The sequence below is a fragment of the Brachyistius frenatus genome, unplaced genomic scaffold, assembly GCF_029030835.1.
Source record: "Brachyistius frenatus isolate BFR_SWC_R1_liver_20210118 unplaced genomic scaffold, ASM2903083v1 Contig_62, whole genome shotgun sequence".
NCBI lineage: Eukaryota > Metazoa > Chordata > Actinopteri > Embiotocidae > Brachyistius > Brachyistius frenatus.
In genome coordinates, this window is record NW_027210661.1 from 80600 (window position 1) to 194618 (window position 114019).

Below are 114019 nucleotides of genomic sequence, written 5' to 3' on the forward strand. Positions count from 1 at the left end.
GCCAAAATTGTGACGCACCCCATTATTGGTGACATCAAGGACAGCCAATCAGGGAAATCTGCTCCGAAAGTGCATGTAGAGTTCAGGACAAGGTCAAAGGGGAGAAGCAAGCAAACATTCACTACAAGTACAGCGCCTATTGAACACAAGTTTAAAGAACCAAGGAGAGATGAAGAACAAAGCAGGGACAGGAACCCCTTGGATGTTGCAATAAGAAACCCATGCATGTTTTATAACGGAGAACACAGCATAAACTTCTGTAAAAAGCTTCAAGGGAAGCTACACAAAGACAAACTTGACTTTTGACGTGGAAAAGGCCTCTGCTTCAGCTGTTTGAAGCACGGACATACGAGCAGCAGCTGCAAAGAGAGGCTGCGTTGTCAAGTATGTTCTTTAACGCATCCCACATTCAAGCTGATGTCAACCTGGTCAGCAACAGTGGCCTTGAAGTCACCAGTGCAATGGTGTATGCCGAAAATAAAATATGTGGAGTCACTGGTATGCTGCCTATAGTTCCTGTCCAAGTCAAAACAATAAAGGGAAATCAAATTGTGAAAACTTACACTTTGATCCAGGGAGTACAGACTGCTTCTGTACGGAGACATTAATGAATCAACTTAAAGCAAGTGGAACTAAAACAAGAATCTTCCTCAGAACCATGGGCAACGAGAGTCCAGTTGATGCATTTGAAATATCTGGCGTGGAGGTAAGCAATCTGTGGGAGGACAATTTCTTTGAGCTTCCAAATACCTTCACGAGGAAGACGATTTCCATTAACAAGGAAAATATTCCACAACAATAGGATTTAAAATGGGAAAGGAAAGCACTCCTAACCAACAAAATAGACGAACACGAGAGGTTTCAACAAACGGCATTGCAGTGGCACGACTGGAGGACTTGTGGCAGCAACAATTTAAAGTGTACTTTCCAGAGAGAGAAAGGGATGAAAAGGCCGAGATGTCCAAATAGGATCAGCGCCTTATGGGTATGGTAACAGAATCGGCGAAAGTTGTGGATGGGCATTATAGTCTATGTCTATGCCTAAAAAAAAACGTGGCGATTAAAATGCCAAACGACCGTAAAGTTGTTGAACAGTGAGCACTTATCCTTCGGAGAAAGCTAAACAGGGACAGAAACTTTCATCTAGAGTATAGTGCATTCATGACGGACCTAATTAACAAAGGTTATGCTGAGCAAGTTCCAAAAAATGAACTTCACTGCAGTGACGGCTAAGTATGGTATATACCTCATCATGGGGTATACCATCCTGTGAAGCAGAAGCTAAGGATGGTCTTCGACTGTGGTGCATCATACCGAGGCACCTCACTGAATGATCAGCTTCTGCAGGTGCCTGATTTAAGCAGCAGCCTTGTGGGCATCATAGTACGGTTCAGACAAGAACCAGTGACACTAATGGCAGATGTGGAAGCAATGTTCCACCAGGTCAAGGTGGCACAAGAGGATACAGACCTTCTCAGATTCCTCTGGTGGCCTGGTGGAGACTGCTCGCAAGATTTGGTGGAGTATAAAATGTTGGTGCATATATTCGGAGCTACAGCTTCACCTACCTGCGCCAGTTTCACCCTGAGGAAAAACGCTAAGGATCATAGGAAGGAGTTTGACCCTGATGAAGCCGACGCAGTGCTTAAGAACTTCTATATAGATGACTGCCTCAAGTCTGTGGCGACAGAGAAGGCAATTGCACTGTGTCAGGATCTCAGAGCAATCTGTGTAAAAGGAGGTTTCCGTCTCACAAAATGGTTTCAGCAACAACCACAAAGTCCTCAGTTCAATTCCAGACAGAAAACTAGCAAATGAAGTTAAAAACCTGGATCTGGAGCAAGACCAACTCCCAATGCAGAGAGCTCTAGGTGCTCACTGGTGTATAGAATCAGACACCTTTCTATTTAAAATCACTCTCAAAGACCATCCTTTCACCTGAAGAGGTCTGCTTTAAGTTGTCAGTTCAATCTATGACCCCCTAGGAGTTCTTGCACCAGTGGTGTTGTCAGCAAAGAAAAATCCTACAGGATTTAAGTTGTTTAAAAATGGGCTGGGACAATGACCTACCAGAAGAGATCAAACAGAAGTGGATGGACTGGCTGACAAAACTTCCTACGTTAAAGGATTTCAAAGTCGATCGACGCATCTAACCACTGGGATTCGGAAAGCCTACACATGCACAGCTACATCACTTTGCGGATGCAAGTGAGGATGTTTGCGGCACGGTAAGCTATCTGCGGCTGCAGAACGAGAAAAACCAAGTTCACTGCACTTTGACGATGGGGAAGGCCAGAGTGGCACCTTTAAAGCACCCTACCATTCCACGAATGGAGCCGACGGCCGCTACAGTTGCCGTACAAATGGATAAGCTGCTGAGAAAAGAGCTACAGCCGGAGCGTGCTGACTCAGTATTTTGGACTGATAACACTGCTGTGCTTGGATAGCTCCAAAATGAAACCACCAGATTCCGCACCTTTGTGGCTAATCGGATTTCTGCTGTCCTGAAAGACAGCACTGTGGAACAATGGCGATATGTGAACACTGCTGCAAACACAGCAGACTAGCAAATAGACAACAACAAAGGAAACATACTATAACTCGCGCAGTTCTACTTCTGGGTTACACCCTCCCCTCTTAAATAGAATGCACATCCCGCTGCATGTTCATTACTCTACAATTGGTTGTTATCATTTCAAAAGCTTGACTTTGTGATCGGTAATCCCTATTATCAGCATTCAGTGAATCAATAAATGCTGTACTTAAGCCCTGGAATAGTGACTTAACTACTGTTACTAAGGGATTTCCTAGTTCAGGGTAATGGAGTCATCGTGATGGTTGACGATTCCTCTCCGACCTCCCGGTAGGTTGAGTTGCTCCCGAGTCATCGCTTTTCGCTGTCTCTGATTGTTCTGTAACTTGATGTCATCTCCAAACCAGCATTCTTTTGACTGGTCTGCATGGAGTTCTTTTCAGGTAGGTCTGTCATCTCTGCTGGGGGGTTTATCTGGTATGGATGGAGGTGAGTTTGGGTAACTGTCCTTTCTGGAAAAGGACTCAGATTCCCCATTTGTTGTGTTTTCCACATCTGGTAAGTATGATTCTGTTTCATTTTCTTTCTCAGGTAGAGTCAAGGGTTGGCTGGACTCCTTATTATCAGGCCTCTCAGTAGAAGGGGTTCCAGGTGAGTGAAGAGCTCCAGTAACGGTCTCTGTTGTGTTGTGTCCAGAAGGCAGGCCTTCCAGTTGTTCCCATGGATCTCATGCTTGGTTCACTTCCAGGTTTCTGAAGTTCCTCTCTGTGTTTGTCTGGTTTTGGTATTGGTGAATCACAGATTTTGATAATGCGTGTCTCTGTCATCTCATGTGATGGCGCAAACTGAAAACAGATTTCACCATCCTCTTCAGTGGAATTGTAACCTTCCGGTTGGATTGCACTCTGTCTCGTCTGTGGTTTCTGAGGCTTACTGGTACGCTGAGACTGCTACCTGGAGGGGTGGGACTTAACCTCCTTCCTCCAATCAGAAACCTGCATTGCCTGATATAGCCAATGAGAACTACGTCTGAAGTACACTGCAGCTGTTTCAAGTAACTCACTATCACTATCTTCATTCAAGTTTTAAGACCCTATGAATTATATTCAACTCAAACAAACAAAAAGCCAGAAAATCCAGCAGTTGAACGTTCAGAAATCCGTTGCCATGGAGATATTACACCATCTCGTCTCGTTGCTTTTTGTTTCAGACTGGCGAGAAGTTGCAAGTTTCAGAACCCCTAATCATAAATCTTTGGTTGAACTGGCCTTTATGGAATAGAAAAAAAGAGCCCTTCACTATCTGTTGGAAACAAACGTCAGTCTCCCGTGTTGAAGTTTAACAATTTGTCGACCCATCCATCGACCCCAACCTCCGTCCTACGTACACTTTGTGGCTCTATTGACTAAAGTAGCGTAGTTTAGAGCGCGCACCTCGGACTGATCCTTTCTACCACCAACCCTTTAACTACGTCACCTCACTTCCTCCTTAACTCTCTTCATTATTGCTATGGCAACCAGAGGGCTTTGTCACAATTAAGCGTAGCCGAGTCACGATAAGCTGCACACACTTGATGTACGTCGTCATTTGTACCTCTATTTTGGGCACAGTCCTTCGACTTCTCACCATGTGCTCTCATTACTGCTGCATTGTCGATTATGTAAACTACACCTGACACTTAAATGCTGAAGCAAGTCTATTTTAGTGTCACTCCCATCATTTTGTCAATGTGTCATTTCTTGTGATTATGAGTCCCCTCCGAGGAATTTTCTTCTGTGTGAATATATTTTGAGCATGCGAAGCGGAACTGACAGCAGTTTTCACAGCAGCTGCCTGTCAAGTGCATCTGAAAGATGTTCATTCGCTTTAAGTGCAACGGCTGTGATCATATTTTCCATTGTTGTGTTGCTGTGTTCTTCACATAAAATCTATCGGCCACTCTCCGTTGGCCATTTGTGCTCTGTTCTCTGTCAGTAAAACCAGCCTGTTATGGACTCCTGGAGAGTATTGGATTTTAATTGCTCTGTGCCCAGTGACACAAGTATTAAACTGTCTTTTGTTGCAAAAATAGGCGCACGTGTGCAAACACAGACACACGTAAGCTTTATATTATTTCTTAGGTCTTGTAGTACTTTTCAGGTAAATGAGTCAGTGCTTAACAGTATTAACCAGACATGCACCCTTCAATAACCACCAAGCATGTTGTGTTTACAACAACAACAACAAAAAAAAGCCATGTCACTACGACTTGACGTGGATTTAATTGCCCATTTGTGGAATATATTTCTTAAAGATAAAATAATTTCCAGTTTTACGTTGGGTATGAATCAGGAGTTCTGAGTGACAGCATTGTGGTTTTTAGATTTCATGTTGTGTTCCGAGAACTGGAAAGAAAAAACACTTCTGCCTTTGGTCAACATGTGCTCCTGAATCACAGGAAAACAAGCTTGTCACAAATTCAAAGAAGTTTCTTTTTTTAATCTGACAATAAATTCTTCTCATGCCTACGTGTTTGGATACATGTCTTTAGAGGAGCTGAGATATGAGGAATCTTTGATTTGGATCAAGGTCACTCAGATAGGTAGTTCCATCAGCACCTCCTTTCAGGAACTGTCTCGAGAGTAGCACTCCTCTCAGCAACAGAAGTTCTGTCCAGTTCAACTCAAAGTCTGCTGTCAGCACACATACGCACGCAATCTAGCGCCGAAGCACAGAAACACAACCACAAGGCCTCAAATATACTACACACACATTAATAAGATCACTGCTGTCAGTCAGAGCGAGGGGCTTTCACATTGAGGTTTGTGGCGGTCATGAAACGGCAAGAAGAGGAACGGAGGAGACAGAAAGACAGATAAGAAGGAGAAAATGGTTAAAAGTGTCAACTTGCCCAAGATTTCCATGCTGGCTCAGACTGCCCTGCTCTGATTCTTTATTACTGCTCTTTGTAATCACTTTAGGGATTTAATAGGACTCAAAGTGAAATATAATGTGTGATAAAACATCAGTGAAATGTACTCACTGGAGGCAGTCGCAAAATCAAAGTAATGCACAGTGAACAAATGTTTCCCTTACAAACATACACACACAACATGTTTTTGTCAGTTAACCATTTATTCCCTGGAGAATTATTCACCAAGTCATATTCTTTTGGTTAACAATAATAGCGAGTCCCTATTAAGTGCCCACTGTATTGCAAGTTTTTTTCTCTCCAACATTATGAATAAAACGTCACACTCACACATGTTAATATAAACAAAAAAAATGTATTATTATAAATATGATTTTGTGATGTTTCCCATTTTAATTTGAATTGCATAAGTGGGACAAAAATCTTCCAAATATCCTTGTTTTCTTCGTCTTCCCTTATGTTCACCTGTTTATCACCTGCGGCCTACAGTGGTATTTACCATTCCTGATTACCAGAAGTTGTAATGAAGTTTACTTTCATCGCTGATTACCGTCTTTACTTGTCCACACTTGTTTTACTGCCGTGAGTTGGTATCTGTGTGAATCTGCCAACATGGAAAAGTATGTCATGTTTCAAAAACCTCCCATGTTGATCAGATAAACTCGTATTTGTAATTCTGCTTTGAGAAAAATTCTTCACAAACATTTTGATACTAAACGGATAAATAGATTGTAGTGGTATGACTTCATTATGTTCGCTGTACTGTCACACACCCTCTTGAGAGTACTCTTCGTTTCTCCTAACAGCCTCCTTCTCTTCCTTTCCGTTTATCTTAAAGATGCTGTAAAGCAAATTCCAAGATTTGCTTCTCAGTACATTATATACACGTGTGAAATGAGTCGCTGAAAGCATGTGCAAAGTTTGAAAACTGTCGCACTGAAATGTGGAGTTAGACTGTTAAACAGTTTCTCACCCGTCTTCAGCTCAGGTTTTTTTAGGGCGGAGCTAAAACCTAACCTATCTACCTCACAACAACCTATCTACGTCAGATCACAGACGGTTTATACAACCTTCTGCATGGCTCCTCCTCTCACACGGTGAAACGCTATAAAAGCCTGGAGCTCATTTGCATAAACGGTCATCCCACTCGACTTCAGTTCTACTCCTGCCGTAGTCAGATTGTTATCGTACATCAGCTAGCTGCTACAGGATGTCTCCCTCCACCCGCAAGTGCATCTTTCCTGAATGCAAGAACCTCCAAACTAGCGCTGCATCGCGATTTAAATTTCCTACTGAGGAAGAAAGGGAAAAGAGGTGGATTGATTTTGTCAAGAGCCACGCTGATGGGAGAGCTTCGCATCAACAACAACAGCCACGTCTGCAGGGACCATTTCACGGCGGATTGTTTCACCAACTTCCACCGGAGACGGACGGAGTTCACGGACAACACCGCTCCTCCTGCAGCGCGGAGCCGAACCGAGCTTCACCCTCACGGCCGTTCATTTCTCAGTCGACCCTGCTGGCGGCGGCACCGTCCGCTGCCGCCGCCAGCAGGGTCCGCCACCGCCAGTAGCGGTGGACGCCGCCGCCGGCGACTGTGTCCACCGCCGCCGGCAGAGGGCGGCACGGTGGTGCGGCGGTTAGCACTGTCACCTCACAGCAAAAAGGTTCCGGGTTCAAATCCGGTCCTGGGCCTTTCTGTGCGGAGTTTGCATGTTCTCCCTGTGCTTGCGTGGGTTCTCTCCGGGTTCTCCGGCTTCCTCCCATCATCCAAAAACATGCACCTCAGGTCAGGTTACCTGGCGCCGCGCTAGTGGCAGCCTGCTGCAGCAGCTCCCCCCTGAGAGCCCCCCTGCTGTAGTGAAGAAATTTCCCCTTGGGGATTAATAAAGTGTATAAAATAAAAAAAATAAAAAAAATAAAAATCAGAGTCCGCCGCCGTCTGCAGAGTCCCCTGCTGCCCCCAGCAGTTCACCACTCAGCGTAAGTTCTGTGTCCTTGTAATAATTATACTAGATAACTTTTCCACAGTAACTCTGCTACATTTAGTCCGCGGTGCAAACCTCTAACGTGATTTTACTCGGTGTAGATTAACTTTATTTTCACGAAATGGGAGCTAACGTGCTAATTAGCTTCTATTGAGCTCGTAGCCGAGCAGAGATCAGAGGAGAATGCTCCGATAACCGCTGATTGTTTTATGCGTGTCCATCTAGCTACGATAAGGAACTATAATATATGTAACTCTGTATTTTACATGTCGGGGTGATGGTAAACATGGACCAGAGGACATCTAGTCCTCCTGATTAATGAGGGTTGTTGTTTTTGTACTCCGCTGTAACGTTACAATCAGCGACCCTCTCGGTTACATGTACCGGTACCAGTCCGGATAAACGAGCCCGACTACATGTGCAAGAGGCTGCAGAGAGCTGGAGGAGGAGGAGGAGGAGGAGGAAGAGGAGGAGGGACATCAGTGGAAGAGAAAGACTTTCAGCTTGACCTGAGCAGGTTCAAAGTTTGAATTGACATGTGATGTAATGCAGCGTTGTGCATGTTGCAGTCGTTACAGAACTAAATCAACTCCTCCTCTCTTGTTATCTCCACTATTGTAATGCAGGTGTGTTAGAAGTAGTTGGATACTCACTGTCTGCTGTCTCTGGTGTCCAGTTTTACAGCTCAGGGGGACAAGCTGGATTTTATCGCGTCTGTATGTTTCACTCATTGGACAAATAAATTCTGATTCTATTCTGTTTTCCCAAAGCAGGCTGCTCCAAACACCAGAGAGACAGAGTGCCAGTGGGACATCATGCATAAAGTCACTATTTCAAAGCCTAATTTAACAAACTTGTCTGTGTTTTTTTTGCATTCAAATTTGGATGAGTAGTTAACAACCTATACTTCTGTGGTGTGATGAACTTAAAACTCATTTTCATTTCTACTTTACAGCATCTGTAAGTTTCCCAGTCCATGTTGAAATTATTCACATCCCAAGGACAATACACATTTATGTGCTCTGCTTAAAGTTCTCGTCTTCGGTTTCCACTTAGCAAGTGCAGCGAAGGAGATTTATGTTTTTGCTGCTTTTAGTTTTTGTTGTCTGTCTATCAGCAGGATTATGAAAAGTCTACTGACCTGTTACTCATGAAACTTGGTGGAAGGGTGTTGCATGTGTCATGGAAATTCAATTTTGGATCTGATCTGAATCACGGGGCAGATCCACAAATGATTCTCTTTCTTTTTTTAACTTTGCGAGATAGTGCCTAGCCTGTTCTCCCTTTGCCTGCCTGAGTTTTTAGGTGTTGCAGCTTCAGTCCAAATTCGTGCGTGCTGACTTAATTGCTGTAAATGTGAGCATGAGTGGTCATCTGGCCTTCTGTGTTGGCTTTGTGATGGACTGGAAACCTCTCCCTACCTTTGCCAAATGTCAGCGGGGATAGGCTCCGGGGCCAGGCCCCGTTTAGGATAAAGCATGTTCAGATATTGTGTGGATGGTATTCATGGTGCCCAGTGGATGAATCGTAGTGACTTTTTTTCTCGTGCCATCATGAGGTTGACATTTTTGCGTTTACCATTTTGAAGCCTGCTAGATGAATTGCCATGACAAGGGAGGACATTTGTAGACCGTTGTACTTTTGGACACCTGGAAGCCCAGGTATAAATATTGCATAGATGAAAAAAAAAAACGTTAAATGTAAATTATTGGGTCTACGACCGCGAATGGAGTGGAACTCCATGACTCACTTTTGTGCGTATATATAGGAGATTCATCACTGACATGAACAAATTGAAATCTTACCGTTACAATTTGAATAAAGAAACAAGTCCACTGTCAAGCAATTAGAAGATCCTCTGAAGACCCACTACACAATCCACATTTCTCAGGTACCATTAATCCTATATGTGATGTACATGTACTTGCTCAAACTTAACACAGATAACTGTTTTGGAAATATATCCAGACATACAGTGGTTGCAGTTGCATGTTTTCATATAGAAGAGTGGACGATGGGACTTAGCAGAAGTCTGTACTCTCCGAGTGCCCCTTTTGACCCTCTAATGATGTCGGCTTTCAGATCACCATCGGATCAGATCACTGTGGTGTTGAGAAAAGGGTTGATCATAATAGTGAAAGCAGATATTGTTTTTCTTCTTCTTTCAGTTCACTGTTTCGGCTCCACATCCATTAGTCTTTTGCTTCCCTGTCAGCACTTTCATTCTTGTGATTTCCAGCCTCAGCAGGGGGCGATTTTCAGCACAAAAAAAAAAAAAAAAAAACTTTGATAAACCTATTGTATGCTACCTACTCAGCACTAAACAGCAGACTGGAAAAGGTGAATACAATGAAGTGTTCAGGAGCTAAAAAAAACTACGTGGTTTTTTAGAAGACAATGAGAGCTAAAAGAGTGGATGTCAGCCTGGTATTCATCAAGTGGCCAGAAACATGAGAAATGAAATGTTAATGTGGCTTTGCCTGCTGGATATAGGTAAATAGGCAACTGTTATGAAGGTAGTTTTGTGTCTCTTTTATGCGAGTATAAAACACAGTTTTGAGAGCAAATTTCTCGCACTGAAATAAAGAAATCTAGTTTGTAATTGAAAATATATTAACCAAAAATTACATTATTTGGATTGCAAACAAATTCTCCAATACAGTTTTGTTGGTTTTGGTCACAGACTTGAGATTTTTGCTCATGAAACCAGTGTCACAAGAAGTTTTAATTCAGACTTCTTTGTTTGCGAGTGAAAAGCTTTTGTTTGCCAGTTGAGTTGGTTGTAACAGGTGGGACCTACGCTGATGGATAACCAAGAGTCGGTCTTTTCGTGGGTTTGACTTGGATCCACAGCATAGCTGTACACACACCTCGCTCTCTGTAAATGCCCGATGGGAGAGGTTCCGTGTGGAGGTCATAGCGTTCTTTTCTATTGAAACGCTTTTAAATGTTGCAGCAGAACTTTTACTTTGGTTGCATATCATGTTACCAATGTCATCGGCATGCTGATCCCTTCAGCGAGATATGGTGGTATGCTGCTCATATTACCAGCAGGGCCTTTCGTTTCCGACAACTTATGCCGCCGGACGAAGACAGCATGTCGGTATCGTATGCCGCTGTTAGGAAATCTTTGTGCCGGTTAAAAACAAGTGGCACATGCTGCTGAAAGGTTATGCAACGCTTGTGGCACCACAGTACGCTCATCCACTTCAACTACCGCAGTCGCCATAATATAATCAAAATAATAGAAACCATTACAAAGTGAAGGTTTGGCTGCTATAAAAGCATTTCAATAAAATATAGAGCAACATAACATCAGCTGAACTCCATCTAGCTCTCCTTTCGAGTGTTTATAGTGGGAGGAAAAAATAGTGTCCACAGCCAGGCTGCGGATCAAAGTCAAACCTAATAGAAACTTCTGCCTCCTCCATCAGCGTAGTTCCCACCCATCACATCCATCTCAACTCGCAACCAAAAGTTTTTAAATCACAACCAAACAGGTCTGATTCACAATAAAACTTTTTGTGACTCAATAAAGAGGCTGGTTTCAAGAGCAAAATTCTCAAGTCTGCAAACAAAACCAACTTCGCTGTAAGGGAGAATTTGTTCGCAATCCAAATCATTTCATTCCCAGTTCACATATTTCTACTTTTGAACTTGATTTTTGACTGCAGTGTGAGAAATTTGTACTCATAACTGCCCTTTATGCTGAAATAAAAAAAAGAGACAAAACTACCTTCATATTTAAGATTCAGACCAAAGCAGCCCTGCATTGAAACATAGCAGGGGGTTGCATTGAAAGGGCTGTTTTGTAAGATAGTGGTGAGAGAATAAAATATGAAACAGGAGGTCCAGTAATGATAACAGATTAATATGTCTAAATACTTGTTAGATGCCTAAACATCTTGCAATACCAACACACCTTTTTCCAACCCTGAAAACAATGTCATCGTTAACAACAACGATGGCTGGATTGTGTGTTTGCATGCAAATCGTTAACCGATAAGTATTTTTGCCAGAAAAAGGTTTTGCAGTACAACCGTTTGTACAACAGATTGTGGGGCCAATGAACTGGCTCCATTATGAAATGTCACGCTGTCTGTATCCTAATGACTTTATGAGGTGATAACATCTCTGTGTGGTTCTGCCGCCCATTGGTGGCCATTTGGTGTAGAATTTCCTTCTTCCTCCCACTCTGGCAAGCAGCCCTACCCCGCAGGTTCCGACCTGAGGTGGTTTTGTTTTTCAAACTAGAGGAATCTCATGGACAGACTTAATCCTTCACGTTTAATAGGCACTGTACTCTCCAAAGGGGGAGCTGTTCCGTCAGATCAGTTCCAAACATGTCAACCTGCAGCCCTGAACTGATGCTGCTCCGTTTTCTTTCTTGCCAATAGGCAGTGCAAGTTGAACTGGCGTTTTAGGTCCAAACACACACACACACACACACACACACACACACACACACACACACACACACACACACACACACACACACACACACACACACACACACACACACACACACACACACACACACACATATAAATTCACCCCTGTGCCTCCAAAGACTCTCACATGCTGACAGCTGGAGGGTCAAGCAGGTCAAGTTGGTTGCTGCTACAACAGCTTTGATCTCAGACTTAGTGTGATAATTTCTCAGACTGAGTCTTACTGGTCCGGTACAGTGTGTGTTACTCAATGGGTACACTGTACCAGGGACAAGGCTCCTCTGCTTTGAAGAACATGCCAGTCAAAGTTGATTTTATGTGTAATTGGTCCCAAATCTGGCCCTGCTATTCTTGAGATCTTTTGAAAAGCAGACGCGCTCTTAACTGTTTTCCATAGAACACATTAAACAATGTGAATTAAATTAAATTAAGCTACCCCAGGTAGCTTAGACTGCGACCTGGGGATGAGGGGGGGGGGGGGGATTTAACCTCCTCCTCCAATCAGAAACCAGCATTGCCTGATATAGCCAATGAGAACGACGTGGCTATGATTGACACTGTGTTTAGAAAATAGACAACAACAAAGGAAACATAATATAACCCGCACAGTTTTACTCCTGGGTTACATTTGTTTATTCATAATAGTGTGTGTGTTTGTGTGGTTGTGTTCACGTGTGCTGTTCTGAATTGATTTGAACCCGAACCCAGAAGACTTCTCTGATAGCTTTCATCAGTCAAGGCCACTTAGCATGCCTTCTCCGGAGTGTGTTCTCTGACACCTCTGTGCCAGCCTCTCAAAAGCTGATAAACCACCTTACTGGGTTCCACTACTGTACAATTTGCCTTAGTATGCAACCAACATTATGAAAATGCAGCACAGGCAGTGAAATACTACTAGACGCTCAAGTCGCAGTTCTGATTAAATTAGATTCAACTTAATTAAAAGGAAAATTACTTGCAGTGAGAACCGCTCAAGAAAAAGAACATAAGAAGCGGCAACAGTTTTGAAAAGTTATTATTATAAAGAGTTTGTTTATTGTAACATGGTTTTAAATGAATGGCAATAAATCACTTACTAACTAATGCTTGATAGATGAGTAGCAATTTTTAAAAGCCATTTAAAAGAGCAACTTTTGTGTCAGCAAATTGTGAAAAATCTCTTGGACTGATTTGATTGCATAACCACTGACCTTCCAGAAAAAGCATCAGTGAATGACTTGTTAAACAGGATAATAAATTAGTTACAAATTGTAAACTGTATTTTATTACCAGTGTCTTTCCAATTCAGTGATGCTGTCTAAAGTGATTACTGATTGTCCTTTACAATATTCAACCTACTCTTAAAATGGGTCAAAAGCATGCAGATACGCTTCTGATTTAGACACAACAGGACAGTCACTATACACAACACAATATTACATGTTTTCACAAGTATCACCTGATGTTATAATAAACTCCAAGCAGGAATATCTCTCCGGTTACTGCAGTGAGATCACATTTGTAATCTGAGACGTCACTACATGCGCTTGATGTTATATTTATGATAACAATGAATTGATTTCAGCAGAGATTATGTTGTTTTGTTACTTTTGGATTTGTTCTGTGATCACGCCACATGTTTCGGCAGGAATCTGGGCATGGCATAATGTGTGCACATTATCAATGCAGTGGGATTTCTCCGGAACCCGAAACTGAAAAGAGATTTAACTGAATGCAGCACCTGATCAAATTGTATACAGACATGTCGAGACTGATACCACAACAGTCTTTTCATTCATGGAGAATCACCAGGTTTCCTTGAGTTAATGCTGTGGGATTTGGCTTGAGGCTGTGTGACTAAGTTCAGTACTTACAAACATCTTTCTGAACAATAGCACCAGCTTATGGTCCCCTTTGTGTGCTGGTCTGTTTTTGGCGAGCAGACTTTTAACTGTTTCAAGCGATATTTGTATTAACACGTCAACATGACCTGTTGAGCGCCGCTGACATTCCTGCACTTGTATTTGGGTTCACACCCTCTGTTTCCTCCCTCTCTCCTGTCTTCCCCTCTGTCCTAAATTCTCTGACAGGGAAATATTTTACTCCTCTTGACTTTGAAGAGTCAGCACAGACATGGACAAGTTGTCCACCTCTCCTTTTTACTCGTCACTGGACTACGACTATTTATATTTCCCAACTTTCTCAGCAGTATGTGAGCATATGATGGGTAGTGAAAATTATGCAACAACTGAGGTCAAGATAGCATGAAGGTGAAACCCAGCAGGGTGCGCAGAGACTTGTTAACATTAACTACAGAGTTCTGTCGATCTTTCCGATGTACTTTAAAAGGCTCTGGTTGATCTTTGAATCCGCTTTGGCGCTTTATGTAAAGCCACTGCCCTCTAATGTTGTGTGATGAAAGCACAGCAACATCTATTGCTGGCTGTAGCCCCCTGAGGTGAAACATACTTGTTATTTTTAGTGACGTTCAAAAGAAATTTTTTTTTTTTTTTTTTTTTTTTTTCACCCCAGCCAAATTTCTCCAACTGCTCATCTCTGTCTGCGATGTGCACTGGATTGGAAAGACCAAGATTGAAAACACACTTCCCAAGATAAAATCTGCTGCCAGTTAACTTGTTGGGGAGTCGCTACCCTTCTGTAGTGTTTTGAAGAGCGCTCTGGTTTGATAGCATGGCTGCTTGAAAGGTTTTTAAAAGTTTGCCCAGCCATCCTTGTCAGCAGCGTGTGGATGATGGCCAAGCCAGTGCAAAGATGTCAGTCAAGAAAACGTTTCAACAAGGACTCAGTCCCATATGATCGGTGGGTTTTGTATAATTGAGACTTTTGGCTCTTACGCTAAAATGTCTAACGCAGGTATGTTTATTTAATTAACAATCACATTTCATAATTTACTTCTCACCACTCTTCCTTCCTGCTTCATTTCAAGCTGACCCGATTCAAAAGACTGGTCGCGCGTTGTACTACCATTTACTGAATTCCTGTGACAGTGGACAGTGAAGCATGTCTGTTGCAGCTCTCTGTCTGCCTCTCAGTGGTTATTGCATCAGAAGAATGAATGAGAGTGCATCAGTGAGATAGGACCCAGAGGGAAAAGGAGCCACTAATGGGACCTTAATAAAAAATCTCCAGTCTGCTCATTAATGTGGAAATATACACACATGGTGTGCGTGGACACGGAAGGGAAGGGGAGAAAGACTCAGCGCTGGCACACACGTGCAAACATGCATAGCAAAGAAAAACAGATGGGTTTGTCACATCATTTCCCATTCACGCACTCCTTTTATCTCCTCTCTCTCTCTCTCCCATCCCTTATTGCTGTTTTTCAGCAGGATAAAAAAGAAAACCAAAAATAGTCTATCATCAGTTTTTCTGCATAAATTCCCTGACAAGTTACAAAGGTTTCCTCGTGCTCTGTCTGTAACCTTCCGGGTAGATTTCCCTGAGCTAGTTGTTTTCTTGAAAGATTTTTTTTTTTTTTTTTTTTCGTTTCGTTTTCTACAAGTAATTGATTCCATTAAAGCGGTCGTGCTGCAGGGATTCATTATGCTGATTAGTGCGGTGCAGGTTGATGGATTGAGTTTTGAGATCATGGAGAGAGATGGTCAAAGAATCACAATGCTAATTTGTAACATTTCTTCACAGTCAGATGCCTTGATGATTTCTGTCCCTGTGGGACTGTAGCAGCGACCCACCTGAAACTGCACTGGATCCTCTGTAGTCAGGACGTGCAGAGCTGCACAGAGTCCCCACATGACACTAACAGGGTTACAGATTAGCAGGAAAGCAGATTTGAATTTAGAAGACAAATATGTGGTTATATTCAGCTTATGCTGGCTTTAGGCAATATTTTAGATCCCAGCTTCCTCCTCAGTGATCCATTATAGATTATGTTTGGCTCAGGCAGCAGCTGGTCCATCAGCTTTTCCGCAGTGTAATAGGGCCATCTGGTGGACAAACCAGAAACGTTGTCTGACCCGCTTTCTCCTGTGCGTGTTGGCCATTGAGAGACGGCCTCTGAATGTGCTCACAATCGAAGGTCTGTGCAGTACAAGATTTCAGCAGTAGGACGTAGACAAATGAAGCGAGTTTCTTCTCGACTTACAGTGTCTTTTGTTGAAAATATAGTCTTTTTGTTACAATCTTTCCCCAGCAACTGTCCAGGGAATACAAAGAGGGAATTGTAAACCCACTTAATCAGATTTACTCAGACTAATAAAGCCTCACGTTAACGTCCTTCCTTTGGAAGCATGTCAGGAAGAGATCTTTGAGAGGACATTTGAAATAGAAAAACGTTTAAGGTTGACAACATCCCTGGTGATAGGCAGACAAAGGGTAAGGAGAAAATATAAGACATATCTATTAATTAATGACCAGTGACTAGTAGCCCTTACAGAAAAAATAAATGATGTTTATAAATGTTTTTCATGTGACCACATGTTGTAACACGTTATAATATGTGTGGGGAAAACATGTGCAACAGTTTTCACATGAGCATCTACATGGGTTTCACAAGTTACATCATGAAAATGTTCCAAATCAACATGTTTCACATGCACATTTAACTGTCACGTGGTCACACATGGTTTTTCGGTAAAGGAGTCTTTAAACAATGATTAAGTGATTCCCTTTAAATCAGATGCAGATAAAGTGGAGCATATTGAATAGTTTCTAAGAATGTATAATGACTTGATTTTTAATTTGACATTACTGACCACATTCTGCGGTTCTGCTGGAGTGTCACCCTGTAGTCCCCATCTGACAAACGGCTCAGAGGTTTTACTGTGAATGTACCTTCAGCTCATGCATGACACAAGATGGAGAAAGCTGAATGGTAATATAAGATAAGTATTTTAGTAATAATATTTCCCAGCACATGTATTCTCGTAAGAATCATTTCAATTGACTTTAAATAGCCAACACTCCCACACTTGACTCAAGTTTACTTTAAATAGAATGTTTGTAATATACAGAATTTTAATACATAAAATTATACCAACATTTTTTTTACATATAAAATAATGCTAAACACAAACAGTAATCTAATGTTTGATTCATTGGAAGGTTTGTGGGTAAGATGTTCTATATATTGAACAGAAAAATATGTACAAATGAGGATTTGAGAAAAGGCATCTTGCGATAGAAACACCAAAAGACAGGTGACAAATTAAAGGCAACGACACCTTCAAGTCTTATTGTGAGGTGTTACCATAATAGTCCCAGGGCATCTTGTCACAGACTCTAAAGATCTCTAAAAGTCTCCCGGAGGAATGAAGATCATTGGACCAAAAGACATCCTGTTGTTTTCACCGTCGTGTTCAGAGGTCCTCAACAGAAAATGATCCCAGATTGTTTATCTGGATTGAAATCCACATTTTCATATTCAACATACCCCTGCTGTTCGGCGAATCTGACTTTGTCACATTTTTACACTCATTTAACCATTATATTCCTTGTCACATCTGGTTAAATCATATCGTGGTTAGCAGGGGATCCAATGGCGTCTGAATGAAATGTTGACTTCTTTGTTTTCACCAGCTTTATTTCTACCCGGTGTGTTAACGTTATTCCGGCTGAACAATGACTTGAAGGTTTTTGCAAATGCAAATCAGCCTAACTCAGCACTCAACTGAATCTCTTGAGAAAAAAAATGTAATAACTCAAAGGAATTGTTTTGCTTGCTTGTGAGGTGTTGCCATTCTTTAACTCCACCTTGGTTAAATTTGAATTTCAAGCATTTGTGGTGGGTAGGCAGTGAATAGTTGTTTCTGCTTGGGTGCTGCTGTCACGTGTCTTTTTACTTATTCCTCCTCAAAAATCATTGTTACTGAGAGGGATCCATGATGCAGTTTGGTTCTCTGATGAGACTGTTACCTTCTCTTAACCTTCTCTGAGTACAACTTTAGTCACTTTCACAACTCTTCTGGAGTAGTTTAAAATAAATATTAAAAGTCTGCCAACTAAGTGTTGCTGCAAACTGAACACAAGCATATGTGTGTGTGTGTGTGTGTGTGTGTGTGTGTGTGTGTGTGTGTGTGTGTGTGTGTGTGTGTGTGTGTGTGTGTGTGTGTGTGTGTGTGTGTGTGTGTGTGTGTGTGTGTGTGTGTGTGTGTGTGTGCGTGCGCATGCGTGCGTGGGTGTGTGGGTGGGTGTTAGACAGAAAACAGGAGTGAGAGAGAGAGAGATGGAGCACAGAGCCATATTTTTTTGTATATGACTCCAGTCATTATTTCCGTCGAAATAGAAAATAGAAATAAGATTTCTGATGGTCAGCTTGGCTTTGCATGAAATGACACACACACACACACACACACACACACACACACACACACACACACACACGCACACAGAAATCCCTACATTCAGAATTATTTTGTTAACTTTATTTATTTGGATATAATAAATACATCAAAAAGAAAATGCTCAGTTATGTCCTTCCAACACACTGCCTCATGTACTGTTAATAGCAGCACTTGATGTACACACAGACGTGCGCTCACATACACACCTTCACTCATATCATAACTTTACAATTGCATACACACATTTGAGGTTACACATTGCACAGGTCTTCAGGACCAAATAAATGGCGTAAAAAGTGCATAATAATTTGAAATGTATGGTCACAGTTTATATACTTTTCTGAATTTTTAGTTATGAAATTGAATGTTTAAATTTCTGTCCGAATTTTAGACACATAGGTATCTTAGGTGGAATTAGCTGAGCTGAGTTAAGGTCAAGGTTGTTTTATTTCATTAGACACCTTTATTGTGGCTGAAAGATGCTTTATTAATTGTTCCAGGAATATATTTTTTTAATGTAGGCTTGATATAGCTGTTGCACACGTGTTCAGGTGTACTGGACTAATTTGTTCGCTCCATGATATTTGTATTTATTGTCTAAAGAGTACTTTAGTTCTCAAAGTCACTCCAACCCCCTGAACAGCACTTTAACAACCCTGACATGCCTTGTCTATATTTTACATGCTGCCTCCCAAAGAGCACCTCGGCAGAGAGGTAAGGTTTGAGGTCTTATTAATTCATGGAACGAAATACTCGTTCTACTTCCCTCATTCAGTTTTACCTGTTTTATGCAAATATAATCTTCCATCCTGTTTCTCTGTGTCAAGTGCTGCTTCATTAATATTTGATGTGACAGAGGATAATGATGCACTTAGGTGCTGTGTGTGTGTGTGTGTGTGTGTGTGTGTGTGTGTGTGTGTGTGTGTGTGTGTGTGTGTGTGTGTGTGTGTGTGTGTGTGTGTGTGTGTGTGTGTGTGTGGGTGGGTGTTTGCGCGCGCACAGCTGTGGGTGGATTTGTGTTTGGTGGAAGGGAGGTGGGGGTGAGCAGGTTCGGGTGCACTCAAGCATTTCTACAATTTAAATTTATAAACTGTGTTGAATTCATGATGCGCCACCAGAGGCCAGTAAGCAACAGAGTAACGGCAGTGTGATTTTTGCAAACGCTATGCAGATATAGGAGTTTACCTGCAATACAGTACATTATAAATGAGTTTGAGGGCTAGTGGTAAGACATATTACAGTCATCCATCGTTGATTAGCTGCTTCCATTTCATGGTCCAGATGAATTTCAGCAGTAACACCATGAAGTTTTACTTCCTCACATTCCAATGGTGTCATTTTCATTTCAGAGCCAATATTACAGATTTATTAGATGTTGTAAAATCAAACTCTTGTTTCATTACTTTTAATGTAATTCCGTTTGACTTCAGGAGACTCCATTAATTGCTCATTGAATCAGACACAGCAATGAAAGCACACATTCTGTGTTAACACAAGAACAATACTAGTCATAGCTGGCCTCATTTCACAGATTTAAACCCTTTACAATAAACTCCACATTGCCTGAAGAATGGAATCCGCTGTTAGTGTTTACCAAACCGGTTTGTACACGGTAAAAAAATCTGTTTATCCTTCGAGTAATCGTCATAGGAGCAGACAGGAACATCTGGATGTGTTTCAGTCTGCAGATGGGGAAGTGTATTTCTTTTATTGATATGGATTAAAACACTAACAAGTTTTTTTTGGATTGTGCTGTTGACTGCCGATGAATGTTTTTACCATTTAAAAGAGGCACAAAGTGAATTTTGCCTAAGCCAAACTAAAATGTTCCATAACTAGAAGAAACATGTGATCTTTTCTTTTTTAAATAATCTGTGCATTTACATAATAAATATTACAAATCTAAATCCTCCTCCTTTTTTAAACTAGAACTTACAATATGTTTATATTTTATGTAGATCATTTATTGATTAAAGCTGGGCATAAAATTGACAAAACAAGTTCAATTCAAGTTACTTTCTTGGTCCATATAACATTCTCAGGAAACAAAATGTTTTTTATGTTTATTTTCAATACAGTTTTAGAAAAGCTCTGTATTCATAATGCCCATATGCATCTCTATGATATTAATTTTTAAACCTTCAACAGGATGCCCTGTTTTGTTCTCTTCTACACATCCACACTGAAACTTTCTGCATCTATTAAGATTTTCATTTTTCAAAATGTTGATGCGTGTGTCTCTTCTGCCTCCATCTCCAAACTACCTTGATATGAAATGTATTTGCGTCTTTGTTCCATTTATAGATGATGGGATGTGCTTTGACACAGTTTTAGCTTTTCATATTTTCTAACAGACCCTGTTTCATTACATTTCCTATCTTCCTCTCTAACGCACACGTCTATGAAAATATTTACAGAGCTGCACATTCACCTTGTACACACATGAACAAACTACTGTATGCACAAACACACACAAAAACTAGGTCACCTTGATGTGTGACGCTGAGCTCAGCTGGTAGATCTGTGTGTGTGTCCATGTGTGCGTGTTTTCGTGTTTATACACCCTTGTGAATTGTGTTTTTGTCCTCTTATGTTCGCCTCTGTGTCCTCGTGGCTCCAGAGAGAGTCGAGTCATTATAGCCCAAACTCTAATTTAATTACAAGGCCTGGAGTCTAATGCACTTCCGCTCATGTTTGCATTCACGTCGATACACGGCACAGGGCTGAAAGAGCTGGGCATCCACAGACAATGATAACATGCACTAGATCAGCGTGAGCTGTCATAGTGCATCCATGTGTACATTTGCATAAAGGGCATGAGTCCAAAAACACAATCAGCAATGATAAACAAAACAAAACACTTGGGGTATTACGGTATTCCAGTACCCCCCCCCCCCCGCCCCTCTGAGGATAAATGAGTACCCATGAGCCATCTAAACAAACTGAGGAGTCCTTCAGCCTGAAAATCCTTGAACAATCCAAGGAAAGATAACACAAGGCCAGTTCCACACCAGAGCACACAACTTACAACATACAGACAAGCATACGCTTTCACAGTCAAAGTGTAACATACTGTTCAACTAGAGAGTTTTATCCAGTTGGTTAAATCTCCCTTTGTTGTATGTACAATATGTACATTTAATTTCAACCTAGCCATACCCGAATGATCATGTAAAACACATGACTTTGGTGACAAATAAAATGTATATGTTTTTCTGTCACAGTACAGTTTCCATTTCAAACAGCGACGCAAGAATAATTTTCTTCTTTAACTTCAAGGCCTTCAGTTTATCCCTTATCCGCTTGCTTTGTGAATGCTTTCCCTCAGACAATAGTGTTTTTCAGACAGCGTCAAGCCCCCATGATCACAAGACACCACTCAAAACTCACTGTATCTAATTTAAATTTCCCTTATACATTTAGCACTGGCGTTTCTTGACTCCATTAAGCCGAAACGATTTTGAAAATAGAACAATAAAGCCAACCTGCTGACAGTGCAAATCCTCGCACTTTCAAGGTTGTCATTTTGGTTTGCGAATGGAAATAACCAAGTGATGGGCCCCTTACACACAAACACGAGTCTCCAGAAGAAAAAAAATACATAAAAGCTTCTTTTTTTTTCTTTCTCATTTGTATTCAGCTAAGGTTAAATGTCCCTCACTTAAAAGGGGAGCGGTACGAGGAAGAAGTGCTAGTATTTGGCATCACCCGAAAAAACGGTCAAGCCAAGACACAAATGAAAACGCAGCCCGACGCATCGGACCAGTTCCACACAGACACGTTAGTAGTAGGCTGCGTTTGGCTCAACCCACCGAATGATTGCCATGAAAGGAAACCGTGATGACGACAGCGCGTAAATCGGCAGCTGGAGACAAGAGGTGCTCTGGTTGCGCGGTTTGAACGGTGAACACAAGTGCCTGCCAACACGGCAAGCTCCACATCCAAGGGACCGGAAAGCTTTGGTTACGCGTGCGTTCCCAGTTGGATCAGAGAAGGATGTTGCGCTGCCTCTCTCTCTCATCAACGCCACTGTCTATCTTTTTTAAAGATGCGGGACATGTTGTGCCAGTTGCAGCGCGGTAAACTTTCCAAGCGAACGAGACAGATTTGACCAATTAAAAGTGCCAAGAGACAGAGGAATTACTTCACCGAAAATGTCCACGACGCACCAGAGCTCCCCGGCGCCTAATCAGAGTTACCTTTTCACGACCACCTACGAAACGACAGACCCCTCCGGTATGGAGAGGCAAATTCGCCTCCTGCTTTTCGGTTTGTGCGTAACCATCGCCGCTATTACCCTAGTCGGAGGTGTGTATTCACTGCTCTCTCTCCTCCGGATGAGAAGAAAAACGTCCCTGTGTCTTATCGTGGCTTCCATGTCAGTGGACGACCTGCTGAGTGTGGTCCCCCTCTCCTTGTTCATGCTCCTGCAGTGGGAGACAGATGGAGGTGAAGGGTCGGGCACACTGTGCACTTTATCTGGACTTCTGTACGTGTTCCAGGGTGTTTCTAGCAATATGAAGGCTTGCCTAATAGCGGCCTACACTTTTTATGTCACCAAGAGATTCGGAGTGCTTCAGTCTGTCCGCCGGCCCCTGAGGGTGATGTGGGCCATTGCCGTTGTGTGGGCGGTCAGCCTGGCCGTCAGTGTGCTACCTTTGTTCGGATGGGGCAGCTTTACGCCGGCCTCCATCGGATGTTTCCCAGAAAGCGACAGTTTTTATATTCTGTTTCTTTTGTCTTTGTACTTACTCTGTTTTTGCGGCTTGTTATCTTTCTTCATCCCCCTCACCTACCAGCTGCTGTGCTCCAGAGAGCCCCAGAGGACTTTACTGTACCCAAGCTATTTGGAGATGGCGAGGGGACTGAGTGGCTCCGCTCCCCTCTGTGAAATCCAGTCCTTTTCCCGGGACAGCCTGAACAAAAGTTTCGGTGCGTACAACGAGCTGAGCCCAAGTTCGTGTGGGACAGAGCTCAGAGAGAAAGAGGACCGCGGTCTGTCCTCCGTGTCCGTCAGTGGACAGAGGACGTCTGCTGTCGAGGATACACCAGTGGTGTTTGCACAGAAGCGCTTCTCCATGATCCTGGCGGTTGTCCGAGTTATTTTGTGGATGCCAATGATGGTAAGCAGCTAGATAAAAGCGACAACATAATAACTTTTAGTAAATGACCTGCCAAGCATTTAACATAATAAGCCTAATGTTTTTTTATTTTTCTGAAAGCACATGTAGCAGTTATGTTATGTTCCCAAGTTATGTTTGTATTTCCAATGATGATAACTTTTGTCTATATTTTAAGTGTTATTTAGTTGGACTGCTAGAATGTGACCCATTTTGCATCGATATTTGCTTCCAGAAAATCCATCAAACTCAAATCCAAACCAGTGAAACTGTCTCATTTTGGAACAACCTCTCGCCAGTTTCAAGAAAAAATGGATTTCAAAACTCAACCTTAAAATAAAATCACATTTTTGTTTTGGGTATTTTGGCTTTTTGGATCTCCAGTTGTATACATTTTACCCAAATGTGGGGGTACGTTTCTCCCTTTCAGGGGCAACAAAGAGAGCCTATCAACCAAGTAACATGTACAAATCAGAAAAGTGCTCAAAAGGCCATTAAAAACTAACATTGCTTCAGATGCAACACAAGATTGAAAAACATTATGCCCCTAAATCTAACCACCGTTTCTGTTGTTGCTTGTGTATATGCAATGAGCTAAAAGGGGGTTTATAATGTGAAGTAACAGAAAGTGGGATCTTGCTGTGGAAGTCTATTCTCTTCCAATCCTTTCATGTGATGGAAAATATAAATCAAACTTCCTTTGCTTGTTGAACAACCCTACAAGAACCTCTTTATGTCCCTTAATACACGTTTGGGAAACACTACAGTATCATCATGATCAACTGTCCTAAAACACTTGTGAGACAACGATTTTAGAAGTACAAATGTGTTTTATCCCTCAAGGCTTTTAAAACAGTTTGCAAGTTTTAGTCGACATTCATTGGGCTGTATTATGAAATACTTTGCATGCTTGCTACACAGAGTGCAACAATAGAACAACTTTAGATGATAAATACTTAAAGCCAGTAGACAATGATGGACAAACAGAATGGGTATTCCACACTTGCAACTCTGAAAATGAGAAAACACACCAGAAATGATTAATAGAGAAAATGTCACGATACCGCTGATCAAAGACACTATGAATTCACAACGTGTGTTCTGTCTGTGGTTCTGAATAATTTGGCTGTTTTAAAGAAACAAACTAGTCTAATGAACATTTTTCTATGATGAGGTCTGTTTATTTTTGTATTGTGTTTGGGCTGTATTGTTTTTTTTGTTTTTTTTTCTATTTTCTATCTGCACCTGTTGCTGGGCAACAAAACCCTTTTTTAAAAAATTTTTTTTTTACAAAGTATAATTTTTATTTTCTAAGAAGAAATACATATTTAAACTTGTTTGTTTTTTTCAATATAGTACAATGAGTCACACTACAATAGTGCAAATCTTTTCATATTGTTTTTGGGCTCAATCACTGCTAACATATTTGAATATACAAAAATGAAAATCAAAAAAGCCCAGTATGGGTGAAATTTATTTTCATTCATGTGTCTCCCTCTCTCCCTCCACTTCCTCATGCATGTTGAATGACCGACTTCTCAGTGGTTTAATTTCCTTTCCCTTCCCTTTCTCTCACAGACTTTGGTACTGGTTCGCCATGCTGTGAATGCACGCAGCTCCTCCCTGGAGACTCTGAGCTTCTTTCTCACCCTGCTGGCCCCTGCAGTCACTCCGTTATTCGTGCTGTCTAAGCGCTGGATCCACATGCCATGTGGCTGCTTCATTAACTGCAAACGGGATCCAACACAGGAACCCTCAGGTAGATGATGATGCAATACAAATGTACAAAGGGTGCAGTTTGTTTTTACACAATAAAACCTGGAAGAAGTTTCTCATTGTGATATATAGTAAAAATGTTGAAAAGGGTGTAATACAATTATTCTCAATTGCCTTTTACACAGTGATGAAAAGAAGATTTGAGTTCAACCTCTCCCTTCAACAAGGCTATGGAGTGTACAAGTTGTCACATGCCACCACGTCTCACAGCAGTCCTCCTATTGAGAAGCCTCCTTATCACAGCCTTTTTAACTGTGACTTGCCTAACGTCTGCCTTGACGCCCTAGAAAGTGGAGGGATCTCTAGCCTGGGACCCAATTTTGATTTCAGCACCACATGCCCAGTGGACAGCTCCTCTCATGCAGACCTTCTGTTGGAAGCGCTGGCCGGTGGAGGTGAGGCTATGGCTGATTGTGCTCCACTTGCCCACAAGAACCACAAAGAAGATCAAGAATTCCGCTGTGTCCCTTCGCCGCCTTCTCATCCCCGGGAACAGGATCAAAATCTCAATGATACGTTGTCAGTGTTTGACGGGTCAGAGAGGAGGCTGTCGCATGAGGAGTGCCGGAAAATCGAGCTGACAGACTGGGAGTGGTGCAGGAGTAAATCAGAGAGAACACCCAGACAGGTACACCGCTGTCCAGAGTGGCCGGTTTATTAGTCTGATCCTAAACCATTAAATTAAGTAATTTCTATCTGTCATTCTGTGGTTTATGGTGGGCATTAATGGATTTTTCCTTACCCTCTATTGCTTTCCTGAAGTCGTCAAAAAACTAAAATTACCATGCAGCATATGGTGATGTACTCTAGAGGTAATGGTTTAGGAGTGATGAGTAAAATGGACAAATTTTCAATCTCCCGTTGGATGTTTACATTTGGGTAAAAATGAAATTAAATGCTGTCTTATTGCAGTGCACCTGCACAGAGATACAGGCACACAGCTGGTGAACTACAACACAGTCTGTACATAGCCAGGATATAAAGAAGTGTTTGAATTTAATCCCTGTCTGACTGTTTGTTGGTCTCTGTCTCTTTGGGGTTTTTCCGCATCTGTGAATATACCTCTATATAATCAAGCTGACAGACTGGGAGCTGTGCAAGTGATTTAGATAAAATGGTTGAAATCCTCTCTCCTCTCTCCTCTCTTCTCTCTTCTCTCTCCTCTCTCCTCTCTTCTCTCTTCTCTCTCCTCTCCTCTCCTCTCCTCTCCTCTCTCTCTCTCCTCTCCTCCTCTCTCTCTCTCTCTCTCTCTCTCTCTCCTCTCCTCTCCTCTCCTCTCCTCTCCTCTCCTCTCCTCTCCTCCTGCATATCTTTATGTGCACCAAACCTCACTGGATTCTGACTACTAGAGCAATTGATCAAGATATTATCACAAGCACACCATTTTAGTAACAAAAGCCTGCCTGTCTCTCAAAGCCATACATGCTTTCATTGCTGCTACCTCAAGGTTCAGCTCTCTTCATTGATTCATTCCAGTGAGATTTTAGATGAAATGCCGTGTTCACAGTTTCAAGATTGGATTTCGTCACTGAAGGTTAGCTCCCTTGTATGTGTTGGTGAATGCTTTTGTGCATACCTGTAATCGGTATGAATTTGGAATGATATAAAATGTATTTAGGCAAAAGATGTATACTGTCAAAGAGCATTAAATGTTAACAGTGCAGCCCAAGACAGTTTGTTACAGGCACATGGACCACAATCCGCTAATCCACTTTTAATCCATTTCTTTCTTTGCTGTTGACATCCTGTGCTCATGTAATACCAGAAGCTTAGTTCTCTGTGTTTTGCGAGATCCAACTAAATTGTTAAACAAGGACAAAACAGTAAAGTCCTAATGATTATTGGATCCCTGCATTGGAGATACCAGACACAGATGAGAGAGCAGCCTCACAGCAGAGCAGCCACAGGCATTACCTTTGAAACCTAATTGTGACTTTTAGAAAGATAACACTCAGAGTTTTCAGACTCACAAAACTAACTGGGGCAAGGACAGATGTGGAAACATTCATGCATACATGTGCACCCACACTCTATCTCTGTCTCTCCTCCTTTCATTCTCTGCTCTACTTATAAGTTTGAAATGTGGTTTGAAAATCACCAGAGGGTGTAAAATCCATGGAGCATGCATCTACTGCTTGGCTTTGGCATTCACTTTGCATCATGTAGAAGTCAGAGATGCTCTCTGCTGGCTTGTGTGAGAGCATTTGTGTGTTTGTGTGTGTGTGTGTGTGTGTGTGTGTGTGTGTGTGTGTGTGTGTGTGTGTGTGTGTGTGTGTGTGTGTGTGTGTGTGTGTGTGTGTGTGTGTGTGTGTGTGTGTGTGTGTGTGTGTGTGCGTGTGTGTGTGTGTCTGTCCTACTTCTCAGTTTCTTAGCATCAATATCTGTATATTATTTCTCCTTAGGCCTTATTCATTGATTAGGGTTTGTATATGTGGAGGAACAATTACAGTTTGAGTGTGCGCTGACACGGTGCAATTACAAACAAACAGGAAAACACAGCCAAACAGCAACAACAGAAAATAGGAAAATCAAGTGACACATATCCAGCAACCCTCCCAAACACAGTCCTGAAACACAAAGATAAAATAAATTCTCATAAACACACACACAAACAAATATTTCTGTGCATTAACAGCCAAACAACACATGAAAAGCCTAGCTGAAACAGTTTGTGATTTATAGTGATTCTTGGCTGTGTTTTGTTCCTCATTAGCAGAGTAGATGTCATTACCCAGCGTCTTTCCCCCGTACTGTCAGCCCTTCTGGCCTTCAGCATTCAGAGGAAGAGGTGGAATTAGAGCTTAAAGACATCTTTACCCTCTCTTTGACTTTATACTCTGTTAGCAAGCACAGAGCTGGGAGCGTGCTCACAAGCTCTTTCCCGCAGGGGCAATGGAGATCTAATGGGCATTCAGATGTAGGGAACTGAAGCCCTTTAACTCCCCCTAGAATTCATACAAAACTGTAAAAAAAAAAGAAAACATGTTCTCACCAATGAGGCTCAGATATAGAGAATGACATTTTTTTTAAAATTTTAAATAGACATGGAAATAACACAACTAGGATCAATATACTACAACCATATCAGGAAATGTAGGCATCAACAACAAATACATCACAGCACTGTTGTTTATATACTTTGTACAACAAGTAGTAAATCGATATGTTGGCATTTTAGTTTAAGATATTGGTACAAAAAATGTGAGCATGCTAAAATCCTCATAATGACAATACCAACCAGTTAATGTTTCGCCGTCAAATGTTTATTTATCTTTAGTGTCTTAGCATACCAACATTTAATAATTATCTCCGAACAAAAATTACAGCTGAGGCTGATGAGAAATGTCAACAGATTTCCAGTAATTGAAAATTTTTTATGAAAAGGTTATCACTAAAGTGAATGTTTGCACTGAATTGTTTGACATTCAGTCCAGTTGCTGTCCTACTGTAAACACAAATGGCAACCTCACAGTAATCATTAGGATTTGTCATCTAAAAACAATAAAAGCCTGTATAAAATTTTAATTTCGCCAACCCATATTGTAGATGTTAAGATATTTTCCTGGATACATAAAAAAAAACTTTCAAATGTCTGGTGACACCAGATGAACTGAATGAAGTTCATCCTCTGGGCACCATAGATGTCCATTTTAAAATATTATTACAATCTCTTCAAAAGTTGTCAAGACATTTCACACAAAACAAAAACTTAAACTATTGTGGCACCAAAACAAAAGTCAGGGGTCACCACATTCGCTCGGATTCATCCCTTGAGGACCACGAATGTCTTTAAATTTGATGACCATCTGTTCAAAAGTTTTTTGTTTTTTTTCCAGTCTGGAGCCACAGCAGCACTGAGCAACTAATGTTCAATGGTTTTGTATTCATTTTATTTACACATTTTCAAAATTTAATTGTACAGTATGAAATATGTCAAAAGTAAATCACGTGGAAATACACAGAACACACACACATCCATCAATGTACTTCCCACGTGGGTTCAGAGCATTACTTGATCTACTTGACAGCGTGTTTTCAGCTCAACATCGCGGCCTCTCTCGCTCCCTCCGTTCACAATGAAGCAAAGACAATGACAGGAAAGCACAGAGTCAGGGAGGACAGGAGATTGACATCCTCTTTGTTTCTGTTATGTGTTACAGTCACAATAAGATCATTACATTGAAGTCATTTAAATAATTTAGAGGCTGAATGAGACCTGCCACGGTTCCCCCACTGCTGCACTGCAGGATGCTTATCCTTTCCCTTGCCAGCAATGTGCATCATCTCAAACACATCATTCTGACAGAGGCTCACTTTGATGGACTCTTTGGTGACTTAATGTCTTGAAAAACATGAAATATGATTACAAATGTGAGTGATATATATACAAGCTCTGTAAGAAAAACGACAGCAAACTGACAAGAAACCCAGAAGAAATTTGACTGATGCATTATACGCTGAAATTGTATTATTCAAATTAAATTAGGTAATAAAATATATTCTGATAACAGCTAAATGACATATCGATCATGCCTCCAAGTTTTTGCTGTGAACCTAAACAGGTCTCTGCTAACTGCGGTCCTGACATCTCATTTAAACAGCAGAGTGCTGTTGATAGGGCTCTTACATGTAAGCCTCATTAACTCTTGGGATAGAAAGGTTTGGTCAACACATTCATCTGCCTGGACTCGACATCATGGGCACAATCTAACCTCATTTAGCTCAAACAACAGGAAGGAACTGCAAAATAACCATGTCACTGATGGGGAGCATTAGATGCTTTATATTGACTGCCAGTAACATAATGAGCAGGAAAGATGTCATTTAGTCATAAGTGTCACAGTGTTCTCATTTGATAAGACATACCAAGTTATCGTACAGATGAAGATGTTGTGCTTGATGTTGACTGAACATTTTTTGCCCTCTTCTATGGTCTTCCCCTGCAGCGATCATCGGGTGGTCTGTCAATCCCCCTGTGTGCCTTTCAGGGCACGGTGTCTCTGCAGGCACCCACAGGGAAGACGCTGTCTCTCTCCACTTATGAGGTCAGCAGTGATGGTCTCAAAATCTCCCCCAACAATGCCAGGAAGGTAATGGCCCTCATCACGGTCTCTTCTTCTCAACTTCTTTAGCAAGACAGGTTTAATTCGGTTTCAAGGCAAATCTGGTTTGACATTTTTGGAAAATGTGTTTACTGGTTTCTTTCTGAGATTTAAATGGACATACAAATATCACTTTCTTGTCTTTACGTTAAGTATCAAGCTGTTGCCTATCGCTCTTAAAGACTGGAAGCAGGAGGAAACCGATAGCCTGGCTTAACCAGTATACATACTAGAATTACCGCCTCATGGTTGTCTGACTGTGTCAACCAGTCAAGTTTCAGTTTACAACCAGACATATAAAATATGTTGTCATGGAATTTGATAAAAAAAAAAAAAAAAAAGGTATTTCATATGTTTTTATGGTGTAAAATTTTGTCATAATAATATATCTTCCTGAATTATGGCTACAAACATGTTTTGTGAGGTCACAGTGATTTTTGACCTTTGACCACCAATTCTAATCCTTGAGTGAACCTTTTTGGCAACAAAATTCTCTCAAAGCATTCTTGAGATATCAAGTTGACTCAAAAGGGCCTCTTATCAAATTACTGAGTACTTGTTTGAGCTTTGAAACCAGCTGGTTGCCCCGTTTCCAGTCTTTATGCGAAGCTAAGCTACTTACTTTGGTTCTCCAGCTTCATGCTTAACAGACTTAGGTATCCATTTTCTCATCTCACTCTTGTAAAAAAAAAAATATATATATATATATATATATTTCCCAAACTGTCAAACTATTCCTTCATCATATGTCTTTAAATATAAAAGTTACATAGCTTTTGTAAATTTCCCGTTGGCAAAGATTAACGGAAGATACAGCTGGATTCTGGAATTGAGAAATAATTATAACAAGTCAGTGGAGTAATTTTTTGGGGATAAAGCATTAAAATTTGAATGATCCCTTTGGTGCATTAAGTTCAATGGATAAAGTTCATATTCAAGTTTCAGAAACAAGTGTAACTGGCGCTATACTGTCTATGAATAGTTTGTCTTACCAACCTCTTTACTTTTAAGGTGGAAGTGTATCGCTCCAAGTCAGTTGGCCATGAGCCCAGTGCAGATGACCCGGCATCAGAGAGCCAGGTTGGAGATGCTAATGTCAGCTGTGTAGGGATGGACATGGAGGTTGGAATGGGAATGGGAGCTAGTTTTGGGGACACCAACGTCAAGATCCACCTCGAGGTTCTGGAGATCTGTGACAACGAGGAGGCCATGGACAGTGTCTCCATCATCTCTAACATCAGTCAGTCCTCCACCCACGCCCGCTCACCGTCGCTGCGATACTCACGAAGGGAGAACCGCTTTGTCTCCTGCGACTTGGGCGAGACCGCTTCCTACTCCCTGCTCATCCCGAGCAGCGGCAACACGGAATCAGAGTCCATCAATATCACTATACCCGACACCGTGGAAGCTCACCGGCAGAATAGCCGCCGGCAGACGCAGGAAAGCTCAGGGTATCATGAGGACATCCAGCTGCTCAATGAGGCCTACAGAAAGCAAACTGGGGAGAGGGAAGAGTAACACACGTACAGAATTACAATCAGGTGGCTCTCCGGAGGAGGTGGACAGTGAAGGCTGCAAGACAAATCTTTAATCATTCCAATTATTTACTTCTCTCACCACCACTCAAACAGAACTGACAGGTGGCCTAAATATAGACTCAGATATAGACTCAGCTCAAGACTCAAATAATAGTCTGTTTGCCTTCTCTGCTACGTCCTCTCCAGGCGACATCACGAGGGCACATGCATCATCTATCCGTAGAGTACACAGGGAAAGGACAGTTCGTCGTAAAATGGGGGTAAAGAAGAGGAGGCCAGGAGAGAGAAACACTATTTTATCAGTGCATCTGTATTCCTGCCGAGACTTTCACCACGTGGCAGCCTGTGATCATAGACTAGATACGGCAGGAGAAAGATTCACTTAGACGTTGAAAAGGAGAGGCCGAGGTCGGATATGAAAGAGCTCCTGTAAACTACGTCACAGGTGACTCAGCCGTGAGGGGAGGGGTCACCTGACCCATGTCTCTGACTCATCTGCGTGTGTGCTGTGCATTTTAGTGTATGAGAAGTAGCCTTGCCCATAAGGATGAGGGTAATGGTTTGTGATGTCTGCTACAATAATATTCATGTTTCCCTTAAAAGAATGTGTTTACTCAACATGTAATTCTTTCAATTAGCTTTTACTTTGCAAGCAGCTGCCATGTCTATCATGTATTAATGACGTCATGTTGTTACTGTAGAATTAGAGAGTGACCACCATCCACGTGAAATACTGAGACAGGAGGAGAGAAAAAGGAAAGGAGAGGCGAGCGTTGGGAGGGGAGAGCGAGTGATTATTGAAGAAGAGATGGAGGGGATACTTATGCAGAACGGTCTTCTCCCTCATGCACATTCACTGTTATTGAAATGAGTGACTTTACATATTTTACTACAGGAGGCAGCATATGAATGTACATTCCAGAGCCACTTTCGGGAATCATCTCTCTGCCCACTCAGTTCACTTCCCATCCAATCGGTGAGCCACTGTGACCTCTCGCTTTCTATCGAAGACATGCATAAATTCAGGACGGGAGTAAAATGTTCACGGATAGTATTGTGTGTTTCACCACCACTTTGGGTGGTTTCATGGACTGTGAGCATCTTTCAAAAGCATTTAAATCTATATTCTCTCAGATATTGTCACTATATCCATCATTACTTATATTCACATTTACATATGTGTACAAATAGGTGTTCTAGGCTGATCTTAGACTGTATATGTATTTAAGTTTGTTTAATGGTGGTGTCCTCTATATGTCTGCTGTTTGATTGCTTGATTTGAATAACAACATCGACACAGTGTGGACTTCATTTGTAGGCTTTTGAATTGTACTTCAGCGAGTCCGCTTCATCATCTGCAACACCTCTCATTTTACTCCAGACTGTTGCCATTAAAGATTCATAGAAAACTGCCTCCAAAAATATTGTGATGCATTCCTGTTTTGAATGCTCCTAGGTGAGTTGTAAGAGAGCATGTTGTTTCGGCATTTGAACATCGATGAATGTAAAGTTGTGTTCAGTGTCTGCATTTCAGCTGTTAATGGTGCCACAGGGTTTCAGCTGAGCAGTGCTTCATCTCTGCAGCCTAACAGAGTGGAAGCAATTCCATCATCTGCTTATCCTCACTGTTAAACAGGACTACAGTTCAAGCGTTCTGATAAACCATATCGACCAATTAAGTGTTATTTGTCTTGTTTTTTAAGAATTAGGAGTTTTACATCAGCTGTTCTTTGTGTTTGCATGTTTACTCGTTCATGTCGACTATCTGGACTTATTTGGTAACAGACAAACCACACAAATGGGATTCTTTATTACAGAATAAAAGCCAAATAAATTGCAATAATGAACTACTTTAGAGGCTGACCTAGATAATATATCATTGGTTGTTATGCCCCTGGATGAATAACTGTATGCTGTTTTTATTGTGCTCAGTGGTTGAGCTGACAAAGAATCAGCACTAAGGACTTTCTATTTTTCTTGTTTGTTTGAGGAAGGTTCCACAAATTATATTCTATCTGAGTAAAATATCAATTTAGATTTTGTGGAAATGGAGGAGATAGAAATATACTGGAAATCAAATTGTAAAATAGTAAGAGGGCATGACACTGTAATTATCAAGGGCTTTGGCCAGCAGCTATTCCTATTATTTCTCTTTGATTCAAGGACTTTCACCTCCCACTCACAACCTCTGATTACGGTAAATCATGTGCAGGTAAACCTGCCTCAAAATATGACATATAATCTATGGCACTGCTGGAGACTTCTAGTTCAACACATGCACCTTCACTGAGCAAAGCACGTATTATTGAAAACACATGGCAAAGCCAGAAGAGGATAAAAAAAACAACAACCAAAAAACCCAATATAGGTTTAAACATAAGGCTTTTCATGTGAGGTGTTTGTCTTGGTTAAATGATTCCTTAGGGTCATTATGGATTGCATATCACCATGAGGGTATGAAGGAGAGGTGTGTATATGAATCATACAACAGTGCTATAGTAGAGGATGGAAGCTTAGAGCATATCAAACAGTCCTTTCTCTTTTCATGTCAATTTGTTCTCATAACCCCTCCACTACTCAAAGGGATTTCTCCTCACATCCTCAGCTTTATTCTCGCTGTGTTTTTTCCATTCTTTCCTCCCTGAGTTTCTCTGCATTTTCCTTCCCTGCTTACTCTCTGATACCAGCTCCCTTTCAAACCTCTCATCTGGTCCCGTTCAAGCAGCCAGCTGAGATACAGATAGTGGTCACATATTTCAAAGTAATAAAACAGATAAAAGTATTAGCAGCTGAGGCAAAAAACTGTGAATCACTCTTGATTCAAGCAAAGTTTACCTGATCTCTGCTGATTTATTTCTATTTTTCAACCTGAGCCCTGCTCAAATGCACCACGTGAATATTTTTCTGTCAAAGTTGAACACTGAATATTTTCAAAAGCAGTGCCAGTTATGGATTTAAAGGGCTAAAGATGATGAAAATGACCTCAACACTCTTTTTATTTAGCCGTATTTGTGTCTTGACACACGAGGATTGTTTTATGGTTTCCAGCTTCTCCTAACAGACATCGAAAACATGCACATCATAAACAACAGTCTTTAATACCCAGAAATAAAACAAGATTGAATCTAAAAATCTGATTGAATCTGAACTCTAAACTCTGAATATGAATAAAATGTACGTAAAACTGAAAACAAACTGACATGACATTTTCACATAAGATAAGCTTATCTTTCACACAAAGTGATACCAATTTATTTCATCCAGACAAATGGTCATTTGAAGCTGTGGGAATTATCTGCTACTGAATCTGTGCCGATTTCCTCAATTACAAAACAACTGAATATGGGAATGCTGCACAAATGTTTATCACAGTTTATAACATGAAACGTGTATTCTTGAATGTATTATTGTTATGAACATGACGGAGTGTGTGAAGGGAAGAAGCTCATTTAAAAGTGATGCATGATATTTCATGAGAGCAGCACAGAGTTTAATGGTGATAGCAACTCTGCAACATCCCACGAGCATCAAGAACAAACCAGCTTTCACACCACCCTTCCTGTTCTCTCATCTGTACAATAGGAAGAATAGAGAATTGAAGAATAAAGCCAAGGTCATCTTTCACTCATTTAATAATCCAGCAAATGTAAATGTAATGGCGAGTATAATCCAATTTGTTATTCTTGGGGACATCTGGAAACAAACAGATTCACTAAAGGGCGAAGAACAGAAATTAAAAAAAACAGCATGCTTAAAGCACAAACTTGAAAAATAAAAACAAAGCAACAGCATAATTATAATACTGTTATTTTTAGACATGATTTATCCAACTCATTCAGTCTCATATGAAGCAAATCATGTCATGTCACACGTACAATAAAATGCAAGATATGGCCTGCATATTGAGAGGCGGTGTTTACCTAATAGTTCATGTCATTAATCAAGTGCATTTTCAGTCAAATAATGATCTTGGTGTTGTTTATTTACTTTTTCTCAAATAAATGACATTTTAGGATAGAATAGCATCCAAGGTAATTGCTTTGAATCTGCTAATGGACTATATTCACCACAGTGCCAGAACCTTTGAGGTGACAGTCTGTAGCAGTCATGGTAGATCTTTTCCATCTGGCTATAACCTTTAAGGCTCAGACAGCAGGTCATTCCCTAATGTTCCCTTCAGCGGGATCAGGACGAGCCTGTTACAGCTGTTTCATAGACCGTTAGATAAACTATTGCTTCCACAGACAAACGCATTTATCACAACTTTAAACAAATATTTACTCCGACAATGAATGCTCTCTCAAGTTGTAACTTGAAAGAGCAGGAACATGCCCCTCTAAATGACAATTTAAAAAAGTATTTGAACAATATCTAATTGTCCAACATGTCATTAATGTAATTGTTCTCTGTGAGGGCACCAAATTACCTTGGAACTGATTCATTAGCAAATCTGCCATTTTTGCAAAGGCAAATTCAAAAGTGGCAAAGACAAATAAACCTCAGACAAAAGGTCAAGCATGATCTGTTTGCACAAAGAAAGCCACTCTGTTCGTCAGATCAGCAAAAAAAAACTAGGTATATTTGAAACATTTTTGAAATGATGGACTTGTGATTGAGATCAGAAGGAGCACATGCAGACCAGACCGCAAATGTGAGTAAAATAAAAAAAAAAAGACAGGCAAAAAACAACAGCAAGAATCTCTATAGAGATCAATAAGAATTAACGGATGCCTCTCAGTTCACAGAAATTGGATCAAAAATGTATTTGAAGGAATACATTTCCTTAAGAACGTGCCCAAAAAGACAGCAGCTATTTGAAACGTGTGTTATTTTCACAAGTCCAAATTCAACCTGCATGTGTCTAATGGTATAAACTTTGTGTGCAGAAAGACGTAAAGAACTCCAGACAGCCTGGAGCCGTGTTTTTCTTACAATGGCACAACTAAACTTGTATTTTTTTGGAATCATGAACACGTGTACAAAGGACTTTAGATGCAAATAAATATTATTTAAGCAAGAGTTGATCTTTTTGAAGGCTGATAATTCAAAGCATACTAGCTGCTTGTTGAAAGAATATTTTGTGCAGCAGGAAATCACAGTCTAAGAATGGCCATCCCAGCACGTTGACCTAAATCCTGTAGAGCAATGGGATGCTGAAAAGCAAAGAAATGTCATATTTGTGCTCTGTACAGCGGATGAGCTGAAAGCTTTGCTGTGTGAAGCAGGCAAGAAAATGTCCCCACAGCTCTACAGACACTGGTTGATTCCATTCCCAGATGTCAAGTAGTTTTGATTAAGATTGGTCTTTAGTAAAGCAACTTTTGGGTGTGCAGTACTATTTTTTTTAATTAATTTTGAAATGTATATTGATTTTGTGATCTAAAATCTAACAAACTCCTTTTTGTTGTCAGAATTTTGTTATGTACAGAAATCAAGCAGCTACCAGAACACTGAGAATGAATAAAACAAAATACATGAAGGAGTTGGGACCGTTAAAGACCAGAATATTTCATCACTTTGAATAGCTGAAATATTTACTTTTCAGTATATCTTTCATTTCAAACACACTTATAAACCTGTATCTGTTTGATATGGCAATTCTGTGGAATTATTAGTGCTATTGTTAGAACTTTACTTAAAATCAAAAGGTATAACCTTCCTATACAAACACAATAATGTGTTTAACATGCCAGAGATGTCCTTTAAGAGTTCAATTAAAATGTAGTTCTTTCAAAGCACTGAAAGTCCTTGTAGCTTTTTTTTTTTTTTTTTTTGTAGTGGCCTGCATTTACTTAAAGTCTAAGAGTTTCTAAAGCATTTTCACTTTGCTTGAGTATTTCCATTTTATACCTCTAAACCACTAAAATGTCTCTATAATCCACCACATTTGTCTGAAACCCTTAGTTACTATTGGATGACAGTTTTCCATACCCTTTCTATCCAGTGATATTAAATTGTAATATATTTTTTTTTAAAGCTAAATAAAGTATTTAAAAGCCAGTTGGATTCACTAGAAAATACACTGTTTTTCTGAGCTTGTTGACATTTTTGAAACAGGCTACATGGTTCCTACAGAACAGAAATGATAAATACATGATGTTACAGAATATGATGCATTACTGTACATTAAACGAGGACCGGATTAAAGGACGTGAATACCGCGGATTTTTTAATTTATTGATTTAAAATTTTTTTTTTGTTCTTCACGTGTTCGATTAATATTTCATATATTTGTCAAATTAGGAAGCTTCGTTATTAGCACGCATGTCAACGACACGGTGTCTGACGAATCCCGGGGCGTGACGTCAAAATCCACCTGCGGAAATTTCTCACGTCATTGCCATGCGACACGCCGGATGAAAACTAGCGAGCAGTCTGAGCGGCGGAACCTTCACGGCTTCATGTTGTTGTTTCAGTGAGTTCGCGAGCCGAGAATTGGACGTGTACGTGTAGCTATAAAGAAGTCAGGTGTCCGTAAGGTAGGCGGGCGCCGACCCATATTTGATATATCCGACCTATTGTTCACGAATCGATCCATCGCAGCTTGCGGCTAAACGCAGTTAGCGAGTAGCTAAACGCTGTCGTTGTCACCGGGATATTCTGACCGTTTTAGTCGTCGGTGCCACCGGCGCCGGTTCCGGTATGAGCTCTGGGTATGGCGGTGGCGGTGGAAGGAGAGGCAGGCGAGGTGGTGGTCGCGGCCACAGAGACGGCAGCAGAGAGAGATGGGACAGAGGAGGTGGAGGAGGCTCGAGAGGACGCGGTTCCGACTACGACTGCGACCAGGACCGAGGAGGAGGAGGAGGTGGAGGAGGATCACCGAAAGACCGTCCTCCTCCACATCTGAAGGGCCGGGAGATTGGGCTGTGGTACGCAAGATACGGAGCCGTGAGGAGGAAACAAGCTGACCGGAGATCGGTATGGGGGTGTGAGTGAGTGAGTGAGTGAGTGAGTGAGTGAGAGCTGGATGTCAGGGTGTTGCAATTCATTTACTAGGTTTTGTAGTATTTTAAAGTCTTGAGGGAAACCGAATTAGTTCCAATAAATAGCTCCCTTTTTAAAAAAAAAAAAAAAAAGTGAAGTCACAGAAATGTTCATCACCGATTTCACAGTTTCACTGGTGGAATGTGAAATTTGTTCAAACACGAGGGCGCGTCGCTTCGAACCCAAACTCGTGTTACTGCGATGCCGTCGCCGAACTTTCCTCTCTCCCGTTGCGTGCAGAGGGCGGTGGTGCAGATGGATGAGGCCAGAGAGCAGCACATTACCAAGCTGCTCAACTCTGTCCAGAACGATCATCCCGGCCCAGGGAGGGACAGCAGGGGTCCAAGAGCCTCTTCGTCCAGCACTAGTGGTCACTGGTGAGGACGGCATGCGTGACTTTTCCATCTGGGACTTGCACAGTGTGGTGGCTGGCTTACAATGAAGAAAGCTGGATGGGATCAAATTTGCTGGAAAGTATGAGTAATGAACGTGTTTCTGATCATCAGTTACTTTGATGGGGACGAGCCTGAGGAGGATAAACAGAAGATCGATGTCAAATCGGAGGAAGAGGAAGATGAAATTGGTCCAGGCCACAAATCGCAACGGTAACTTTGCACGAAAATGAGTTGCAAGCTAAAGCGAAGTGCTCCAAAAATGTCGTATTTGATAGTCCTGCAGAACAACCAGTGTAGTCTGGTAATTTACTATATTATGGATATTTACGCCATTCATTTGTGTTTGTGCAGTTGCTTCTCTACAACAGCAGCTAAAGACGAGCCTCCGGACACCTGGGAGGAAGACGAGCCGGAGGAGAAAGAGAAACTGATCAGGAAAGACAAGGATCTGGAGTTCCTGTTTCAGGAAGTAGTCAGAGACGGACCACTGGATGACACCTTGAAGAGAGATCTGCAGAACAAAATATCTGATCCAAAGTACAAAGAAATGCTGGTGAGTGTTTTGATTAATATAAAGTTTGATATATATATATATATACAACAGTGAAAATTAAATCTACGAGGTCATCAGGCCTAATAAAGTCATGTGCAAAATCTGTACCCATCATCAACTTATCAGGACAGAACATCCGCTTCGGATTTTATTCATTATTTACTCTTTTTGTGTGTGTGTGTGTGTGTGTGTGTGTGTCTTCAGAAATTCAGGGAAAAACTACCATCCTATAAGAAAAAAGAGGCAAGTGTTTGACTTCATTCACCATTTCTGGGGGGAAAAAATACATTTCTCTTTTTTTCAAATTTGAATTTGTATTCTCATCCTCCTCTTTAATCCTTCATCTTCTTCTGTGGCGCTTCCATCATTCCTTCCACAGGAGCTGGTGGAGCTGATCAACTCAAACCGTGTCCTGGTGGTGAGCGGGGAGACCGGGTGTGGAAAGACCACTCAGGTCACTCAGTTCATCCTCGATGACTACATCAATAGAGGCGTGGGCTCGATGTGCCGCGTGGTCTGCACGCAGCCTCGTCGCATCAGCGCAATCTCGGTATGTACCGACTGCGTGGAACTTTATGTTGTTGTATTCCTACTGATGTTAATTGCGGTTGATAAGGTTTCCTTCATCAGTCATGTGATATTATAGCCATTTTTCACAATAATGACTGTTCTCTGAAATGCTTTTTGTGTGTCCTTCCTCTCAGGTAGCAGAGCGTGTAGCGGCAGAAAGGGCAGAAAGTGTGGGGAATGGAAATTCTTGTGGTTATCAAATCCGCCTTCAGAGGTAAAGAAGTCCTTTTAAAACTTTGCGAATTCATTAAGTGTTTTAAAAAAAAAAAAAAAAATTATATGTTTGATTACGCTCAATGTTGAATTAGCACTCGGTTCAGTGGTTTAGGAAGCAAAAGAACAGGCTTGTGTTTAAAAACCTGGTTTCAGCTGATTGTCTGTCTATGTGGGTCCTGGTCTGGACTTACTGGTTACAAGGTTGGGAAAAACAGCACACACACACACACACACAAACACAGAAGGAGAGAAAACACATTACGCAACACTGTTCTATTGGTGGTGCAGTGGTTAGCATTGTCGCCTCACAGCAAAAAGGTTCCGGGTTTGAATCCGGTCCTGGGCCTCTCTGTGCGGAGCTTGCATGTTCTCCCCGTGCTTGCGTGGGTTCTCTCCGGGTGCTCCAGCTTCCTCCCAACATCCAAAAAACATGCACCTCCCCAGCTCCTCCTGCCCACATGCCTAAGTGTCCTTGAGCAAGACACCGAACCCTAAATTGCTCCCGATGGTGTACCATCGGTGTGTTGTAAGTCGCTTTGGATAGAAGCGTCAGCTAAATGAAATGTAATGTAATGTAATTGGCATGTGTGTATTTTTTTTTGTTACAGTTAATTCTAACTGTTAAATTCCAGTGAAGTTTGCGGGTTCAGTACGCTGATATCACTGTAAAATCTCCTGCCTTCGTCATGTGTCTTTGTCACAAGTTTTAGAAGCTATGACTATATACTGCACTTGTGAGCACAGATATTTTCCTGGTCTACTTTTGCTGGGAACTGCACACATCACGCATGAAAAATAGGCGAGATGCCTATTCTCCAGATGACATGCTGCAGCAGTGAGGTATGACATGCAGGCAGTGTTGCTGCTCTGGTAACAGAACGCAGAAATGGTGTCATTTATGTCATAGCTAAATTGCATCTAAACGCAGCGTAAATACAGAACTCCATGGACCCAGATGCTCCCATGTTAAATGTGTTACTGTTTTGTTATCAGCGGGAGTTTCTTGATGCATGGGCTAAATTAAGACAATGAATGAATACCACAGGAAATTATTTTTTTGAAGAGAAGGAGCTATAAGGATCAGTAGATGGGAATGGTGACCTGAGAACAGGAGAGGGAACAGATGGACAAAGCTAAGGGAGAGAGGCACTGTAATTGTGTGCAGACTGAGCGAGCAGTGAGTTGGGGGAAATGAGCGTGCAGCAATCTTAAATTTATTCTATACAATAGATTATATGGCAGACAAAGAAGTAGGAGGAGAGGAAAATAGACAAGATAGATGTAGTATGAGGGAGACTAATGCGGGGGATTAGAAGGAAAAAGATGAGCAAATGAATTACTGTTTGAGAAATAGGACGGATATCAAGGTGCTAGACTGAATTTAAGACTATTTTTCACATTTTCTAAATCTTTTCATGTGGTCCTGCTTCTTTTTTTTTTTCTTTTGTTGCATTCAATTATTGTCATGGCTGTTTTTCTAAGAATAGTAACTAAAGCAATTTCATGAATCAAGGATCTTAAATTAGGTGTAGTCAGTTGAGAAAAGGCATCTTTTTGAGCTATATTCATACGTCTGTGCAGTTTTACTCTCGCTGATGTGACCATGGATGTCTTTTGGTGTGTAAATGCAAAAACCTGCTTTGTTAAACTACTAATGACGCACCAGCTCCCCCCACATAGCTACTAATATAAGAAAAAAGTTCATCTGACCTTCTGCACTGCCTGCTCTGTCTTCAGGTAATCAACTTTTTAAAAACAGATTACTAATTGGGGAAAAAAACCATGTAAACGAGTTTCAGCTCTATTCACGTGGAACCAGTGTATTAGTCTACACAGTTCAGTCAATGCAGGCAGGTACTGAATTGATGTGTTTTTTTTCTTTGGGTTGTTATAATGACCATAAAGTAGTACATTTTTATCGCGATAACATGTCTCTGTCTCTGACAGATATAATGGAGAAGTTATTTGTGGATGTTTGACCTTTATGAAGGGCAGTTTGTCTGTCTTGTTGAGTTTCAGAATGGATGCAGGCTTGCTGACCACTAAGAAGGTGTCTTACATGCAATTTTAGTTGACGATTAATTGTCATACAAACATTTGCTATTTGATTCTGTTCATTTTACAAGCCATATCACAGATACATAATACGCTATTAAGCTATTTATTGACTTGGAAATTGGGAAATGTACACTAAATAAAAGTTACATTTCCGTTTGCCTTTTAATGTTGGTAAGCAAAGGTTGCCGTTTTTAATACAACATAAACAAATATGGAAAGTCTATCACTAAAATATAAAAAGGGATGATTGAATTGACAAAGCAGCACCAATAATCAAAGATACAAAAAAACGAATGAATGGTTGTTGTAATTCTCCAGTCGCGTGCCATGATATTATAGCAAAGAGAGACGTAACGAGATGGCGTGACTAAAAGCTTAAAGCTGCCGCTGGGTTGTATTGCAGTAAACTGTTGAGTTCAGTCAGTGCTACTGTGCAGAGAGCGTCAGCAGTGGGCGTGTTAAGAGGACCTGGTCTACGGCATGCTGGTCCTTCACTGCTTTAGTTAGATGCTTTAAACCTGCTTGTTACTTGATGTTTTTTTAAAGTGGACTGTTGTTATCCCCCTGTTTCGCTGTTATTATGTGTATATTTATTATTCGTATCATTGCTGTTGATGATCTATAGTATTTAATCATGTACCAGGCTCACTGTTTGCTTCACGACTTTGTTTGTTTTCATTCATTGTGTTGGCTTATTGAAATACTTTGTAATTCTGCTGTGGTCTTATTTTTCCGTAAAGTTTTCTTTGAAATGTCACAGGTGCATCAATTATACAGCAAAGCCTTTGATGAAGTTCAGGTGTTGTCAGTGAGATGCATATTTCAGATGTTGTCGAGAAGCCAGTTTCTACTTTTTTAGGATTAAAATAAATGAGAAGCTGTTCATGGGATTCATTTCTGACTAATACTGGGACAAAACATGATATAAATCTAGTACAAACACAAAAGTGTCTATCGTAGCCAATTACATTACTTATTACTTAGTAGTTTTGTTACCAGCATCATTTTATGGGCTCGTCTGTGGACAGTGGGGCAGCAGATAATGATTATTTTTCATTTTCTATTATTTCTCTCGATCAACTGATCAGGTGTTTTAAAATGTCAGAGAATGGTTTAACATGTCGATTGGTGGTTTCCAAAGCCAAAGGTGCAGTCTAACATGTTTTGTTTTGTCAGCCGAATGATATTTAGTTCACCATCTTGGAGGATTAAGGGAACCAGAAAACATTTGTATTTAAGAAGTTGGAAATGGGAGAGTTTTAGCATTTTTTTTTTTCTTTGACTTAAAAGAGTCAATTATCAAAATAGTTGGCAATTAATTTTCTGTCAATCAACTAATTGATTCATTGACCAATTGTTGCAGCTCTAATGCACAACATGAGTATCAAGATATTCTTCTGTAAGCTAAAGTTTAAGCAGCCAACTTAAAACCAGAGAAAGAGAAGACAATGGAGTCTGTAACAGTTGAACAGGAAAAACCCAGCACCCATTTTAACAACCTTCTGTCTTTATTTCATACTTGTCTTAATTTGCGTCATTTGGGAAATGTAATGTACTCTTTGTTTATTTTTGTCCTCCTATTTCACAGCCGGTTACCACGGAAACAAGGGTCGGTCCTGTACTGTACCACAGGCATTATTCTTCAGTGGCTTCGCTCAGACCCGTGAGTTCGCTCCCACCCTTGTTTTATCATCCCCGTCACATCTTCTCCCTGCATTTCCCCTCTGAGTCTCCGTCCAGCTGTCCTTCGGTTTTTGTCGCTCTGTTTTGTCCCCATTGATTTGTGGTTGTCTTTACTGTCTGTGGAAGATTCATTGGTATGGGTTCCCATTCTCATAGGCAAAGAAATGAAGGCACGCGCGCACACACACACACACGCACGCACGCGCACGCACACACACACACACACACACACACACACACACACAGAGACAGAGCTTCTGTTGACTCATCCTTGCATTGCTGAGTGACTTTAGAGGAAACGCAGACTAAGCGAGTGCCAGCTTTGCCTTGTTGTCTTGCTTCATGCTCTTTCGGAGCTGGCACGACTCTAGTGAGTCATTTCAGGACTGCAGTTGTCTGACAAAATGCTGCAACTTTTTTGGCAATAAAGTAGATTTACACAGCAGCTGGTCCATAAGTTGACAGTCTGCATGGACTGTACACACTTCTACAACGCCGTGTCCAAAAAAGTCGGAACGCTGTGTCAGTAAAAAGAGAATGCAATGACTTGCAAATCATATAAACCCATATTTAATTGCAAATAGACCCAAGACAACATATCGAATGTTGAAATTGCACACATGCGTCAAGAATTATGTTTGGAAAAAAAGAAACTGTTGGACAAATGGACTAAAAAACTTGTCTTGTCTGTAGGAAGTAAATGCAGCCATACTGGGCACAAAATTGCAAAGTGAGAACAGACAGCTTCTTGACCCAAAATCAGTCACACACTTAAACCTTCCCTGCTTTTTCTTGGTCAGGTTTTTGTCCAGTATCAGTCATCTGGTGTTGGACGAGATCCACGAGAGGAACCTGCAATCAGACGTTTTGCTCGTCATTGTGAAGGACTTACTCAACCTCCGGGACGACCTCAAGGTCATCCTCATGAGTGCCACGCTCAACGCGGAGAAGTTTTCAAAGTATTTTGGTATGTAACCCTTCAAAGGAAACACCAAACTTTGTTCACCTAAAATGTTGCAGTTCACGCGATTGAATTGTTTCTGTTTTTATTATCTGCTCCTTTCCCTGTTTCATCCTTTAGACAACTGTCCAATGATCCACATCCCTGGTTTGACGTTCCCAGTGGAAGAGTTCCTACTTGAGGACATTGTAGAAATGACCAGGTAGAACAGACATGTACAAAGACAGTCAAATCCTCACATGCGTTCAAATACGAATGAAATCACAGCATCCCTCTTGTTCTGATATAAAATGGTTGGTGTCTCTCTGCCAGGTATGGCCCCCAGAATAAGGACCGTCGCCCCTCATGGAAGAAAAGCTTTTGGCAGGGGCACAACTCCAGACCTGAGAAGGAGGAGAAAGAGGCTGAATACAAGGAGAGCTGGCCTTGTTATGCACGCACACTGCAAGACCGGTGAGTTGGTGAGAAACAGCAGGGCAGTTGAACTGGCAGAGGGGGCTGCCAGGTTGATAGATGTGGTGTTTCGGTGGGAAATGGGAGGATTCGGCAGTTTTAAATAAATGTCTTGCTTTTCTTTTTCAATTTGAACTTCAAGTTGAGCCATGGGTTCTGTGAAGGCTGAATACAGAGTGGCGGTTTTGTTCTGCAAGTGGTCACGGTGAAGGACGGGTGATTTGGAGCACCTGATAGTCTGATAGATTTGTCAAGCAAACACTGTTTTGGGAGGCCGTGGCTCAGTCGGTAGAGTGGGTTGCACACTAATCGGAAGGTTGGTGGTTCGATCCCCAGCTCCCCCTGTCCACATGCCCAAGTGTCCTTGAGCAAGACACTGAACCCTAAGTTGCTCCCGATGGTGTACCATCGGTGTGTGAATGTGCTCCTGATGGCAGCACCTTGCATGGTGATCTGTCTCATCTGTCGTGTGAATGGGAAAAAACATGTTAAAGCGCTTTGAGACCGAAAGGTGATAAAGCGCTATACAAGTACAGACCATTTACCATTTTAGTGTTATTCATTGGTTGCAGTGTTTACAATGTTTTTTTCTACATGGACTGGCAATCAAGCTTCGATGTTTCCCACCTTTGTCCATAGTCAGCTGGGATAAGCTCCATGGCTCCCTGTGACCCTGTATAGAATAAAGTGGGTAGAGATAATGGATGGTTGTTATACCTACACCACAAGCAGCTGGCAGCTGCGAGGTCGCCCATAGTACAAAAAAAGGCAATGTTGTAGCTTCATGGTTTCTTCTGGAAAATATAACTGCAGCTGTAAATGACTTATTTTTGCCACTTGGTGCAATTTTCTTCATCTACTACATCTGTTTGGAGTGCAGGCCCTTTTCTTTATTGCCAATATTTAGCATATAGAAAGTAAATTGAAACACAGCTTTTCTTGAATGCACCCACACTGCCAGTCTACTTAGTAACTCCTTGATGTCTGACTAAAATTCTGGCTCAAGTGACAAAATTAAGGTGAAGACCTGCGAAGAACTTAATTTTTAGTTTTTCAATTTGAATTTATTTTGTCCTTAGTGCTACGTGCCATTCATTTTGATATTGATGCTGCCATGTTTTTGCTCTCCTTTCACTTCTGTTTGAAATAATGATTAAATATTTAAAATAAAAAAAAAACTGTCACGACTTCAGTGCACTGCATCCGACAACATGTTGCCAAAGGGAAAGTTGGTTTGCACTGAACACTGACTGACTATCAATGAACCAGCAAAATGATGCCATGTAATGCTTCGCATTCACAAAAAAGGTTTCAAAAGAAAACACTGAAATGACCCTGAAACGCCTGCGGCTTAGAAATACGTGGTGGGTTTTTTTCATCGTCGGAAGAACTCTCCTAGAATTTCAATGGTGAACAGTGAAAGGACAATAATAGTCCATCTATTGTTCAACACGACACGGATGTCTGAGCTCTGAGTTCATTATCTCCTGTCAATCTCACATCAGAGATTCAGGGAAGAGAGTTTCCACATTTGAAAACGTTTATGTTTTTAATTTGTACGAGTAACCAACAAATGTATCGAGTGTGAGACCACTTTTCTCAGGAGGAAGAGATGTGTTTATGCCACAGGATGGGAGAAGATGGAGACAATCATTTACTGCCGGTGTCCTATGTTTTACAGATACTCTGACAGGACCGTTGAGGCACTGGAGATGTTAGACAGTGATGACAAGATTGATCTGGAGCTGATTCTGGCGCTGATCCGTCACATTGTTCTTAATGATGAGGTGAGTGTAACTTTGTGTCTCTGGTTTCAGTGCAGCTGCCTGAAATCGCAACTTTGTTCTGCCTTGAACATGATTTCCAAAAAAGTACACACCTGTACTGCAGATGAAAACGGGTCGAGGGAACCTATTATGTGTCTTAAGTTGTCTATAAGCTCTCAGTGCTTCTGTTGCTGAAGCTAGTCTTGAAGATATTACGATTACGATCTTGGACATGAAAATCCCCCCCCCACCGACTGACAGAGAGAGCAGTGGTCTATGTGGAGGAGGGTTTGAGATGACATAGTAATTAATAGTTCACACAGACGCTTAAGCTGACAGAAGGAGAGAAGTATGGTGCCTTCGTAGGTAGAGCAGATGGAAGGAGCAGGATGGACCTCTTCCAAACAGAGTGACATTAGATCAGAGGAAATAAGAGCGATCCTGGCAGCAGATCTGTGCTAATGAGTGATCGAACAGCTGCTCTCCCACTGCACGTCCCTTTCCCTTTTGCCTCTTTCCAATTCAGGTTAAGTTCCCTCATTTTTATGTCAGCGTCTTGGCAGTGCTCAGTTCAGTCTTTGGTAATGTGAAATACAATGACAGCTTAGTCAAATCAAAGTTAAAAGTACTCTTTCTTTTTTGAGTCTTGTACTTTTTCAATAGACACTAATTTCTGTAAAGTTTTTGCAGCCGTTTCATGGATTCCATCGTGTACCTGCACAATAGAGCAGAACATCATACGCAGTGCCATTCAGTGTAGTCTCTTGTCAGAAGAGAAGAATGGACGCGAGGACAACTTTACAAATCAAGTGCTAGAACTGAATAAAATAAAAGAAATTGTCACATTTGCTCTCACTGTATTTTTTTTTCCTCGAGACGTGAAACGAGTTCAACTCATACATTTAAGTTTGTGGCTGTGTTTGTGAAAAGCGTTTACTGGAGAGGAGAAAGGTAAAGACGGGCCTTGAATAATGAGTGACTAACGCAGACAGACAGAATAATTATCCTTTCCCGTATGAAGCCGTATCTCCATCAGTCATGGCCACATTGAGCCCGTCCGCCAGCTGATTTGCCGTGGCATCGTGAAACGGCTGAGGAGAAACTGCTTGATTCACTACGACGGCGCTCTGAACTCGGGATACGTGCCGTCTGCCAAGCTTTGGACTGTGATGATTGGTTAATTATGTTGCAGAGGACTGTGATTAGACACCTCGGGGGTTGACATGCAGGCATTAATGAACGCCTGCTGGGTGTAACTGTATGTGAGTGCTTTGGTGTGTGTGTGTGTGTGTGTGTGTGTGTGTGTGTGTGTGTGTGTGTGTGTGTGTGTGTGTGTGTGTGTGTGTGTGTGTGTGTGAGAGAGAGAGAGAGAGAGAGACTGTATGTGTGTGTTGTGAAAGAGTGGGCCGACATTACAGAGCTTACTGTAGTGTTATTTAATTTTCGGTTAGAATTAATGAGAACCTTTTTCTATACTGAACGTCCGTAACGAGGCACACAGCCTACGTCATTCTCCTCCTCTATATTTCACACATAACACGTGCACAGACATTAAAGTACACGCGTACAGTCCCATGTGGGTGAGCACTTCTAATTAGCTTCAATTAGAAGGCAGCCCAGAAGCTACTTCTTATGTCTGAACTTCATCTCCCCTTAAATTTTCTCAGGAAATGAGTAATAATTCTATTTAAAGAGTGATATTTCAAACCTGAGTAATTTTCATCCTGAGAATGATTTTTGTTTCAATGTAGATTCCGAAAAATACTGTGTCCAGCCCCTTTGCTCAGGATTTAGTCTTGATCTGATATCGATGGGTCTGATTTACTGAAGGTGTGTGTGTGTGTGTGTGTGTGTGTGTGTGTGTGTGTGTGTGTGTGTGTGTGTGTGTGTGTGTGTGTGTGTGTGTAAAATGACGTGCAAACTTCACACCGCCCGCAAAAAAATGTCCAAGCAGATCTACTAACGACGTGCAGCGAGGATTGCGTCTTTCAAATGTGCAATTTAACACGCGTTGTCCATTTTGGGTGTTTGCCTGCATGCATATATGTAATATTGGGCGTTTTTTTTTTTTTTTTTTTTTAGTACGACTGAAGGTATTAATCAGATCCGCAAATCTGTTGAGACAGCTTCTCTTACTGTGGTGAGAAGGGACACTGTGGTGGCGGGGTGTGGTTAGCTCAGCTGCAGCGGGGTGGAGAGTGGGAGGGGTGGTGCCGGGAACGGTGCCGGGCAGGTGTAATGAGCGCAGCTGAGCCGAATACGAACTGATGAGCACAGCCGAGCTGGATGTGAACTGATGAGCTCTCCCCTACTAAAGGGGAGCAGGGAGAAGGAGGAAGGGAGATGCGGCTGCACGAAGACATCGCTGTGTGGACAGGGCAGATAAAGGCATTTTACACCCGCACGTACGACTCGGCGTGTCATCCGTGTCCAGGAGAGACCCCGGTAGCACCAACCTTGCTACAGACACGCAGGAAACTAAAAGAATACGTAGAGAACGTGTTTTACACCCGTGGAAGAAAAAAAAATTAAAAAAGTGTTTTTTATTATTCAGACATTTCGTTTGTCCAGCGATGACAAAACATTTTTCCTAGCTGTTTCTGTGATGTGCTGTATGCTTAACACAGGACATCATAAGACCCGACCATAATAGATAGTATTTTTTTTTTAATTAGAATTTGTTTTGTTCTGAACTTGCAATTTTCCCTAATTTCACAAGTTTCACAAATTGCTTTAAAGTTTCTGAAAAAGATTTTGCATTTTTGATCGCAATAATCACAAAACACCTCTGAAATCCTAGACGGACTACTCGGAAGCACATTTGCATATCTGTTCTGTATATCTGATAAAGTCAGAATACTAACAAGTCTGCTGATGTTTTCTCAGCTAGCATGTGTGTGTGTGTGTGTCAATATTTTCAGTGTGACTAATTTTTTTTTTTTTCTTTGCTGCTGCGAGACAGTGTAGTCTGTTCCTGTGCTATTGAAGCTGAGGGAAGATGTTATTGTAATGATGACGTGGGCAGGGAGAGTCAGACCCTATTGTGTGGCTCAGTGTGGAGGTCTGAAGCTCAGGGCCAGTAATCTCCGTCTGCCTCCTCTCAGCTCCTCCGAGGATCATGGCGCCTCGTGGACTTGTCACAGTTGTCGTGTAATTGCTGTTTTTGTTACTGTTGGCAGTGATGGTCGTTGTTGTTGTTGTTTGTTTGTTTTCTACCAAAGCCCTGCTGGTTTCTGTGTCTTTCAGCCGGGCTCATCACGTGTTGTTTCATTGACAGGAAGGAGCAATCTTGGTCTTCCTGCCCGGTTGGGACAACATCAGCAGTCTCAATGACCTGCTCATGGCTCAGCAGATGTTCCGATCAGGTACTCGCTCACAGCAGCACCCAATCAGCAGACGGGACATGGAAGTGCATGCCAGTGACAAAAAAAAAAGTGTATTTAAATGTGGAAAATGATAACGTGAATTTTCAATGTTACACATCCTTTTATGGACCTTGCAATTAGTCGATTAAACAAGAAAAGATTCTGCACAATAATCGTTTTCGAAAATATTCGTTAATTGTTGCCCTTGAATCGTGTGAAAACCTAAAGCATCCACTGGATGTGTGATAAGTGACCGGATAATGTGGGAAAATATTATTATTTCATAAATTATTATTCAAACTGTGTATTTACGTCGTAAAAATGTTTGGAGGGGATCTTTGAATTTATTGAATAAAAAAAATTAAAAAAAGATGCACTGAAGTTTTTTGGGTTGAGATTAGTTCTGACTTTAACCCTCCCCCCCCCAGTTCTCCCCACACACATCAAGAGGTACAACCTAATCATTTTTTTATTTGATAACATTCTTTCACTATTAACTAAGCTTGAATAAGTGTGATTTTTTTATGCATTATATTTGGCTTCACATGGAATTTAACTGTATTTTCTATGGAGAGACAGCTAGTAGTTTTATAAAGGACGTCATAATGTATAGGTTTGTCGAGTACTTTGTCAAAATGAAGTTCGTTTTCTGTCCATATATGATGACAATATAAGATTTGTTGCCAGAGATACATATTAAATGTTGATAAATTACTGCATTCTCCATGTTTACCAGGATATTTATGGTTATGTAAAACATAATTGTGCAGTCTCTTGCACTAGCAGTTGTATCTTACGTTGACAACTGGTGCTTTGTTTTGAGTTTTTCTTTTGTGTCCTGTTGTATTTCAGACCGGTTTGTTATCATCCCTCTGCACTCCCTCATGCCCACCGTTAATCAGACGCAGGTCAGCAGTCCTCTGTCTCTCTGATCGTCTCTGTGTTTGCCGATTGTTCAATATCAGAAAAATCCAGTCTCATTCTCTTCTCTCACTCTTCCTCCCAGGTGTTCAAAAGACCTCCTCCTGGAGTTAGAAAGATTGTGATTGCTACCAATATTGCAGAGACCAGGTGTGTGTGTGTGTGTGTGTGTGTGTGTGTGTGTGTGTGTGTGTGTGTGTGTGTGTGTGTGTGTGTGTGTGTGTGTGTGTGTGTGTGTGTGTGTGTGTGTGTGTTGTGTTGAGTAGCTAGTCCAGCCTTTGTACTGACTGCTTTTGAAACTGTACTGTTGGCAGTTAATTATCCAGGACGTTTAGATAAAATAGAAGTGAAGACATTTTGGCGCATGGGGTCGTGTACTGTACGTGTTGTTTCTGTGTGCAGGAGTGCAATGCGGTAGGTCTTGATCACTAATTGAAACAGTGGATTTAGAGCTAATTAGCCTTCGTTTCATGGATGGATTACAAATACTGTCATATTGGCAGGGATGGAAACCCCTCTGACAGGCAATTTGTTAATGCATTCAGAGCCTCGCACTCTCACAAACTGAGCAAATTAAGAATGTGCCTTCCCTCTTCACCCCCCTGACACCTCTCTACTAAATATAGACTCGAAAGTTGCCAAAGGGCCACATTTTATGTTTCACTTCAGAGTGGTTGTGTGTGAAAGAATCTTAACTCGGTATTCTGGACTCAGTGCTTTTTACTATTTGATCTTCGTTCCATTCCCTTTATTGTTTTCTTTTCTTTCTCTCCACTCTTCCTCGCAGCATCACCATCGATGACGTGGTTTATGTGATAGATGGAGGCAAGATTAAGGAGACCAACTTTGACACCAACAACAACATCAGCACAATGACGGCCGAGTGGGTCAGCTTAGCCAATGCCAAACAGAGGAAAGGACGTGCTGGCAGGTGTGTGTGCGTGTTTGTGTGTTTGTCTACACATAGGGGTGTTTGTTAATGTATTTATAATGGGGGAGGGGGGCATGCTTTATATTTGTGCCTCCGGTCATGCAGTAGTAATCTGTGAGAACGATTTTTTTCCTTCTATTTGCCATCTGAGCTCCCCGTCAGTCTCATCCATCGGCCCTCTCCTTCCCGCCATCCCGCCTGTAGACACTAACGAAGGCAAAGTGTAGACGCTCTCAGGTTGTTTCCAGTCTGTAGCGCCGACACGTCTGTTCTGTTGGATCGCTCTGACACCAAAGTGCAGCAAAGCCCAATTAGCAGGAGCTGCTTATTGAGTGCAGTCTCATCCCACTGATTTTAAATTAAGCCCTTGTCACAGGGCTGGTATAACATGTAACGCCCCCTCCCCCGTCTCTCTCTCTCTCTCTTCCCAACTATCTTCTTCTCTGCCTACATCCAGAGTGCGTCCAGGGAAGTGCTATCATCTGTACAACGGTCTCAGAGCCAGCCTGCTGGATGCCTATCAATTACCTGAAATTATGAGGACGCCGCTGGAGGAGCTCTGCCTGCAGATTAAGGTTGTGTATGTGGAGAGAAAGACGGAGACAGAGAGTCAAATAGGAGTTGAGTTGAGGACGAGATTGCTCAGAATTAGTTTTGTGACTGTGTGAGGAGGAGGGGGGCGAGGAGGGGGGCGGGGGCAGTGCTGCTGTTTGTGGTCTCGTGTTGAATTGCAGCCTCTCCGGCCTAACGAGAACAAAGGATGAGGATTTTCTCGGTTGTCTCATGCCCATCGCTCTCCAGCTCTTTTCTCTCTTTTTTTTTTTTCTCATTTTCTTTACTGGTTGCAACCTGTGTTTTTTTTTTTTTTTTCCCCCACTCCTGTTTTTGCTTTCTCTATTTAAATCCTCGTACTCCACTCGTACTTTATCCAATGCTAATGGAACATTAAGCCAAAGTTCACTCAGATGGAGTGTTTGCAGTGGTTTTATTGGATGTGCGCTTCACTGTCCCATCTTTGCTCGAGCTCAATTGGATGTATTTGTGTATGTTTGTTGAAGCCGGTGGGTGAGAGGTGGATTAATGCATCAGACGGTCTTTAAAGTGAGAGGAACCCGGGCAACATGCTAACCCTGAGCTGACTCTTATGCACAAACACTCCAGTATTTCATTATTAGTCAGACATAGAGATGTGTTTGCTGGCTCACTCTGCGGTTTTCCACGGGTAGATGTTTGGTGTATTTAACGTTTCTTTTGTGATGTGGAAGTGAATGCACATTTATTTAATATGGATATTTTCACCAAATCAGCTCTAATCATCGCATTTATTTTGCACCAAGTACTTAGAGAAGCGTGGTAATGTGCTTTCAACGTTGGTTATTCTGTCACATCTTGTAAACAGCAAGTCGTGCCTGGTGGGAAGAAGACAAACATAAAGCTAATTGCAATCAATTTTACTACATCTATGTATTATACCTACAATTAGTGTGCAATAAATGAAAGTGAAGTGACTTTAACTTAAACATGACAACGTGCTGTTGCTGATCCCAGTTTAATGTGATGTGCACCGTCTAGATATTGAATCTGGGGTCCATCGGTCGGTTCCTGGGGAAAGCCCTGGACCCTCCCACTGAAAAGGCCGTCAGCCTCGCCATCAAGAACCTCACAGACCTGGTGAGAAAGAGTAAACGTCATTTAAAAATGTTTAACTGAGCCTGCAACTCATCATCATATGCTATTTTTCGCTCAATTATTTTGTTTGTTTTATAAAATGTCAACTACATCAGAGCTGAGCATCAGAAAACAAGCAAAACAGTATTTCATGCTGACACGTTGCAAACAAAACAGCACTTTAATCTGACAATTGCTGCTGAAAGTCTGAATTAACTTACGTGGCTTCTTTTTAAAAGCAATCTGTTGCATTGTTAATAATAAAGACTGTAGTTTTTACACTAGAACAACGCATTGCCCTTTGGTGTGCGTTCCTCATTTCCTTTCTTGTGGATATGGTTCGAGACACGTGATCCTGACTGTAAATGGCTAAAGATATTTGCCTCCTGATGGGTATTGCGGCTGTGTGTCGTTAGAACGCCCTGGACTGTGCTGAGAACCTGACAGCGTTGGGTTTCCACCTGGCTCGTCTGCCCGTGGAGCCTCACATCGGTAAACTCATCCTGTTCGGAGCGCTGCTGGGCTGCCTGGACCCCGTACTCACCATCGCGGCTTCACTCAGCTTCAAAGACCCTTTCTTCATACCCCTGGTAGGGCACTCAGTGCACTGACATTAAAGCTAATGTCGGCAGCGACGCTCGGGCGCCCTTAAGTACATGGCTGCGCTCCGACTCTCCGACTGTCAATTGCACACTGGGGCTTAAAGAAATGTTCTTGTACCTGTCAGGGTAAAGAGAAGATGGCAGACATGAGGAGAAAGACCCTGTCCAGAAACTCCAAGAGTGACCACCTCACTATTGTAAATGCCTTCCAGGTAAAAGAGCTCGCACCTCTCAGACCTGAATTTTCTTCTGTGTCTGTTTGCTGTATGAATTGATCCCGTCTTAATATATCACGCGTCGATTGATCCCAGGGCTGGGAGGAGGCAAAACGGCGTGGTGCCAGATATGAAAGGGAGTACTGCTGGGACAACTTCCTGTCTGCCAATACACTGCAGGTGAGTCGGGCCGATCGCAAGTGACACGCTGAGCTCCACGCCGGGTTTGACCGGCCCGTTAAGGACGTCATTTATCTGTTTGTCATTCAGATGCTGCACAACATGAAGGGTCAGTTTGCTGAGCATCTCATGCGTACAGGTTTTGTCAGCAGCAAGGACCCCAAAGACCCCAAATCTAACGTCAACTCAGGTAACTTAGAGAACCAGAACCTGATAACGAGGCTGCAGAGCAGCAATACAATATGATGTGGACCTGGGAAATGTAGCAGTGATCATTTGTTCTGTCTCTAACTGGCACATTTTTTTTCCCCCCCAGACAATGAGAAGTTAATCAAGGCGGTGATTGTAGCCGGCCTGTACCCGAAGGTTGCCACGATCAGACCATCTCACAGCAAAAAGAGACCAGGGTGAGTCTGCTAATTCAACGAGGGGAATGAGCAACGATGGGCAGGAAAGCGCTGCACGGCACAAGATAGAGACGAGCACAATCATCCATATTGGTCGCTAGACAGAAAAATGGCCTTCACACTGCAATATCTCATCAGACCTCTCCGGTAAGAGTTCAGTAAGGGTCCTGTGACAGTTACCCGAGGCTGTGCTGGGACCATGTCGGTACAAAAACAACCAAAAAAAAAGGCAGTTTAGCAGCCCGAGACCAATGCAGTCATCCTGGAATTGCCCTCGGGCAGCTGTCATGAACAGACGGTAGCTCTGACCTGTGTGCTGAGGACAGACGCACAGACGCTGTCCCTCTCAGTAGGACTGTCACTTCTGTCCCTGCGTGACAGCGTTGGACCCAGGTGCTCAGGAAACTTCCTTTTCATAAGTAACCCTCAGCAGTCGTACTACTAACCAGTTGGACATTTTCAGGTCTGCATCACAGCTCTGCAATTTTGAACGAAATAACGGTTTCAATTTGGTTTGTTTTGCCGCTAAATCAGACCGCAGGAGTAGCAGCATGAAAATCTCCTCCAGACATGATTTAGCGTTGCACTTTTGCAACATTGTCCAACGCAGTTAACAGTTGACACTTAAAAATGCTCAAAATCAATGCATTACAAAGGTTATTTATGCTACCTTCTCTATCAAACTCTATATTAACCACAATTCTAGTCAACCCGGGTCCCTCGGCAGATTTCAGTGTTATGCTAGTAGCCTCGTAGCCTCCATCAGAGATGAGAATGGGGCTGCAGAGGTCTGGTAAACTAACTTTTAAATGACTTAGTAACCACCCCTGATTATAGTGATTACAAATGCCATATATTTATTATTTATTTTTTTTTTAAATTTATCCTTAGTTTCTAAAAAAAAAAAAGAAGATTAGCCTATAAAATGTACATCACGAGGTTCCTAGAGCTGAAGGCGTCAACTTTAAATTCCTAGTTTTTTGTGCGGTTCCTCGTTTTGATTATCAAAATTCCTGCAGGTTGGTTTTCCGTCAGCTCGCTAATCACGGCACGTGTTTGTTTTTTTTTTTTTTTTGAAGTCCGTTCACCGTGTTCTGTTGTCCGTGTCGTTTCTGAAGTGTTCCCAAGGTGTACACCCAGGCTGATGGAAAGGTGTGCATCCACCCGAAATCTGTCAACGCTGAAGAGACGGAGTTCAACTTCACGTGGCTCATTTACCATCTGAAGATGAGAACGAGCAGCGTGAGTAAGCGCGAGGCCCGGTGCCACGTTTCGACGCCGCCGCACGACCCGTCGCGTGTTTCTTCTGCGCTCGACCGGCGGTTGAAGGTTGTCGGCGGTGCCGCAGCAGCTTCGCACTTACTGAATATTTGATTAAAATGCTTCCTTTCAACTCCCTCTCAAAGGCTCACGCGCTTCAAAGCCTCCAGACGAAACGGTCAATTGCAGTTTCCTGACTGGCGCCCTCTCTCCTCTTTCTAGCTCTTTTGTCCCCTCCCTCTTCACACTCCCATTTCCCCTTCCTTTCCACCTACCTGTCTTTGTTCTTGCTCTGCTGTCTCTATTTGTGCATGTTTCCATTCTGCAGAAAAACACCTTTCATGTCGTCCCTGATTGCTGCCTGTACCTTTGCCGCTTTTGTCCGTAGGGACATGGGACATTCTTTTCGATTGCCGTTATTGCCGCTAAGCTTTTTTTTTTTTTTTTTAGTTTTGCAGCGTGCGAGTGGTTTTGTGCCAAACGCTGTGCAATTTCTATATATAAAAGAAAAAAAAATTGTCGAGGTCATTTGTTTTCTTGAGTGAGAGGAAAGCTAAAGAGTGGAGCTGTAGAAAGAAAAAAAAAAGATAAAAAGGAATGCAAGTGAGGGGGATGACATTCAACTTTATCTTTGATGCACTCGCCCCTGGCGGTCCATTACATTACACATTCATAGGGTAAATGCAGTTGTCCCCGCTCTCTCCTTACTTCCGTTTTTTTTTTTTTTTCCTTTGTCTCCTGCCCACTGCCTTCACCTTTCTTTACCGCTCTCTGACGCTACTTCGACGCCTCTTGTCGCCTTCAAAGCTAAAGTAGGTTTAGTTTGGCCTCAGTCTGCTGCTCATGCAACCTCTGCGGCGTTTGACCTTTTCAAAGACAGGTTGTTTTTCAAGAGTGCACGCACGCAGACGTAAAAGCATCACGTGGAGTTTTACATCTATTTTCTTGTCTGTAATATTCCGAATTTTTCACGATCTGTTTGGGGGGGGAAAACCTATTTATCGTTTTGGGCCTCATTAGTCCGACCGCTCCACGTCAAGCGGAAGCAAAAATGGACGGGAAAAACGTGCGACACACTAACGAGGTTCGCAGGCATGGCAGGATGACATTTCTCCCGAACACCGGCGGCACCGAGACACATTTCAAAGCGGCACGGCCTCTCTCCGCTAATGGGACACTTTCAGCCCGCACACAGTAGCTGTCGGGCGCCGCGTGTCATGGCGACGCCTGGACGTGCTTGCTGTAATACTCCTGGTGCTGTGTGCTAGCGACATCTCCCCCCTCTCCCTTCAGATCTTCCTGTACGACTGCACCGAGGTGTCTCCGTTCTCTCTGCTGTTCTTCGGAGGCGACATCACCATCCAGAAGGACGGGGACCAAGAGACGATCGCGGTGGACCAGTGGATCGTCTTCAGATCCCCCGCGCGCATCGCCCACCTCGTCAAGGTAAGCGCAGCGGGCTCGGCGTCGACGGGTGTGCCGTGATCCACATTTCACGGGCCTCTCTTTTCCTGTCTCGTTTCCCCAGAGTTTAAAGAAAGAGCTGGATTCTCTGCTGCAAGAGAAAATCTGTAATCCGGCTCCCGTGGACTGGCAGAACCGTCAGTCCAAGGACTGCGCCGTCATCACGGCCATCATCGACCTCATCACTACCCAGGAGAAGCCCACGGGTAGCAGTACGGGGCACGGCAGAACATGGCCGTCGGCCCCCAGGGGACAGCGCATTCACTTCCACGACGACGACGACGAGGACGATTAGAAGTGGCCGGGGATTTGGCCGGCGGCGAATAGAGGAGCCTCTGAAATGATTGGTTGGTTGCTTGAGCACGGAGTGAGATATGTATTGATAACCAGCTGTCCGTCCTCCCTGACGGTCCTGCTCGGTTAAATTTGAGTGCTCCCTGGTTGCTCCTGAAAGTGAAGCATGCCCTCCTCTCGAATGATTTCCACTAGTCATATTTGTTTTTGATTTTTTTGTTTTGTTTTGTTGCCTGTTTGGTCATGAAGTTGCAAGTCCCTCTGTAGCTGCTTTGTTTATTGTTTAGTTTGTACATTTCAGGCTTGGATAAGTCTTTTGTTTTTTTATTTTGAAGCAGCGCCACTTAACGGTCTCGGCAATAAAGAGATGACGTACCGTGCCGTCGCCCTGCTTCGCTTCAGCTTATCAGGCCGAGATTTAGGAATTCAAAACAAAGCAATGGCATTGCCCTGAAATATTGGTGGCTTTATTATAGGACACCATAATAAGCCTGTTCTGTGACGGATTTGTTCGAAGCCTTTTAGAGATCACTACGTATTCGGTCAGAATGAACGCCTGCATGCCTGTGATTTACCAGCTGATATCCTCCTCGCATCTGGAAAAAAAAAAAAAAAAGTGCCGAGAATTCATGCACATTACTCGCTTCATTTCCGCTGACTGCCCTGAAAGCTCGCGGTTCATTTATCGTCCCAAATATTGCTGCAGGAGTCAAAAGTGAAATCCTTTTATTTGTGCGACAGAAAACATCGTACAGATCATTGAGAATACACGACAGGCTCCAAACGATTAAGTTGTTGTTTTTTTTATTAACAGTGGCTGATTAAAATATATGAGGTTGAATAAGCACTTTTTTTTTTCCCCCCGAATATAAATCTGTATTTACGAAAACATACGTTACAGTCGAGGCTGTTTTACATATTTACATGTACACGAGATGATTTACAATAGTTACAAGGGGAGGAAACGACTGAAACAAGATGCTTAGCTGTGTGGCATCAAAAAGCTCATTTTCCCTGAGAGCCGAGAGCCTGAGCGCCCGCGTCCTCCCTGCTGGACGCCGCCCGCTGCCGCCGCACCTTCCTCGGCTTGTGCAACTCAACAGTTACGGTTGTCGTTTTGGGGCCCGGGCCCGGCGCAGCGGCCTTAGTGGACGGTGTGATCATCTCGGACGAAGCCGTTCGTTTCCTTTAGCCGGACAACACTTAAAAAGATGACTCGCACCGGACAATCACGTTAAAAGCGTCGCCGGGCGGGGCCGCTCGTCTCCCCGCCGGTCTCACCGTCAAGCGCGACACAAATTCATTTCGGCGTGCTTTTGGAACAAACACAAATATAAATCCTGAGGAGGGTATTTATATGGACACTTCTGGCTGGCGCGAAGTGTGCGCGTGGTATTTCAGGCTGTCCAAATTATTGAGTAGATGGGAGAGAATAATGGCGTTTGTGACACAGATGCGGAGGTCTGATTCATGATGGTGACATTAACTGGTGATGGACGGGCAAGGTGAGAACAGACTCTTGGCACTGAACGGCTTAACCCCTGAATGTCATGATATTATATCTCCCACACTGCTGTCATTCATACCGTTATCCCATTAATTAGGACCTACTCTGTTTGCACAGAGCGCCTCCAGTAGCATTCATGTTTTTTTGTTGTTTTTTTTTTTTTTTCGTAAATATCATCATCTGCCAGAGTAGTTTCTACACGCTGTAAAGAAGCTGCCGCCCTCTTTCCTTATTATCTCTTGTCACGCTCAACAAATTCATAATTACACAAAGTTCCTCATCACATGGCATGAGTTTCATGAACAGAGAGCGCACACCAGGCTGCTGTCAAATTCCCACCGTTTGGTCTCCTTTACCGTGTTATCCTATTACGTAGCACGTCACAACAACAACAACAACAACAAAAGAATATGCTTGAAAAAAAAAAAAAAAATTTTTTTTTACAAATTTAACACTTAACAGTTGTTACGTGGCGGCATAGTCGGAAGCAGTGGCTTGAGCTGTGGGCGTGAAGTTTGCTAACCAGCCGGGGAGTTAATCAGCGTGGCAGACCCCACTGTCAAACCTTCCCGCCCACACGGGGACCGATTCAGTAATTAAGTAAATCTCTGTTTGTTCTTTGGGAGTCCAACAGCGCGCCTGAAATTGAATGGAGGCTGAGAGCAGAGGTCCCGAGTTGTGGCTTTGCCGTTATCCCACCGTGAGGATCCGGCAGCCACGCTGCTCCACACGGTCCCCGAAGGCAGGCCACCGACGCGGTTAGTGAGCTCATTTGTCTGGGTTGAGAACTTAAAAGCGGCGGGTCGCCGGCGGGTCGGAGGGTCGCTCACAGCCGGGGGGGGAAGCCCTCTGCGGGTTAAGCAGCCGGCTCATCGCCCCGTCACACGTTAGTCTCCAGCCCCTGCAGGCGGTCCATCCTCTGCATGTTGCGTTCAATGGTGGCCTGGCACGTGATTGGTTCGGCGCACTCTGCTAGGAACCACCCCCTCTCTCCGTCACGCAGTCGCTCGCCTTCGTACCAACCTGAGAGGAGAAAATATATTTACAGGGTAGCTGAAGTGTGTATTGTCTGGCACTTCCTTCGTATGTATTTAAAAAAAAAAAAAAATTATGCTTTCTGTTCTTCAACGTGAAAGTCAGTTGCTATGGTCACCAAAAGGGGAATGACGTTTTGTGTTTTTGTAGGTTTCAAACTATATCTTAAATCGGGTTCCGTTGTGACACTGAACCGAGGAAGGTGTAGAGCTGCATGATTAAAAAAAAAATAAAAAAAAAGAGGGAGTTGACGACGGGGGGAGAGGGGGGTGGGGGGATGAGGGCTATTAAAGTGGGTGAGTGAGGCTGTAGGAAGAGCAAGACAATGAGACGGACCGGTAGAGGCGGCGAGCGCTGACGTACCGTCTTCCACAGTCTGCGAGACCAGCACCACATCAGCCACCTGCAGGGACAACTCATCCGGCTGCTTGGCCGTGTAGGTTCGGATCACCTCCACCTGCATGACGTCTGGATGAACACAGAAACACAAGTCTGTCAGTCATTTCAGTGGCGTTACACTGACCGCTTTTATTTTATTTTTTTTAATGTTTCTTAATGGAAAAAAGCCATTTTATAGTGAGATGTGAGAAAAACAGTTGCAACAGATAACCACGAGGTGGTGCAATAGGGCAACTGAAAAGGACAGGAAGTCTTTTAAGTGTGTGTGTGTGTGTGTGTGTGTGTGTGTATGCGCGCGTGAATTGGAGGTAGTGGTAACTTACTGATTCTGTCCTGACTCTTCTTATTGTTCACATTGTGGCCCAAAGCAGTGATCCATCGAGCGCGCTCATTCCTGAAAGCACGTGACAACACAGGAGCAATTTATTCAACTTTTCTGGCACCACAAGGCTTCTGAACACGACGCAATGTTGTATTAACTTCACTTCTCTTCACTGTTTAATGTTTACTGCGAGAATTGCTCACCTCTTAAATTACTGTTGAAAGAGATCAGCGCTTTTCGTGTGGCGAACACCATGTTACAGCTGGGTTTGACAACTTATGCAGCTGCAAAGAACTGACTTGACTAAAACCCCCAAAACTTTAAATATACTTTGCTTGAGAGTTTGGCAACTCTTTATTTAACTATTTGAATGAAAAATGGATCTAAAACATTAGATTGTCACACAAGTCCTAAAAGTAGATAAACCGAAACCAATTGGGTGACACTTACTGTCCGAGGCGAACGCGTGCTCTCAAAACAACTGCAACTAAACTTTGTAAGCTGTTGCTTTTTCGTTACAACCCTACTGTGCAAATCTCTGTGGTTTAGTGTTCTCCTGATGGTGAACTTAGGAACCTTTACATTGGCCAACGTGAGAGAGGTGTTCGGTTTCCCTGGCTTGTTATCCCCCTGATTGAAAACAACTGACTCTAATTTAACTTTCTAAATAACTGCCAAACCTAGAGGTTCTCACACTTTTGGCACACACTGATGTACAATATTGGATAGTTTTTAAAAAAAATTTTTATCAGAGAATTAATGATAAAGTATCATATTTTTGTCTCTTTAGTTTATTTGGGGTCTCTTTGTCTACTTTTAGGATGTGTGGCAATCCAATAATGTTTTAAGTCACATTTGAGCAGAAAAACACACTTTAAAAGGTTTCATAAACTTGTAAACGCCGCTGTAAGCAGACCTGCATGCACGCAGCCTTAGAAACAATCGAGGTGAACAAATCATTTTGTGGCCCGGCAACTTTTGCATTCCCTCCCCCGTCAGAGAGAGAGAGAGAACAGAGGTGTGTTTTCACACAGAGAACCGAGGAGAACATGCACAAAGGCTGATTCTCAGGAGAGGACAGACCTGCTTTTGCGTTCTCTCTCTCTCTCTTGTGTGTTTCATGTGGGAAATAAAACAAAACAAAAAAGAGGTGGGTGGAGCTGCGCAGGTCAGATTCCATGAAACTCTATCTCTCAATTCACCTGTTCCGGTAGAGGAATTAGAAAGAGCAAGCGAGCAAGCAAGAGGCAAAGCGAGTTCAGGAAATGAACCAGAGAGGGGTTTATTGAGGTCCTCTGTGACTCAGCGCTGTCGGCCCGCGTCGTGCACGTTGGCACAAACGCAGGCTGAAAGTGGCAAGGTGTGGGGACCGTCTTCACGAGGGCCTCAAAAGGACCTCAACGGGCAAGTCCCGTGAGTCAGACCTCATCGCTGGGTTCCCGTTGTGCGCACGCCGTTCTGATCCTTTTTAGGACGCAAAGGCTGTAAAACACCAAACCACGTCATCCCTCGACAACTGTCCTGATGATGTGAAATCATCACAGACCTTTATGACCATGGTTTTTGAATAACATCATAAACTTAGGAGGCCAGGTTGCAATGTTATGACTCGTAAAATGTGACCTTTGGATTTGAGTGATACATTTTCACGGTCCTTAATCAACAACTGTGGAACCCAGTCACCTCTCCTTGGTTGCTTTCAGTATGTTCCAATATCGCCAGTGAAATTTGGGGGTCATTGTCCAGGTGGTTAATATTCACCCACTAGTGATTTCAACCATTTCTCTCAAGTGACATATGCAAGATATTGGGAGTAAATTCACGGGACACCAACTATCAGAGAAACAATGTGCCCGCCTGTTGCTTCTCCGTATGTCTAAATGTGCAAGTTCTTGACATTCGTCGGAGCTGCTCTGTGGGAAAGGCAGCTGCTCGTCGTTGTTGTGGACAGCTGGACACGCATGCCAACAGTCAGATACATGTGCACATACAAGAGCACACAACGCGGCGGGTCGGCTTCCCACGCCGACACAGCTGACATGCTTTACTTAAACCATTCATCGAGCACAGAGCCACTGGTTATCTGTGGACTGTGAGGCATGTACCAAATGTGGTTTCAGGTGTATATATATAATATATTATATATATATATATATATAATAATAAAAAAACACCCCTCCTGGGAGTGAGAATAGTGCACATTCACAAACAGCAAGTGCTCGCCCCTTGTGCGGATCAGTATTTTTATTGTAGTAAAGCTCCTGCTGTCTTCAACCATTCAGCTTAAATAACAAGAGAATGCAGAGAATCATGAATCCTCTCTCAGAGGTTCCTGCTTCAAGAAGAGAGATCCCGCTGCTGCACTGTAAAACCTCTTTCACACAAGAGCAGATAAAGAGCGATGACAGCCTCCTTCTAACCGTCCCTCCTCTGGCAGCTGAAAATCCCCACCGGGCCGCTGTTTTCGTCTCATTTCAGTTTCTTCCCGTCTAACTTGTTTACTCCCGACCGAAATCGCTCCCTTGTTTCCATCTTCCGCAGAACGGCATTCGGGTACGATTCCTACCCCTCAGAAGAAAACACGGCACTATTTCTGCTCGGAACGAAGCAGCCGAGGGAAACTCCCGGGCAGGCAGAACAATTCGCATCAGCAACTTTCTACGTTATCACATAAACGAAAGCAGACATGAGTAAAATCGTTTTTTTTTTTGTTTGTTTGTTTTTTTTAAACAACCTGCGCGTGTGCAGCAGAAGTCTGGTTGGGGCTGTTGCATAATCGGCGCTGCTTTGTGTTATAGCTGCATATCTGGCTGACAGAACTGTTTTGCTGCAGACTTGTGTAGCTGCTCTGTTCCACTAATAGAGAAGCACTATTCACTGACTCTGGACTGGACACAGCATCAAGGTCATGTGGACGGGACGCTGACATGCAAAACCCACGGAACAAAAGGATACACAGAAGAGAGAGAAAAGGAAGAGGACACAGACAGAGAAGAGGAGAATCACAAACACTGTCAGACAGCAGCCACACAGAGAAGCTTGTGCTACTCAGAGCCAGCCGTCTCTGTGAATTCTTGAAGTGTTACGCCACCGCGAAGGGCAAAGATCACCTACTATGCAGCACGTGCTGCTTGGACCAGTGATACACTGACCCGGGTAAGGCACCAGCTTAAAAGGTCAGCAGGTAGAGAACAAACAAACACACTGACAGGAAAAAAGTATTTTTTTTTTTTTTTTTTAAGTTTCATTTACACAAAAACACAAACAAAACAAAAAAACAACCAACAGACGCGCCGTCGGTCAGAATGTGCGGGATTTCACGTTTGCACTCGAGCTGCACTTCAATTTAGTGGTGAAGTGAACAATTTACCGAAGAAGAGCCACTTGTTTTTCAGCGGGGTGGGCAGACGTCCAGGCAAAAATGATGCATACACACGCTCTGACACTAATTAACAAGGAACTCCATGAACAGGCCTGTAGGTCTGTGGTCCTCTAACTGTCACAGCAAAAACAAATCAGCTGACCGCCATGCCCTCTCCAGTCAGCAGCTTCCTTTTGAGGCTTGTTGACCACTTTGTCAAGACTAAAATACAAACTACAAAATGTCTAAACCGGGTTTGGGACTTATTTGATTACCGCGCCTGATATTATATGAAATATATGACAAAAAAGTCATACTATAGCATGTCGTCCGAAATATGATCAAAAAGTCATACTATAGCATGTCGTCCAAAATATGATCAAAAAGTCATACTATAGCATGTCGTCCAAAATATGATCAAAAAGTCATACTATAGCATGTCGTCCAAAATATGATCAAAAAGTCATACTATAGCATGTCGTCCAAAATATGATCAAAAAGTCATACTATAGCATGTCGTCCAAAATATGATCAAAACGTCATACTATAGCATGTCGTCCGAAATATGATTAAAAAAAAAAAAGTCACATACTATAGCATGTCGTCCAAAATATGATCAAAACGTCATACTATAGCATGTCGTCCAAAATATGATCAAAAAGTCATACTATAGCATGTCGTCCAAAATATGATCAAAACGTCATACTATAGCATGTCGTCCAAAATATGATCAAAACGTCATACTATAGCATGTCGTCCAAAATATGATCAAAACGTCATACTATAACATGTCGTCTAAAATATGATCAAAAAGTCATACTATAGCATGTCGTCCAAAATATGATCAAAAAGTCATACTATAGCATGTCGTCCAAAATATGATCAAAACGTCATACTATAGCATGTCGTCCAAAATATGATAAAAAAGTCATACTATAGCATGTCGTCCGAAATATGATTAAAAAAAAGTCACATTATAGCATATCCGAAATATGACCCAAAAAAAATCATACGATAGCATGTCGTCCAAAATATGATCAAAAAGTCATACTATAGCATGTCGTCCAAAATATGATCAAAAAGTCATACTATAGCATGTCGTCCAAAATATGATCAAAAAGTCATACTATAGCATGTCGTCCAAAATATGATCAAAAAGTCATACTATAGCATGTCGTCCAAAATATGATAAAAAAAAAAGTCATACTATAGCATGTCGTCCAAAATATGATCAAAAAGTCATACTATAGCATGTCGTCCAAAATATGATCAAAAAGTCATACTATAGCATGTCGTCCAAAATATGATTAAAAAAAAGTCATATTATAGCATGTCGTCCAAAATATGATAAAAAAAAGTCATACTATAGTATGTCGTCCAAAATATGATCAAAAAGTCATACTATAGCATGTCGTCCAAAATATGATAAAAAAAAGTCATACTATAGCATGTCGTCCAAAATATGATCAAAAAGTCATACTATAGCATGTCGTCCAAATATATCAAATCACTAAGTCATGATTATAGCATGTATCCAAAATATGATCAAAAAGTCATACTATAGCATGTCGTCCAAAATATGATCAAAAAGTCATACTATAGCATGTCGTCCAAAATATGATCAAAAAGTCATACTATAGCATGTCGTCCAAAATATGATCAAAAAAAAAGTCATACTATAGCATGTCGTCCAAAATATGATCAAAAAGTCATACTATAGCATGTCGTCCAAAATATGATCAAAAAGTCATACTATAGCATGTCGTCCAAAATATGATCAAAAAATCATACTATAGCATGTCGTCCAAAATATGATCAAAAAGTCATACTATAGCATGTCGTCCAAAATATTATCAAAAAGTCATACTATAGCATGTCGTCCAAAATATGATCAAAAAGTCATACTATAGCATGTCGTCCAAAATATGATCAAAAAGTCATACTATAGCATGTCGTCCAAAATATTATCAAAAATTCATACTATAGCATGTCGTCCAAAATATGATCAAAAAGTCATACTATAGCATGTCGTCCAAAATATGATCAAAAAGTCATACTATAGCATGTCGTCCAAAATATTATCAAAAAGTCATACTATAGCATGTCGTCCAAAATATGATCAAAAAGTCATACTATAGCATGTTGTCCAAAATATGATAACAAAAAGTCATACTATACTGTGTCATCCAAAATATGATCAAAAAGTCATACTATCGCATGTCGTCCAAAATATGATCAAAAAGTCATACTATAGCATGTCGTCCAAACAGTGGTGCACATGCAAAAAGTCACACTAAATAGCAATAAAACCCCCTATCAAACCTCGAAGCTCCTGATTGTGAAATGACAACCATTTTGCTGTCTTTATTGCGTGCCTGTCTGTATGACTTATATAACTTTAAAACATGTTAGGGAAGAGCAATCAACGGTGCAGTGGTTGGCATTGTTGTCTTCCAGTCAGAAGGTTGCAGTTTTCGAGACCCGATGTCGTCCGAAATATGGTCAAAAAGTCATATTATAGCATGTCCAAATTATGAAAAAAGTCATACTATAGCATGTCGTCCAAAAATATGAAAAAAAAAAAAAGTCATGACATTTTTTTGGGGGATGACATGCTATAGCATGACTTCTTTTTTTTACCTGGCTTGCACAGCTGAAGGGGGGATTGATCCCACAACCTTCTCTCTGTGAGGCATCAGCGCTAACCACTGTGCCACTGATGGTATTGACTGCCATGTACCTTTTGGACAACATACTACAGTATGACTTTTTTTATGAAGTATTTGTACAACATGCAATAGTATGACTTTTTTTTTGAACTGACATGCTTATCTCAAGTGGGAATCAAACCCAGGAACTTCTCACTATGAGGCAACTGTTCTAACCACTGCACCACTGTGCCAATTGTCACACATGGGATGACATGCTGTAAATATGAAAAAAACAAAAAAATAATAATATTATAGTATGTTGTCAAAAATATGAAAAAAAAATAATTATTTTGATAACTTTTCATCTCCCAGGTGTTAAGATAGGACAGACACAATTTCAGATCAGTACGTCAAAGTCTGTAGGAGGACAATACAACATGTGTTAATCGCCAAAAATGGCGACTAAATTCAAAATGGCGATAACTACAGCCTGGACTGGTTATCAAAATAAATAATTCAAAGATCAAGTCACCTGGGTGAGCTGATGAATTTGTGATAGACATTATAATGTATGCATTTATCATCTGGAATATAAAGCATCTTAAACTATAATAAAAACTGACGATACGTTGTACAATACTGTCCACAGTTACAGCAGTAAAAGGACCGACACTTATTGTCAGGTCTGCTTCATTTGACTCCTGAAGAGGCTGATAATATTAACAACACGTCCGTCCACGTGTCACGTCGGGTTCGATCAATAAATTGTGATTAATGGACGGAGGAGAAAGAAGTTCCTCCGGCCATCGACACTGACGCCGTCTAAAAGGTGAGACACGGGACGGCGAGGAAGGATCGGAGGGGGAATGGAGTAGCGGGCGGGGGGGGGGGGGGTAGGATTAGTCATGGGAAACATCCCACACAGCAATGGTCTGTTGCTAGGCAACAACTTAAACAATGCCTAGTAACTACTGTGAGACGGTTGCCAGGGTCCCCCCCCCCCTCTCCTCCTTCTCCTTAGCTCATTCAGTACTATAGTGAGTGGAGCGCTGAGCCCTCCACACACACACACACACACACACACACACACACACACACACACACACACACACACACACACGAAAACATAAATAATCTCAGGGCTCTTTACACGGTAAAGACAAGACTTTACAGTAATCCAACAACTCCAACACTAGCAGCATTTGGCAACTGTGGAGAGAAAAAACAACAACTCCCTTTTAACAGGAAAAAAAAAATCAGCTCACTTACAAAAGTGTTGCACGTCTGACCAACCGTTTTCTATTTATATTCAGAAGACTAAAAGATCCCCCAAAAATATCATGAAAATACATATTTGAGAAGATAACAAGAGTTTCTGCATTTTTCCTTACAAATAACTCAAAACAGTCAGTTAAAAAATTAACTGTGCAAGTCCTTAATCACCTGCACATGCGCCGAGCTTCTCTCACGGGGGGGGGGGGGGGGGGGGGGGGGTGTCCTGACTCAAAAATAACTATCACTCTAAACTGGTGTCTTTCTGTAATCTGACAGTCGACTGAATCCCCTCTCGTGCTTTAAAAACTGTATATTCTAAATTTGTGATCCTTTTAAGAAGTAAAATTTTAACTGAAATCCTCACGTAATGCAGTCACAGGGACAGTACGTGCATGCACAAAAAGACTTTACGGCAGTAGAAAAGTCTCCGTACAGTGCATTTCTCCACACAAAACGCTGCCTACAATAGAAAACCACAGCTTCTGTAATGACAATACAGAGGGAGGTTCTCTGACTACACAGGAATGAGGGGGAACAGGCCCCGTGCATATGAAAACACTCCTTAACAAATAATCACAGTTAAAACCAAGTGTGCGCTTGTGCATTGGGGTGTGTGTGTGTGTGTGTGTGTGTGTGTGTGTGTGTGTGTGTGTGTGTGTGTGTGTGTGTGTGTGTGTGTGTGTGTGTGTGCGCGCGTGTGTGTGCGCGCAGGCTGCAACTCCCAACGCTAACTAGAACAAACAAACCCTGTATGAAGCTCAATATACAGCAGATTTATTTTGTTTGTGTGGGTTATGTAATCTGCACATCCTCGCTTTTCCCTCTATTTGCTGTACAAAGAGAAATGGAATCAGGGACGGGGTGGTTTGAACTTCACCGACACAGCTACAGGCATGACTTTTGAGGATTTTCAAAGCAGCTGCACATGCAACACATTTAAACAACAAGCAGTACAGTTGAAACAAAGGGAGCTGCTTCGCTTACAATAAATGACTGGGCTGGAGGACACTCGGTAAACAGAACAATTATCTGGTCCAGCCAGTCTGTTTTACAGTACGGCTGCAGATGGTATAAAGGGCACATAAACAGTGAGGCTCAAGGTCTGTCTTGAGAAGAGACGTAACAAAATACCCCTGTGACTCACAAGGGTGCAAAACTACACTATGAAATAAGAGCTAAGGAGAGAAGGGAAACAGGATTTCCTTGCGTCAGGTTAAAAGGCATATTGGAGCACATAAAGGAAAGATAAGGCTGTAGAAATCTGACCTCAGCTGGTTCTCACAGAGACGAGTGCTCAGCCATTAGAACATTGAATTGAGATGCACTCTGCTGTCTTAACTGAAGCCAACATGTCAATCTCAAACCTTACGAGTGCTCTGGACCACCGATATGTCAGCTATGTAAAAGAAATGATTCACAGGTGCCCGGCCTTGTAAATCTGTAACTGAAATGCAAGTGCAGCAAAAAAAAAAAAAAAGACAGAACAATTAAGAGGGACAAAGATCAAATAAATAAATAATAATAATAAAGGACTCACAGCAACTCTGTTCCCAGGATCATGGGCACCTTTTCACCGGAGTGGTTGCTACGGAAACGCAGTCGGAAGAGGTGGTTGGCGCCGGCTTGCCGTGAGCTCAGCATGCTGGCGGTGCTTCTGACCGGTGACAGGTTGAGATCCTCGGGCTGATAGGTACCCACCCAGATCTGATCCCTCAGAGCGTAGTCTATCACCGTGTAACTCTCCTCACTGACAGAAACACAAGGACAGAAAGGAATGTTTTATAGGTCTCCTTTAATGTTTTCAACATGCTTGTAATTCAGTGAACTTCACTCAGCTGAGATCAAGTCAGATATATTTCAAAGTGTGACAGAGGATTTGGTGAGTGCCATGTTGCACTGCTGTTTTCCTACAGTAGCCCAGAGAGGACAAACCAAAAAAAAAAAAAAAACTGTCTGTAGAGTAGGACTTGTTTTGTTTGTGAGTTTCGAGGCCACAGTAGATTCTCCCACAGGCGTGAGAGGGGAGGGTTCAGGCTAGGGGTGTTCAGTTGGGTTCAGTCTGCAAGAACAAAACTTACAAAATTAACCAATTTTCATTTTGTGATCTATGATACAACTGGGACTACACTGACCGTATATTGCATATTATTATTATTATTATTGTTTCGCAAGTTGTTATTAAGACTTGATTAGGATGCTTCTATTGTGCCATTTTGATTTTTTGTAGTAAACATTTTGGCTCACATTGCGGTCATTTCAAAGAAGTTGCTCGTTTCAAAGTTCTGAAATGGCTTGTAAGCCTTTCCATTTGCAAACTGTACTTCAGGGTATAATACACTCTTCTGGTTTTTACCCCAACATGGGAATTGTACACCAGTCAGAGTTTTTCCATTAATATATTAAAGTAACATGTTGAAATGTCTATATACACATGAAAGATGACAGAGGGCAATGGCTGTGATGGCAACGAAAATGAAAATGAAATTAATATGAATATAAAGATATGCCATATATTCAAATCAAATATTTGTTTTGCAAAAATAACAAACCAACAATGACAAAATAAGAATTGGTAATACATAATAATGGCTGGCTGTTGTGTAAGGTCTGCAGCAGCCGTCCACTCCCTCTCATATATTGAATTTAAGCTTATTGTTTTCAGTAGAGATCAAGTTTCAATCCCTGAGAAACCACAGACTGTGTAGTTAATCAAATTCACCTGGATTAATAAATCAAATGTCACATTATTTCTCGGATTCCGTGCCAGTCTGAACTCCAAACAATCAGCTGTCTACATCTCAACACTAAATCAGCCCCCCCCCTCATCCCCCCGGGTTCTTCAGTTTTTGCCAACATTTCCCATGAGCACCTTTACCTGAGCGCGACTTGACCCCGTGGCGCATGAACCAGTCGGAAACATCTGGAGCTGATTGTGAAACACGGTACCCCTAATGCGGCACTGAACTCGCGGAAAAGGGTGTGTGTGTGTGTGTGTGTGTGTGTGTGTGTGTGTGTGTGTGTGTGTGTGTGTGTGTGTGTGTGTGTGTGTGTGTGTGTGTGTGTGTGTGTGTGTGTGTGTGTGTGTGTGTGTGTGTGTGTGTGTGTGTGTGTCTTCATACTGCTCTGAAGAACAGGAGCAGAAGTCCAGCTCACATGTGATTTATCAAGCAGACACTGAAACAAGCGAAGCTGCTACCGGACAGCAACTAGCTCCCTGTGAGCATTAGAGCACATGTATCCATGCTGAGCACACACACACACACACACACGAGCAGGGACAAAGGCATGTCCATGTTCTCCTCTCTCTCTTTCACCTGCACACACAAACTGTGGACCCCGGGGTCATGATTGCTTGGGGAATCCAGACATGGTTGGGAGGTTCTCAACAAGGTTCAACTGTTACCCATCAGCCCCTATTGTTCACAACCAATTAGACCTCTTGGAAGAGGAGAAAGAAAGCACATGGAGAGACTTATAAGACAAATGAAGTCAATAGAATAGATGTCTCTCCAAGCATGGACTAGGAGAGACAGAAAGTGCTGGAAGAGATGCTATTTGTGGTAAACCTGCTGGAACTACAAGCTGAAGCTAAAGGAATAGTTTTAACATTTTAGGAGGGAGCCACAGTTTACAAAAAGACTGGAAATAGTGGGAAACTAGCCTGCCTCTAGTTTCCACCTGTACAACCACAAATCATCAGTTTTACACTTTGGTTTTTGAGCCAATTAAACAGACAAAAATAACACTTCATAGGTGCAGTCAGGCAGATTTTTTTTTTTTTTTCTTTCCTCAGTGGAACTAAATCAAGCAAGTCCAGGCACAGGTTCCATCTTAACATTTAACACGTGTATATCCACTTTCTGATGTCAATCTTGGCAAATAACCGTTGCCCCATAACTTACTGTGTGAAGTAGCCTATTCCTTTATCTCATACTTTCCTTCAGTTTTATTAACCCCTTAGATTTGGAACTGGTTTTGTGAAAAGATCACATTAGAAAGAAGATCTAAGGTTCATCTCTCAGGTGGCACAGAGAAACCAAAGCGTATGAGCTATCAAAAAGACATTATATTCCAGTAATTTATACATTCACTATGATCACTTATTTCTACCTAAATTTGGAAAACTACCATCCAGTTAAAGTGTATTATTTCAGATTACTGTTCAGAGATAAAAAAAAAAAAAAATAAAATAAAAAAAAAAGTCTTTATTTTAATAGATTATCTGAGCTGGATTTTAGGGTCATTGGCATTTAGGCTCCTGACAGCCCTGTGGGTAAAATGCCTGAAATACCATTTGCATGACACTTGCGAATGGGGTAAGGAGGGGGGGAATTTGTGGGGTGAGTCTTGTAACAAGCGTGGGTTAGTGGGTGGACCGTCTTAGATCATTGCTACAGAGTAGAGGAAGAAAAGTGGTAAATAGTTGCCATATCCTATGTTGCAGTGCAGGAGAGAGGTGATAAAAACTGAAATAATGTGGGGAAAGACAACATATTGTCCTTCACACAAGCTACTTACACAGAAACAAACACTTATCCTTGTTGGTATGTGAATCTGTTGTTGGAGATAGTGCAGGCATCTACAGCGCATTATCACCACTGTACCAGCATGACATTCCCACACACACACACACACACACACACACACACACACACACACACACACACGCACGCACACACACACACACAAAGACCACAAGGCCATGACTGCCACAGAGGAATAGAAACAACAGAAAGAATAAAGCAAAAAGAAAAGAGAGATGGAAACCTCAACAATAATGAAAGCTGAGATAATGCCCAGCATTCACAGAGGAAAAGGCAGGATGTGAAGATGAGAGGAGCCAGCTGGTGTGTTATGTAAGTGTTCCTGTGAACCAGGGTGCAGCAGATCAACACTTTCCCGGTGCGTGACGATAGCCCAGTCTGACATGTGGTGGGTTTCCAATAGCCCGACCCAATTTGGATCCAGTTTGAAGTCAGCAAAATGGTCAGATTTGTTCAACTGAGAGAGGAACAAATATCTTTACCTTCTTACCTTTCGAGATTGTGCAAAAGATAATGTGCAAATTTCTTCCAGTGGGATTCAAAATAAATTGTCTTCTCTTGGAAAAATACATAAACCTAACTTTGAACATCGAACTAAATTAGACTTTTTGTTCTTGAATAGTTATAACGGAGTTGCAACTAACAGTGATGATTGCAAACACGTATTTGGACTCTCTTTCTCCTCAATACTGAGGAATATGGGCCTCTACTATGAAAACATTCTGAGGTCACAGCTTTGTTTTTTTTTCTCTACTGTATAAGTGCTGAAGCTTTGACCTTTTCACCCGTTCCTTCTGGTTTTGAGAGTATTCCTTGAAATATAAGCTTGTGAAAACGAGACAAGAATAAGGTGGAAGGACTCAAGTAGACTATTGCATTTGGCAACAAAGTGTGTTTCTCTCTCTCTGTGTGTGTGTGTGTGTGTGTGTGTGTGTGTGTGTGTGTGTGTGTGTGTGTGTGTGTGTGTGTGTGTGTGTGTGTGTGTGTGTGTGTGTGTGTGTGTGTGTGTGTGTGTGTGTGTGTGTGTGTGTGTGTGTGTGTGTGTGTGTGTGTGTGTGTGTGAGATAAAGTAATAATGACAGGGAAGAGGGCTATTGTACCATTAAGTCTAAGAGCGTTTGTGACCTGGTGCCTGGCTAGCCTTGTGTACCCCTGGCATGTTTTTGTTGTGATTACTGAAGATGGAGTGCAGTAGAGTAGCGTGCCACAGCAGGGCTCCAGTCCTCCCCACAGTACAAACCAATATTATAACAGCTTCTCCCATTCAAAAGCACACACACACGCACAAGCGCACACTGATTCCGGAGCACTCCCTTTCCCAAATCCCTCTTCCAAACACAGGCCCTACACCACACACTGCTGGAGTTTGCCGTCCCAGATCAGATTCCCAGAAAAATATCATACGGAATGTTTCTTTTCTCTCTTTTTTTTTTTTTTTTTATGATTCTTAGGAATTCTTAGTCGGCGAGCGGCGGGACAATCAGTTCCAGACTCAGAGGGCGATGGACGGGAAAGATTTATTTTGGCAAAAGCAGACGTGCGTGCGCGCGCACCCACACTACACGCACATAACTGAAAACCACATCATTTCAAGTCCTCTTTATGGCTTATTTGAACAGTGTTGCCTAAAACTAGAGGAGACAGAGGATGAGGAAAGTAGACTCACTGGCACGGCTGACAATAAGCAGGTCCGCGAGCCCCGGGTGATTCATGGCAGTGGGACACGTTGAAACCTCAACAACTTTGAGAAAAACAGGCTTCGATTCATATAGCAGGTTCAGGTAATTACACCTGTTCAGCTTAATAAACACACCCATGAAGGAAAAGGTCATTGGGGAAGATCAGTCTGCCTGTACAGTGCATCTACAGACACCAATCTCTCTATTAACTTGTTAAAAAATCTTCCTTTCAGATGGAAATTATCTCTCACTGTGACTGAAGCAGTTTTTTCTGTTGATTTTCCTTTATTTTAATTAGTTTGGCTTTCTTTCCACCTCGGACAGCAATAATTGTTCGTTGAAAGTGGCCCATTTCCTGTGACAAGTTCACACAGGAGGAAAGAGAAGACAAAATTGCATGCTGTGTACTCGGGGTCCTGGACTCCTGCAGTTCGTACGCTAACACGCAGTAAAAACCAAACGCTCGCGATAACACTTCCGCCCTCAACATGTCAGAACAGTTATGAGCGAAGCCTGCACACTGAGGTCACACTCACACCAGCGAAATCATATGCAGAGCCTGCGTGTCCAACAGTTCTCCATCGCTCACCTCTTCTTTCTGGTGACGATGAGGACGTCATTGAAGAGGAAGAAATAGACCTGTTGCCGGATCTTCCGCTTGAGGAAAATGCTGTTTTCCTCCACGAATGCAGTCAGCTCCCCTCTCTTTACCATCCACCTGGAGGACGAGACCAGGGGGAAAGGCTGGAGGAGAAGGAGAAAGAAAATATGATGAACGGGAGAAAGACAATAAAATCGAACAAAGAAATGTAAAAATGTCTGTAACGTTGGGGCGATCAGAAGATGCTAAATCACAGTTTGTGTGAGAGCATGCGGGAACAGCTGGCTGTGCAGAGTGAGAATAGGTTCACTAGACATCCGTGAGTCCCAAATATGCCAACAGCTATTTCCCACACTACTTAGACCTACTTAAGCCTGCCAAGCCTTGTGTGCATTGTGTAGGTGCTCGCCAAGTGACAGCAGTGAGTGCTCTTTGTATGACTGTCTGCGTGTGTGTACAAGTCATCTCTGAATACTTACACGTTTTACCTACTCGCCACAAACATAAAGAAGATAGTTTAAACTTTTGCAGAATCCACTTTGATTCTTTGGTAAGAATTAAATGAGAAGATCGGCAGCACTTGGTAAATATAAAGCTATGCCGAGTAGCCAGTTAACTTAGCTTCGCATAAACACTGGAAACAGCATTGTCCCGTGCAAAAATGTTCACGTGTAAAACATTTGACTTTGATTGTTGTTTGTACATTAAAGAAATGAAAAATGTTACTGAGTAGCCTTAGTACTGAGAATGACAAGCAAGCTGTTTCCAGTCTTTACGCTAAGCTAATCAGCTGTTGTCTGTACCTTGATATTTAAAAGAACAAAGAGGGCATCAATTTTCTTATCCTGGTAAGAGGTGAACAAGTTTATGCCCCTAAAATGATGGCCTACGACTGTAAGCTTGTTGATGTTGGTTTTTAACCATAATTGTTTTTTTCCGCACAAGAAAAACTATCCATACCAAGTGTGCATCAGTTTAGATATTTCACACCACGTCCATACCTTGATCTTGAACTCCAGCTGAGAGTTGATGGTGTACATCATTTCAGTTCTCTCCATTGTGCGAGCTCCTTCATTACACTTTCGTACTACACACACACACACACACACACACACACACACAAACACACACACGCGGTGTCCATCAATGACATTGTATGGAATCATTCTGTTTTTCACTTTGTATCCATGTATTATAAAATTCCAGCAATGCTATGTTGACAGAGCGCTCCTTAATTGATCTGTTAACATTTATCAAGTACAAGAAATGCTGGAAATTTACAGTTTTTGCAGGAAACCAATAACTATATCTATTTTGACAATATTATTCTTACAAATAAAAAGGGAAAAAACTTTATTGATCGACTCATTAATCATGTAAAGCTATTTAACTCCACTGTTTGGAAAAAGGCAAGCTTTTACATTGAGATTGTTAACTGCTTACTGACCTTGCTGACTGCTTGTAAAGCTTTCTTACACTCTTCATATTGTGCCGAGTCTTTAGACGTCTTCTGACAAATTGTCTGCAACATAAAAATTAAGGACCCAAATCAGTTACACTAGTTTATACCATAAAATAAACATAAAATACACTCATGCACAATAACCCACAACAACCCATTGCTCCCAGATACACCACACACTCAGCAGCCTGATCAAATATTGAAACTGTGGGAAGAAATGAATTGAACACAAACTTTCTCAGGATCCAAAAGCCTCTGAATGTACAAGCATAAACTCTAAGAGTCCCTCGGGAGACACTGAGGCGGATAAAAGTAGAGCAAGAGAGAGGAAGAGAGGGAGGCACAGTAGAGACAGAACAGTATGGTGATAAAGCAAACGTGAATGCGAAGAAGGAAGGAAAAAAAAACATTAAAAGGAGGAGAGAAGATTTAAATCAATTAAAATGATTAAGAAATGATGTAAGGTCACAAAAACATCTTTGCGGTCAGAATACACCCCGTGTAGAATCAGTCAGGGCAGTACGAATAAACAAACGGTTGCACAAGAGTCACAGTCTTGTAATTCCAATGCGTCTGCTACTGTATGTCTTTAATGCACTCACGTCCATGAGCAGGGGCAGCCGAGTGATCCTCTGCATGGGCAGGATGAGGAAGGAGATCATGGGGAGGTTTCTGCAGTCTGGATGGCCCTCGATTCTGGTCAGTACCTCCTTGAAAGCTGGATTCTTGGACCTGCAGGGAAGGAAGGAGGTAAACCGAGTTAGAGGAGTAACTGATGACACAAAGAGAGAAAAATTAGTTGGAGGAAGAGCCAACTGGTTCAAAGTACTGGAACAGCCATTTTGGATCACATCCATTAGAGATATGATAAGAGCATCCATGTGTGTGTGTTTCCTCGGTCACTCACACCAGCTTCTGCAGGGTTCTCTGCTGGTAGACCTCATTGGAGCAGTAAGTGATGTAAGGATCAAAGTTGGACTGAGAGTGCTTGCAAACGATGTCACTGATGTCCTCAATGACAATGTTCTGATGGTGTCTTTCCTCCAGTTCCTTAAAGAACCTAAACACAAAGGTGGTGGTGAAAGAATAGAGGTTAGTATGTCAGGGATTCACACCATACGTGGCAACAGCTTGAGTAAAAAGCATCAAATCCCGAGTCATCCCCCACTGGGGAAAATACAGGATACAACGACAGACACAAAGTCAGGAAGGTGAAAAGCGCTGCCGACACCTTACTTCTAAACCTGCTGCGAGATCCCAAAAGAGGAACTCCCCACCTCTTAAAATAGATACAGCCTGCCATTAACCATAACACAGAGGCTTTTCCTCTTCCTGAGCTCCACCAGATGGCCATTTTAACAGCATGCCACATGTCCAACTTCAAGAGAAAAAGTGTTTTTGCATGCACGGACTTAGGTGACAAACAGGAAACTGTTGCACAGAGACAGGACGCTGACCTTGACCGGTTGGACCAGGTTTGAGCTCATCTGCAAAAGCAATTCTAGAGCCTTTACCCAGCTCCATCCCGACCTACTGCATACACGCACATATTGCTTTGGTTATCTATGGGAAACAATGCTTCTTGTGACCATGTGGCCTCCTGTTCATGCCTGACCCCTTACTCTTTGAACTGTACTCTCTCTAACGAGGGCACACAAGATAACAAAAAAACAAACACATGTATCCCTGCCCTCTAGCCCAGGTCCAAAAGAATTATTCTGGGCTTTAGCAGGTCAAGGCTGCACAAATTCAGGCAGCAAAACATATTGACCCGAATAACAGAATGTTGTCAGGTGAAGGTAAAAGGAGTGAAGTCAGGTTCAGGAAATAAAAAAAGAAGGAAATTCCCAAAAGCAGGGTTCGCGCATGTACTGAAAAAAAACAACAACCCAGAAGTATCAGCCTTCAGGGGTATGTTCTCTGTCACAGTTTGCCTCGGTGTTAACGTTTGTTGTTGGAATTATAAAGTCTGCTGTGGATGAAGTATGTCATATCATGAGGATGTAAAATTAAAGAGTCTATACGCAAAACCCACTCACTTTCACACACAGATTACACAGGCACCTGCAGGTAGAATGATATTCAGATATTGTATTGAAAGGTTAAACTGAAAGCCCGACAATCTGTTCCAAGTACAAAAAAAAAAACATCCCGTTTAACCAGCGCTATAGGCTACAGTGTATCTTTAGATCTTCTATCTCTATTTCCATGTATGCAGGTGGTGACGGTACAGTTTCACATTACTGTGTGTGGTCTGTGTATAGAAATGAGAAAGGGAGATAGATATGGGCTGCAACAAGTCTAGACACAGGACGGAACTGCTGAGGAATTTACAAATGCCACCAATCATGAGAAAGAGGCAACGTGACATAACGTACCAGTCCTGGACATGTCAGTCCACATGTGCCAAATAAACATCAGAAAGTAAGGATTTCCTGATAGTGGAGACGAGTCAGATATACATAGATGGAACACTTTATACAAGGAGTGAGAAGAGGGCTACAAACCTGATATGGAATCCTTGAACAAATGTCGTGAACAGTTGCACAAGAATGGCAGTGAATGCTCTGCATGTATGCACACGCACGCACGCACGCACGCACACACACACACATATCGTCACTGAGCTATAATAAAATAAAACTCAGTAAAAGAAACTCTTGAAAAGGCTTTTCACACTTGCATTTTTAGCCCCGGGTGAACAAACACCCTCGGCAACAGGAACAGGATAGCTTACCCTCATTTCCCTGGTTAAGGCCCCCCACTTTAAAATTGGAGGCCAGGGTTAATATATACAGAACACTCTTTGTTTTTGACTTTGCAATGCTGTAGCAGGTCACAAGTGGTTTCAGTTGTGTTCAAATATTATACATTTTGGACTAGATGTGGTCTCAACCATTTGCTGAGTGAAGTCAACAGTCACCAAAGCAGGCATGAGTCCGTTTCCCGCTGTCAGCAAAGAAGGACAGAGGACTGCTCCAATGGTGATCACAGACTTAGGAGCAAGAGTTCTGTTATCATAACTAATACTGATCTGCCAATATTCATGAACGGAGTCACAGTCAAACTTCCATGATCACAGTGAACTGTAACCTCTGGAAACTACCTGAGAAATGATGTGATGTCTAAAAGTGACTATATAAACCTGAGAAAAAAAGATATGGGGCCAGAAATTCCCCTGTCAATCATTTGCAGCAATAATGGTGTCTGGTCCTGCACGGTATTTGCTGAGGCTGCACAGATTTCACCAGTCTCAGCTTTCATGGCCTCCAATGCATGAGTGTTTCCATCAGTTTATATGACCATTGAAAGTTCATGGCTACTTGGTCACGAATGTCATGAAACAGTCTACACGCATGCATGATGAAATCATGACTGACAGGTACACTCTGAGGACTCATAGCAGTGAATTTTGGCTATGGCACAGCCATCCAGTCTGCTTGTGTGCTCTCAGGTAGTGAGCAATGTTCATTTTAACAATATAATAATAATTAAGCAGAAGTGTCGTGTTGTTCTTTGTCATCTCTCTCATTTTGCCCTTCACTTCGTCCCGGGCTCTGTTTTCTGTCAATCAGCATGTGACCTCAAACAAACAAGAACTCAGCGCTGCTTAAACACAATCTATTCACTGAAATCAACTCTAACTGAAGGTAGAAGAAAAGCTGAACAATTGCAATCAACATGCAGTGAATAGTATTTCGAGACACGCCTGAGATGGGACGAGTGCAGTTTACTGAATGTCCAATAGAAGAAAAGGATGTCGCTCATTAGCCACAACTAAAAGCCGTACACACCGATGGAGGACACGTGAGTGAAGCCTAAAAATACCGACCAACACGTAACAACCAAAACAACCAACTAATTCCTTCACACTAAAAAGTTCAATAAACAAACAATACAAAGAGTCTCAAATATGAAGATAGATAACAATGTATATTATATGCATAAAAACTACAAAAGCTTACTTTTTGCTCGCCTCACAGACATCGCTGATGTTGGAGAAGAGGTGGTGGCGTTCGGTCTTGGTCATGGCCTCGCTGAGCTCTGCAGAGTTCTTAAACATGCGGATCAGGATCTCCAGACTGTGGAGATAAGAGTGCTCCGACGAGATCACCTCAAAAATGGTCTACAGGAGAGCAAGAGAGAGAGAACAGAGAGGGACAATGAAAGTAAGAAATTTGGGTTTCAGTTATCCTACTCGGCCCTCAATCACTAGGACACGCTGTCATGAACATGTTTGACATTCCTGTAGGCTTAGATCATATTTGGAAGGTTTTTAAACAATACCATGCACATCTAAGTACTTATGAATCACTCTTCGCTTTCTGACTGTGTCTTGGATACTTATTTGTCATGTGTCTTTCTCTTTTTCCACTTCATAATGAATTTTCTTTTACGGCGTGATAGTCCGTAATGCAGATTTCCTCTTGTGCTCCTTTAATGGATTTTTTATTGGTCTGGTGGCGTTTACGGAGACCAAATGGACAGCTTTACTCCCCGAGAGCTCAGTAACTCTCAACATGTGTATGTGGCCCAAAATTTGATTATTTTCCCTCTGAACTTAAGAGCAAAAAAGGATTCCTACCTCTTGTCTTTTGCGTTCCTCCTGACTCAACTGGTCCGACAGGCCACTTTTCTTTACCTAAACAAAACCAAATAAAACCAAATCAGAAGAATTATTTCAAAAGTCATTAAAAGAGTTAAAATACAAAGTCACAGGTTTTTGTTTTTGTAGGTCAGACGCCCTTTGCATTTATAGCACGGGGTGTGTGCTGTTGGTGTTTTTGTGTGTGACTGTTGTCCCCACACACAAACAAAGGAGCACTTAGCATACCACACTGAATGGGAAGCTGATGTATAAAATGGGAAAAGAAAAACCTTCACTCAATAAGGAGGCGCAAGGCAAATGTCGAAAAAAAGGATATTTGTTGTAGCTACAAAACTCTGTAGGTGAAACGAGCGTCTCTTGTTCTGTCTTTGAAAGTGTAATTTGGCTGTAAGCATACGGTTAAAAGAAAAGTGTGCTTCAGTGTGCGTGTTGGTATGTGGCTGGTGAGTTTTGGTCCAGAGATATTTGAATAAGGCTGACACTAAGCCATCTTTTGGAATGGACTGGGTGTGGAGTGCTATCGAATTAATCAGCCTGTGGCTTTGTGACTGAATGTAATGTTGAGTTAAAAGCATGCCAAATTATCATGTTTCACTAAATATAACTAATATGACCTGGGGCACACTCATATCATACAGTTCACACGAGCTGGCAGAAATCCTGACAGGCCATTCTTCCTGACTTTCCACTAGATTCTCATCCTGTTCTGTTATAAAGGGACAAGGAAGTGATACTGCTCCTTCAGGAGTAGTATCACTTCTGCAGGGAGTATCTGCCCTGCAGTCCTCGGCAAACACTGAGGATAAACAAACCTGCAGCAGTTCTTCCATTTCATTCCTTTCACAAGTAAATGGTCTGTACTTGTATAGCGCTTTATCACCTTTTGGTCTCAAAGCACTTTAACATAGTTTTCCCATTCACACACTAATGAGACAGATCACCATGCAAGGTGCTGCCATTCACACACCGATGGTACACCATCGGGAGCAACTTAGGGTTCAGTGTCTTGCTCAAGGACACTTAGGCATGTGGACAGGAGGAGCTGGGGATCGATCGAACCACCAACCTTCCGATTAGTGTTCAACCCACTCTACCGTCTGAGCCACAGTCATCCGTTTTATTAATCATGGTTTTACTTTCTATTCTGACAAACCTCCATTTCACTAGATCAGCAAAGACTGCTATCACTATGCAGCTGAAAGTTCTTAGTGTGCCAGCAACAATGCACCCTGTCGGGCCAACTCAACTTGACCCGGCTTTGCACTGCTCAGTCATTGGCTGTAACTAGAACACAATTAATTAGGTATCTTTATTCATAGGCAATTGAAAAGATTCTGTTTTGTTGTTTCAAGTTGAATTACACAAAGAAAACTTCAAGCAACGCGAGTGCCCCCAGTGGTTATAGCTGAAGGGCAAACCCCACCTGCTCAGACTACCAATGATTCCGGGAAATATGAACATTCCGTGCTGTGATGTTTCATCAAACCCCAAATGACGAGAGACCGGTAAGAGAAGGGAGGAGCTGCATGACAGGAGACTTGATGACACATGAGGGCAACTTGTACATCTGGTTCTTTGCTTCATTGGAACAAGGCAACATTTCCTGTCACATCAAGACAATGACAGCGTCATGCCAGCATTTTGTAGATGATTTGAAAGGTAGAGGGAGATTTGTCAGTGTTAGAGCATGTACTGTCTGGCCAAACACATTCGTGCAAACAGGTATACAAAACACACAAACAGATCAACAGCTGTAAAGCAGCTGTGATGGAAAGCTCACTTCAGTCCTGGTCAGCCTGGTAATGTTTGGTTGTGCTCAATTTACTTCTGTGTCTTGCTGACATGAACAAGAACAGATGTTGTCTTGAGTGTTTTTCTAGTTCAATCTGATGTTCTTTTCATTAGTGTCTGAGGACATATGTCCAGCAATTCAGATCCAATCCTAACTGCCTCAATCTCAGCTATGACCAATATTTGCTCCCACACTATCTATGCTCAGCGAGTAAACAAACAGATGGGAATGCCTTAGTAGAAAACAAAATTAGTTCATTCCCCCTCCAATATATGCCTTCATTCCAATCCCTAACGATATTATGTAATGCAGAGCCACCACATGTCTCCCGAGAGGCTACATTTTAAGAATATTTGCAGTCTGACGAGTATACACCGTTTGCCAACACACTGGCTTTAAGCCCAGCAGTGCTTCCAAGACTTCCTGTGGGTCTGGCTGACGGACTGTCTGCCTCCCTGCCTGCCCGAGTCCTACAAGAAAGGCTCCTGTACTCCCTGATTAACGCAGTGAGGGGCAGAGGAAAGCAGCAACAGTGGGAGGATGGGTATGGACTGTGGCCAAACTGGCTATGACAGCATTCTTCAGAGCAGTAGCATTCCAAGACTCCACAGGCACAGCTGAGTTTGTCTATGTACAGTATGTAGAGAAAAGGTAAGGCGGATATAAGGAGAGAAGATGGAAGGTAGCATAACTCTGCACGTGTGGGTGTGTGTGTGTGTGTGTGTGTGTGTGTGTGTTATGTCTGACCACACTGAGCTGGCTCCAGGAGATACGTATGGGTCGGTACTGGACCACGATGCCGTTATCAGGTTTGGCTTCTCCAGAATCAGCATCCTCATCCGAGTCATTGTGTAAGGCCTTCTCCTGGTAGTTCTGGTACAGCTCCTCCTCTGAAAGAGAACGGTGTGAACAGAAAGATCCATTATTTAGGAGTTTTAGAAAAAGAAGATAATTTTTTTTTTTTTTTTTTTTTTTTAAAGAAAGACACAAAGTCAGCAAAAAGAGGAAAATGAGGGGAGGAGCGCGGTGAAAACGAAACAGATGGATGTTTCTCACCTTCACTATCAAATGTCCGCTGAGGGGTCAAAACTTTCCTCTTATCCGGACTCTGAAAGAGAAACCAAACACAATCGTATTAAATTGGGCAAATTTACACCAAAAAACTGGACGTGAAATTGACGTGTACCTCTGCCACCTGTCTGTGCCCTTTCTGGTGACCTCCTTTATTGACCCCCCGTCTAATTACAGAGCCACTGTGTATTTAGTGTGTATGTGTGGGCACTGTGTCACATCACGTCATATCTTCCAACAACCACATTAATTGTTTCCCCGTTCCTTCTGCTGCTGCTGCTTAGTTTGTTCCACAATACCCTGCCTGTGTTGGAAAGTTTACAATTTGGACTTTACCCTCCAAATACTGAAAGTCCACATCGAAGCCATCTTTGTGCAAAATCAAAACCCAAACCATGAGAGATTCTGATTAACCCGAGTGCAGAAATCTTAATCTGCTACAGCAAAGGAAAAGACGTAGAATAGTGTGTGTTCCTACGGTATTTCTGCGTTCATTCAAGCATTTCAGCATTCATCTGCATCATATGGTTTTAATTATGTCATAAAAAGCCCTCAAACTAATCTTTTTTTTTATATATATATTTTTGGGCCTCTTTAAGAGCACCAGTGTTTGACCAGGAGTTTGGACAAACAGATTTACGCACCTTATTTTTCCCGATGGTTTTAGGCTTTTCCGTTGCAGGGCTTGCAGGCTTTGACATCCTGGAGCTGGCAGGGTTAGGTGTCCCCGGGCTCGTAGGCTTTGCTGTTCCAGGGCTGGTGAGGCTTACACTGCCAGGACTTGTTGGGCTAACTTGTGAGGCTGGATTATCCATATCTGGCCCTTTGGTGACAGGCGGGTCAGACCGAGGGGCCTTGGGATCGACCGACGGGACCTCTGAGTCTACTCCACTCACAACTGCCCTCCTGTAGGACGTACTCCTCAAGCCTCTCCTTAGTGCCCCCGGGCTCTCACTTTCCCCTTCTGCTCCCTCACTGCGGCCCCCTCCTGTAGAAAAGTAGGCTCCTGTTTCCACCATGCTGAGGGCTTTCAACGCTCGCTTGGAATGATCCAACCCCAGCAGCCCTGCCAAACCTTGGCCTTGTGGCACAGAAAGAGACGCCTTGCTCTGCTTCATATCTGATGCCAATCCCTTGGGAATGAGCTGCTGGGTACCCATCTTGAGGGCAGCAGGGCTATGGGTGCTGAGGACAATGGAAGGAGAGGGAGAGATAGATGGGGAAAGAGACGGGGAGGGTGAGGTGGAGGAGATGGAGGACGATGAAGAGGCATGCCTGGCGTCCTGTGAGGATGCAGGCCAGGACGTTTGAGACTGTCTGAGATGTGCCTGCCCTCTGTCCGCTGGTGACGGAGAACGTGGGGTCGGTGGGTCTGACGAGGTTAAGGAAGAGAGCGACGGGATGCTGGAGGTGGAGCTGTGGGAGGGCGTGAGGGTACGACAGGTGGGAGGAGAGGAGCTGGATGTGGATGAAAGAGAGGACAGCTCGTGGTGGTTGTAGTTGTTGTTAGGAGTGTGTGGTGGCGAGAGGACAGTTGAGGAGCGGTTAGGTGGGACAGCTTCGGATGAAGGGGAACTCATCCCAAATGCTGTCTGGTCCTTCTGTGTGCTCAGACTGGACATACGTTTCTGGGGGTCCTGGGCATACTTTTCAGGCCATACTGTCCCTCCATTGCTGGGTTTCTCTCCGTTACGGTCTCCGTTATACACTCTATTGTCCAGTGAAGCAGATCTGTTATCCTCAGACCTGAATTTGGACAAGGAGAAGCGTCCGCTGGAAAGGTGCCCAATGCTGATGCTTCGAATAACTCTGGATTTCCTTGAGGGTTTATGTAGGACATGTTTTAACATCACAGTGTTCCTGCCCAAACACTTGGGTGTGACCACCAGTCTCTCAGCAGGCTGGCTCAAGGTGAAGGAACATTTGCTGTCCTCCACAGGGAAGTCTGTCGTTGTGACCCCATTTAAGTGGCAACTGAGGGGTCGCGGTTTGGGTTTACATGACTCCGGGGGGCTTTTTCTGTTGTCTGTGCGTCGTCTCCACAAAGGAGTGATGTTATTATTGGACAAATCCACATCGTTGCCGATATCCATTGTTGTGATGTGTCCGTGTCTTCTTTACTATCAGTATCCGAACCGTCAGGTCACAGTCGGAAACACTGCAGCACTGTAGAGACCTGATCTTACCCCTAAGGTAAACGAAAGAGAGCAATACCAATCAGTATCAGAGAGATCAGTGCTGTGACCAAATTCCCAAAGTTTACTCATTAACAGGAGCCAGATACTGGCAGCTCAAGTTAAGAAACACAACTCCCAGCAGAGCCACGCCAGTGAAGACTGCTGATCCTTTTGTATGTGCTCATTGTGGTGAAATGCCCCAGTTAAAAGCACAAAGCTGACAAGATACTGTTGCGAGCAATTACTGTAATAGTACAGAAGGGAAACAATAGTGGGTGACAACAGCAGTCTCCTACGAGTCTCCACTTGTGTTCTGTTGATGTTTGTCTCTACAGAAATCCAAAATAAACAGACACGCTAGAGAAACTTCCTGACTCATAGGTAGAAGATGTTCAGCAGGTTCGCGTTGGGTCCGACTTACCTCTAATCGGTCGGTCCGCTGCAGAATGCGGTCATTGTACCCGCGCTGTCGGTAGGCAAACTTCTTTGGCGAGACAACAAACATTAATGTGCTCCCAGCATGGTATCGAGAGCAAGTAAAGTTTGCGAATCCCGACTTGGAGCTGGAGTTACTGAAGTTACTGACCGACTGGGAAACTCGTGTGCGCGGTCGTGAAAGCGTCTGGAGCGCTGCGGAGTGCGCAGAGGAGTTTCTGTGACCAAGAAGAGAAGGGAGGGAGGGAGGGAGGGAAGGAGAGGGAGCGAGAGAGGGAGGGGAGGGAGAGAGCAGGGGACATTTCCGAGAAGAAAAAAAATTGTTTATTTTAAATGTTAAAACATCCACGCGTGTAAAATGACAAACAGGAAATGTTGCTATAGTCAAATAATGTCACGTACAGTAAGTTTTGGGCGCTAAAGCGAGGATTTCAAATGTAGGGTTTAGTCATCAATTAACCAAATTTGATGAAGAGTAGACTAAAACAGCTTGTACAGGGTTTTTTTTTTTTTAGTTTTTTTTTTTTTTTTAAAGTACTTTCTGTCTTTTCATGTACTGCCTCCATGGTGTTGAGGGGTACCACACCGTCTGTTGCGCGACTCCTTGTTCTACTCGCTTCTTGTTCTCTTGGCTGTACGTTTGGACCACACCGTCCTGCTACTGAATGAATTTAGGGCAGATCACATGGTGGTGTTGTGTAATCATAAAAATATATAAACGTCCCACTGTTACATCGCCTGCACCTGCAAAATCAATAACACCCCCCCCCCCCCCGCTGCTTGCTAAATTGACCTGTTGCTGTTGTGCGCCATCGTGTGTTTTGAGGCGAAGTTGCAACAGAGCTACACAGCTGTGATAAACTGATGAATAGCGACGAGACAGGGAGGTTGGCCTGCTGGTCGGTAAGAACTTGACAGTTGCAGGAAATTATAACATTGATCAAATTTAGACCCCCCCCCCCCCCCAAGTACAGCAGTGATTCCCCCAAATATATATTTTTTTTTAGGCATAAATGATAACTCCATCCTGACTGATTTTTAAGCATCTATCACCATATCCATATGGCTGTTGTTTGTTTGAGTTTTGCAGTGACGTTTTTCTCATGCTTCTAAAAAAAAATTCTGAGGGAATAGCAGATCTTCAGGGATTAATAGTTTTCTATTCCCGCTCCAATAAAATGTGTTGTGCAACTTCTGGTTGTGTTTCGTTAAAGACGTCTTTTTTGTTATTGTGCAATTCTGTGCGTGACAAACGTATTTTCCAAATTGAATAAAGACACACAATAATCTTCTTTCAATTACGAAAACATAAGTCACGGATTAACCGCCCACGTGAAACTTCAGTGTAGATGCCAATTCTTGCAACGGGTTTGAGCATATTTTACTGTGTACTTAATCTATTTAACCGCTAAGGGGCGCAATTGTCGTGTTCACTAACATCACTTTACTCATAAAACTGATGACACTCAGTAGAGACTTTTAACAAGTGGACCATCATTCTCCAGGTTGGGCAGCCAGTCAGGTGTTCCTGAGTTATTTATAACCTACACTGATCACAGGCTACTCTCTCTATGATTGCAGTCCAGTGACAGATCAATAAATATCTCCACTATTTCCATAACCACCTGTGAATCATCCTCATAGTATCACAGTTTTCAGGAAAACATGGTGGTAAAGTAATGAGATGTTCAGGATTAAACAACATGTCCCCTACAGACACGATTACACACAAGACGGGTTCAAACAGAGCTTCACAAAGCTTGCCCTTGGAGTCAACTGGCTTTATTGAAATGAAAAGTTAGAGCCTATTTTTCAAGATGTAGAGGCTAGGAAAACTTCATTAGTAAAATACAGGTCAGTAACACCTGTTTCATAGTCTGCATATGTTAAAACGTTTATGTAAAGAATCATTGTCTTTAGGTTTGTCACGCTTGAGTATCATTGCAAAATTACCCCATAAATCCTCTCCATTGTTACATTGTCAGAAACTTTACTACCACTGCATTTATCAAACAAATTCAAAGCAAAATCTTCAGTAACATCACTAATTATCACAACTATATTATGTACTTGCATTTGTCATACAGAGCCCATGGGACTCTTCTGCATTATGTTCTATAAAGGAAGTGCAGCAGCCTATCCTGTTGTATTGTTTTAAAGAGCTATACATTTCCTCATGTTGTTAGGCTGAAAAAAAATAGATACTTCCTCTGCCATCAGACAAGACACTCACTTACGACTGCTCAAATGCAAGCCCTCTGTGCCAGCAAGCATCTGATTAAGAGTACAACATTATCCTCATGGATCGCTGGAGAAGAACAAGGAAGACTGGGTGGAACTGGTAGGAAATATTAGGAGTAATTGGTATGGCATTAAAACGAGAAAAAAAAGTAAGAATACAGAACAGGCAGGCTGAGCACTTTCAGAGTGAGCTTTTACTTGAGGCTTCTACACATGACTTTTCTTTTTTTTAAATGATTTAACTATAGCTTTAACTTTGTCTGTCTCAGTGGGGTTTTGCTTGCATGATCAAAGCCCGTTCAAAAACAATTTGGAGCAGCAGCAAGTTCAACAGATTTAGAATTAATGTAGTGAAAGTGAAAAGATAATCTGAATAAAATGATTTGAATAAAACACAAATGTTTCTATAAATCTGTTAATCCAGAGGAAAAATATCTCTGACTGCTTTGAAAATGAGGATTAAGACTTTGCGTTTTGCTGGTGTCTGCAGCCAATCAACTGGAAATTAAACTTTTAAAAACATTTCAAAGAAACATATTGAGAAGAATATAAATGTTTTCTGTTGGCCAGTAGTTTGTGAAGTACAGTGGTGATATGAATTGATGCACGCCGTTTAACATCATTATTTTCTACCAAAGGATCCGTTTTTAGTTGAGCAAATTTGTTGGAGAAAGGCGCTGCTCTAAAAGCAGAAGTAAGCATAAAAAGTTAAAACTCGTTCGACAAGTTCTTCTATTTGAACCCTCTGACAACAACCCATGGGAATGTTTACTGTTTGGTTTACCAGTTTTGGTGGTGTTATGTTTCTGTACACAAAGACTTGAGTCTTTCAGTTGTGAATTTGAGCCATGCGAAGGTATTGCAACATCTTTAAGTGGTCTCGTTTAAACGAGTTATTCCAGCAATCTACTGGTAAATCCTAGCCAACCTGGCATCACACCAAAGCGTGTAATACTGTCAGTCCGCTGGAGGATACAGTGTCACTGTCACGATTTTCCTCACTATGAATAGTGAGGGGCCTCAGGTTTAGGCACCAAAAACCTGTTCAAATTAGGAAAAGATCAGGGCTTGGTTTGAGATAAGACAATGCATGTAAGATACATTATTTTAAGTTACTTAATGTACATCAGTTCAAAACTTTATTTCATGTAAGTAACTTACTTAAAAGAACTCCTCGTTGACGTTCGCTTTCTCATGGACTCGAACGTCAGTCTCCCATGTGAAATTCCTGTGTTTTGAACTTTGTCACTCTTTGCTCACCTGGGAACACGAAGGGGCTGGTCATACTTTTCACACCAAGGTGAAGGCAACACGTGGCACTGATACGATATCCTCTAGTGCACTGATGGTTGTATCACACCCTGTGGTGGGCCGAACAAGTTAACCTGCTGCCCCTCTAGGAATAGTGAAAGTACAGTCCATCATTGCCTGCTGGTTAGTTTGCTTTCTAACACAGCTTTATCCCACAGACAGCAGCCAGTGTCTTCATCGCAAAGAGAGAACTAAAACAAGATATTAATTAAAAGTAATATATTTATTTTACACTGCAAACATTGTAGTCAAAAGCAGCAAACTGTGAAACATATCCTTGTTTAAAGAAAAGACTAAAATAAGTAGATGTTAAAAAGATGACAAGGAAAATTGTCACGAAACGTTTTAATAGGCTTAATACCCAAATATAGTGTACGTTACAGAAATAAAATAATATCTTGTTGTTCACCATGTGCCAAGGATTATTGCCTTAGCCTTTGCTCTTTTATGTTTAAGCTGCTTAACCTGCAGGGTTTAACCTAAAGTGTTCACCGCTGTTGTGTGCATTTGCATAAAATAGAAACCCAACCAACTGCATGCTACATACCACATAATCATATACCTACAAAGCACATAACAAGGGCCACAGACTGAAAGCAAATACAACAGCAAAGCTCTTGATAAAGGCAGATAATATAGTGTGTAATCCAGATCGACTGAGATGGAGCAGGACTTGTTGGTACTGGACCGTCATGCGTCTGCACCACTCTGGTCCAGAATTGACTCGTCTGATATACACAGAACTGAATCTGTGTGATAACATGTGAGATGAGAACTGAGCGCAAAACAAACTCCACACAGGCTGAAGATGGGAAGGAAAGTCAGAAGACAGAGCTGTGTAAATGAATAGTTTGGATCACTGTGGCGTCAATTGTGCTGCTTGTTGTGCAATTTAGTGTAGCGTATAATTCAGATAATTCAGTCACAGACAATAGGGACAATAACAGCGCGTCTATTCTCAGGAGACAGGAATTCAGGGGTCAGATAATTGACGATGGTGTGGCTAAAAAGAAAATCAATATATGAGGAAGTACGAGAGAGGAGAAATGAAACAGTTTTGTGGGAGTGAACTGTAAAGAGTAACACTGCATTAAATGATCTGTCAAACACAACCTGTGTTCAAGAAATAGAAATTCAGTTGTGTCATTTCAGCAGAGCTTGCCACCTCTCCTCTCTCTTCATCGTGAGTTACCCGTTCAAGTCCTTGCTCTGTGAAAACTAAATCCATAACACACAGAAATACATCAGTTCACAACATTCCTGAGCTTTGCAGTCTTCTGGCATTTAAAAAAAAAAAAAAAAAAAAAAAAAAAAGCCCTCCACACGTTGACCTTTTCTCAGCATACCTCTCTTTTCCTCGCTCCTGGTTTTCCTCTGACTCACAGCCTATTGTACTTCTCTTACACAGCAGTGGTGCTTGCTGGCTGTCCTTGCTCCCCCTCCCCTCACCACTTCACTGCCACCCACACGTCTCCTCATCCATCCTCTCGGAGAACAATACAGCGGACAGCTAACACCTGTAATTACCACAGCTAAAAGTTACATCGGCTGGAAAAAAAAAAAGAAGTGTGTCTGAAACAAAAAGTGCATTTAGAAGCTGGAGAAAAAGCACGACTGATACACGTATTGATCACATGATGTATGCACATCTATGTTACGGAAGTAGGACAACGGCTCATAATGGGTGATGTAAGTGAGTTCACATCAGCTGATAACAAACAGCTCTGTGCCCTTTCATGCACCCACCCACAGTATAGTAGTATTGCAGCAGTCCTTTCTATGAGTGCATATGGAATCAACACAGGGGGCATCTGCTACATGTACACGCATTTGAACCCAGACTAATCACCATGGTTACAGGCCTTTTGGCTTGTGCTGATTGGCCCACATTACTGCTATGACCCGTGATTGACTCTCCCTGTGGGTTCTCATTGGCTGTTTGCCCCAGGACGGTGATGTCATCGTGTTTGGCATGTTGCAGTGGATGTGGCATCGAAACATGCACTACTGGGCATCCATGGATGGAGAAAGCAGAATTAGACCAAAGCTGGAGGTGACAGCTGTATAATTATCACTTTTATTGTCCTGACAGTAGAAGTGTCAGACCAAAAGGTGCATGACTCTCCCAAGACCTGTTACAGTTCAGTCGTTTGGATAGATTAGCAGAATGGATTCGTTTTGCCCAGTCAACACCAGGTATAACCAATAGAAGGCGAGTGAGAAAGATAGCAAGACAATAGTGAGCGAAACAGACATGCATATGCTTTAATTTCCACTTGAAGTTTTACAATAGATGTCATATTCTGTTTTTGATTTATCCATTTCCCTATAATTCCTAAATCTATCAGAATATATTCCTGCCACAGCATATTGTTAGATAAAATAATAAATAAATGTTCACCAATTATAAAATGCTTTTAATAGCATTTTTTATTTCTTTGCCCATCTGGTACTGAAATATTGAAATGCCATACAATTGGTATGCACAATGATTTACTCTGAAGTTTCACTGACTTTGTAGGGCATTTAACTACTCAATAAACTGTACTCACTGAGCAGTTATGTCAACAACAGAAAGCAAGCACTTGTTTTAAAGCTATACAAGATATAAATATAAATCAAGTAAAGCTCATTGATGCACCGCATTTTATAAATATAACAATCTGAAGGTGTTACAACTGAAAGTCCCAGTGGAGCCTATTATGTTGCCAGAGATTTTGCAGTCTGAAGAAAAAGTAGGTTTTGACAGTAACATGCTGAAGGTACTTTATGGAATGAGGAAAAAAAAAAAAAAAAAGTCTCCGTCACTCATCAGACATCTATAAAAACATACAAACTGTTGCACAATTAAATGGGCAGAACTTAGATGACATTCATTACATTTAGCTGATGCTTTTATCCAGAGCAACTCACAACTCCCAGATGATACACCATCGGGAGCAATTTTAGGGTTCAGTGTCTTGCTCGAGGACACTTAGGCATGTGGACAGGAGGAGGTGGGGATCGAACCACCAACCTTCCGATTGGTGCGCAACACACTCTACCGACTGAGCCACAGCCTCCCACATTCGCTGCAGCAGACACTGGCAATATGATTTGAAATGTTTTTATTTTTATTTGACAAAAACACAGATGTTGCTATTTCTGTGCTGACTTGGAACAAAGAGTTTATGTACAGAAATAGGAAATCTCAAATGTACAAACAGGATTTGAGTTCCGTTTCTGCGCAGTTTGGCCCATCGTCCGCCATCTTACCCCAACATCTTGATTAGAAGGCCTTCAGTTGTCCTCTCGCCACTCTGTCTCCCTGCTGCTGCTGACTCATCCTGAACCCCCATAGTCCAGTCTACCCCTCCTGAACCCCCCCGTACACACACACACACCTCCCTCCTATCCCTTCCTCCGCTTCAATGAACCCATCAAGCTAACGAATTACTCCTCTCAAAGCTGCTTAGCGAACCCTTTAATCAAATAAAATTGAACTCTCTCCTCCATGCATTGCCGCAGTTAGCCACACCTTCTCCAAACCTGCAGAGGATCGGGCCGCACTGTCTGGGGCTAGTCTGGACAAAGTTTTCATGGAGGATGATCACTCAGTTTTCTTGGGTTTTGTTTCAACTAAACCCTGCCACCAGGTGTGTTAATAGGCCTACGGCATTATCAGTAAGCTGAGAGTCTGTATCTTACCGAGTGTTTTGGGGTTTAACAATGCCAGTGACGTGTCTGCATAGATGACAACAGTGGTCGATCTGTTGAGGCTCTTTCTTGGTTAAATTACAAAGTTGCCACATTGATAGGCTAAGGCAAGAAATAGGAACAAAAGGAGACGAGGAAAGTTCCTCATTCTTTCATCTATCATGAATCAATCTACAAGATTTCCTCTGTTGACAAAGAGGAAAAGGTCAAATTGCAAAAAAGAGGATTTCCTTCAAATGTCACATAAACCACTCAAATAAGCACATAAGCACACACACATATAAACACATATTGTGTATATACACACCAGGAGGACCAACAAATCCAACAGGAAGCGGCGATAGCATCACTTCCTCGTGATAACTATTCAGTGGTGACTGTGGGAAAGAAATTGTCTGTGTCTGTGTGTGTGTGTGTGTGTGTGTGTGTGTGTGTGTGTGTGTGTGTGTGTGTGTGTGTGTGTGTGTGTGTGTGTGTGTGTGTGTGTGTGTGTGTGTGTGTGTGTGTGTGTGTGTGTGTGTGAGACAGCCTGACTCATTTTTTTACTGCAGTTCCTGCTGGAGGGACTGATGGCGATACAGAGCTTCACCAAACTGCAAAATTAAATACTTTTATTGGTTCAGGGAGAAAATTGATGAACTTATGAATCTTGACATCTCTGCAATATTCCTTCATCAGAGTTTTCACTGCAGCAACTGATTCATCATTGAATTTAGGTAAATAGCTGTGACAACTGAGACCCATTAGCAATATGTTGGCTGTAATTAGGAATAATTGCTCACCTTTGGGACTTCCTACAGCCAAGACACAAGTCCCAGAGTTCACACCTTTATGCCTATCCGTGCAGAAAAATCATACACACATGCACATAATGCCATAACGGACTTATAATTTAGCAAAAAGGACAGATGTTGAGATGGAAGGAGGAAGAAGTCGACGCTTTTGCGGAGTTAATCACATCAGAAAAGTGTTACTTCTGGAAAAGAAAGTGTGGAAGAGACAGATGAAGCAGTGGGTGTATTGTAAAGTGATTCTGTGTGCGTGCGTGCCTGCGTGTGTGTGTATGGGCAGGAGGGCAACAAACAATGACAGTAATTTACCCTCAGAGGATACAAACAAAAAAATCTTTGTTTAGTTTTCTCACAAAGTACAGACACAACACACACAGACACACACACACACACACACACACACACACACACACACACACACACACACACACACACACACACACACACACACACACACACACACACACACACACACACACTCGCATAAACAAGCAAAACCAGCTGATAGGTAATTCGGGAAAGACAGGCATAAAACAAATGTTCTCCAAACTGCATGATAAGCGATATCTTTGTATTGTAGATAGACAAGGAAATGGTTACACGTTGCAGACAACAAACCCACACACACACACACACACACACACACACACACACACACACACACACACACACACACACACACACACACACACACACACACGCGTGCGCGCGCACACGCACACAACACAGGGCCACGTCTCTGTCGCTCTGCAATTAAAGTCTTAGTCATACTGCACCAAAGGCTATTTCAGTCCTCTTCCAGCCTGATTTCCTAAGGCATCTTCACAGCATGTTTTTCCCTCTTCCATATTTCTTTTTTCCCTTCCTCTCTCTTCTTTGTGGTGACAAAGTCTATTGACCATGATTATTATTGACACATGTTACTAGGCCAATCTGAACTCTCAAAATGGCTGCAGTTGAAGGAGCTGTGAACGTGTTTGAGTGTATTTTGAGGCGCAGACAAAATTGCTCTTCTTCTTTCCAACCACAGCGCATGCATACACACACACACACACACACACACACACACACACACACACACACACACACACACACACACACACACACACACACACACACACACACACACACACACACACACACACACACACACACACACACACACACACACACACACTTTCAATGAAAGGCATGAAAAAAATCCTCCAGTTTGACAACCCTCATCTGCTTGACATCAGCACACAACATAACCGACACGACTGTCCTAATAAATCACTTGAATACACGTCCATCTCACACCTCACTGTCCTGTCACTCAGACATAACAGAGAGGCTCTGTGAATAAATCCCTCCTCTCCGTCTCTTGTCAGTCTTCCCTCCCACACCTCTCAGCTTGCCATAGATCCACAGTTCCTGAGCAGCCCAGAATACAGCTGAATGACAGTTCTGCCCAACACGCCACGTCTGCCGCTGACAAATTTGGCAGAATCCCATTCTCCATCATCACACATCTTCCTGTTTTTCAGTGGGTTTTCAGTCCTTTGGCTTTTAAAATTCTTCTTTAAACTTGCATTGATGCCAGTTTATTGTTAGTTTTCTGTGAGCGTTTATATTTTCTTTAGTCAAAGTTGCAAAAATGCACACGTTTTGTCATATAAACCTACCTTGTTAGGAAAAAAGGACGACAGCTGGAGGAGAAACATGAGGCTTACCACCGTGTCAATTCTTTCCAGCACTTGTGACACATTATGAAAGCGGCACAGCGGAAATTTTCTCTGTCCTTTTCCAAATGTGATTTTCTGGAAAGACCCAGCGGCACATTTCGGACACAGTATTATGAAGTCACTGTCACACAATCAAAATCTGCAGGGTGTTGAAGACATTTACAATAAATGATTTAAGATGGATTGCCTCAACGAAAACAATGACATCATCGGGCCATTCAGACTGACATCACTGACAAATTTACGCTCTCCTCTGCAGTGTGACTAAAATGATCGGGGATCTGGGAGGATGAATGGTTGGAACTGAAAGTCAGCCCAGTGAGGAACAGGTAGATGGGTTTTACAGGAGGCAGTCTTGTCCAATGATAGATCAAAGACCCTGCAGCATGAGCTCATCACTACAAGAAGTGAGCTCATGTCCTTCATATTAAACACTTTGTTGTGTAATGGTGAGCAGCAATTTGAGATTTTGGCCTCTAATTAATTTTGTACTGACATGTGTTACATATCAGGAATTTCAAAGCTTTACCATTGCAATGTAAAAAATGTTTGCCTCTCCAGGGTTTCAAAAACTCCCCTTAAAATGTATATTTAATCAATCACAACAGATTGGTTCATTATGGCCAGAGGATTTTTTGATTCCCCTGTACTTAACAATATTGTAGTTTTGCAACAGTAATAGCCATAGCCAGAGGTATTATGTTTTAGGTTGTCCATCTGTCCGTCTTAATCTTTTGAAAGCAATATCTCAAGAATGCCTTGATATAATTTTTAAAACTTTTTGGTGGTCAACAGTCAAAAGTCAAGACCACTGAGACCTCACGTCCATCACTGTAAAGTTCATACCTCAGAAACACTGCGGAGAACTTCTTCGATCCAAGGATGACCTGATTATGTTTTGTTCAAAGGTCAAGGGTTGCTGTGACCACATCTGTCTCGTCCGTTTCATTATCGTGTACATGTTATCTCAAGGACACGTTGAGGGAATTTTATTAAATTTGGCACAAAAGTTCACTTGGACTTATGAATGAGCTAATTCGATTTTCAGGATCAAAGGTCAATGTCACTGTGACCTCCTGTCCTCCCATTCTTGTAGATGTAGATTTTGTATGTTGTTTTATTATAATTCATTGCACTGTTGTTTAGGTTAGTTTATTTAATATTATGTATCTTATTTTATTGTATAGAATGTGCATTTTTTTATGCTGCTGTAACATAAAAATGTCCCTCTGAGGGATTAATAAAGTATATATCTATCTATCTATGCAACATCTCATGAACACCTTGAGGAAATGTCTTAAAATTTGGCACAAACATTCACTTGGATTCAATCATCAAGTGAAGGAGTTTTGGTGGTCGAATGTCAAAGTCACTGAGTCATCATGTCCATCCCATTGTTTTGAAGTCTATTCCTCAGAAAGGAATTGAGGGAACTTGAATATAAGGATGAATTGATTACAAAGTCACTGTTCTTTCATGTTTGTCCCATTCCTATGAACAAGAGGTCGTAACTCAGGAACAGAAGGAGAGATTGTGAGCTTTTCACATTTGCTCAGCAACCAAATTGGTGACACGAATGTCGGCGTCCGCCTCAAAACTGGTAATATCTTCTGTGCTGTCTGGTTGAAGATGTGTGTGAAGCATCCATGTTTTAGAATTTTTAACTTCTTTGCAGCAACATCCACATTCAAAGCGTTATCTGTTGTCAAGGCTACAACTGTGTTTTATCAGAATCAGCTTTATTGGCTAAATTCCTTCTTCACTACTTGTTTGAGTCCGGACAGATGTGGATGTTCATTGCATGAGAGAGAGAGACATTTTAAAGGGAGCTTTCAATAGTGCTGCGAGTCCTTGAGAGCCACAAATCACAATTTCAATATTTGAGGATTTGACAAACAAAATCCACAAATCCAGTTAGAAAAGCATATGTAGTCCTAAAGCCCAAGTCGATTAAGTAACCTACTACGTGCTGTGTATGCCTCATGTATTTTTATGTCAGTCATATAATGATTTGTGTCAATGTAGATCCCTGGCCTTCATCTCAGTACAATGTCTCTGCTGACGGACACTTTACAAGCCCACACAGACGGACAGACGGACGGATAGACGGATAGTCAGACAGACCGACAGATATACAGATGATAGATAGATAGATAGATAGATAGATAGATAGATAGATAGATAGATAGATAGATAGATAGATAGATAGATAGATAGATAGATAGATAGATAGATAGATAGATAGATAGATAGATAGATAGATAGATAGATAGATAGATAGATAGATATGTTCAAGCAGAAGTCTTTCTTCATTTTTGTATCTTCTTTTCACTCTTTTGCAATATGTGATAAAATGAAAAGCCTGAGGGTCTAATCTATTTTTCCTGCTCCTACACACTGTGAGTCATCTATCCACACTCAGCTAACCCCTCCTTTATGTACCTCTCTCTGAGGACATAACATTGGAAGAGAACCTTCGCTTGCAGACGAGCTGTTTGACTATGAGCCCCACAGACTAATGGAGTACTTCACTATGACACCCTTTCACATCTCCACCTGAATTAGAAACCTGCATGTAAAACAGGCCACAGGGTTCACTTTGTCTGCCGGTGCCGCTGGATCAGTCATAGCAATTTAGCAACTTATTTTCTCATGAAAATCTGTTACCAGTGTTATTCTGTTTTCGTCAGGTTGCACAAGAAGAAAGAAACAAGCTCCGCTTGCAGCTGTTGACACGAATGCCTTGTCTGATGTCCAATACTTGCTTTGTCTGAATTTGGTCAGTGAGTCATAATAAGCATGTCACAGATAGAGATTATCTTCTCTGTTCAGCTGGGATCATAATAGTGTTAGGATGTTTTGCAATAAATTCAGTGGATATTTGGAACACCTGACCTTGTATCCGGTGGATTCTCCCACAGCTTTCCCTAAATCCCTCTGACATCTGTGATTCAAATTATTTTATCTTCTGAGACACTTTATACTTTAAGAGAGGTTATCTGAGGACAGCCCCCTATAGGCTGAGAAAAGATTACTGTTCGGAGTCAAACCTGATGACTTTATGGACTTGGATAACAGTTTTTGGTGCCTTGTACGGATATTCACATTCATCAATCTGTTCATTGTGTCCTGACTTTACCTAAACTGCTTATAATCTCAACCTGTTTGCCACAAGTGCCCCCAAAAAATTTAATAATCTGATGTCATAAACTGTAAACATCTACTTATCTTTATAATAATACTCATAATTTTGCTACTACAGTAATAGATTAAGAAAAGTCACTATTTGATTGAATATATAATGGAAGTTTTTAAAGCTTATTAACTTCTTACCTAATATTCTGTACAGCATTTGCTCTATTATCTCATTATCAATTTCAATCAAAAGTTTTGCCCATTATTTTCCTACTTGTTTGATGCTTTGCACTCAGATTACAGTAAATTAGGTACACCATAGATAAAAGTCTACCCCATTTATTTCAATTGAAGCAGTATAACATATTTTTCAATAGTAACATAAATAAAAGGCTCCAAATGATCATAAATTTCAAGACCTCTCTAGTTTCAAAAGAATATTACAACTTTATATAGTTTTAGCTTGCTGTACCTAATAAACTGGCAACTGAGTGCCATTGCGAACAACTTTCTCGTAAACAAAAGGCCATTTGAATTTCATGATTTAATTTTTTTTCCCCCACATTAAAATAAGAAGATATGTGATTCATGACGTCTCATATCTGGTATGTGAATATTGCAAATTATTGATAGTAGACAACACAGAATTTGAAACCAGAGACTTGTATAAAATACAGAATGAGGTCAGTGTGTTTGTGGGTCTATGAAAGGGCCTTCATTCACCAGAATACAATAGTGCCAGCTAGTACAGTTGCCCCACTGTCCCGTCTGGTGGCCGGATGGCAGAATGCAGACTGGCCTACAGTATGGCTCCTATCGCTCTACTCTTTTTTTGTTGTTGTTGGAGGGGAGGGTGAGGAGTGGGGGTGGGGGTGGGGGCGTAATCACCCACACAGAGCACAAGAGCCCACTCAGTCCAAGAGTGACTAGAAGCATTCATCAAGGGAAAACAGTGAATTTGGGAAACCGTTTGACCAGTGTTTGACAGGAGGAGAGAGGGCAAATGTTCAAACAAGCACTACACAGACACAAACAGACCCGCAAATTTGGAGCCGCACCATCCCAGCTTGTTTCAGTTTCCTGTCAACGGCTACAATAGTATCTGCCTGCAAGCCGTGTAACCCTACCCTATCTTATCAACTGCAGGCTCAGACACAGCCACAAAAGTCTGTGTGTGTGTGTGTGTGTGTGTGTGTGTGTGTGTGTGTGTGTGTGTGTGTGTGTGTGTGTGTGTGTGTGTGTGTGTGTGTGTGTGTGTGTGTGTGTGTGTGTGTGTGTGTGTGTGTGTGTGTGTGTGTGTGTGTGTGTTTCTCCAGGAGACGTGGAGAATGAATTCACTTCACAGGAATGCACAGCTGAGTCCGTTTTAAAAAAAAATTTATATATATATATATACTCTACCTACTGTATATATTTTAGTAAAACCATGCTACCATCTCCTCATCTTACTATTAACCCTTGTGTTTTGGTGACGTTGGCTTTACGTCGTTGTTGTTTGGGTCATGTCTATCGGTCTGCCTGTCTGTATGTTTATACATCTACCTGTCTGACAGTCTGTCCGTCCATAAATCTATGTTTTTGCCCGTCTGTCTGTCTGTGTGTCTGTCTATACAACTTTCTATCATCTGTCTTTCTATCCGGTGTCTCTCTGTCCATTTATACATATATGTATACATCTATCTATATATTTGTCTATACCATAATCTATTTATTTGTCTATCCGTGCATGCATCCATCCACTGGCTCCTTTCATGTCTTTTGATGCCCTCTAAAATACATTTACTTCTCCGTCGCTGCAGCTGTTACATTCTTAAGAGAACATTTCCGTCTTGTCCTGGCTTGAATACTCACTCTTTACCGCCTACAGTTCTCTGAAAATAGACAAATAACCCACAGGGAGCCTGAGAGACACATTCACAGCTCTGCACCTTGAGAAACAGTAAATTGCCTTTTGCCAACCACGTTACAATGGCCCCATCTTCCTCTTAGTATGCCTAAGAATATACCAAGTACTGAAACCTGCAGAGAAGATAATTAGGCAGAGCTCGAAGATGAGGCGTACTTGAAATGAAAATGTCAAAACCAAAAACATCCTTTTCTGTTTTAAGCTCACCAGATTTGGATTTTGTGCATGAGCCTGGAGGCAGACCTGTCCCTCACATCACCTATACATGCAAGTTCAAACCTGGAGAAAAAAAAAAGATTGCTTGAATTTGATGTGTCTTGTAACAGAGAGAGGGAATTCTGTGCAAAGGTCACCTCAAGGGTAAGGTTTCAAACATAGAACTTGATTTAATTAGCCCAAAGCTAATCATAAGACCAATAAGAGCAGCTTTTACGAGTGAACTACAGTAGTGGATTAAAGATCCTTTACTTTAGTAAATGTAGCCTACAAATACAGCACTGTAGAAATACTCCATTCCAAGTAAAAGTCCTGCATGAAAAGTCATAGGGATGTCAAAGTACAGATGCATTAACCGCAACATGTAGGTAACGTATTAAGTTAAAAGTACTGGTTTGGTCCCTCTGACTGCTATATTATTATTATATATATGACATCATGACATTATTAACACAGAGGCATCAGTGTGTGGGCAGCATGTTACTGTTGCAGCTGCTGCAGGTGGAGCTAGTTTGAAATACATATAGTTTATATGTAGTGACAACAGATAAATCTAAGTGGTGGTCAGCTCACCACTGGGAGAGGAAAGAAGAAAAAAACAAAGAGCAGATCAACAAATCTTTGGACTTTTTCTCTAATCTTTGGTTTTTGATGAGATACCTGAACATGTATTTAAATGACAACATATGACAAGTTTTGAGGAAAAATTACTTTTTGGTGGCGCTGATAATAACTCTAAAATGTGAACCCGAAACCACTGGTTTAATATTTAACAATACGTTGGAGCTTGTTTTATTATCCAATGTGTCCAAACTCCATCTTAAAAGTAACTAAATTAGACGAATAAATATAGTGGCGCAGAAAGCACAATATTTTCCCTGAGGTATGTTGCAGAGTGGAGGTATAAAGTAGTATGAAATGGAAATACTCAAGTAAAGTTCCTCAAAATGAATTACAGTATTACAATGAAGGCACTTAGTATTTTTTTCTTTGCTGCTAAAATCAAATGTGAGATACACGAGACACAAATATCGTTATAAAGGAAAGTACAGTCGTATCAGTGCAAACATCCTGTTGTTACATGGAACCTGAGTGTCTTTTCTGACAACCTGCCTTGTTTGACTTTTCAAGAAGCCTGCCGCTGAATTAGGTCTCCTACCACCCACTGACTCATCTACTGTCTCCATCTGCTCTAAAAAAAAAAAACAAAAAAAACAGTCCTTACTCCAATACTTAAATTCTGGTTGGTAAAAGAAATAGATCATTCATATTAATCATGACAGGAACCAGATCCCTAACCTTAGTAGTTAGTTATCATTTGATTGATGCAAAAATTGAAGCCTAATCAGATGCCGCAGTAATAGAAACTGTATTACGTAACAAACCAAATGCAGTGATATATATATATATATATATACCATACCATAAGCAGGTTCCTGCTGGTTCATGATACCCACAAATCACAGTATAATTATATACTGTGCATGGAGGGAGTAGATGGAGATACAACAGACAAGTGCAGACAGCACCAATTAAATGGTGGTTTAAGTGTGTTGTTGTCATGGTGACTAAGCTATTGGTCTACCACTGAAATTCTGTTTCATGTTAAATGCCGTTGCTTTTGTTCCTGTGCCCGTCTCTTTATCTTTAACCTCCCTTCACAGCGCGTGTCTCTCCTCATCCTCGACTGTATCTATTTGCCTGGCTGAAAAAAACATCAAAAAGAGTCCCAGTTAACCAGCTTTTAACTGCCATGTCTCCTGCACCGCCCCACAGAGAAATGGAAAGAGACACACAAAGAGTATGTCTCTTTCCATTTCTCTCCCAGCTGTGCCCTCATCCATGTTAGCACGTTAGACAGTTAGCAGACATTGTGGCACAAGATGGAGTGGGGGTGGAGGATTTGTGCCATGGGGGGTTTACAGTCCGTCTCCCCCACACATTTCTACAGAAAACAGCATGTTTTCATTGTTTACTGTGGTGTTCAGAGACACAGAGGTAAATGGTTTTATGCGATCTGTCTCATCCGAGAGAGAAAGCCTGAGTAGAGACGAAGCGTGGGAGCTTTGGAGTATTTTGATTTTGGTGACCTTCCCTTTTGATGCAGTCTGGCTCTGCTGCACGTCTATACAGGTATAAAACACAGAAAGAGAAACAGACAGACACACAGACGGGAACATGCAGTTAACAGGTTCATACCACGTCGGTGTTTCTGCAAGTTTAAGATCCAGAATTAAAAATGATGTGCAGTATACATGTCTTGCCTGCCATCTTAAAATGCACGCTGCACTTTAAATCTTTTGAATTGGATTTTACATTTGCAGGCAGCCGTTTTCCAGGAGTCTCCAAATTGTATTAAAAAAATTAAACACCTCTAAAAACATGAATGACAATGAATATTAATCCTGCTTTAAATAATTATTTGTCCTGTTTTGAAATTATTTGATAATTAGCTTGAATTATTTCCATAGTTTTGGACAAGGTAACTGCTGAGATGTGACAACACAACTCCATCGCAACAACAAGTCGAACATGATTTGACAGGTTGTAAATAATCTCATTCTCAGGGCTTAAAATGCTGCCATTTTGTCACAGCTGTTGGCATCCGGGAAAAAAAGCACAAGGTTCCCCTTGATGAAGGAAGTTGAGAAAGGTCATGTGAGGAAGTTTGTTTCAAACCTCGACGATCACCTGACTGCTCCATTACATCTGCAATTCACTTGGTGAGTACAATGTTAGGAGCACATCTAAGAAAACAAAGAGCCAAGAGGTGCAAGAGTGACCTTTTATAAATATACAGGAGGGAAACAGATGGAAGGAGAAAGAAAGAAGCACGACTTTCTGAAGGGACAAATTACATAAAATTTTTAAAAAAAACGTCCTCATGGCTAGTCGGATGTGTGGGAAGAAGATATAAGTGGACTTGGATGACTCAGGTAGGCTGGGGGCAAGTTGCTTCAGAAAAAGACAGAAAGCATGAGATGTAGACAAGTATAGGCAGGCAGGTAGAAAGCAAATCAGCCAGAGAGGAGGTGGAGGTGGAGGAGGAGGAGGCAAGGAGCAGGAGAGGGAGGACAGTGAAGAGAGCAGCGAGACTGACAGATGAACACCAGACAGGCCTGCTAGGTATCGCTCTTATACAACAACAGATGAGTAGGTGCAGACTAATTACAATGCACAATACAAGTACATTATACTGAGGTTGGGCTAATTGTGTGGAGCGTGAGTGTGTGTGGACTGTGTATGTGTTGTGCGTGTGTGCGTGTGTGCGTGTGTGTGTGTGTGTGTGTGTGTGTGTGTGTGTACTGGTGTCTCTGCTGCCTTTGCATGCGGGATTTATCTTTGCCCAGCAGGCAGTGTTGTACCATATGGTCCACAGAGTAGATATTTCTAAAACAACACACAAACACACTCAGACACAAAGACATGTCGGCTCCCACATGAGCACAGACATTTGCACAGGCACATGTACACACAGCAAATGCGATGGAGAGGAAGAAAAGGAGGAGAGACAGTCATCAGTGAGCAAGACAGAGCCATCTGCCCACCCTGGATTGCTGAGAATCACAGATCACAAACCAAATAATAATTATGCAACGAGCTAACACTGTGCTGAGGCAAGCGATGAATTATATTTGCCTACAAAAATGCAAAATGTTTGGGCTTAAATAAGATCAGACATGGGGAAAGATGGAGGGAAAGACATGGTGAGATTACACAATGCAAACAACCAGTCGGAGCTCTTTTTTATTCTCCAGAGAAGAAGTTTGAAGCAGCTGAAGAGATGGCATGATGCCCTGCCTGAATTCCCCTCAGACAGTGTAGGCCCTCCGAGGGGGGCTGGCTGGAGGTCCACTAAGCCCTTCAGGGCCCATATGGTCTGGAGGCTTAAACACTCTGAGATGAGGTGTGCCCTCGTGAAGGTCTCAGAAAGGCATAATTTGTGAGCCCTTCAAGGCCGTGGGGGGGGGGGGGTGCGTGATCAAACCAAGTCTGCAGGATATGTGACATGATGGAATGTATGTGTGCGTGTGTCAGGGTAAATAAATAAAGAGCAGCAGTGATGACTCTGGGTCATATAATCCTCCTGCACGGTGACACTAATGGCATTAGCCTGAATGAGCAACCTGCGGCGTGGCCTCCTCCTATCTCTAACAGCCCTGTGCTTTCTCCCTCCCTCCCTCTCTCAGACAAACTGTTACTGTCATAATAAGTTGATGATAATCGACCATGATATTCGTATTATCAAGACTGGAGTCAACTCACAGTGCCAGATTGAAAGAGAATCAAGGGAGGCAATTAATTTATTAGAGATGAGATGTGCATGTATAATTATCCTGAGTGTGATATTTTAATCCTTTTTTGGTATTTATGGCATTATTGATAGGGGCACTACAGCGAGATGGAGAGATAAAGCGTTGTGTGACTTGCCACAGAGTTCAAGCTGGCTAGGAATGAACACCTTGTTCAGGGATGTTGTTCAAGTAATGTTTGGCCCGGGCTGAGTTGCGTGCGTTTCAGTAACTTCGTATTAGTGGTTTCTATAAGTGCAGCTGGAAAGAGAACGTAGAGAGAAGTTAAGAGAACAACAGTAAATCGTGGCTACAGAACATACACTGTTACACTCTCCCTCTCTAAACTGCAAAAAAAAAAAACTTAAGTTATGTACCATAGTGTGTAATGTAGTTTAGTTTTTGTTTAGTTTTTCTTGAAAATGGATTTTATAAAATGTGTATCAAAATAAGTCAAATAAGTTTCTGTACCGATGTTAAAATTTGTGTATACCGGTACACAGTGTTTGAAAATCATGAAAGGCAACAACAACCAACATCCCCCATATGGAAGGTCCAGACTCCAAATGGAAAAGATGGCACAGACCTTTAAGCTGCAACTCAAACCATCACACGTCGTTCTGTCCATGTCTACATACAATTTGTGGTCAGTCCCTTAGTATCCCCATGGGGCTGATATGTTACACTAGTTCTTTTACATGGGGAGGTTTTGAAATCATAATTCTCTCAAGATTTGTTTTGCCGTTTTATGGGGTCCTGTGAACGTAACGTGTAGTACAAATTAAAGGAATAGTTTGATTTTGGGAAATAGAATTATTCGCTTCCTTGCCAAGAGAGTCAGTATCTGCATGCAAGCTGGTCACCTTAGCTTATTATAAATACTGGAACCAGAGGTAAACAGCAAGCTCTGCCCACCTCTACAACTCACTTATTATTACATGATATCCCTTTTTAATCTGCACAGAAACAAGCGTAGAAACAATCATTTGTGGTTTTATACGGGGTTTTCTGCTGAGCGATTTCTTCCAAGGCACCGTTGACTTCCCAGAGTCTTCTCATCATGTGCTTGACCAAGAAATAATTGGTTAACAGATTTATACCTTTGGACAGGGCCAAGCTAGCGGTTTCCAGTCTTTGTGTTGAACTGATCAGCTGCTGGATGTAGCTTCATATTCACCTTATAGACAGAATTGAATTTCATATCAAATAGAAAAACATAAGAAATGATTCTTGTAGCAAGTGGGCAATTGATAACATGTTGATTTTTCCCAACCTGGGCAGATGGTCCAGCTATAGAAAATAAAGTAAATGAAAAAACTGTGAATGAGAGACGCAAGAGAAGATAGGCTTAGACATGCGCCGGAGGTGGGAGGAAGAGAGAAGAGTGACGGGAAAAGGAAAAGAGCAGCACAAGGACCGACACAGTCACACAGCAGGACAGGAAGTCTTAGATGGAGACACCCTTCCTTCCTGTCAATGCACTGATCACCAACAGTAGACACCATTGAGACTCACATCACATGACACATGTGACAAGTATTATGGTGGACAGTACCATGCGTTGTACTGTGTGTGTGTGTGTGTGTGTGTGTGTGTGTGTGTGTGTGTGTGTGTGTGTGTGTGTGTGTGTGTGTGTGTGTGTGTGTGTGTGTGTGTGTGTGTGTGTGTGTGTGTGTGTGTGTGTGTGTGTATGTAGAGGTACTCTACTGTGTTGCCTATAGTAAACAAGTGTTTAAAACTTGCATTTAATACTGTGGCACTGTGCACAGTAGTACTGTATAGTTTTGTTATGGTAAAATCTCAAGACATCAGGGATTAAGACACAGAGAAATCTCAACAACCAGACAATAAACACAACATGATCAGCTCATTACTTTGTAACCAAGCATCTGGTGCCAAAGGCCAGCGCGCTGCTTCAAACCAGTTTGCATGCTTTACAGTTATCTTCTGGTGCCTGTATCCCTGTAGACATTTACACATGAACAGACTGCAAATATCATTTTAACAACTTCCTTCAAGGAAGCGATGAGAACTGGACGCAATTTTCACAGGCAGATATTGGCCAAGTTAGATCACACCACCAGAAGTGTGATCTGTTGCAAAGGAGGAAAGAAATGGCCAATGGCTACAGTGATCTCAAATTAGATACCACACACACATCCCCCGACTATTGCTCCACAATTATACCGCTTGTCACGTCAGCCCAAGACCTGTTCAGATTCTGAAATATCACGAATTTCTGACAGCTATGATATCTCAAACTTTCTACAAAAGATATACAGAATAACAAAAACATGACTGTAAAGTCCCCATTGCTGGAAGTTACATCAAGATAAAACATACAAAACAGCAACACTGATACTCAGTATATAGTACATGCCATACGCTATTTGTTTGTTACGTGTCACAGTTTCCAAACCCCCACAGATATTCTATATAACACAAGAAAAATAACAAATTGAAGATATTTATATAGTGTGACTACAAGCAGGAGGTAACAATCCAAGAATATTGTGTGAATGCTCCATTATCAAAATAATAATGGTTTGTTCTTCTTGTGCCACACTGCAGGAGTGCAGTATTCATCACCTTAAAGATGTTTTTTCAGCAATATTGGCACAGTGTAGAAATGTTTTGAGAAGGTTCATGTTGTTTGTGCACTTCTGGTATGCACACAGGGTCCCACGTTTCTACAAGAGCATGCTGTGTCCATCATCTGTTTCATGTTATTCTGATGGAAAGAAAAAGATTGTCTCTTCTTGTTTGCATTGTGGCTCCGGAAAGTTTCTTGTCAAGTGGCTCCGAAAGGTTTCTTTTGTTTTACTCTTATTTGCAAGTGACTCCTGGAAAGTTCCTTTTGTTTTACTTTCCCGCATCTAATTGACAACTCTCCCTTGTCCTTATCTTTTGACCTACAGCCAACTCAGTATTACCATACGAAAGCAGATACAAAGGGAATGTGGGTGACTGTCAACTGTTTGTCACACTGTATAAAAGCTGCCCTACAGAGGAGTGATGTTGAGCAATGCTGGACATCCTTCTTTGAGGGTACATGTATTTGCTCCTTCTTGCGAGAATAAATGTCCGATATGTTTGATTTTGAACCTCGCCTCCGAGTAATTTTTCTAACATATTCCAATTAAGGCAATGCAAAGGGGACAAAAAAAAGATCTCTTGTCAGTGTAAGTTTCAAATGACAAAGTAACCTTCCAAATGTTATACGAGGAAGGAAATAGATTGAACGTGTATGAAAGACCTAAATCTAATCCAAATGATACGATTTAGAGAGAAACAATGCATGTAAACTAATTGTTTACAAGGAAAACGCCACGACAGTTATTCTTAAACCTCCGTAACAATAACTGCACCAACAAAACAATGCAACATGTTCTCCAGTTACCGACATCAAAGTTATGGCTTCGTATAGTTTCATTCAGTCTAAAGTATACCGTCTAACACTGCAAAGCAACAGTGCGGTTAGCTGTGGTGTAGCAGGATCTAGAATCCAGTGATGTGGGTCAGCAGACTGGAGATTCCCAGTGTCACAGGAGACTTCCTCTTACACAGCTCCACACAGGATATGAGCAATTTCCTCTAAACCAAGCCTCTCCAAAATTCTCAGAAAATCATTCAATGCAGAGGGTCATATCGAGGGCATCTTTTACATCTTTAAGATAACATATAATGGCAGTTTCGTGTGTAACCATTATTCTCCTGCATACAGGAACAATGAGCAAGTACACAAACATGATTGCAAGCGCAGACGCTGCCTTTTTGTCAGCATAAAAATATCACAGCAGTTTTGACGAAAATGAAAGAGACAATTGTATGACTCATGTGGTAATATGCTGGTGTTATGTGTTAACAGTGATTTGGCAGCGGAGGTATGAATATTTGGTTCTGACTACTGCACCGTCACGTTCACTTCCTCCTGCGGTGTGTTGCTGTGAGACAGATACCGTGGCATTCTGGGTGGGGCTGTTGCGTACTTTAACAGAGTGAACTAAGTGAACAGTCAGCTGTGCCCCACGCTGAACTGTCAGAGCACACTTCCTGCCAGGACCAAATTTGGTAAATGTTTCCGATAGTTAAGTGAACAGGTTGTGGTTAGGAATCAAAATACAATTTGAATTTCTTTTTCTTTTAAGGACAACAACACGTGTTAAATGTTGTCAAAATCGTCACCATAGAAATAGGAGCCTGTGTCACTGCGGGTGAACTGATAACGTGAGGCTCATGAGACAAATCACATTTTGGGTTAAAAAGTGGAAAAGATCATCATGATCCTTTCCAAAGAACTCACAGGCAGATGAATAAAAACAAGGTATTACATTCATTCGTTTTGCAATACATGAAAACTTTGGCTCCTCTTTTTGTAGCTACTCTCTCCCACAGCTTTCTTTTTCTGCCCCCCGGGTTGCTCAGGTTATAAAAGAGATGTTGCATAAACCTGCCCGAAGAGAAAAGTTTGATAATGAATCTGGACTTGAAGAAGAAAAAAAAAAGGCAAATGAAGACAGGCAAAAGATGAGTAGTAAACATGGTCACCCTGAATTTGAAATGGCACATAATGACAAACTCCTTCAAAAGTCAATAACAAACGCTATCGGAGGAAACGGGTGTCGGGAATCACGCAACATTGAGTGATGACGACAACAATCGGGAACTCATAGAGGAAGGGGGTAAAGATGAGGAAATGACGGAAGAAATGGGATTATATATGGGGGAGGAAGGTCATGGATGTCACGGCACGTTAAGTCAGAAGGCTGAAGTTGCCGTGATGACAGTAGGGCAACACAGGGGTGGTAGGAGGCTGTCACGTGACCCCGCGTCGGGGCCTGGAGGAGGGTGCCACTAACCGTCTTCCTCTGACCACAGCTCTAACAGATGGGGGGACGGAAAGGAAAGAGAAGGCGGGGAAGACGAGGCTGAGAACAAACGGCAAGTTTGTGTGAAACAATCAAGATGCTGAACAAAAATCTTTGTCTGTTTTACATCACTGAAAGCTGCAGAAGCAGGGTTATATAATGGGTAAAGACAGATGTCTATCACCAGATGGCCGAGGTTCACGCCCCTCTGACATCAAGCATCCTGTCCTGTTGAAGTGCATGAAGAAAGACACCAACTCCCACCGACAGTAAGTTGTACCAGCTCTCCCCAAGTTCAAATTAACCTCGTTGTAACACACAGTAAGTGTTTACTAAGTGGAGATTTAGGCATCACTGAATTATCAGGTTGATTCATAAAAAGTAGTAAGTATTCACAGTTGGCAGCTGGCAGGTGCTATGTGGCAAAGTTCGGCATTTATATGATCTGTTACACTAAAAGGATCTGGATCATGGTCGACACATCTGCCAGAGCACACAGCTCAGTGGTGGAAGAGGTGAATTTTAAACGTAATGTCACAGTAAATCTCAAATTATAATAATGTGCTACAAACGATTCCTATAACTGATTTACATACTTGTTAAATCTAACAGTAAACAGCTGCCTTTTTACACACCCAGCAGATAAAGAGCAACATTATCACTCAGTTTGGTTCGAGATTCCTGCCTCCTCTTGTTTCTGGACTCCACCAACTCCTGACAGAAGGAGCTTACTTTTTATCTGCTGTATGTTCCACTCTATTCACCTTGTTGCTAAATGTGTCTGCGGCGCTAGGAAGAGAGCACGCAGTGGGTTTTAGCAGCTGCCTGATGAAGTCCAAAACAGCGCAAAAAAAGAAGACGAGCAACAGAGAGGATGAGGACCGGAAGACCAAAACAATGAGCCAAAAAAAAAAAAAAAAAATACCACAATAGTCTGGTGTTACCAAGTCACTGTGTTGAATGTATTGGTCTGACTACACTCCATACAGAATCATTTCCAGTTGTTGCAACCGTGTGGGCGAAGACCTCGGGTTCATTTTGATATGACTGGAGCAGCCTTAAACCACCATGCGTGCCGAAACTCCACCAACGCTGCAACATTAGGAAAAAAAAAAAAAAATGCTTGACTTCAACATCATTGCACTTAGCCACTGACACTGGCTGCTGATTGGTCCACCCTTTAGAGTGGCTGAATAAACATAAATACTAACAGGGCTTTCAGACTAAAATGACAGCAAAGAAAATTTTTATCCGGCAGAGCAGGTTAACACTGTAAAGTTCTGTAGAGCAGAGGGGAAACTACAGATTTTAAATCTGTATAAAGCTTAGACATTCCTTAACTGTTAATTGTGCAACCAGATTTAGGAAGTCACCGGTGTGGAACTAGCAAGGACATTTTAAGAACTTAAGAAGGCTGCAACACAAAAGCCTGGCTTGTGCAACCCAGTTCACGTCCAGAGATGCTGTTCTGTTGCCGACTGCCTGAAACGTCTCTGTGGTGTTGCTTGCAGTGGTTAAGGGGTGTGGGTATTATTATATTACAAAAAAATGTCCCTGGGCATTATCACAACTAGTAGTTAAAACCCTTAAGTTGTGGTTTCAACCAAACCTACCGAATATCACACAAATAGCACGACCGGGCCAAAATTCTGTTGCTTTCTCTAAATGTCACCGGCTCATTTTTAAATATCCATCTGACTGACGCAGGCCTGTGATCAAACAATCATACAAACAAACAAGGAAATATTTAAAGCCATTCACTTCCTGTAAGTCAATCTGACAGAGGAGCAAGCCTGTCATTCATGAGAAACCACACCCAGACTTCAGGGGCTATCCAAAGTCAGCTCTAACGCCGTGTTATAAAGACATGCTATTGAAGGTGTTAGTACTCTGTTTATTTGAGAATTTATCCAGACAGATCAAGATGCTGGTTTTGTATTTCCTTATTCCTACAGAGAGATCAGATTCCAGTGTGCCACGCCACAACCTGATTTGCTCCCCTCATAATTAAAACACTGATTGTAAATGTGCTCAATTACAAATCAGGCCCTTAAGCATCACTTGTCCTCGCTGACACCAGTGAACAAAAGCTATTAATCTACACAAGGGACTCTGCGAGTAACTCGCCCTGTCTAACTGGCTCCTTTGGCCTACTTTCCGTTTCAGATTAAGCCGTACTGTAAACCGAGGCAACTGTGCTATGATTATCTAAAGATGGGTATAAAGAGCAGTTTGACTGTGTGCCTAGTTGGATC

General features: G+C 42.0%; 3 protein-coding genes across 3 annotated transcripts; 2 read left to right on the forward strand and 1 right to left on the reverse strand.

Annotated features, from left to right (window-relative positions):
• The first annotated feature begins 22091 nt into the window (after positions 1-22091).
• Positions 22092-33385, forward strand: LOC138625394 (probable G-protein coupled receptor 149). The gene is made up of 5 exons (XM_069706277.1): positions 22092-23305; positions 24881-25061; positions 25204-25706; positions 30025-30168; positions 31192-33385. The coding sequence occupies exons 1-5, from the start codon at positions 22337-22339 to the stop codon at positions 31696-31698; spliced, it is 2304 nt and encodes a 767-aa protein (XP_069562378.1). The 5' UTR covers positions 22092-22336; the 3' UTR covers positions 31699-33385.
• A 4684-nt stretch (positions 33386-38069) lies between these two features.
• On the forward strand, positions 38070-59043 carry dhx36 (DEAH (Asp-Glu-Ala-His) box polypeptide 36). Its single transcript, XM_069706306.1, has 26 exons — positions 38070-38636; positions 38943-39079; positions 39209-39307; positions 39449-39650; positions 39855-39893; positions 40030-40200; positions 40355-40434; positions 44083-44157; positions 44978-45144; positions 45259-45340; positions 45451-45591; positions 47273-47378; positions 50635-50722; positions 51575-51630; positions 51729-51793; positions 52431-52574; positions 53032-53149; positions 54147-54245; positions 54659-54832; positions 54970-55056; positions 55156-55239; positions 55330-55429; positions 55556-55646; positions 56765-56888; positions 58200-58352; positions 58435-59043. Exons 1-26 carry the CDS (start codon positions 38361-38363, stop codon positions 58663-58665), a joined length of 3189 nt encoding a protein of 1062 aa, XP_069562407.1. The 5' UTR covers positions 38070-38360; the 3' UTR covers positions 58666-59043.
• Positions 59044-60396: 1353 nt separating this feature from the next.
• On the reverse strand, positions 60397-87781 carry LOC138625395 (rho guanine nucleotide exchange factor 26-like). Its single transcript, XM_069706278.1, has 15 exons — positions 87571-87781; positions 85617-87160; positions 84958-85009; positions 84649-84791; positions 82086-82142; positions 81466-81626; positions 78408-78560; positions 78103-78232; positions 77482-77560; positions 77040-77125; positions 76027-76181; positions 70752-70961; positions 61929-61999; positions 61570-61674; positions 60397-61194 (listed from the first exon to the last, which is right to left on the reverse strand). Exons 2-15 carry the CDS (start codon positions 87063-87065, stop codon positions 61052-61054), a joined length of 2994 nt encoding a protein of 997 aa, XP_069562379.1. The 5' UTR covers positions 87066-87160; positions 87571-87781; the 3' UTR covers positions 60397-61051.
• Between the last annotated feature and the right edge of the window lie 26238 nt (positions 87782-114019).

Bases quoted from the DNA above. Each gene is read 5' to 3' on its own strand.
- LOC138625394 (XM_069706277.1), top strand. From the start codon at position 22,337: ATGTCCACGACGCACCAGAGCTCCCCGGCGCCTAATCAGAGTTACCTT. The intron at 23,306-24,880 runs GTAAGCAGCTAG...TTTCTCTCACAG, and splicing joins TTTTGTGGATGCCAATGATG to ACTTTGGTACTGGTTCGCCA. The intron at 25,707-30,024 runs GTACACCGCTGT...CTTCCCCTGCAG, and splicing joins CAGAGAGAACACCCAGACAG to CGATCATCGGGTGGTCTGTC.
- dhx36 (XM_069706306.1), top strand. From the start codon at position 38,361: ATGAGCTCTGGGTATGGCGGTGGCGGTGGAAGGAGAGGCAGGCGAGGT. The intron at 51,794-52,430 runs GTGTGTGTGTGT...TCTTCCTCGCAG, and splicing joins ACCAATATTGCAGAGACCAG to CATCACCATCGATGACGTGG. The intron at 52,575-53,031 runs GTGTGTGTGCGT...GCCTACATCCAG, and splicing joins AGGAAAGGACGTGCTGGCAG to AGTGCGTCCAGGGAAGTGCT.
- LOC138625395 (XM_069706278.1), bottom strand. From the start codon at position 87,065: ATGGATATCGGCAACGATGTGGATTTGTCCAATAATAACATCACTCCT. The intron at 85,010-85,616 runs GTGCGTAAATCT...TTTCTCTTTCAG, and splicing joins AAACCATCGGGAAAAATAAG to AGTCCGGATAAGAGGAAAGT. The intron at 78,233-78,407 runs GTGAGTGACCGA...CCTTCCCTGCAG, and splicing joins AGAACCCTGCAGAAGCTGGT to GTCCAAGAATCCAGCTTTCA.